General features: G+C 41.6%; 3 protein-coding genes, 1 long non-coding RNA gene and 1 pseudogene across 6 annotated transcripts; 1 reads left to right on the forward strand and 4 right to left on the reverse strand.

Annotated features, from left to right (window-relative positions):
- Positions 1 to 4,440: 4,440 nt before the first annotated feature.
- Positions 4,441 to 14,139, reverse strand: LOC117442406 (pepsin A-like). The gene is made up of 9 exons (XM_034078409.1): positions 14,084 to 14,139; positions 12,688 to 12,838; positions 10,707 to 10,824; positions 7,865 to 7,983; positions 6,750 to 6,946; positions 5,667 to 5,783; positions 5,441 to 5,582; positions 5,243 to 5,341; positions 4,441 to 4,578 (listed from the first exon to the last, which is right to left on the reverse strand). The coding sequence occupies exons 1-9, from the start codon at positions 14,137 to 14,139 to the stop codon at positions 4,441 to 4,443; spliced, it is 1,137 nt and encodes a 378-aa protein (XP_033934300.1).
- Positions 14,140 to 19,524: 5,385 nt separating this feature from the next.
- On the reverse strand, positions 19,525 to 72,940 carry pkd1b (polycystic kidney disease 1b). The gene is given in 44 exon segments (XM_034078407.1): positions 19,525 to 20,355; positions 20,907 to 21,018; positions 27,681 to 27,883; positions 28,358 to 28,492; positions 29,613 to 29,717; positions 30,941 to 31,123; positions 32,596 to 32,770; positions 32,934 to 33,040; positions 33,167 to 33,260; positions 33,975 to 34,126; positions 34,409 to 34,609; positions 35,977 to 36,179; positions 36,944 to 37,098; positions 37,187 to 37,295; positions 38,441 to 38,729; positions 44,442 to 44,457; positions 44,459 to 44,574; positions 45,162 to 45,285; positions 45,505 to 45,715; positions 45,816 to 45,956; positions 46,555 to 46,722; positions 48,025 to 48,220; positions 48,735 to 48,900; positions 49,499 to 49,652; positions 50,158 to 50,805; positions 53,001 to 53,133; positions 53,351 to 53,488; positions 54,044 to 54,194; positions 54,373 to 54,501; positions 55,618 to 55,720; positions 55,830 to 56,112; positions 57,081 to 57,221; positions 60,399 to 61,690; positions 61,693 to 64,050; positions 64,465 to 64,601; positions 65,650 to 65,795; positions 65,902 to 66,033; positions 67,227 to 67,994; positions 68,197 to 68,462; positions 69,672 to 69,819; positions 70,618 to 70,736; positions 70,875 to 71,065; positions 71,182 to 71,362; positions 72,874 to 72,940. Coding segments are annotated over 44 exon segments (11,877 nt in total).
- Positions 72,941 to 78,181: 5,241 nt separating this feature from the next.
- On the forward strand, positions 78,182 to 83,372 carry LOC117442403 (ankyrin repeat and SOCS box protein 12-like; annotated as a pseudogene).
- Positions 83,373 to 103,054: 19,682 nt separating this feature from the next.
- Positions 103,055 to 111,924, reverse strand: LOC117442398 (uncharacterized). 3 transcript variants are annotated; one of them, XM_034078403.2, is made up of 6 exons: positions 111,900 to 111,924; positions 109,514 to 109,598; positions 109,131 to 109,245; positions 107,228 to 107,489; positions 106,449 to 106,571; positions 103,055 to 103,774 (listed from the first exon to the last, which is right to left on the reverse strand). In XM_034078403.2, exons 3-6 carry the CDS (start codon positions 109,232 to 109,234, stop codon positions 103,328 to 103,330), a joined length of 936 nt encoding a protein of 311 aa, XP_033934294.1. In that variant the 5' UTR covers positions 109,235 to 109,245; positions 109,514 to 109,598; positions 111,900 to 111,924; the 3' UTR covers positions 103,055 to 103,327. The 3 variants fall into 3 exon arrangements, with proteins under 3 accessions (XP_033934294.1, XP_033934295.1, XP_033934296.1); XM_034078405.2 differs by lacking the exons at positions 103,055 to 103,774; positions 111,900 to 111,924 and adding an exon at positions 103,781 to 106,336; XM_034078404.1 differs by lacking the exons at positions 106,449 to 106,571; positions 111,900 to 111,924.
- A 2,000-nt stretch (positions 111,925 to 113,924) lies between these two features.
- LOC117442399 (uncharacterized) lies at positions 113,925 to 116,291 on the reverse strand. The gene is made up of 2 exons (XR_004551516.2): positions 116,076 to 116,291; positions 113,925 to 114,596 (listed from the first exon to the last, which is right to left on the reverse strand). It is a non-coding gene; the product is annotated as an uncharacterized lncRNA (long non-coding RNA).
- Between the last annotated feature and the right edge of the window lie 520 nt (positions 116,292 to 116,811).

The following is a 116,811-nucleotide window of genomic DNA, read 5'->3' on the forward strand; positions in this document are numbered from 1 at the left end:
AAACACAGGCTACAATACAACCATTCTGTTCTGCTCTGACGATTCAATTGATAGATTCTATATCAAAACAGTTTTTATTGTTTCCAATGATAACGTCACCTTAAAGACCCCGTGAAGTGTGCGCCTGTGCATGATCTGTTATGCTAATACATATAGTAATGACCAAAATTGTCCATTGAAACCCATATCAAAAGATGTTGGAATAGCAACTAATTTGATGAGTTTTGAATTTGCTGCCGTGAAATCCGCAGTTGACCTCCGCCTTCGTTGATTATTCATGACAAATAAAGGCCACTGGTCGATTCGATTCGAGAGAGAAAGAGAGACTGAGAGAGTTACATGTTTGCTGTTAGCATCTAGTGCTAGCTCGGAGCTAACGGAGATTAGCTGTTTCAAGAGGGAGAGTCCTCTCCTGTTGGACTGAGAGAGATAATGTCAGCTCAGGGAGGTAAAGGACTCTGAGTGATTAGATTGTAAACTGTAGCCTAAGTTATCTCAGTTGGTTTGGTCATCTATGTAAACAAATATTTCCATCTATGTTAGTTGTATAAAATAGGTTAAGAAATCCTTCCAATGTTTTTTGATTATTGAAATATATGTTTGATATGAGTGTTGAGAGCTGTATCCATAAATCTCTTAATGTTGCCCTCAAAGTGCACCAGATTGATGCCTTTAACTTCAATTTAAAGAAAAACATCTTCCCGGGTGAGGGTGTGAGGTCATCACAAATAAAACAGGTTCACATAGATAGGATACTAGATAAGTGTGCACACTCATTATGTACATTACACATTTTTCTTGGATTTGTTAACACTATAGTCCCTAATATATTTGTAGAAAGGCAGGAAATGGAATTAAATCGAGAAAAACTGTCAAAATCAATCATTTCTCTCACACTTGTATCACTTTCCAAAGTCTCCGCCATGTTTACAATCACAACTGGGCCCATCTTGTGACGTCACCGCCGCTATCGTCTGCAACTTCCGGTAGGCTCAGACGGCCGTTATTATTAAAAAATATTTTTTAATTTTTCATAATTAATTAATCAATAATTAAAATTATTTTAGCCATGAACAGGCACAATGATATGTAAGGAATGAAACTGCCATTTCATTTTGGCGCAAAAAAATGCACTTCACTGGCACTTTAAGTGGAGGAATGCAAACCTGTTTTCAAATGTAAGGTTTTGAATTTGTTTGACATTTCTCAGTAATGACACCTTCAGACGCCCACTATCATTCATGCTATGCCTTCAGTGGTAACTCAGATGTTAAGGGTGTTGAAGCTTTTCCTCCCTAATCGGCTATGCTTTGTTTTTGTTTTAACAAAGGTGTGCATTTCCTGCATAATATATGTTTCTCACAATTGTTTTTTGTTAGCTGCGCACAGGTGATACTGAGTCTTCTCAAGGAATGGATTATGATCTATACCATGCTTACATGGACTTGTATGTTTTATTTCATATCTAACAGAAGTGAGAAGAGAAAGACATGGGAAAGTGAGTAGAAAGACAGGGGGAAGTGAGGAAAGGGGGAGATAAGGATGAGAGGGAGATAAGGAGGAGAGAGATGAGGAAGAGAGAGGGATGAGGAAGAGATAATAGTGAGAGATGTGGAAGAGAGAATAGAGAGAAGAGGGAAGAGAGGGATAGGAAAGAGAGAGGAGATATTTGCGAGTTGCATACTGATACTGAGTTTTCTCGATTAATAGCTTATAGACAATACCATGTTTAAATATAATCCGACGTTGTTATTACATATGTGACATATGTAAGAAAAGGGAGGGGAGAGTCAATCAATTATATTGAGTAATTGATTTTATATTGGAACATTTATTTCAAATGTATTTCTGATAAACTAATCAAACGGTAAATGGTGAATTAATATAACATTTAGAATCATTGAGAAGGGGTTATATCCACAAGGACAAGCTCACCTTTAACTTAAAATAACATTTCTCTGCTTTGGACTGATGAGTATATGATTCTTGCATGTTAAATGACTAACACAAACCTTACATGTATGCATGTTCATGTGTCAGGAAGGCTCCCAAATAATTCTGAGGGGCCTAGCCTATTTTTGTAATTGAATGATAATGTGCTAATCCATTGCCTTGAGTTGTCTGCACTCAGGAAAACATCCCTATCAAGTGTTAACCCAATAACTAGGACAGCTCTGAAGGCCAAGGGTCAGAGAGAGAGGATCACACTCTCAGGCTGCAGAGAGCACCCCCAGCCACGGGCAAGGAGGCACGAGGTTGTTCGAGATGAGAGGATTCTAATCTTCAACTTTCTGATGAGATGGGATGCTTCTTCATCTTTCTGCTCGGGGGGGCTCAAACAGACAACTCTGCAGGACGAGCGATAGTGTCAGAGGCTTCTATAATACAAGGTTCCATGTTTCTTGGAGGAGCAGATGTCTTCCTAACCTCTCCCATCACGGGGGGGGCATCTGGATGTGCCACTTGGAATTGGCTCTGCTCTCAAGCAGATAGCAGAAGGAATGCAGGCAGATGAGCCTCCATTTCACTGGGGGATCATAAAGTGCTCACTGAATGAGACACAAAAGCAGAGCAATTGGGGGGTTGAAATATGGCGCTCTGATGAAGAAGAGTTTTGAGCCAATCAGCAGCTCAGTGCTAATCTACAGTATCAGGATGCCTTTACACACCAGACATTCTGTGTCATAAAGAGAGGAGGAGAACGAGTCAGGAGGACATGTTCTTCCAGCTCTCGTACAAAGATAACATTTGAATTGAATGACCAGATGTTTACAGATGTACAATTAATGATTGTTCTTATATTTACGATGAACAGACATGTGTTAACTAGTGGTGATAAATATATTTTGTTAGATCAGATTACACTGTCACACTAAACAAAATAAATTGATTGATATTTTCAGGTAATGAACAATAAGGTATTTCTAATATTATAACATATAATGTTACTATCCTTAATTGTCCAGCAATCAGGTTTAACAACACTACTCTTCAACGTATTATCCATGCACAGATAGACCTAAAATGATGGTTCAAGTTTTAAACGTTTAAACCTTCCTTTCCAGGTTTTACAAAAGTATTTGAATATTTGCCGAACTCTTCCTTTTCAGATTGTTAAACATTTTGAGAATCGTTTAATTTTCCCTTCAGATTTTGAAATGACATAATGATTGATAGTTGAAGTAATGTAATTATGTTATCATGCCATAGTCTTTTGATTTAATATGTAATGAAGTAAACGTAAAGTAATCCTGAATTGAGGACGCTGTAACTTTGCAGATTACGAATTGATCAAACCACTGTGAATTGTATACCTTAACTGTGATTGTATACCTCACCTGGATCTCTTATGATCCTATGTTTTAAATGCATTTGACTAGTGATTTTCTTAAACTAAATCTTTAAATTGCAAGCTGGTTTTGATTTTATAGTTTGCTAAGTGAGATCAGCTAATGGTTACATGTTAAAACATATTATTTTAAAGAAGATGTTTTGCTATTATGCATCTGTGTTTTATGTGTGTTCATTATTGTGCTTTTGACAACAGACGATCCAAACATTGATGAGAGATGATTTTCTATTGTGATTGTCTGTATCAATCATTGTGGTTGAATGTTTCAGTCTTATTCTACTTTGTGATGTAAATTGATGTACGGTGGGACCACACTCAAATCTGAAGACGCCTATTGATTTAAGTATTGACCAAATTATTATTAGACTAATGTTTTCAGGTTATCAAAGATGATAAAAAGAGTGGACTGTTTGGGATTCATTTTGTCTTTACTTAAGATATTTGACCTTTCGGCCTGTTGACATTTACGACGAAGCATAATTCCGTTATCTGTCTTAAGGAATGGGAAGTCTCAGCTATTGCTGACATTATCAGTTTTATGACCGGTCAACTCTCGGTCACAGAGCAATAGAGTCAAATAAGTGATTCAGTGCCTCCAGGTGGTCACGTACACCTTCACCCATGTGGGTTGACTCTTAGTGAAGCTAGTTAAAAGGTCTGCCAAGATGAGAGGGGATCGGAATTGACATGGCAACCCACCCGTGCAGTCAGAATCTTTGACTTGTGATGTGAAATTCTCCGGCCGATGCTTGTATTAAATCCCAGTGTTTGACATCAGAACTCCTGCTCGTCCTGTGTCTCCTTCGTGAGTCGGTGACTCCCACTGCATTGCTACACAGAAGTTTCCCTTACACATATCATCAAATATTCATGTGTCTATGTCTTCACTTAAAAGTGTGTGTCATGTTTATTTATTGTACATTTTAGAAAAACACCAGTCAATTAGATTGAACTCTCTTTATTGGATATGAGGAAATATAATCATATTTCGGACAGGGAAAAGATTTGCGTCTCAGGCATTTTGTAAATCCTACCATAAAACACATGTGATTGATTTCAAGATGTTGGTAGGAGTGACTCCAGGTTTCTTATCTAGCCGTGGCCAGACCCACCATGTTCTGGGCTCTGCTGAAGATGGCGTAGTACTGTCTGATGAAGACGTCTCCCAGGATCCACAGGTTGCTTCCTCCGTTACCGAAGCCAGTACGGCAGCCATTGGAGTGAGACTGTGGAAAGAGAAGAGTTTCAGATGGAGGGGGACAAAATAGTGCAGGGAGGATGTATTTATGTACGCCAACCTAGAAACTAGCATCTCCCTGGTTCCCTCAACAAAAAGCCAATGGTTTCTTTCCATTAGATAAACTACAGCACGGTCACATGACTTCACGTCCCCACCGCTAAGCTAAAGGCGGCTAATGTTGGGCTATAAAGGAACTACAGCACGGTCACATGACTTCACGTCACCACCACTAAGCTAAAGGTGGCTAATGTTGGGCTATAAAGGAACTACAGCACGCTCACATGACTTCACGTAACCACCGCTAAGCTAAAGGCGGCTAATATTGGGTTATAAAGGAACTACAGCACGGTCACATGACTTCACGTCCCCACCGCTAAGCTAAAGGCGGCTAATGTTGGGCTATAAAGGAACTACAGCACGGTCACATGACTTCACGTCACCACCGCTAAGCTAAAGGCGGTTAATGGTGGACGTGATGACGTTCAGTCGTCTCATTTAGACACTTGTTAGCCTCCACCATTTTTAAATTCACCAGTGGGGTATTTACTGACGTATTTTATGTCGTAAAATAAAAATCTCTTCATCTTGTGTTAACCACAGACCTTCTTATATCAGGCTAAAGTATCCGGCAGGCAAGCAGAACATCTTACCTTGCGGACGTAGCCAGTGCCTGGGATGGTGAAGGTCTCTCCGTGGATGTGGAAGATCACATCAGGCAATTGGGCAATGCTGTTGCAGTTGACCATGTACTGAAGCAAAAGAAAAATGGAGGAAAGAGTTACGTTTTTTGTACCGTTCTTTCAACAACAAGAAGCTGCGGGAATATCCTTTAACATTTGGGCACTTACGTCTCCGTTGTTGTTGGTAGCTCCCACTTTGCTGTTGATGTTGCTGATGCTGCTCTGAGGTCCGACAATCAGAGAAGTACCGGTGTCAACGATAGCCTGGCAGCCGCCATTACAGGCCACAACCTCACCATTGACAGTAACACTGAAAGAGAAACAGAACAGCATGCATCAGAACACGTTTAGAGATTTCTGGAGGATTTGTAATGCTGTGTTTTTGTTTCTTCACCTGTCCACTGTGATCTGCCAGTACAGCTCGCGGGAGAGGGGGATCCAGGAGATGGGACCAGAATAATGGTTGGGGTCAATGCCACCAAAGGTCACCACACTGCCTTGCTGAGTGTCACTGCAAAGACAGGAGAGAACATCATTAATAAATTTTTTATTTTGTTTACTTTATTATTTTATTTTCATTTTATTTATATTTTGTGATCCTTTTATTACTTCCATAGATGCAGAGGTGGGAAGTAACTAAGTACATTAACTCAAGTACTATATTCAAATACAACTTGGAGGTACTTTACTTTACTTGAGTATTTCAATTTAATGCTACTTTCTACTTCTACTCCACTACATGTATTTAATACCTTTAGTTACTTTACAGATCTATGTGTATGTATATGTGTACATAAGAATGGGTAGAATTATGTTTATCTGTGTGCGTATTTAATACGGAATTATCTTCTAACAGGAGGGCTACCTCTGTATTACTCATTTTGTTTGTTTTTCGGATGTATAAACTGAAAAGTGTTGAAATAGTAGAATAAATGATACAAAATAAATTTTGAAAATGAAAAATTGTCAGGAAATCAGTTGCTATCTCAGTATAGAGCGGTGCAGGGCTGATGTCTTTTTGTAAGCCGATTTTGAAGTTAGCATCGCAAGTTAGCATCCCTCAACAAAAAGCTAATGGGAATTTTGGAATATTGCAGAAAATAGGATAACATGTTTGTGATAATGACATGTTTTGAGAGATAATCTCCACATATTAACATCACTTTATGAAGACAAAAGCTAATGTAAGGCTATATCGATAAGCTAACATTGGCTAATGTTGGGTGTGATGAAGTTTAGTCGTCTTATTTAGACACTTGTTAGCAAACGCCATTTTTAAATCCACCACTGGGGTATTTACTGATGTCTTTTATGCCGTAGAACAAAACGTGAAAATCCTTTCCAACCAAAAAACATTAAAAAAAACGTCAAGACGAGGGAACAAGAAGTGGTTAAAGCTGACTTATTCAATGGTTTTAAGACTCATTCCTGCATTAGTCCTCTTGATTGGATGATACAAAGTTATTTATGTGCTTACGTGCTCAGGTACACGGAGAACATGTCCTTGTTGACCAGATTCTCACTCATCATGTTGTCGAAGACGGGTGTAGCGCCGGATGCAGCCAGGCGAGGGTATGCCAGGCCGAGGATACCGTCAGCGCGCATGTACTGCATGAAGGGAGCTTCAGTCTCACTCAGGCCGATGATCTGGTTCTTCACAGCGAGTCCACCCACCTGAGAAACACAGAACACAGGGATTAAGTACTGACTAAACTTCTTTACTCAAGTAAAAGTAAAGAGGCTTTAAAATGTACTTCAGTAAAAAGTACCCATAACTAGCAGCTGTTTTAAAGAGTACCTGACCTCCCTTTACTGTATATTAATAGAACAATAATGTCATTGTTAGCTAATGAATTTGTCCATGCTGAACAACGGCAACATGACAATGTTTCCATTGGTCCCTCTTCTTTAGAGAAGACCAGGAAATGATGGATACACGGATCGTGTTCAAATCAATAAGCACACAATAAAAAATCGTCAGAAAAATAAGTAGTGCAGTAAAGTATTGATACCAGAAAAATGTACTTAAAGGTGGGGTAGGTAATTTTGGAGAAACCAGCTCGAGTGCGCTAGAATTTGAAAATACACGACCGGAGAAAATCTGCCACTTCCTCACAGAGCCCCTCCTCCAACACACACGAACGCGCACATGACCAATGAGGGCACGAGGTAAGTTTGTGCACAGATGGAAGGCTGACAGGCAGGTAGGCCATCCAGTTACTTTAGCCGGCTCAGATGATTGGTCGTGCTTTTTACAGCACTACGGCTTCCACAGAGGATATTTTTCAATGGATTTTTTGTCAAAGCACTTCAGATATTCATTGCTATCGGGATGTTAAGCATTCCATGGAATATAACAACAAGTGTATCTCAAGCCGGTTTCTCAAACTTACCTACCCCACCTTTAAGTACAGTAACAAAGTAATTGTACTCCACTACTTCCCACCTCTGCTAATCAAGTAAAAAAGGTTGTGCAACACATACATAGGACACTTCAGCCCAACAGATATTCAGTGTACCTTCATCGTTAAACATGTGAACTGTGAACCCATTTTCGAATATATAGTGTTAGTAATTTCTTTATTTTCTTACGGTCACAGTGTCGTATCCCAGGAATCCGGTCATGCTGCCGGTGCCGTACTGGATCCTGAGAGCATGGCCGTTATTTCTGAAGGTGCTGCTGGTGCTGGGGTTAAACTTATCGTGGTTTTCTAGAAAGAACAGATGTAGGACAAACATTAACAATGCTTGTCTGATAAAGTGTATATTTGTGAATTTTTTTTAAAGCAAATTACATAATTGAAAAGTCTTGACCTCTTGTTTTCAATCTAGTTTAATGGACTGCCACTATTAACCTATGATCTGCAATATAAACTTTCAAACCACCCAAACAACAACTTCCTCAGAACATCAGAGATAAGGGCTGTATAATAACAAGAAAAAATGTGGACATTAAAGTGGTAAAATAACGGGAATTTACAATCTTTCCTTTGCAGATCTTGGACTAAACAACTTGCTCTGGATGCCTAATCACAATCATACTCTCTACTAAAACATCTCTAAAGACTACCGGGGTTAAACTGGTCGTGATTGTGGTAGAAAGAACAGATGTAAAGACTAAAAATAATTGTTAAATATTTGCTGATTAGGTGTTTATTGACAATAACATATTTTGCAGTGAGTGCAAAGTAAAGCAATTGAAAAAGAACAGTTAGTAATCTTGATTTTTTTTTCCATTTAATTTGTTAATGGAATATTAATCTTGTAATCTAGATACTGGAATAAGTAAACGGAGATTTCCACTGATGAGATTACATCTCATGTTTGTCAAGATCTTGGTTTTCGTGTTTTATTTTTAAACTTAATTCCCCATGTCTGTTTTGACTTCCCGTCTTTGTGGGTTTTCCCGCCTGTTTTGTTTGACTTTCCTGGAGTTATTAGTTTAACATTTTCCCCATCCGCCCTGTAAACAACAGCACTTCCGCTTGTATTAAGTCCTGATTTTCTGTTTAGTGCTGTTCTTAAAGTTGTAACCTGAAACCGTTATAAGAGATATGAGCCGTCAATTTACGAGATAAAATTGACGATGAGATATTCTCATCATTTTATTGACTTTTTTTAAGGGAAATTCACTGGTAATTGGATTCATTTGTGTTCCTAGTTTTAACTATGCATAGCTTACCTCCTAACCAATTGCCCAAATACAAGCCTAATATTTCAACCAAATGTTTTGAGGTTCGGCTTTCCTACAGAGTTAAAGAGAAGTTCCAGTCTGGTTTCCGCTCAGGCCACAGCACAGAAACTGCCCTGGTCAGGGTCACCAACGACCTGCTGATGACGGCTGATGCTGGCTCTCCCTCTCTCCTCATCCTCCTCGATCTCACTGCAGCTTTCGACACCGTCGATCACGGCATCCTCCTCCATCGTCTGCACTCCACCATCGGACTCTCTGACTCTCCCCTTGACTGGTTCAGATCATACCTCACCGGGAGAACAGAGTACGTCTCCTTGGGCGAGGCAGAGTCGGGTACCCACAACATCACCTGTGGTGTCCCTCAAGGATCAGTTCTCGGCCCCACCCTCTTCACACTCTACATGCTCCCCCTTGGCTCTATCATCAGCCGACATGGAGTATCATTCCATTGCTACGCTGATGACACCCAACTGTACCTCAGGATCAACCCTACCTCCTCTGCAGCCCTGCCTTCACCCACACTCACTGCCTGCCTGGAGGAGATACAGGCGTGGATGAAGCAAAACTTCCTGAAACTCAACAGCTCCAAGACCGAAGCCATTATAGTTGTCACCCCACACCAGGTTCGGTCATCCACCATCACCACCATCACCTTCTCCGGCCAGGACATTACCCTCTCCTCAATAGTCACCAACCTGGGTGTTAAAATGGACGCCCATCTGACCTTGGAGGCCCACATTAAACAGCTGTGCAAGAACTCCTTTTATCACCTCAGGAACATCGCCAAACTCCGCCCCACACTCACTCTGCCTGACGCCGAAAAGCTGGTCCATGCCTTTGTCTCCTCCAGGCTAGACTACTGCAATGCACTCCTCATCGGGATCCCTAACAAAAGCATCCAGAAGCTCCAATACATTCAGAACAGCGCTGCTAGGATCCTGATGAGGGTGCGCAAATATGATCACAGCACCCCCATCCTTAAAGCACTACACTGGCTCCGCGTGGAACTGAGGATCGAATTCAAGGTCTCCGTCCTCACCCACCAGTGTGTCCATGGAACTGCCCCTCCCTACCTCAAGGAACTCCTCACCCCCCATACCTCCTTGCGGACCACCCGTTCCAGCAACTCCAACTTCCTCAAACCCCCCAGGACTAAGCTCCGTGCTCTGGGAGACCGGGCCTTCTGCGCGGCTGCTCCCAGCCTGTGGAACGCTCTCCCCGACCACATGAGAGCACCACAGACCGTGGAGGCTTTTAAAAAAGGCCTCAAAACCCATCTCTTCAAAAGAGCCTTTGCCCTTTTTATCACCCTTTTATTTATTTTTTATTTTTGTATTGCTTTTTTATTAATTCTACCGTGTTGTGTAATGTTTATTTATACTGTTCATGCTCACTACTTGTAGCACTTCGGGATTTGAAATCAAATATGAAGTGCTTTATAAATGGAACCCATTATTATTATTATTAGTTAGGTCTAACCCTACCCCTAACTACTCACTCTGGATGCCTAATCACAACCATACTCTCTCTACACGTCTTTAAGGACTGTCAGATCACTTTTTCCACTACTCAATGGATTTAGGTTTCATCTGGTCCTTCCTTTTTTCAATATTTATCAGCTTAAAAGGCCATAATGTTTCCACATGGATCGTTGTGCGCATCTGAGATGCATCGGCCTTTTGTGTGATCCTGTCATTACCATTAAATAGATGCTAGTAATAGATGAAGAGTTTTACGTACTGCAGGCACGGCTGTTGCAGTAGATCGAGGGAATCCACAGGTTGGAGGATCCGGTGTCGAAGATGACCTTGAAGGATTGAGGAGGGGTCCCGATGGAGATGATGCCATAGTAAGCCAGCTGGAGAGGAAGAGGACACAATGGGAACCTTAGCTTTCTTTATCAAAGTTCATCTGTTAAAGGTCACCTATTATCCTGTTTCTCATCAACATATCACAGGTCTCAGGTATATACAGAACCTGTCTCTGATTGGCTGAAACACCAAACAGATCATTGCAGCATTACCCATAATCCCCTCTGTTTCAGCCCTGTTTCCAAAGTGCTGATTCTCTGTCTGTTACTTTAGATGAAAATAAGAAGCCCCTCCCCACGCCCCTCTGAGAGACATTTGGTTACAGAGAACTCAATGGTGCTCTAGAGGAGATTCCGGTGATAAGGTGGGGGGGGGGGGGGGGTACCTTGGTTGCTGATTGGCTAATAGTTACACAAGACAACACATCGTTATGACATCATAAAGTGGCCAAAATCTGATCAGCTCATTTTCAGACAGGTTTTTATAGAAATTGATCAAAAAGAGAGACAATCTTTGTTCCTTAAACTTTCAGAGTCTCTTTCCACAGAGGGGACACATGTTGATTTAGAAGAGACATGAAGAAGAGGGGGCACATGTTGATGTAGAAGAGACACGAAGAAGAGGGGACACATGTTGATGTAGAAGAGACATGAAGAAGAGGGGACACATGTTGATGTAGAAGAGACATGAAGAAGAGGGGACACATGTTGATGTAGAAGAGACATGAAGAAGAGGGGACACATGTTGATGTAGAAGAGACATGAAGAAGAGGGGACACATGTTGATGTAGAAGAGACATGGAGAACAGGGGACACATGTTGATGTAGAAGAGACATGGAGAAGAGGGGACACATGTTGATGTAGAAGAGACATCGAGAAGAAGGGACACATGTTGATGTAGAAGAGACATGGAGAAGAGGGGACACATGTTGATGTGGAAGAGACATGAAGAAGAGGGGACACATGTTGATGTAGAAGAGACATGAAGAAGAGGGGACACATGTTGATGTAGAAGAGACATGGAGAACAGGGGACACATGTTGATGTAGAAGAGACATGGAGAAGAGGGGACACATGTTTATGTAGAAGAGACATCGAGAAGAAGGGACACATGTTGATGTAGAAGAGACATGGAGAAGAGGGGACACATGTTGATGTAGAAGAGACATGAAGAAGAGGGGACACATGTTGATGTGGAAGAGACATGCAGAAGAGGGGACACATGTTGTTGTAGAAGAGACATGAAGAAGAGGGGACACATGTTGATGTAGAAGAGACATGGAGAAGAGGGGACACATGTTGATGTAGAAGAGACATGAAGAAGAGGGGACACATGTTGATGTGGAAGAGACATGCAGAAGAGGGGACACATGTTGTTGTAGAAGAGACATGAAGAAGAGGGGACACATGTTGATGTAGAAGAGACATGGAGAAGAGGGGACACATGTTGATGTAGAAGAGACATGGAGAACAGGGGACACATGTTGATGTAGAAGAGACATGGAGAAGAGGGGAAACATGTTGATGTAGAAGAGACATGAAGAAGAGGGGACACATGTTGATGTGGAAGAGACATGAAGAAGAGGGGACACATGTTGATGTAGAAGAGACATGGAGAAGAGGGGACACATGTTGATGTAGAAGAGACATGGAGAAGAGGGGAAACATGTTGATGTAGAAGAGACATGGAGAAGAGGGGACACATGTTGATGTAGAAGAGACATGAAGAAGAGGGGACACATGTTGATGTAAAGGAAACATGAAGAAGAGGGGACACATGTTGATGTAAAGGAAACATGAAGAAGAGGGGACACATGTTGATGTAGAGGAGACAGGAAGAAGAGAAAAGGAAAAAGTGGATTTTGTCTACATAATAGGTGACCTTTAAATCTTCAGCAGCTGTTACTCACATCAGCGTCATTGGTCATGGACTCGTCGCCGACAGCAAAGCTATCGTCAAACTTGACCATGGGGTTGTACGGGTATTTGAGACGGTATTCCTCCCAAAGACCTTGCTCTTCCAGGTTCTCCCTCGCTGTCTTACCCTTCTCCAGAGGAACCCTGCGAAAAACCAATGGGAGACACTTTCATTTGGTTTTCCATGACAGGTTTTATTATCATATGCACAAAGCTACAGTGTAGAAATGGCAATGAAATTCTTCTGACCTGAGCTCCTCCAACCATGCAACATATATGATAAAATACAAAAATACAAATTGTGCAAGAAGTCGATATACATGAACCCTGCAATGCACCAACTGGGGACACTTTCATTTTGTTTTCTACGAGGTTTTTGCCTGTTTCCTTCATCGTCAAAGTTAACAATCTTGTTTTCAATTGAATTGAATGGACTCCAATTGTTTATCTTGTAATCTAGATATGTGGGTTTTCCCGCCTATTTTGTTAGAATTTCACGCCGTTATTAGTCCAAGTTGTTCCCCATTAGCTCTGCAAACACTGGCACCTTTAGTTTTGCTTGTATTAAGTCCTGCTTTTCTGTTTAATGTTGTTCTTATTGTTGTTTGTCGTTTTCAGGAAGTTATGTTCTGGTTTGCTTTGGCTTGTCTAGACCAAGAAACAAATAAAAGTATGTTCTGTTATACGTTCCTTTGTCCTGCGTTTGGGTCCAAACTACGCCACTACCAGAGGTAGGAGAAGTACTCAGATCGTGTACTTGAGTAATAGTAGAAGTACTCAGGTCTTGTACTTGAGTAAAATTAGAAGTACTCAGATCTTGTACTTGAGTAAAAGTAGAAGTAGTCAGATCTTGTACTTGAGTAAAAGTAAGTATTCTCATCAAAAAGTAAGTATTCTCATCAAAATATAGTGAAAGACAGTAAAAGTAGTCGTTGTGCAGATTGGTCCATTTCAGAATAATATATATGATATGTTTTATAATGATTGATCATGAAAGTGTTCTCAAAGCTGGTGAAGGTGCAGCTAGTCTGAAGTACTTTGTATACTGCAGGGTAGCTGGTGGATTTACTCCAGGTGGAGCTAAAGTCTGATTTAACACTTGATTATAGTTCACATCATTCATCCAGATCTGTGAAGTAACTAAAGGTATTAACTACATGTAGTGGAGTACAAGTACACCATGTACCTCTGAACTGTAGTGGAGTAGAAGCACGAGTAGCATCAACATTGTACTTAAGTGCAGTACTTGAGTAAATGTACTTAGTTACTTCCCACCTCTGGACACTACCCATGTCAGTATTTTACAAAAAAAACATGCCAATCTGCCTTTACTTAAAATAATATTTTCTTTCGAGATACAGGTATATATTTTAGAAAGGAAGGACTTACTGGAAGAAGCACTCGGACAGCGCCACCACGGCACACAGAACAAAGGCACGCTGCATTTTCACGGCTTGGCTATCAACTGCAAGAAAAGGAGGTTATTTCACCAAAAAATCACTTCACAGAAACACTGAAACTGAAATACTGCAGCAGCCATAAAGTGCAGTAAACTCACCGTATGACTCCAAAGACTTTAGTGCCTACACACAGCTTCGCATCCTCTTTTATACAAATGCACTAACATTTTAGCATTACACTTTGATAAGGCAGCACACACATAAGTGATAAGTGAAGATAAGAAATGGAACAGGTAATCGTTGACCTCAAGAAAAGTAAAGTTAGGAAAACAAACTTGATTAAAGCATGAACGACTTTTTCCTCTCGCAATGTCAAAATGTGATGCAAATAAAACTAAGATGCAGTTTTACTACATATAAAACTGTTTCACACTTTCTTTTTATATTTTAAATATAAAATATATACCTATTTATATCCCTTTGTTATTATTCTTCTTCCATACGGTGAACCGTTGTCTTGTCCTCCCAATGTGAGTTTTTATGAAGCATAAAGTAAAAAATCACCTCCAAAATCTTTGTTTTAAGAACATTTTAAATCAACATCGTTTTCACAAAACCAAACCACATTTTTTATTTAATAAAAGGCAAATATTCTTGATTGATTTTTACGAAATTGACATCGGAAGACCCAAATGTTTCTATACTGTTCAATAAAACATGTTATTTTTGCAGCAATTAGCTGAAAAAAAGCCATTTTTCCGACATAAAAACACGTAGGAATGAGTCAGATTTGACCAGAAGACAAAAGGGAGTCTGAAATATGTTAGAAAAAAGAGATCTGTGATCTCAATGGGACCAATCTGGTTAAATAAAGGTTTGAAATTAAATGAAATGAGAAATATGTTTTTTGTTTGCTATATTTTCTGCAAAGTGCATATAATGTTATAATCATAAAGGTATGAAACAAAAACTGCCCATCATTCATATTTCAATGCATGAAGTTAAACTTATTACATATTTAATTTATTTTATTGTTAGAATGACCACCTATGCACGTGATATTCAGTAAGAGTGTTTGCTACCGTGTTTACTCTAATATCAAGGTATTTTAGACACTCTACACACACACACACACACACACACACACACACACACACACACACACACACACACACACACACACACACACCATGTATACATCACTTCAGGGGACATTACATTGACTTGCATGCATTTCCTGGAGACTTACCCTAACCTTAACCATAACCAACACATGCCTAACCCTAACCCTATTCCTAACCCATAAGGGAAGTGAGTCCCCACATGTGACTGTGTAAACAGATGTATGTCCCCACAAGTATAGTAATGCTAGGCGACACACACACAAACACACACACACACACACACACACCAAAATGAATGCCTGAAGAGCTGTGTTATCATTTAAAATAAACACACACACACACACACACACACACACACACACACACACACACACACACACATACCATGTATACATCACTTCAAGGGACATTACATTGACTTACATGCATTTCCTGGAGACTTATTGTAACCTAAACCATAACCAACACATGCCTAACCCTAACCCTAACCCTAACCCTAACCCTAATCCTAAACAAGTCTTCACACTAAAATTAATGATTCCCCTTATGGGGACCTCCAATTTGTCCCCATAAGGGAAGCCAGTCCCCACACGTGACTATGTAAACAGATGTAGGTCCCCACAAGTATAGTAATGCTAGAACACACACACACACACACACACACACACACACACACACACCATGTATACATCACTTCAGGGGACATTACATTGACTTACATGCATTTCCTGGAGACTTATCCTAACCTTAACCATAACCAACACATGCCTAACCCTTACCCTAACCCTGACCAAGTCTTCACCGTAAAATTAATGATTCCCCTCATGGGGACCTCCATTATTTCCCCATAAGGGAGGTGAGTCCCCACACGTGACTGTGTAAACAGGTCCCCACAAGTATATTAATGCTAGGCCACACACACACACACACACACACACACACACACACACACACACACACACACACACACACACACACACACACACACACACACACACACACACACACACACACACACACCACAATGAATGCCTGAAGAGCTGTTATCATTGAAAATAAAAACATTGCTGCACATTCCGCTGTTATTAAAGAACAGTGAATTACTATTCAAAAAGATACAATATTATAGGAAATTAAACTTTATTTGTCTTTAGAATTAAACATCCTTAATGTCTCTTACAAAAGTAAAGGTATATAGGTATAACATGTAGTAACAGACAGTCATATGTACAAAGAAAACAGTAAAAACGTATAAAGTAACTCAAATAAACACCTATTGTCTCTTTCTTAACTCACAGTATAAGGATCTGACACCTTATGTGTTTTATCAACAGGCTTAAATAACTACTGTGGTTTCAACAATACCTTAAACATCCATTACTTATTATATTATACAGGTGAGTACATTGAATAGAAACTCCATATTCTATAAAAAGGAATACCCTCAGTTGAGTAATTTCTTGCATTTAAATAGTTGTTTCGATGTGTTCCAGTCAGGCTTTCGTCCAAACCACAGCACTGAGACTGCTCTTGTAAAGGTCTTTAACGACATCCACTTAAACACAGACAGTGGCAGAACTTCAGTGTTAGTATTATTAGATCTCAGTGCTGCGTTTGACACTGTTGACCACAGCATATTACTAGACCGACTGGAAAACTGGGTGGGACTTTCGGAAACAGTTCTAAATTGGTTTGAATCCCACTTAAAGGACAGAAACAACTTTGTTTCTATAGGTAAATACACATCTGAGTTGACAAATATGACATGTGGGGTTCCTCAAGGCTCCATCTTGGGGCCTCTTCTCTTTAACATCTACATGCTGGCTCAGACTTACTTCTGATACAGGTGAGTACATTGAATAGAAACTCCATATTCTATACAAAGGAAACCATCAGATCTTAGAAACGAAGGAAAGCAAGTTAGTTTGAAGGATGTGTTTGATAACTGTCTCATGTGCAAGCGTGAAGGAATCTCCTTTTCCACGTGCATTAGAAGTGACAAATCAAAAAGAGACGGACACTTTATTACCCTACTGTTTCTACAGGCAGTAATCTCCATTCCATGTAAAGGCGTGTGTCCACAAAGCAGGTTTTTCTGCGTCTGCTTTCAATAGTTTTAATGATGAGGAAGTGCATAGCGCTGCATTGGCATGGAGAAAAGGTGATGCAACCCAACGTCCGTGCAACCACTCTGAGCATTTGTGGTTAAAACACCTCAACTTGATCATGCAAAATGCACTTTGTGACGTCTTTTATACATCAATGTGTGTCCCCGGTGCGTCAGGGAACTCACAAAGTGTCATAAAATAAAACCCTCTCTCTTTTCCTCCGTGCCCACATCTCTAAAAATGGGGGAACAACGGAGCTGATCCAGATTTGCACTAAATGCACTTTAATACAGAGGTATCCTCTCTTGCACTTTATGTATCGATGCTGCTATAGTATTACCATGTCCTAAATACTTGTATATTCTGCTCTTACTCTTGCACTTTTCTTGCATTTTATGTATTTGTACTGCTATTTTTGTAATTTTCATTCATTTTCTTTATGTTTAATGTGAGGGACTGCAGATGGAAAGTAGCTCAGTGAATAAATTATTTAATCAAAGTTTTTCACGCTCTCGCGGGAATATCTCCGCAATGGATCAGCTTAAGTTTCACTTTCGATTGCATGCAGGGCCGTTTCTTCCTATAGGCGGACTATGCAGATGCATAGGCCCCTGCGGCCATAGGGGGCCCCCAAGCTGAAAGTTCAGGTTCAGCCTCAATATATTTGGGGAGAATTAAAATTAGCCGTCTTTATTTGTAGACAGCCAAGCCCCCTCCTGTGTTCGGTGAAGCATTATATGCTTACAAATCAAATGTAGGATATAAACACAACTAAACTGCAATGATAGCAAAGCTGTGGCTTGGGTTTTTGGGGATCAATAAAGTCCAAATCATCATTGGGTTGTCACATTGCTGAGAAAAGGCTGCATCTCTTGCATTTATTGACTTAGAGGCAGGGCCGTCGCTGGCCAACATGAGGCCCCACGCAAAGTTATATGATGAGGCCCTCTGTTTCGCGAGCGTCAACAGGGGCGGGGGGGGACTAGTAGAGCCTTGCAGCGGCAAAACCATGCCGCGCCACACTAATTGTGCGTATAAGCTCATAGGTGCGCCACATTTTCTCCGCAAGATGAGGCCCCCTCCGCAAGGTGAGGCCCCGCGCAGTCTGCATGATCGGCCTGTAGGGGGGGACGGCCCTGCATAGCAGAGCCTCAATGTTTACCTTTTTAATATAATTAGTTGTAAGTTTCAATTGCTTGGTTTTCGTGAAATTAGTCCATCTGTCTCATCTGCAATGCGAGCGTGGCTTTATCGAAGAAGGGTAATTTAGGAGCGGCATTTCAAAACGGTGCACAAATGCTACGAGACGGAATTCCCTCTTAATTCTGCCCTACGCTCTTCTGTTCGATGCGTGCACATGTAACAGAGTTACACATGTGAATACATCATTATAAGTCTGTGAATGTTTAATTCATAATAAGTTGTGAATTTTAAGAGATGAGATTGATTCATTTAATATTTTAAGTTTCATTTCACGTGGGAACACCTTTCCGTTGCACGTCTTTGTTTACTTCGGGTATGTATTTTCCACCCTCCGTGGACTGGCCATCTGTAGAATCTGGAGAATCACAGAACGGCCGGTCGCCAAGGGCCGGCTCAATTCGCTGGCGGCCGATTATATTTTTAAATGGCATAATTTTCGCTAGCAGCTCCCCCCCCCCCCCCCCCCCCCCTCTATTTGGACTGGTAGATCTCGGCAGACTGGCAACTTTAAAAGTAGCTCTTGGTTCAAAAAAGGTTGGGCACCCCTGTCTTAAAGGCTTCAGAATTCCCCCATTGTAAAGACTAGGGCCCCCAAACAGCATCTTGCATAGGGCCCCAAAAAAGCTAGAAACGGCCCTGATTGCATGATATTGCCCAGCGCAACACCTTCATCACACATGTTGCCACTTGTTTGTACTATTTACTGGCGATTTGTAATCTGTTCTAGAAAAACTGTGTATTTTAGGATGTCAAGAAGCATATAGAACAATGGATGCATGTTATGAACATGTATCCATGCTGGAAGTAGATTTAGATGTTAGGAGTGAGATAGAGATTATTATCTAATATATGCATCCGATGAAGCATTGCATGAAGTCTGTTGATGAGCAGAGGCTGTTGTTGGGGCTGCATAAAGAGGAGATAAGAGGAGAGGAGAGGAGAGGAAAGGAGGAGAGATCAGATCAACCTCGTCTCTTATCGCCTTAATCTCAGTGTTAATCCTGTTCAATCCACGCCTTCCTCTTCACCGGGACTCCCTCACTGATTTTCCGTCTCACCCCTTCTTCACTCCTCGGTCTGTCTGTGAATCCCAAGTATTTCCCTCCGTTTCCACTCAGAGCAACACCCCCTTGCGTCGGAAGGATCCTCTGCGCTGTATCGGCCGAATGAGAACTCCCAGAATGCCAAGCTCTTCTCCGTGGGGTCCGTCCATTCCCCGGAGAAGCCGCGGGATTCAAACCACAGAGTGCATCGTGGCTTATACGGGATTCACGAGGATGATATGGAGCTGATTCGGACTCTGAGAAGGTGCTTCGTGCACGGGGAAGTCTGCTGGAGGAGGAGGAGGAAGAAGTGACGAAGAACGAGGAAGGAAGCGAGACTTTGGGGTGAAGGAGACCGATCTTCCTGTGTCTCACTTCCTTCACTTCCTTGGGTTTGTCTGCATGTTTCCCCTCCTCACTGATCTTCCTTCTTCTCACCTGAGCTTCTTCCAGTTTGACCTCCAGGTCGTGAACGTCGTCCGTGATCTGGTTGATCTGATCGAAGCGAGAGAGAAGCGATGTGACGCAGGGAAGCAGGCGGTCCAAGTGAGGCTGAACATCGAACGAGTCCTCGGACCTCAGAGAAAGAGAAGAAGATGCAGGACGAGGGGAGGAGGAGGAGGAGGAGGAGGAGGAGGAGGAGGAGGAGGAGGAGGAGGAGGAGGAGGAGGAGGAGGAGGAGGAGGAGGAGGAGAGGGAAGGAGAGCGGGAAGAGAGATGGGATTCCTGCGAGGATCGGGAAGGAGGAGCGTCCATACCTTCAAACTTCACGCTGTGACGAAACTATGAAGGAAAGGAAATGTGGAATCAGAAACATTCAGAAAGACAAAAGGTGCACAGGACACAATGAAGTATCTCTCTCCCTCTCCCTCTCCCTCTCCCTCTCTCTCTCTCTCCCTCTCTCTCTCCCCTCTCTCTCTCCCTCTCTCCCTCCTCTCCTCTCCCTCTCTCTCTCTCCCTCTCTCCCTCTCTCCCTCTCTCCCTCTCTCTCTTCTCCCTCTCCCTCCCTCTCTCTCCCTCTCTCCATCCATCTCTCTCTCTCCATCCATCCATCTATCTATCTCTCCATCCACCTCTCTCTCTATCTATCTATCTATCTATCTATCGAAGTGACTGTTATTTTGTATATATTGATTGTTGTGCTTTTATTTATATGTCAATGTGTGCATATGTATAAATGTGTCTGTTGTGTATATACATAGGTATATACATATTTGTATACATATATTTGTATGTTGTATTCTGGATTGTGGGAAACGGCATTTTGATCTCTCCGTCTGTACACACAAACTGAAAGATTGACAGTAAAGTTGACTTTGACTCGTAGTGTGTACCTCTTTAGTTTTGGAGAGTCCCATCCACAGTCTGAGTCTCTTGATGAAGAACTCCACCATCTCGTAGTCCTGAGGCTCGAAGGTGGGGCGGTACAGCTGAGCTCTCTCCACCCTTTGAGAGACGACAAAAGTTAGCAGTTAAACCGATTTAAAGTAAAACATTTCAACCAACTCTGTATCATTACCAACCCGGTATCACGGCAAGACGTGAACATGTGACGATTCACCATGCTGGGAGACGTGAAGATGTCACAATTCCGTCCCTTCAAACGTGACAGTTACACGGTATTGTTAACATGGCCCAACCAGTGGAGATATACCCGGAAATGCCAAGCAAATGCTACCCCGACGGTCGGTTGTTATTGTCAATATTAATATAATAATGATTTATTTGTTAATAGTCACACTCAATTACGCCGATTTTCTTGTTGCCCCAGCTGGTCGACACGTCTTCTAGCAGAAACAAAGGCTACATTAATGTATTAAATCGATGTTAATCCATGCGTGTGGATGTGGAATTAACGGTCGTCACGTTGTGCGATTGCGTTGCCAGGCAACAACTTGGCTTCATGTTCATTTACAAACTCTTCAACTAGAACCGTTATATTTAAAAACATGTTAGAAGGCCTCACGAAATACTTTAAATGTGAAGGAATGTGTGTATAACAAAATACATCTGTCATAAATAATACCGGAAACAGACGTAGGCAAGATCCTCAGCTCGGTGATTGGATGGTTTAGCCGCAATGCACGTTAGAGAATAATGAGTAATAAATATACTTTATAGGGATCCTATTCATATCTAATAATACAAATAATAAAATTCAATAACGTGCTTTAACCACTAGGTGTCCCTTTCTATCAGCTGTGCACCGTTATGGTGTAAATACAGCCTATCTACCAATTGGATCAAATATAAAAGTCAGCCGAATTAGTGTTGATACTGCAAGGAGACGTATTGTGTAAAAAGAAATGTAAGATGTTGTTTAATTGCTGATATATTTATGATCCACGTCACGTTCTCAGTTTTGGCGGCAGTTCCTCATGTTTGTCTAGAAGTCTTCTCATCAGGGCTCTATAAAAAGAGAACTACGGCAGATATGTAATATTTAATGCAGCCGAACCGTGTATTACAATGCCGTTATGTGATGAATTTCAAAGAGAAAAGCAAGAACACTCGGAATAAAGTATTATTTTAAAACATTATTTTCGGATTTCACATCGCAGAAACACCATATCCCAACGTGCATTGGGGCTAAACCATCGAATCACCGAGCTGAGGACCTTGCATACTGTTTCCGGTATTTTTTAATAACGGATTTATTTTGTTATACACACATTCCTTCACATTTACATTTTAATTTACATTATAATATTTCGTGAGGCCTTCTAAAATGTTTTTAAATATAACTACGGTTCTAGTGGAAGAGTTTTTAAATTAAAATGAAGCCAAGTTGTTGCCTGGCAACGCAATCGTCCGTTAATTCCACATCCACAGACCTGGATTAACATCGATTTAATACATTAATGTAGCCTTTGTTTCTGCTAGAAGACGTGTCGACCAGCTGGGGAAACAAGAACATCGGCGAAATCGAGTGTGACTATTAAAAAATAAATCATTATTATATTAATATTGACAATAACAACCAACCGTCGTGGTACAGCATTTGCTTGGCATTTCCGGGTATTTGGGCCATATTAACAATACCGTGTAACTGTCACGTTTGAAGGAATCGTCACGTCTCCCAGCATGGTGAATCGTCACATGTTCACGTCGTGCCGTGATACCGGGTTGATCATTACACAGTGGGTAGAATATGTTTAACTGTTCCCCGTGTTGACAGCACCCAAAGCACTTATTTGTCAAGACATGTCTTTGTTTTCCCCGTTTCATTTGAATTGTCCAACCTGATCTCACCAGAATGCGTGACTCCACCACGACTCCTTAACACCGCATTGCGTGGTGGAGTCACGAACTTTGTTACAATTACGTGTCGGCACCACGCAAACAACCCCAATGTAAAGTGAATGAGGCTCTTTTGTCGTGGTGCACACACGCATTTCTACAACATCCTGCAGTGAGCTTTTATACTATAAAACGTTTTTAAATCTACTTTATAGCTTGTAGTAACTCACGGGAGGCTTCTTTTATTTTATTTGTATTCATAATAATTTTTATTTTTCGTCAGAATGTATTATGGTGCATTAGTTACGAATTTTTGGTCTCAAAAAACAGTGCATTGTGTGTAATACAACTGTGATTTTTATTAAATTAGTTAGTTTTTAAGGAAGGCCTGAGCTTCAGCTGTGTCAAATAGATTGTTCCCTAGTTAACGTTTTTTAAAAGAACATTATATTCCGATTTGATAATGTCCCCTTTTCTGTATTACGGAGAGCAATGTGAGCGTCCATTCCCATTGGATAACGCAGGATTTTACACCCGGAAGTAAGTATACTCTTTACTGTCGATTGATTTTACAGTGATATCTGCACGACTCATCAACTCAAAAACACCAGATTATCCTTGTTGATTACACAACATTGGTTGGTTTAAATTGTGTACAATGCTTTTGTAATTTTCCCCTTCGATTCGGAGAAACAAATATTTGTTCAGTTTAGGATGGCCGAAGACACTACACTACCCAGAATCCTCAGCTATTGTCTGCGTTGCCTCAAGCTCTGTGATTGGTTGACTGCATTCCATATGAAAAAAACGTTTCGTAAAAGATAAATCATACTTTATTCAGCAGTGCTTGCTTTACTCTTTGAAAGTCATCACATGAATGCATTGTAATAAATGGTTTGGCTGCATTACATATTACACATCTGTCGTAGCTCTGTATTTGTATTTATCTACAGAGATCTGGCTCAGAATAGACCGGAAACTATTCTTTTACCGTTCTGTTTTAATTTCACAATAAAGTTAGTAGTAATAATTTGTTTTGATATTATTGTTTTTTATTAACTACTCATGTTAAGACCATCTTTTCTGTGTTGCTGTGGGGTTTTTCCATCGCTTTTGTGTTATAAATATCAAAACAATAACTAAATATATCCGTCGTAAACTAAACCAGAAACAGCAGTATATTTTATTTTGTTAACACTGTAAACATGACAGATTTTTAACCCAAACCACCTACTGGTTAAAGCACGTTATTACACGTTTAGAGTAATATTGAAATCTTGAAAAGGGATGTCCAAAATAGCAATTATATACAGTTTTTAATTAACTATTTGTAGAGAATAACGAGTAATGTATATACTTTATAGGGATCTGCAGATACATATTTAGTCTTCTCAAGCACCAACAATCATTACATTACATTGCATTTAGCTGACGCTTTTATCCAAAGCGACTTACAATAAGTGCGTTCGACCAACAAAATACAAGCTTGAAGAAAACAGAATCATAAAGTACATCAGGCTTCATAGAGCAAAAACATTTCAAGTGCTACTCAACTGGCTTTAGATAAGCCAGTCCTCCAATCAAATATCTCTCCTGATTGTTGGCACTTGACAATCACCTTCCCTGGATTTTACTCAGGTGTAACTAAAGTCTGCTTTAAGGGTTGTTTATATTTCACATCATTAATCAGAATCTGTAAAGTAACTAAAATAAATGTAGTGGAGTAAAAATACCTGGTTAACCTTAAAGACAGCCCTCAGGATTATAAAAGACCCCCATCACCCCAGCCACAAACTGTTCTGTCTGCTGCCGTCTGGCACAACAGCCGCATTCTAGGAGAGGATGTGGCTGTTGTGGAGGACTATAGTACCTGGGAGTGCACTTATGGGCTGAACTGGAGGATCAACACTGACGCTGTGTACAAGAAGGGGATGAGCAGACTCTATTTTCTGAGGAAGCTGAGATCCTTCCACGTGTGCAGCAAGATGCTGGAGATCTTCTAGTCTGTTGTGGCCAGTGCACTCTTCTTTGCTGCGGTCTGCTGGGGGGGGCAGCATCAGAGCCGGTGACACCAGCAGGATCAATAAAGTGATCCGGAAAGCTGGGTCTGTCATCGGCATCAAGCTGGACCCCTTTGAAGCTGTGGTGGAGAGGAGGACACTGAACAGGCTGTTGTCCATGATGGATAACCACCCATCCTCTCCACCTGCAGCTGGACAGACAACGGAGCACCTTCTCCAACAGACTGCTGCAGCTCCGCTGTCACAAGGACCCATACAGGAACACATTCCTGCCCACTGCAATAACTCTGTACAATACCACCTCTGGCTGGAAGAGAACTCTCTGCTCCATAGTTTCTCTAATACAACCTCGCTGTACATTTTACACATATATAATCTGTTCAATATTTGATATTCCATATTCCATTGTCATATATTTTTGAATATGTATATTTGCATATATAATATCTACATGTATATTTTCTATTTCAACACGTATATTTTCTATTTTCTTTTCTTTTCTTTCTATTCTTGTTTATTTGTGGTTTTGTTTTATTGTAAAATGCCTTGTCTTTTATGCTGCTGCAACAAAAACAATGTCCCAAATTGGGATCAATAAAGTACCATCTTATCTTATCTTATCTTACATCCGGACCAAAACCACCAGACTCAGGGACAGTTTCATCCCACAGGCCATAAGACTATTACACACCTGAACTTTGAAATAACATCCATAACATTCATCTGGCAGCTACTTGAATGATTTGTCTAATATATCATATTCCAATCCCTTGTATAGACTCTTATTGCACTATTTCACTTTTTACTATTTTTCTTTTTGTATTGACTTGCACTATTTTTTCTGTTTATCTGTTTTATTGTGTTGCACTGTTGGAGGAGCCTGTGACCTAAGGGGGGGGGGGGGGGGGGGGGGGGGGAGAGGAGACGTTCGATTCCTGTTTTGAATAGTGTGCCGTCGATGGGTTTCATTCCATTTCAAAATGCTGTTTGTCGCTCAGCGTAAGCTTCGCGCACTGCCACTCCAACATTCAATCACAGAGCTTGAGGACAAATCACGGGGTTTGTAAAGCAAAGCACATGGTGTAGTCCCAAACGATAGCTGAGGATTCTGGGTAGTGTAGTGTCTTCGGCCATCCTAAACTGAACAAATGTTTGTTTCTCCGAATCGAAGGGGAAAATTACAAAAGCATTGTACACAATTTAAACCAATCAATGTTGTGTAATCAACAAGGATAATCTGGTGTTTTTTAGTTGATGAGTAGTGCAGATAGCATTGTAAAATCAATCGACAGAGAATACTTACTTCCGGGTGTAAAATCCTGCGTTATCCAATGGGAATGGATGCTCACATTGCTCTCCGTAATACAATAAAGGGGACATGATCAAATCGGAATATAATGTGCTTTTAAAAAACGTTAACTAGGGAACAATCTATTGGACACAGCTGAAGCTCTGGCCTTCCTTAAAAACTAACTAATTTAATACAAATCACAGTTGTATTACCCACAATGCACTGTTTTTTGAGAACAAAAATTCGTAACTAATGCTCCATAATACATTCTGACGAAAAAAATAAAAATTATTATGAATACAAATAAAATAAAAGAAGCCTCCCGTGAGTTACTACAAGCTATAAAGTAGATTTTAAAAACGTTGTATAGAATAAAAGCTCACTGCGGGACGTTGTAGAAATGCGTGTGTGCACCACGACAAAGGAGCCTCATTCACTTTACATTGGGGTTGTTTGCGTGGTGCCGACACGTAAATGTAACAAAGTTCGTGACACCACCACGCAATGCGGTGTTAAGGAGTCGTGGTGGAGTCACGCATTCTGGTGAGATCAGGTTGGAATTGTCACAGTCTGTCAGTTTCCTGTTTTACTTTGAAAGGTGTTCACCTCATGTCTCATGTCTGTATTTGCTTCCTGTCTCTGTGTTTTCCCTCCTGTCTGATTGTCTGATTGTCGTAGTTTTCGTGTGGTTTGGTTCTGGATTTCATGTTCCTGTTTCTCTCGTCTGCCCTCCTGCTTCCTCCTAGTTCTCGTGGTTCATTCTAGTTTTGCTTGTGTTACATTCCCATACCTGCCCCCTTTGTTTATACTGCTTTTGGTCTGCACTCTTGCCAAAACCCTGACATTATTTGCCAGAAAAGGGTACAGATTGTACGTCCACATTTCTGAATGCCTGCAAAGTTTAATAGTGTACTTCTGAAACAGACTTTTTGAGTACAGTGGCGTAACTAGCCCAGTGCATTCTGGTTTCTAACTTTTTTTGGGGTATACCAGACTTTGATATCCATCCACCTGGATTCATCTTATTATTATAGTAACATTCATTTCCAAACATTTGGACTACCTATGTTGTAAATATATTATCTCTTCGATTTCCACACGGCATCTATTGCACGTCTGTCCGTCCTGGGAGAGGGATCCCTCCTCTGTTGCTCTCCCTGAGGTTTCTCCCATGTTCCCTTAAACTGTGGGTTTTCTCTGGAAGTGTTTCCTTGTACGATGTGAGGGTCTGAGGACAGAGGGTCTGAGGACAGAGGGTCTGAGGACAGAGGGTGTGAGGACAGAGGGTCTGAGGACAGAGGGTCTAAGGACAGAGGGTCTGAGGACAGAGGGTCTAAGGACAGAGGGTCTAAGGACAGAGGGTCTAAGGACAGAGAGTCTGAGGACAGAGGGTCTAAGGACAGAGGGTCTAAGGACAGAGGGTCTAAGGACAGAGGGTCTGAGGACAGAGGGTCTAAGGACAGAGGGTCTAAGGACAGAGGGTCTAAGGACAGAGGGTGATATTGGGCTATATAAATAAACATTGATTGATTGATTGATAACAGTGTGGCTGGTACCTGTATGCGAGGATAAGAACAGCTCCACAGATTCGGGCCAGGATCCAGACCCCTCCCCCCACTATCAGCAGCCCATAGAGGGGTCCCAGGACCGGGTGAATCCTGCAGAGCATCCTCAAAGAGGCCCGGCCCCGCAGCATGGACAACACGGAGACCCCGGACTGATGAAGGGACAGGAAACCCTCCACTGAGCGGGAGAAGAGCTGAGACAGGGAGAGGGATATGTACTGGATCATCAATGGTGAACATGAACTCGTCAGCATTCACACGCATTCAGAGGCTGCCATAAGGATAGCAGCGACACCTGTTGCTTTCTTCCTGACTGACACCAAAGTTATTATTATATTTCGGGACATGGAAGACTTTCAATCGGTTGGAGTCACTTGTTTTTCCACCTTATCGTTTTTTATCACTTGAACTGTCCAAGTTGTAATGGTATTATCTTTATCTACCTATGTCCCGTGAGAGGAATTCCTCCTCTGTCTTTCCCCGAGGTTTCTTCCATTTTGTATTTTTAGTTTGGGGGGTTTTGTCCTTGTGTCATATGCTGTACACACTGTAAAGCCCCCTGAGAAACATGTGATAATGGGCTTTAGAAATACGATGTGATAGATTCATCGCAACTACATTTCTTCTTTATTCAATATCAAATGAATCTAGACTCTTCTGTTCAGTACCGTGTTTCCGAGGTGAGTGCAGATCATCAGCAGCAGCATCATCAGGACCATCAGAGCCCAAATCTCCCTCCAGGACCCCTGCAGAACCTGAACCAGAACCCCCCACCTCCGCACAAACCTCAGGGAGCCCAGCAGCTGAAACACACGGAGAGAGGAAATCAGATATTTAGTAACGAGGGGAAACCAGTGATAGGGACGAAGAGCAATACAACAACTCAAAATCTTGCCAAGTATATTTGTCTAATATACAGAGATGGCAAAAGTACACACATCCTTTACTCAAGTAGAAGTACAGATACTCGTGTTTAAAAATACTCTGGTGAAAGTAGAAGTACTGACTAAACTTCTTTACTCAAGTAAAAGTAAAGAGGCTTTGAAGTGTACTTCAGTAAAAAGTACCCATAACTAGCAGCTGCTTTAAAGAGTACCTGACCTCCCTTTATATCAATAGAACAATAATGTCATTGTTAGCTAATGAATGTTTCCATGGGAACAACAGCAACATGGCAACGTTTCCATTGGTCCCTCTTCTTTAGAGTTTTGTACTCCACTACTTCCTGTCACGATTCTCATTACGTCACGTTTGTAGTTTTGTATGTTTGGGTTTATTTTGCTGTTCGGTTCTCCCTGTGTCTTCCTCCCTGTCGTTAGTCTCCCTGTGTGTCTGATTGTCTGATTGTGTTCACCTGTTGCCCTCGTGTTTCTCCTCCCCTGCCCGGCTGGTTCTCGTCCTGTGATTACCCCTCCCTGTATTTAGTCTCTTCTCCTGTGTTCAGTGTTGGTTCGTCTTTGGTTTGTGACTGAGTGACCGGAGAGAGTTCTGTTTTGGGTGCATTTGGGTCCTTCACTCAACCGTAACACTTCCCACCTCAGACTATGTCTCTCCACCTGATATAAGACATCATAACTTCGGAAGTTACACTGCAGTGAGATTTCAGGTCTTGTTTTTAGACAACGCATCATCTTATTTTGAGTTGTATCTCAGAAGAAACACATATTTGTTAGAAAATCACCAACTCTCATCAGAAAACACTTTTGAGCATTTGCTGCTCGTATTGTAACATTTACTGATTCTGGTCAAATATAGTTCATAATGAGTTCTATCTAATTACAAGATCTAATTCATCTAAATACCCCTTCTTACCGAGCACATGTTCACTTGTTCTATGGGCAGGTTTGTTTACTTATTTCAAGTGAAAACAGCTTGAATTCATTATTGTTTTTGGAGCAGTGTTTTCTCCAGTGATGAGTCTACCTTCAGAAGCAGCAGCGTGAGCAGGACAGCGGCACTCTGAGAACTCCTCTCTGACAGCAGGGCTGCAGGCAGGAAGTCCACGAAGCTGTCGGGATCGGATCGGAGCTAAACAACAACAACAACAACACAGGTTATTAAAAAGTCACAAAAGCAAAAACATAGGACATCTTAACTGAAATTGACTTTTGCATATTTTTCTTTGTTATAAAAAAGTATAGGCTGGTGTGTTTATGGCTGCTAAATTAAGCTGACACTGACTTTTTAGACATTAAACTACCACTAATTAGATCAATCTTGTTCAGTTGACATCGATATTGTTCAGCCCGTTTAACCTTGAAAAAAAAATCCTCAGATGGCTACTAAATATACTTAGAAGAACGAGGGGTCAATAGCAAGACTATTTTGAGCATAAACCCCCACTAATTGGTTCAATTTGGACTCATTAGCTTAACGTACCGCTTGTTCAGTTGACGTTGATATTCTTCACCTTGTGTAACCTTAAACTATGAAAGGAAACGTTCACATAGCTCCACAGTAAACAAAGAATCAAAATACTCAGAAGATACTGGATGCATTAAGGTGAATAGGTCCGTATTAAGTCTTATGTGTTCATACTTACCTTACTATTTAATACACTTAAAGCAGTGTTTCTCAAACTTTTTCACACCAAGGACACTTAACCAATAAAAAAACACTCGCGGACCACCTAACTCCACAAATATCCAAAAACACATCGTTTTTTTAGAACAGATTACAAATCGCCTGAAAGTGGTACAAACAAGTGGCAGCAAGTGGGATGAAGGTGTTGCGCTGGGCTATATAATGCAATTGAAAGTGAAAGTTTAGCGCGCTCCATTGCGAAGATATTCCCGCGAGAGTGCGGACAACTTAAATTAATTTATCTATTTCAAATGTGAAATGTTACCAATATACTCGCGGACCACTAGGGGGCGCTCACGGGCCACCAGTGGTCCGCGGACCACACTTTGAAAAGCACTGACTTAAAGGATTTGCTCAGACGAGTAGTGGAAAGGTGAGACTGTTAGGCAGAAGTGTTGTACGGTGTTAGTGCAATGACTTGTGTTTGGGAAGTAGAGGACATACGAATAGAAACATGAAATATCGATTAAACATATGTGGGAGAGTTTATAAATGGAGGTTTTGATAGAGTGTTGCTGTTAAACGCGGCCGATAATTCCTCAAATTCATCAGGATTTTTCTCCGTTTCATTGATCCTTCCTTCACACTGGATGCATGCAAGAAATTAAAAGCTTTCTTTCAAAGAGTCAAGGTACACAGGGTGAGTATTTGATGTTGTCATGTCTCACCTCAGACACGCAGCTGGATGCCTGAGACAGGAAGCAGAGCTGCAGGGCTGAGGTTGTTAGAGACAACAAAGCCAGGAGGAGCTGGAACCAGTTTCTGAACCGTCGAAAGTACTGGGAGCGCTCAGTGAACATCGACCAAACCCCCCCGAACAACATGAGGAGAGCGGAGACCAGGAGAAGCACCTGCAGCAAGAGAGACATCGATGTTATCACCGAAATGATGTTTGAATCTTTAGCTAAGTTGTTATCAATCAACCAACCAATCAATCAATCAATCAATCAATCAATCAATGTCTATTTATAGCCCAATCTCAGTGGTCTTCACAGTGTGTACAGAATATCAGTATGACAATACGACACCCTCTGTCCTCAGACCCTCTGCCCTTAGACCCTCTGTCCTTAGAGCCTCTGTCCCTAGACCCTGTGTTCTTAGACCCTCTGTCCTTAGGCCCTCTGTCCTTACACCCTCTGTCCTTAGACCCTCTGTCCTTAGACCCTCTGTCCTTAGACCCTCTGTCCTTAGACCCTCTGTCCTTAGCCCCTCTGTCCTTAGACCCTCTGTCCTTAGACCCTCTGTCCTTAGACCCTCTGTCCTTAGACCCTCTGTCCTTAGCCCCTCTGTCCTTACACCCTCTGTCCTTAGACCCTCTGTCCTTAGGCCCTCTGTCCTTACACCCTCTGTCCTTAGACCCTCTGTCCTTAGACCCTCTGTCCTTAGTGTCCTTACACCCTCTGTCCTTAGAGCCTCTGTCCTTAGAGCCTCTGTCCTCAGACCCTCTGTCCTCAGACCCTCTGTCCTCAGACCCTCTGTCCTTAGAGCCTCTGTCCTTAGATCCTCTGTCCCTAGACCCTCTGTCCTTAGACCCTCTGTCCTTAGACCCTCACATCGTACAAGGAAACACTTCCGGAGAAACCCCACAGTGTAAGGGAACATGGGAGAAACCTCAGGGAGAGCAACAGAGGAGGGATCCCTCTCCAGGACGGACAGACTGCAATAGATGCCGTGTGGAAATCCAAGAGATAATACATTTATATCACGCGATTAAAGTTCCCTATGGTTTGTCGTGGATCCGATGCAACACGAACAACATTACAGAATAAGACAAAGAGGAATCGATAAAACAGAGATGGTTGAAGTTAAATATGATATTGCTGCGCAGCACTACAAGAGACATTACCTTGCAGCAAAGCAGTCAATAGTGTCCTGTAGACCAAGAGAATCGTACGGCTTATATACACCTCAAAAACTCATAATCTTACCGAGTATATGTGTCTAATATCTAGTCAGAATATGTCTCTACTCCTGATATAAGACACAATAACTTCAGGAGTGAAACTGCAGGGAGGTATCGGGTCTTTTTAAGTCAAAAATCTTATTTTGAGTTGTATCTCAAATAAAACACTTATTTATTTACATATTTATTAGAAAATCACCAACTAACATCATTTGTGGCTTATTTTGCAACAACATGTCCTGATTCTGGTCAAATATAGTCCAAAACGAGTTCTCCTAGCGAACTACAAGATCAGATTTATCTAAATATCCCTTCTTATTTCAACGCATGATTATACAGAACAGATGTGTTGCAGGGATTGCCGACTCACTCCAGGTTCTAAAGACTCAGTCCACTTGAATTGAAAGGTGTGTGTGTTACCGTGAGTGCTGCCTGCAGGTCGGGTCCAGAGTGAGGAGAGGGGATGAGGAAAGGAAGGATGGAGAGGAAGGAGGCGAGTCTCTGTGGGCGAACCCACTGCAGTTTGATGGAAACACACACAAACAAACCGGACTCTCTGTGGAAGTGTGTGAAGTCGAAGGAAAGCGTTTTAACGCTGGAGGAAAACAACAGAAACACGATCATTAGTGGTTTCATTTGAAACAGCAGCATGGATTGCAACTTGCAACACAACTGTATATATTTATATTAAATGAATAAAAAGTATATGTATCATCAAAGAAAGGTATTCCTGTTCTGTCCGTAACGTATCCACTCACTGTGTGTTGGTCCACTCGGACATGTGCAAGTCACTGAAGAGCTGCCGTGTCGCGTCGCTGCTGTTTCCCAGGTACACCGTGTCCAGAGGAGGCAGAGTGTGTGTGTGAGGAGGCAGGGTGTGTGTGTGAGGAGGCAGAGTGTGTGTGTGAGGAGGCAGGGTGTGTGTGTGAGGAGGCAGAGTGTGTGTGTGAGGAGGCAGGGTGTGTGTGTGAGGAGGCAGGGTGTGTGTGTGCTGCAGACGGGGTAATCCAACAAGCTGAAGTGATGGGTTTTGGTGAAGGTGAGGCACCAACGTTTGGATCATCCACTGCTCTGCGTCTGACCAGCTGCGTGAGGAGAGAATGAGATAAAATGGACTTTTATTAATCCCCGTGGGGACATGGTTTCTCTGCATTTGACCCATCCTAGTGTTCGGAGCAGTGGGCTGCCATTTTGAACGGCGCCCGGGGAGCAGTGTGGGGAACGGTGCCTTGCTCAGGGACACCTCGGTAGCACTTGGTCTTGCCGGGACTTGAACTGGTGACCTTCCAGTTGCCAAGCCAAGTCCCTATCGACTTCGCCACCACCGCCCCAAATGGATTTAAATGTTCGATTGTGTGTGCGTGTGTGTGTGCGTGTGCGTGTGTGTCTTTGACCACATACTTCTTAATGTTTTCGACATGTAACTCTATAACGACAACTTTTGACACAGAATAGTTTACATTTTAGCAATGTTTTGTTCAATGTAAGATTTAAACCATTCCAACTTCGGCGACTGCTATTCAAAATCAACAGCAATGCCACAACATATCTTTATGTAAATACTGCTATATTTTTGCTATATTTTGTATTATTTTTTAATGTTATTATAGTTTTCTTTAAATAGTTTTTTTTACTTGTATGCACCACGACACCAAGTCAAATTCCTCGTACGTGTCAACCGACCTGGTGATAAACCTGTTTCTGATTCTGATCAGGCTCTGCCCCCCCCCCCCTGAGTGAGGCGAGGCTCTGCCCCCCCCCCCTCTGAGTGAAGCGTGTTTCTACAGCGTGCCCCTTACCCCCTGAGTGAGGCGAGGCTCTGCCCCCCCCCCTCTGAGTGAAGCTCCCGCCTGACGGAGGGTCTCAGCAGCCGAGCGTCTCTCTGCTCCACCCCGGCCTGATAGTTCAGCATCAGAACCAGCAGCAGGAAGGACAGCTGGCTCACACAGCGCTGCAGGAAACATAATATATTATTATATATACAATATATTTATAGATATACATTTACACTACTTTATTTGTGTAGGAACTATTTAGGTTTATTTTGTTTTCAATTGATCGTGCAGTACAGAGGGACGAGTACATGGCCGGAGACAGACTGAAAACACGGTCATGCATAACACTGGGTTTGATCCAAAACACCACTTTTCTGTTTATTAACGTCAAGAAGAAAATGTGGAAATTGGGGAAAATGAAAGTTTCCATTTAAATGTTAAACGTTGGGACCCCTCACCCTCATGAGGGCCCTCAGGTCTCTGAGTCTGCGCGCCTCCTCTCTGGCCTGCAGCAGACTGAAGCCACAGGGGGGCCGGACCCTCCCTCCATCGTCTCCGAGCCCCCTCAGATCCACCGAGCTCTGCAGAGCCAGGAGATCCTCCACCTCCGGATCCACAGGCCTCCACAACAATGTGCAGATCAGAGCCTGCGCACACACCTGAGCAGAGGAGAGGTTAGTATGAAGAGAAAGCACTTCCTGGAGAAACGGCGTCTGGAGATGAAACGACGCTCGCCTGAATGTGCGATAGGAAACTGAGCGTGTGTTCTGCTGCAATAACGAGCGGATATGAATGTTATGGACGTTCTTTCAAAAGTGCAGGTGTGTAACAGTGTGACGGAGCGGATCACAGAGTGACTGACTCCGCCACTGACACACACACACACACACACACACACACACACACACACATACATACCATGTATACATCACTTCAGGGGACATTACATTGACTTACATGCATTTCCTGGAGACTTATCCTAACCTTAACCTAACCCTAAACCTAACCAAGTCTCCACCATAAGTCCCCACACGTGACTGTGTAAACAGATGTAGGTCCCCACAAGTATAGTAATGCTAGGACACACACACACACACCCACCCACACACACACACACCAAACATTTGTGTCAGTACATGTATAATACTAATGTATACTTGTAAAAGCGCCTCGATGACTTCGAGGCGTGAAGATGGACGGTGTGGCGCAGTGCGCTGTGCACTGATCATCAGATCAAGGGGTGAAACCCGCCGCTTGGGCAAGACCCTTCACCTGAACTTGCTCCTGTGGGTATTGTCCACAGTGACCATTGCATGTATGATATATGTGTAATATGTATCTGTAAAGCGCTTTGAGCATCTGGAGAAGCGCTTTAATAAATGCAAGGAATTATTATTATTATTATTATTTCCTGCTCCCTCCGGTCGTCGTGCGGCCGCCGTCTCCCCAGCAGAGGGAATGTGGAAAAGACGGAGGCGCATCACTTCCGTGATTTAAAGAGGATGTCATGAACCATGCAATTTCTTATTTATTATACGTTTGTTTCATTATGGGGAATGATTGTGTTCAGAGGGGGTTGACCTGTTCATGTTCGGGTCGGATCTTTATGTTGACAATGTGGTTTTGAGCTAATTGTGTCACCTGTTGACGGTGAGCCTGGGGGAGGGGCTGTGGGGTCAAAAGGGACGGCATTGGCCCTGGAGGAGTCACTCGGGAGAATGTTGCAGTGAAGGCAACAGCCAGCATGTTCACTCTCCATGCGTGATGGACGGCCTGATTTGGTGACTTTTATTTTGTTTATTTAAGTTATACTGTTCCCCTTTTGTCAAACAGTATATATATATTTTTTGTGACTGTTAAAAAGAAAGTTGTTGGAGCTTAATGCAACCGACTACGCCTACGTTTTCATACGGACACATAGCACCCCGTCACACACAGTTGGCCTGTGAATGAAACTGTCCCTGAGTCAGCATTCACGCCGATGAAAGGAATGATCCACCGGAGATGTGGGAGTGACGTAACGCACCTTGAGAGGCTCCAGCAGCAGAGCGGAGGTGAGGAACGCAGAGAGAGACGACAGCAGCCACATGAGGACGAGCGCTCGGGAGAAGGAGCTGCCGTACAGCCCGATGACAGCCAGGGAGGCCACAAGAAGGGAACCCAGCAGGGGGTAACTCGCTGCGAGAGTCCAGGGGGGCAGCAGCAGGCCGGGGTCACCTCGAGATACACCTGGAGCAGAAGATATCAAGTGTCATGCACTTAAAAGAAGACACGTGGAAAGACTGTGGAAGTGTGCTAGAAGTAATAGATCAACACTTTAAATGTAAAGTAACGGATACATACTTGAAATGTCAGATAAACGCAGAGATAAACAGTTTAAATAGTTTGTAAAGTCATTGATTATTTAGTGAACGCAGTGTAAATTGTAAACGTAAAGTCGCCCGACAGTCGGATTGATAACCTCATCAAATCATTAGTAACGAAGAACTTAGATCGTCGGAATCTAAATAACGTCCAGAGCTGTTTCAGGTTTGGTGGATGATTCCCGCAGGGTTGAGGGTGCTATAATATATGTTCATTTTAATTCATTTCCTATTTTATATTCACTTAATCTGTATATAATTGTATTTTTTATTTTATCTTTAATTGTATTAATCTCTAATCTGTGCTGTCCTGTTTTTCATTCTCACCGTGTTGCTGTTTAAACTACTGAATCTCCCCACGGGGACTAATAAAGGTCCATCTTATCTCATCTAGGGAGGCGTGTGGCGCAGTGGGTTGTGCGTTGGTGTTGGGATCAGGTGAGCACAGGTTCAAACCCCTGCAGTCAGCATGTCGTTCACCCCAAAGTGCTCCTGGGGGATTTTCCACAGTGCTGAGTATGTGAGTCGCTTTGGATAAAAGCGTCTAACAAGTGATGTAATCTTATTTTATCCAATAATAATAGATGGGATTTAAATAGTGCTTTTCCCAATGCTCAAAGATGCGTGTACCTATGCGAGTGACGGAGGGGGACCTGCTGGAGTCTGGAGACGGGCTGGGGAGGAAGGTGCTGGCCACCGAGTCCACAGAGATCACAGAGGGAGACCTGAAGAGTCCGAACACAGACTCACTGACCTCAGACCAGCTGCTGCAGGACCTGCTGCGCCTGAAGCATATACAAAGTCACAGTTAAGCATATTCTGATCAACACTGATATGCATCAAATGGGAGTCGCATGAGTGACAGATGCTCACGTGGTGGAGAGAGAGGAGATGGTTCGAGGAGAGTCTCGCCCGCTGTCTGAGGTGCTGTGGTTTAAATCTACTGAGTCCTCTGCTGCGATAGACATCAGAAGATCCTCCTCTGCCACACACACACACACACACACACACGCACGCACACACGCACCCCCCCCCCCCACACACACACACACACACACGCAGACAAATGATATACATATTTCTATTTATTGTCTGCTAACTGAAATTGGCAGTGAGGAAAAATATGTGACAATATCTAAAAGTATTGTGGAGCTGCCGAGAAGTATTTGTTTGGTATACATTTTCTAAAAGTAATCAGACACTGATCGTGTATATCAGTGCTTCTCAAAGTGTGGTCCGCGGACAACTGGTGGTCCGTGAGCGCCCCCTAGTGGTCCGTGAGTATATTGGTAACATTTCATATTGGAAATACATTTATTTATTTAAGTTTTCCGCACTCTCGCGGGAATATCTCCGCAACGGTGTGAGCTTAAAGTTCACTTTTGACTGCATGATAAAGCCCAGCGCAACACCTTCGTCACACACTTTGCCACTTGTTTGTACCATTTTCAGGCGATTTGTAATCTGTTCTAGAAAAACGATGTGTTTTTGGATATTTGTGGAGTTAGGTGGTCCGCGAGTGTTTTTTTATTGGTTAAGTGGTCCTTGGTATGAAAAAGTTTGAGAAACACTGGTGTATATCATATTATGTTTCAATCAAAATATGAATAATGTTTCAAAATGGTCATTTCCTATAATATTCTAACTGCAATATCAATTAAAATAATTGCAATTAGGTGTTCTTTTTCCCAATCAGCCGTATTCTAGTTATTTGCTACAATGTGGGATTTTATAATAACAATTTAATGTGTACTGTAATGTTATTATACTCAATTAACCTGACTATTTGATCTCATGTTGCTTATTTTAAACGATACAACCCTCACTCTGTCACTGGTTGCGTTGAGACTTTTCAGATCCTACATGAGTATGAAATTGAACTTTTTCGAGTTTAATTGAGAAGGTGTTTTTTCCCAATCCACCTTATTCTTGTTATCGGCTACAATGTGGGATTTTGTAATAACCATGTTGTCCTTTAATGTTATTTTTAAGCAGAATACTCAATAAACCTGACTGCATTTTCTCACGTTGCTGATTTTAAAGTATACAGCACTCTCTTTGACTGAGATGCACCCTCCATGATTATTAAATTACACGTGTTCAGAGTTGAATTGAGCAGCTTCTCACCAGACAGCGTCAGAAGCGTGGTCAGATTCTGGCTGTGAACTTGCACTAAGTTGCTCTTCGTGTTTTGGTTTGTAGGCGTTTTGTTGGAGGCGGGTGCAGCGAGGCGGATCTGCTTCTTCCTCCTCAGCTGACGGGATGAAGGTGAAGCCTTGCAGAGGATCGGGGTCTCAGTGGTGCATGCTGGGAGGTTGAGGAGGCTGTCACATGACATCTTATCTTTCTGCGGGGCCAAACCAGACGCAGCCCAGAAGTCCAGAATACTGGAGTCCAACGCCTTGCTGTCCAGTAACTACAGGAGGTAAGGTAAGGTAGGGTAAGGTAAGGTCAATTAAGGTAGGTAAGGTAAGGTAGGGTAAGTAAGGTAAGTTAAGGTAAGGTAAGTTAAGGTAAGTTAAGGTAAGTAAGGCAAGGTAAGTTAAGGTAAGGTAAGGTAAGTAAGGTAATGTAAGGTAAGTTAAGGTAAGGTAAGTTAAGGTAAGTAAGTTAAGGTAAGATAAGTAAGTTAAGGTAAGGTAAGGTAAGGTAAGGTAAGTAAGGTAAGTTAAGGTAAGGTAAGTAAGGTAAGGTAAGTAAGGCAAGGTAAGTTAAGGTAAGGTAAGTAAGGTAAGTTAAAGTAAGGTAAGTAAGGTAAGTTAAGGTAAGGTAAGTAAGGTAAGTTAAGGTAAGGTAAGGTAAGTAAGTTAAGGTAAGGTAAGGTAAGTAAGGCAAGGTAAGTTAAGGTAAGTTAAGGTAAGGTAAGTAAGGTAAGGTAAGTAAGGTAAGTTAAGGTAGGTAAGGTAAGTTAAGGTAAGGTAAAGTAAGTAAGGCAAGGTAAGTTAAGGTAAGGTGAGGTAAGTAAGGTAAGGTAAGTTAAGGTAAGTTAAGGTAAGGTAAGGTAAGGTAAGTAAAGGTAAGGTAAGTTAAGGTAAGGTAAGTAAGGTAAGTAAGGTAAGTTAAGGTAAGGTAAGTTAAGGTAAGGTAAGTAAGGTAAGTAAGGTAAGTTAAGGTAAGGTAAGTAAGGTAAGTTAAGGTAAGGTAAGTAAGGCAAGGTAAGGTAAGGTAAGGTAAGTAAGGTAAGGTAAGTAAGGTAAGTTAAGGTAAGGTAAGTAAGGTAAGTAAGGTAAGGTAAGGTAAGTAAGGTAAGTTAAGGTAGGTAAGGTAAGGTAAGTAAGGCAAGGTAAGTTAAGGTAAGGTAAGTAAGGTAAGGTAAGTAAGGTAAGGTAAGTTAAGGTAAGGTAAGTAAGGTAAGGTAAGTTAAGGTAAGGTAAGTTAAGGTAAGGTAGGGTAAACTAAGGTAGGGTAAGGTAAGGTAAGGTAAGTAAGGTAAGTTAAGGTAGGTAAGGTAAGGTAAGTTAAGGTAAGTAAGGTAAGGTAAGGTAAGTAAGGTAAGTTAAGGTAAGGTAAGTAAGGTAAGTAAGGTAAGGTAAGGTAGGTAAGGTAAGGTAAGGTAAGGTAAGTAAGTTAAGGTAAGGTAAGGTAAGTAAGGCAAGGTAAGTTAAGGTAAGGTAAGGTAGGGTAAGGTAGGTAGGTATAGGTAGGGTAAGGTAGGTAGGGTAAGGTAGGTAAGTAAGGTAAGTAAGGTAGGTAAGGTAAGGTAAGTTAAGGTAAGTAAGGTAAGGTAAGGTAAGTAAGGTAAGTTAAGGTAAGGTAAGGTAAGGTAAGTAAGGCAAGGTAAGTTAAGGTAAGGTAGGGTAAGGTAAGGTAGGGTAAGGTAAGGTAGGGTAAGGTAAGGTAAGGTAAGTAAGGTAAGTTAAGGTAGGTAAGGTAAGGTAAGTTAAGGTAAGTAAGGTAAGGTAAGTAAGGTAAGTTAAGGTAAGGTAAGGTAAGGTAAGTAAGGCAAGGTATGTTACGGTAAGGTAAGGTAAGTAAGGTAAGGTAAGGTAAGTAAGGTAAGTAAGGTAAGGTAAGTAAGGTAAGGTAAGGTAAGGTAAGGTAGGTAAGGTAAGGTAAGGTAAGGTAAGTAAGTTAAGGTAAGGTAAGGTAAGTAAGGCAAGGTAAGTTAAGGTAAGGTAAGGTAGGGTAAGGTAAGGTAGGGTAAGGTAAGGTAGGGTAAGGTAAGGTAAGGTAAGTAAGGTAAGTTAAGGTAGGTAAGGTAAGGTAAGGTAAGGTAAGTAAGGTAAGGTAAGGTAAGTAAGGTAAGTTAAGGTAGGTAAGGTAAGGTAAGTTAAGGTAAGTAAGTAAGGTAAGGTAAGTAAGGTAAGTTAAGGTAGGTAAGGTAAGTTAAGGTAAGGTAAAGTAAGTAAGGCAAGGTAAGTTAAGGTAAGGTAAGGTAGGTAAGGTAAGGTAAGTAAGGTAAGTAAGGTAAGGTAAGTAAAGGTAAGGTAAGTAAGGTAAATTAAGGTAAGGTAAGGTAAGTAAGGTAAGTAAGGTAAGGTAAGTAAGGTAAGTTAAGGTAAGGTAAGTAAAGGTAAGGTAAGTAAGGTAAGTTAAGGTAAGGTAAGTAAGGTAAGTTAAGGTAAGGTAAGTAAGGCAAGGTAAGTTAAGGTAAGGTAAGTAAGGTAAGTTAAGGTAAGGTAAGTAAGGTAAGTTAAGGTAATGTAAGTAAGGTAAGGTAAGGTAAGTAAGGTAAGGTAAAGTAAGGTAAGTTAAGGTAAGGTAAGTAAGGTAAGGTAAGGTAAGGTAAGTAAGGTAAGTTAAGGTAGGTAACGTAAGGTAAGTAAGGCAAGGTAAGTTAAGGTAAGGTAAGTAAGGTAAGGTAAGGTAAGTAAGGTAAGGTAAGTAAGGTAAGTTAAGGTAGGTAAGGTAAGGTAAGTTAAGGTAAGTAAGGTAAGGTAAGGTAAGTAAGGTAAGTTAAGGTAGGTAAGGTAAGTTAAGGTAAGGTAAAGTAAGTAAGGCAAGGTAAGTTAAGGTAAGGTAAGGTAGGTAAGGTAAGGTAAGTTAAGGTAAGTTAAGGTAAGGTAAGTAAAGGTAAGGTAAGTAAGGTAAATTAAGGTAAGGTAAGGTAAGTAAGGTAAGTAAGGTAAGGTAAGTAAGGTAAGTTAAGGTAAGGTAAGTAAAGGTAAGGTAAGTAAGGTAAGTTAAGGTAAGGTAAGTAAGGTAAGTTAAGGTAAGGTAAGTAAGGCAAGGTAAGTTAAGGTAAGGTAAGTAAGGTAAGTTAAGGTAAGGTAAGTAAGGTAAGTAAGTAAGGTAATGTAAGTAAGGTAAGGTAAGGTAAGTAAGGTAAGGTAAGTAAGGTAAGTTAAGGTAAGGTAAGTAAGGTAAGGTAAGGAAGAAGGTAAGTTAAGGTAGGTAACGTAAGGTAAGTAAGGCAAGGTAAGTTAAGGTAAGGTAAGTAAGGTAAGGTAAGGTAAGTAAGGTAAGGTAAGTTAAGGTAAGGTAAGTAAGGTAAGGTAAGGTAAGTAAGGTAAGGTAGGTAAGTAAGGTAAGTTAAGGTAAGGTAATTTAAGGTAAGGTAAGGTAAGGTAGGGTAAGGTAAGGTAGGGTAAGGTAAGGTAAGGTAAGTTAAGGTAGGTAAGGTAAGGTAAGTTAAGGTAAGGTAAGTTAAGGTAAGGTAAGGTAGGGTAGGTAGGTAAGGTAAGGTTAAGGTAGGTAAGGTAAGTTAAGGTAAGGTAAGTTAAGGTAAGGTAAGGTAAGTTAAGGTAAGGTAAGTTAAGGTAAGGTAAGGTAAGGTAGGGTAAGGTAAGGTAGGGTAAGGTAAGGTAAGGTAAGTTAAGGTAGGTAAGGTAAGGTAAGGTAAGTTAAGGTAAGTAAGGTAAGGTAAGGTAAGTAAGGTAAGTGGAGGCAAAGAATTTATCTATAAAGCTTTGTTGGGTAAACTCCCGTATTATATCTGCTCTCTGATCACACAGAGAGTTGCAAGCAGCTATTGTCTGAGGTCACATGATGTGGTCTTGTTAGATGTGCCAAGAGCAAGGACTGTCTGAGGTGAGACAGCTTTTATGTGCGCAGCTCCACTTGCTTGGAACAATCTTCAGCAAGAATTGAAACTGAGCATCTCATTCCTCTGCATGTTTTTAAAGCTAGGCTAAATGAAATGCTTGCTGATACAATGGGCACTTGTAAATGTCTATAACTATGTATCCTGTAAATATAATGTATAATGTCCTTTATTGTTTTATGTTTCATGTGGAACCTATATGCTGCAGGTCTCCCTTGAAAAAGAGATCTATGATCTCAATGGGACCAATCTGGTTAAATAAAGGTTTGAAATGAAATGAAAAAAAACAACTGTAGTCGTGCATCAGAACAGCTGAATGGAAACAGCAGGAATATACATGTTAAAAACATATAATACTGAATATAATGCACTTGGAAATGTCGAGGGAGGGTTACATGTAAACCCTTATTTTAAACTATAGGGTGAGAATATAAAAAATAATATAAAAATAATAAAATAATTGTTTGTTCTGTTTGTGTGTGTGTGTGTGTGTGTGTGTGTGTGTGTGTGTGTGTGTGTGTGTGTGTGTGTGTGTGTGTGTGTGTGTGTGTGTGTGTGTGTGCGGTCTAGCATTACTATACTTGTGGGGACCTACATCTGTTTACATAGTCACGTGTGGGGACTCGCCTCCCTTATGGGGACAAATTGGAGGTCCCCATAAGGGAATCATTCATTTCAGGGTGAAGACTTGGTTAGGATTAGGGTTAGGGTTAGGGTTAGGGTTAGGGTAAGGGTTAGGGTTAGGGTTAGGGTTAGGGTTAGGTTTTGTGTAGGGGTAGGGTTTAGGATTCTCGGTTGAGAATGGGTGCACGGGCCTGAGGATCTGTGGATGGGTGTATGCAAAAATGTTTATTCGACATAGGGTCAAATAAGGTTTTTTAAGGAGTTTGGACAAATGCTGGAAAATGTGTATGTTGTTTATAGGTAGAGGGGATCATGGGGGTTTGGTTTTCTAGATAGTCAGCCGAAATCAAGGATTCTGATTCCCACTCAGATTCATTACTGGAGCCAGACCTAGGTTCCGGGGGGTGAGCTGGTCCTGGTAGGGGGGAAGCACAGGGGGAACCAGGGGATAGCTTGTATGCTTATGACTGTTTGGTTGAGGGGATCCTGGGGGAATGTCATTTCGACAGCCATGATTTTGTGGCGTGCTGAGTCCCGGAGAGGGCCCGCCGGGCAACGGGAGCCCAACAGAGGAATCCAGGGAGGGGTCAGATTGGGTTTTTGGGTGGTTCAGAGTGACCATTTTAGTCCCTTTCATCATGGACCCCTCCCTGGATTTTGGGTTTGGTCTGAGGGGACCCGCTGACCGGCCGAGCCCGACCGGAGACCAGCATCGCCTGTAGAGGGGGAGACACAGAGGAGAGGTGATGTTATGAAAGTATTTCCTACCAGTCAGCTGGGGAGGGGGGGATGGGAATGGAGGGGAGGGGAGGGAAAGCTCCGGGGTGGCAGCAGTCAGGGGGAAGGGCCTAGGTTTGGGGTTGGGGAGGAGGGGAGGCCTCCAAAGGAACTGTTGGGGAGACCTGGATGTCTTGAGTTTAGGACGGTGGAGAGATGAGGGAGGGGGTGGAGAGGGGAAGGGGGGAGGAGGAAACTCCTGGATGGGAGTGCTGGGGGAGGGGGGGCCCTTAGGTTTAGGGCTGGGAGAAAGGGGAGGGCTCCAGAAGGACTGTGGAGGAGACCCGGGTCCCTTAGGTTTAGGATAGGGGGGAGGGGAAGGCTCTCTCAGTCGTAGTTGAGAGGCCTGGAGGGGTTTGGGGTTGAGGGCTGGGTTGGAGTAGGCACCCTGAGTAGGGTGGGGGTTAGGGTTAGGGTTAGGGTTAGGGTTAGGGTAAGGGTTAGGGTTAGGGTTAGGGTAAGGGTTAGGGTTAGGGTTAGGGTTAGGGTTAGGGTTAGGGTTAGGGTTAGGCATGTGTTGGTTATGGTTAAGGTTAGGATAAGTCTCCAGGAAATGCATGTAAGTCAATGTAATGTCCCCTGAAGTGATGTATACATGGCATGTGTGTGTGTGTGTGTGTGTGTGTGTGTGTGTGTGTGTGTGTGTGTGTGTGTGTGTGTGTGTGTGTGTGTGTGTGTGTGTGTGTGTGTGTGTGTGTGTGTGTGTGTGTGTGTGTGTGTGTGTGTGTGTGTGTGTGTGCTCACAGATGACGGGCCGGAGGGAGGAGTCAGAGAGAGACAGGAAGGACGGGCCGGAGAGATCTGATTGGCCGAGGAAGACGTCCATCTCCACAGAGTGACAGACGGGGGAGGGAGGGACGGACGTATCCACGGTTACCTGGAGAGGGAACAGAAGAGGGGATCAAGTAAGTGTTAAGAAATACTGTATACTGTAATAACATGATATATGGAAGTGGATTTCTGTGTATATACATGTGTTATTCATTTGTGCAGGAAAAGAGCAAATCATTATTAATCGCACCTTAAAATTGGTTCCTAATGAAGTCATTACAGTTTTATGGTTTGTTTGTTTATCCATTATATGTGTATGATGCTTCAGTGAATAAGTATGCATGGATACATACAAATAAACACTATAAAAAATATAAATAAATGAAAATATAACAAAATTATAAAATGTAATATATCTTAAATAAAATAAAATAGTATTAAAAAAAAAAAAAAAAACATTTAAAAATGTAGAGAAATAGAAACAAAATTAGATTTAAATTATAAAAGCACTGAGAATTATGTAACTCAATATCAAATGGAAAAGTACATATACACACACACTCACTAAGATTAAACTGTTTGTCAAACAAATCTTTGTTCAAATCACACACACGTCTCTGTGCTGACCTCTAATGACCTCTAATCAGAAGCCACGCGCAGAAACAAAGCACAGAAATCCAGGATTATATTCACCTGACTGTGAGACTTTCTGAAGAGGAAACAGAGGAACCACTGCAGAGGAAACACCAGAGCAGCGACCGTCATCCCAACAGAAACAGCCTCCATGTTCACCAGCAGCCGCGCTGACACCGGGCCACTGCACGCAGAACATTTGGGGCTCGTAAAAAATATGTATTTATAAAAAAAAGTCAAATTCTGAGTAAAAATCAAAAATCGGTGAAAAAAGTCACATTCTTCAGAAAAAGTCAAATTCCTAAAAAAAAAGTCAAATACTGAAAGAAGTCAAATTCTGAGAAAAAAGTCAAACCAGAAAAATAAATAAATGGAATGTGTTAATTGAGGCTTGCCCTCCTACCTGAGTCCCTGTGTGCCCACGGCCCCGTACCACAGCGCCCCCAGAGCCAGGTACAAGTGCAGCACCACGGCACTACAGGTGATCCTCTGACCCCGAGAGAACCTGCTGTGAGCGGGGCGTTCCCATAGCGACAGCCACAGGTGATGCTCCACCATCCCAAACACCAGCTGGGAGGAGAACACCCGACGAAACTGAGACAGCTCCTCTGGACCTGAGAGGAGGAAAACGCATTTATTAATTTACCAAGGAGAGTGCAGATTTATAGAAATGACTGTTTAAAAAAAAGCATATTAATTCAGTTCAAAGCTCACATGAGGCCAGAACCTCCTTCTCCACGGATCCGTTCTTCTGGTTCTCCACAGAGAGCCAGTCCTCCAGCAGGAAGAAGAACATGTGGTCAGTCTGAGGGTCCCAGACCACGACTTGCTCCACAAACCAGGACGGGTCCAGACCTGAAGTCACACACACAGAGAAACTCAGTTAAGGTCTCCTATCATGCTATTTATATATATATAAAAAACATGTCTATGAAGTGTTTTGCTCAAAATACCGATCATGTATTTTAGACATCCCTCATATCCCTCTGTTTCGCCCTGTTAGAGAATTGCTGATTATGGGTCTAAAGCTTTAAAAATGTATACCCAGAAACTCAGCTAAATGCTGCCGTGATTAAACGCCATCATGTTCTAAACCACATCAAGGATTATTTCTGAAACAGTATGGAGCTCAAATGCTTTTTCTCTGTCAGGTTTACCACAAGCCGAGTTCCTTTTTTTATTTCCTGCTTCTTTACACATACTCTCTCCACTACAGGTTAGCTTTGAGTGTTAGCGATGCTTGCTAATGTAAACAAAGACCATATTACGTCCAAAACGGTCGTGCATTGTTTCTGATAGTGACGTTTCTGATAGGGCCGTGGGTGTAAGCCCGCCCACATTTCATTATTATGTCATATCGGACTCAAATCTGGATCAGCTCCGTTGTATCCCCGAACCCGAACAATATTATAATGTTTTAATCAAAAGGATATTTTTTGCAAACTCCACCTACCTGTGTTATCGTGCCAGATGCGGATCTTCCAGACTTCCCCCAGGCTCTCGTCTGTCTCCAGGTGAAACATGTCGAGGCCTCCTCTCTGAAACGCTCCGTCGCTCCGCAGGTGGCGAGCGCCGCTCTTACTCACTCCGTACAGACTGATGCCAACGTGTGCAGTGGTGCCTGATGGGTTAATTACAGTATTAAATATGTTTACAATATATAGTTATTTGTGTAGTTATTCTTAATTTATAAAAACAATTATATAATTACTCATATTATTATTTTATTATGTGTTTAAGTACACAAATACTGAAAATTCACATTACATTTTAACCTCTTAGGCCCTAAGCCTGTTTTTCAGGTTTCAGGCTCGAAAATGACATTCCCAGAACCAATGACCATATCTTCTAAAAGGGTTAAATTAATAATCTTTTTTCTAAAAGTTATGATAAACCTGTGAGTTGGATGTAGAAAAGTGAGATTCAATATTTTTTATTTTAAAGAAAATTCAGATTGAACATGGTAAAAAACTGTAAATTATAGTGTCCGTCCAAAAGATATTTTGTACTTATAGTGAAAACTAACCTTGGATGATGGGTTAGTAGACTAAAAGCTTTAGGAATCCAAAGTACAACATATAATAAGTACCCTGTATCAAGATTGATGCAAAACAAGTGATATTTGACCTTTGTAGAGAGATTTAGCAAAATAAACTCTTCTGGGCCATTTTGGGTGGATTTTCCTTATCTCTGGCCCCCATTTCTGATCTTTAGAGCCAATAGAATCCAAGGGAAATCGTCCCGCACACACTCATGTTAATAAAAAAGTTGCGTCTTTTCGCATGCAAGCTATCAGCAGAGGGGAGAAATATCCCTGCTCTGATATCAAGCAACGGAAAAGCTGTTGTATTACTTATAGATTATCAGGACATTTCAAAGGGGACACAGTCACATTGGATATTAACCTATGGATTAACTACAGCATCGTTTTGATCGTTTTAATGCCATTGAAGACCAGTTTAGACCAGACAAAGACGAAGGTAAGCCATGTTAGCGTTTTGGGCTACCTAGCGCCACATGTTTTTATGTACGTTTTTGTTGATAACGTCGCGAGTTTGTATCTTTCAGTGTTAAAGTGGGCACCGTTAGATTCTGTGTCTCCTTGCGATCATGAACGATGTGTTGGATGTGCACCTAGGATAAGTAATAAGGGAGCTAGGAGTGATTTTCGGTGCAGTAATAGATTAGCATTTCTCGCTCGGGCTAATTCAGAGGGTCAATGTTAGCATTGTGTGTTTTTTTGAAAAACAAATGAAAAAGATCAGTTAAATTCGTTTTTTTCCGTTATATGGATATAAAATATTCATAGTTTATTAAATATTAAGGTTCCTTAGAGGTTGTTTCCTGCAAATGACATAATTTCGGACGTGGGGCTTAAGAGGGTAATTCTTTCAAATGGAAACACATGTTAGTCCTCTCTGACCTGCCCCTCTCCTGCGGCCGGTCTTCACCAGCACTCGGTACTGATGGAGGCCCGGTCGTCCACACAGAGGAACCCGGCTCAGCCTGGTTCTCTCCAGGTGGTCCAGTTTGTGAGCGATGAGCCCCAGCAGCAGGTGGATCAGAACCAGAACCGCACACACCATCCCGACCAGAAGGTTACGCACCGGACCCCCTGGCTGAGGAGAGACGAGAGAGAGAAGAAGGAGCCTGATGAAGACTTCCCTTTATTGACTTTCCCTTTGATTTGTGTTGTCATTTTCTATCTTTGTGGAACTCAACATTTGTCATGCTTAGCACGAACAAAAAAATACACAAATATTACAGTTTTAAAAAGAAAATGCACTGGTGTAATGCTTCTAATGCAGCATCTTAATGTCATGTGTACATCAACTGTCTTGATATGTCACAGCCACTGTCGTCCATTCAGGAAAAGTCTGGCATTACCAAGACTGAAGTTGGGCAGCTCACTGATACTTTTCAAACTGTATTTTTCTTATTAAAATGACAGGAAGCTGGGTGTTTTTTCTAATTAATACACAATAAAGCCAGTTTCTTAATGGATAACATTTGCAGAAACTCTTTCTGGAGGGAACTTAGCCGTCGCAGACCATTTAAATGCACAAAAGCCTATATAAAACACTACAGGAAAGGGAAGAAATTGCTTTGTGTAATGCTTTGTGTCTCACGTACCGGCGGCAGCAGCACCACGGCCCCGGGATGGAGGAACATGCTGGCCCCGAACATGGTGAGGTGCTGGGTGAGGCAGTGGGCGCTCTGCAGGGTGCTGCCCTCCAGAGGCTGCAGACCCTCACTGCTCCAACGCCTCTGCTGCAAGCTGTAGTACTGACAAACTGCGCTGAACACACACATCGACACACACACCGGACCACCGGAGACCAGAGACAAGGACAGGTGGACGGAGAGAGGCTGGTCCGTCCGGTTCAGACTGTTGGAGGAAGATAATTCTTGTTAGGTAATTAGCTAGAGGAGCAACTGACAGGTGAGGAGTTTACGGTACATTATTGCAAAAACAGTGCTCATACTTGCACGTGGCAAAGTAGTAGTAGCCTATTGAACGAATAAAATGGACAGTATTTTCCTCAGTTCATATTTGAAAATAGTTTTCAATGTGGAGTTGCACCCAGAATCCTTTTCTGAGAGCACCGCTATTCTTTTGCAACAGATCTGAAGGGTTTTAGTTGAACACATTTACATTTTACGGTTGATTATAGTGAAAAAACTATGACAAACACAAATAAAAAAGTAGCAGAAATAGATAATAAAAGACAAGGGGGCAAAGCTAGTCCGTCTTATAAAAGCGTTGATAAGATGCCGAGTTATTATTACGAGAATTGTTTTTGATGAAACACTTGGAGGGGGTATTATTAAAGCCTCTCTGCCAGAAAAAAATGCTATGTGGACACACTGCGATACAGGAAAGACCAGCGACTCACAGTGGAGACAGGAAGATGGTTTCCTCCATGAAAGGGGTCGCGTCAGACAGATTTAGAGCCCACTCCCTCACCAGGGAATTCCAGGATGCATTAGTCCCCGGCACTGCAGAGCTCACTTCTATCCGGACATGTCCCAGACTCACTGGAGCAGCTCCTAAATATGCATAATGCAGTTAGAAAACAGCCTTTGTGATTCATAATTCATGCACAAACTCACAGATATACAGTAGGGGTAATTCATATTTATGTAGGCGCTGCTTGACCGACTTTAAAATAAAGTTCAGCGTCTTGATTTATAAACTTCCTGAAATTTCGAAATGTCTAGATATGTCACATCCACTGTTGTTCATTCAGGAAAAGTCTGGCATTACTAAGACTTGGGGAGATCACTAACACTTTTCAAACTGTATTCTTATTACATTATTGAAATGACAGGCAGGAAGCTGGGTATTTTTTCTTAATTAATACAAAATAAAGCCAGTTTTTTTTATGGATAATTTTGGCACAAACTCTGGTATTTGAGCTTTTGCAGACTATTTACATGCACGATAGAAATCACTACAGAAAAGGCGAAAACCACCCCAAAAAGCATAATAGCACCCCTTTAAGATCGTAAAAAAAACGGTGAGATCCAGTGAAAGGTAAATATTATACTGCACCTGGGTTCAGGCTGAAGTTGAAGGAGATATATAACCCTGCGTTATCATCCAGTCCGTCCACAGCCTTGACTGTAAAGTTTAACATCCCTTCAGATGGCAACATCACCGTAAGACAAGTCCCATTCCCTGCTCCACCCCCATCATCCTGTCCAATATGGTGTTTGTTGGGCAGGGTGACCCGTATGGCCTGATCAGGGTCCAGATCCTGTATGGTGATTGGTTGACCTTCAGGTGTAGAGAGCTCCATTGCAACCAGAGAGGTGGAAATCGGAGGATCGGCTGCAGTCAGGAACGGATTTGATCCAATATCTGCGTCAAACAGAACCTGAACTATCTCAGTCTTCTGGTTCTGCAGGTGATCAGTAAGAGAGGAGGGGATGAGAAACTGACATTTATGAGAAGGTATGATCTTGTGTTGGTTGGACTTTTGAGTGCAGAGGAGTTCGGAAGGCTCTCCATGGAAAGAAACGGTGTTGATGTAGTCGTTGGAGAGCAAAAGAGGCGCCTTGTCGTTAATTTGGGCGTGCATCAGGGAGCGCATCAGGGCCCCTGCGTGATTTAGCGCTAAGAGGACATTAGAAGACGCTAAATGAAGAGTGTCATGGTGAGAACTGGAAGCTCTGATCGATACAGCCGCCAAGGTGCTACCTGGAAACAAAGAGAACACAACAATATATTTGATTTGTTCATTTAACGCTTGTGTTGTGTTCGAAAGCTGTTTCCGTTCATGGTGTTCGCATGAAGTCCAAAACACTCAAATGTAATGACTATCATCCAATATTGTTTTAACTACATCATCACTAACTTATTATGCATTCACAACCTCACACTCCTGTTGTCATTGTATTATTTATGGCCCCAAAACACATATTTTTAAGTAGGAAATGGGATTGAAAGAACTCATTATATTCGCTATAGTAAACGCAGTGGATAATATGGACTAATATTAAGATACAATTTCCCCCCCAAAAGGTTTTTACAACTTTATATTATTAACTATAGTTCCAATAAAAAAAGTACTCGAGGCCGGACTTTTTAACGGTCTTGGTCTTGTCTCAGAATCGACTGCATTTGGTCTCGGTCTTGTCTCAGTCTGTCTCGGACCTATAGGTCACGAGATTTTATGTAAAGGCCGGTCAAAACCGTTCTTATTATACATCCATGGTCGAGACCACGGCTGCTGCTGGGGATGTGATTGGATGTAAACCGCCCTGTTTAAACAATTCAACCAATAACGTGACTTCACGTGACTCTGAATCTTTGCCCTCATGTTTGTAAACATGGGACTGGTCTATACCGGTTGCTACCCCCCCCCCCCCCACCTGTCGCCACCCCCTTCACACACTCAAACGCTCTTGCAGTGAAGATGTCGCAAATTTCATCAATCATTACATTTGGCTACACAAGCTACACAAATTGGTGTGTGTGTGTGTGTGTGTGTGTGTGTGTGTGTGTGTGTGTGTGTGTGTGTGTGTGTGTGTGTGTGTGTGTGTGTGTGTGTGTGTGTGGTGTGTGTGTGTGTGTGTGTGTGTGTGTGTGTGTGTGTGTGGGTGTGGTGTGTGTGTGTGTGTGTGTGTGTGTGTGTGTGTGTGTGTGTGTGTGTGTGTGTGTGTGTGTGTGTGTGTGTGTGTGTGTGTGTGTGTGTGTGTGTGTGTGTGTGTGTGTGTGTGTGTGTGTGTGTGTGTGTGTGTGAAAGGGGTTTCCTTCATACTGTGTGTGTTTGTCTACAAAAGTGGTTCCTGGTTGGTTTGTTTTTTGTTTGTTGCTTGGACCTATATACCGTAAAATGTATATTATGATGTTTTATATTATGTTCTTATGTTACTGTTTTTATATGAAAAGGATAACTTTTTGAATAAATATGATGAAGTTGAATTTATATGTGTGTCTTTTTATGATGATGTGGATGTTTCAGATCAAATTGACTCTGGTATCTCACACATGGTATTGTAAGTGTATCATGTAGTGTTGGATTCACAGTAGTCTGGTTCCGGTCTTGACTCGGTCTCGCCCTCTTAAAGTCTTGGTCTTGACTTGGTCTTGCCCTTGGTTCCGGTCTTGACTCGGTCTCGCCCTTGGTCCTGGTCTTGACTTGGTCTTGACCTCTTAAAGTCTTGGTCTTGACTTAGTCTCGACCTCTTAAAGTCTTGGTCTTGACTTGGTCTTGCCCTTGGTCCTGGTCTTGACTTGGTCTCGACCTCTTAAAGTCTTGGTCTTGCCCTTGGTCCTGGTCTTGACTCGGTCTCGCCCTTGGTCCTGGTCTTGACTTGGTCTTGACCTCTTAAAGTCTTGGTCTTGACTTAGTCTCGACCTCTTAAAGTCTTGGTCTTGACTTGGTCTTGCCCTTGGTCCTGGTCTTGACTTGGTCTCGACCTCTTAAAGTCTTGGTCTTGACTTGGTCTTGCCCTTGGTTCCGGTCTTGACTCGGTCTCGCCCTTGGTCCTGGTCTTGACTTGGTCTTGACCTCTTAAAGTCTTGGTCTTGACTTAGTCTCGACCTCTTAAAGTCTTGGTCTTGACTTGGTCTTGCCCTTGGTCCTGGTCTTGACTTGGTCTCGACCTCTTAAAGTCTTGGTCTTGCCCTTGGTCCTGGTCTTGACTCGGTCTCGCCCTTGGTCCTGGTCTTGACTTGGTCTCGACCTCTTAAAGTCTTGGTCTTGACTTGGTATTGCTACTCTCCGGTCTCAGTAATGTCTTGGTCTCGGTTAAGGTGGTCTTGACTGCAACACGAGTAGTTATTATATCATTTGAACTTGAAACGGGTCATGGGAGACCCGAACACAACATAAGGGTTAACCATGAGATTATGAGTGATTCATGCATGAGATCCTTTTTGAAAAGCACCTATGATGTTGAGGATGTTCCTCCCTGTATCCACACCAGGACTCATCTGCTCCTCCATGACATGGATCATCTTCCCAACAGCTTCCAGAACCTTCTCTTGGCACTTTTCACACACAAGTTCACTCGGAACAGCCTTCAGAAAACAGAAATAGACGTGTCTTTTGCTATTTTTATGCTTGAAATGTTGAAAGAGATGGAATAATCTGTTCGATGTTAAGCTGTTGTGTGAAATATCTTTGTGTCTTTTTGGTCTCTCCTTTCTGTGTTTGCAAAGAATACAGTTGGCACTACACATATTTTCTAAATATTTGGGACAGTGAATGATAGGGAAACAAACAGTGGTTACTTACAGTAGACAGGGACAGAGCTGAGCTGATCTGATCTACATTCAGCATGGAGTTCACCGGGAGAGACGCCAGGACTCGGGTCACATGTTCCCGAATCTCCCTTCTGTCCAACAGCGTCACGGCAGTCTGTCCAACATCCATCTGTGGACAGATTGGGGTTGACTCACCATTTCATATTCAAGCAATTTAATAGGTCCCGTATTATACTGTACGCCCCTCTGAGAGAGATTTGGTTACAAAGAACTCAATGGAGCTCAAGGAGGAGATTCAGGTGATAAGGGGGGGGGGGGGTACCTTGGTTGCTGATTGGCTAATGGTTACACAAGACAACACATCGTGATGACATCATCAAGTGGCCAAAATCTGATCAGCTCGTTTTCAGACAGGTTTTTATAGAAATGGATCAAAAAGAGAGAGAATATTTGTTCCTGAAACTTTCAGAGTATCTTTACACAGAGGGGACACATGTTGATGTAGAAGAGACATGAGGAAGAGGGGACACATGTTGATGTAGAAGAGACATGAGGAAGAGGGGACACATGTTGATGTAGAAGAGACATGGAGAAGAGGGGACACATGTTGATGTAGAAGAGACATGAAGAAGAGGGGACACATGTTGATGTAGAAGAGACATGGAGAAGAGGGGACACATGTTTATGTAGAAGAGCTGCCATTTCATGCACTTGTAAATGGGACCTGATTGAGCTGGCTGGTGAGAGCGATGGAATAAGGGATGATCTCTTGAGGGTTTCCTTGTTGGACTAAAGCCCAAAGCTCTGTCTGGCTCTTCTTTCTCAGCCACTGACCGGCGACTGCATCCTTTGGAGGAGCTTCAACCGTCAGCATTCTGTAGAAAAGAGGAAACGGAGACTGTGAGAGTTCACAAAAACCCACATTCGGCATAATCTGTAAACAACTTAAATATTGTTTCTAAATGTAGATGGACAATTCGAGTACAGGGACAGGTGTGGCACATGACACGTTGTGATACATGGTATGCTTCGGCTGAATTACTTCCTGGTTACCTGTTCAGAGCAATGACTGTTGCCCCCAGATGGTCTTCTACCAATAAAGTGACTGAGATAACTGATGTGCTTCTTCCTTGCCCAGGACTTCCCATTGGAACCAGACTGCCGTATTTTGAACGAGTACCCCTAGGAAAGAGAATGTCGACATAGAAGACAAAATACCTTAAGTTGTTCAGGTCAAAGACATTTGGTTGCAGACTCTGTAGGCAATGGGACTTGATTTCTGTCTGTTTGTAGTCAGGTAGTTTTGATCAGTCATGCTTGAGCCTGATTTGGATGGACGAAGAATGTAAAATGCAATCTTGGATCCATCGGCTATCGTCTGACGATGATTTAAATCTCTATTAGCTCGGCCTACTTTCTACTTGGGAAACTAACCAATAGTAGACATTATGTCTCTCTATGGGATCCTCATTCTCATTGTTGTTAATCGAGCTTTCAACCATGACTGGTGCATGGAGGAGGACGTCTTTGTTAGATGTCCATTATCAGTTTTCCTGGATATCCGACGGCAACACTCGTGACATTGGACAGGAAGCGAATTCAAACCTTACTTTGTAATGTTATTTCTAATGTGTAGGTTAAAGGTCACCTATTATGCAAAATACAATTCTTCATGTCTCTTCTTCATCAACATGTGTCCCCTCTTCTTCATGTCTCTTCTACATCAACACGTGTCCCCTCTTCTGCATGTCTCTTCTACATCAACATGTGTCCCCTCTTCTTCATGTCTCTTCTACATCAACATGTGTCCCCTCTTCTTCATGTCTCTTCTACATCAACATGTGTCCCCTCTTCTTCATGTCTCTTCTACATCAACATGTGTCCCCTTAGTGGAAAGAGACTCTGAAAGTTTCAGGAACAAAGATTGTCTCTCTTTTTGATCCATTTCTATAAAAACCTGTCTGAAAATGAGCTGATCAGATTTTGGCCACTTTATGATGTCATAAGGTTTTTTTGGCTTGTGTAACCATTAGCCAATCAGCAACCAAGGTAACCCCCCTCCTTATGTTCGTCTAAAGTAACAGACAGAGAATCTGCACTTTGGAAACAGGGCTGAAACAGAGGGGATTATGGGTAATGCTACAATGATATGTTTGGTATTTGGAGCCAAACACTTCCGAGACGTGTTCTGTATATATCTGAGAGCTATAACCTATTGATGAAAAACAGTATAATTGGGGACCTTTAAGATCACACGTCATGGTCTATAAATAGCTGTTAGTTGAGGCCTGTATGTACCTGTACAGAGTGAGTAAGGGGCACACCGGGCCATTGGGATGACACGGTGCAACTTGGAAGGTGTAAATCAGCTGAGAGGTCCTGCTTTCATCATCCTGCCACCCTGCCAAAAGACAACAGAGCAAATCCCATTCAGGTTTATGGATAAATCACTGTCTCTAAACTGCAGGATGTCCTCAATTCAGAGTTGAAAGACCTCCACTCAGTGTTACCCGAGCAGCTGTAGGTGACCACCGTCTCCAGCAGGCGTATATCTGACTCTGGACTGAGTTCACAGAGGCCTCCATGCGGGGGATTGTTAGGGTGAATCGTCAGGCTGGCGCTACCCCAACGCCCTCTGCCAGGCTGGGACACATTGAGAGTGAAGGTGTAACTCTGTCCTGGCTGCAGGACACCTGAACGCACCACCAAGTTAGGAGAGTGTCTGCCGGTAGATGTGGAGACCTGGTTTAGGTCAAGGGTCACGCCAGTCTGGTCCTCAGCACTCCATTTGTACTGTGAGAAAACGCTTCAGGGTGAGTGTCTCGTGACTGGCAGCATCATTCTTGGATGCCATCAATAAACCATAGTACTGATGTCAAATTACAAGCAAGTTCCTTAAACACATAAGGCGCATTCACACTGCGGTACTTTTCCCACAAAGGTTCATGCGAACTTAGTTCATGATCGCGTTCACACCAAAAAGAGCCGGTACTAAAAGTAGTTAATGCGAACCTTTTTACCCGCTCGAAAGTCCCTGCTAGAGAGCAGGGACTTTCGAGCGGCTCTTTAGTGAGAAAAGAGCTATATTCCTGATTGGCTGAGCGGATTGCAAACCACGCCCCGTAAAACTCCCAAAGAGTTTTGTGAGGCCGCCATTTTATTATCCTCGCATTAGCATTATTAGCATTAGCATTAGGCCCGCGCAGAAACGCAGAGAGACTAACTTATGGCAACACAAAATAAAACATGGGAGCGGTGGAGATGAGGAGGTGTCGGCGTTCTGGCGATTTACTCGGAAGGCTTCAGTAGCAGCTGCTGGGACTCCCAGCAGCTTCTACTGAAGCCTTCCCCAACTCCGGGGACTTCCGGCCGGGGACTTTGGGCGGCAGTATACGCCGTGAAGTGGGTTGCGGCCTGCCAGTAAACCCAAAGCAGAAGAAGAAGAATTTACGTCAGCGGCTTCATTTGCCTAATCCTCCCCCAGTGACTTATTCCGGTGTGAACGCGATCTGTACTTAGTTCATGCGAACTAAAGAGTTCGCATGAACCTTTGTGGGAAAAGTACCGCAGTGTGAATGCGCCTATAGACACAAGATCATTAAAAAGATAATGAATAAAGCAGAGACTACAGCAAGGGGAGAACAGTTTTCACTACCATTGCCTTTCGATGAACTCTTTTGCAAAAGAATATTCCAAACAGTTTTACTTTAAGATAAAGTTACTTTGAGTTGAAAGTGGGAAGTTATTGTCCGATTCATTACCTGAGCTCGATCGCCACACTGTCCACATTGTCCTGACAGTACAGTGGGGGTGGTATAGCTTATTTGGCGAGGGGAGGACAGTAGAGAGCAGGACACGCAATCCACAACCACAGGAAACACGGGAGCTTCACTCATAGTCACCTGTGGGTTAGACATCGAGGGAAGAAGTGGCTAAATTCATTGGTTTGTCGACCGTAACTTCCAAAATTGCCAGTGTCTCCAAAACTATTTATTTGCAAGAGCGTTGTTAAGATAGAGGGAGACGTGGGGTTATACTCACTGTCTGGTTGAAGGAGACGGGACTCCTTCCTGCCTTGTGTACAGTAAGGGTGAACACGTAGACTGTGCCTGAGTGCAACTGAAGTACCGTCATTTTACTGCTGTTAGTCGTCTTCGGCTGCTTTGCAAAATGAGACTCGGTTGAGTTCTGAAAATACAAACACGTGGGTCTTAGTATCACTTATATAGACTGTTTTTCAAATATATATTCTTATTCATCCTTAGGAGGATAGTAGCAGCTAATGTATTCTTCATAAAGACAGCTAGGAAGATTGAGGTCACTTTAAAGGTCCCCAGTTATACTGTTTTTCATCAATATATTACAGGTCTCAGATATATACAGAGCCTGTCTCTGATTGGCTGAAACACCAAACAGATCATTGCAGCATTACCCATAATCCCCTCTGTTTCAGCCCTGTTTCCAAAGTGCTGATTCTCTGTCTGTTACTTTAGATGAAGATAAGGAGCCCCTCCCCACGCCCCTCTGAGAGACATTTGGTTACAAAGAACTCAATGGTGCTCGAGAGGAGATTCAGGTGATAAGGGGGGGGGGGGGGGTTACCTTGGTGCTGATTGGCTAATGGTTACAAAAGACAACACATCGTTATGACGTCATAAAGTGGCCAAAATCTGATCAGCTCATTTTCAGACAGGTTTTTATAGAAATTGATCAGGACAAAAAGAGAGAGAATCTTTGTTCATGAAACTGTTGATGTAGAAGAGACATGAAGAAGAGGGGACACATGTTGATGTAGAAGAGACATGAAGAAGAGGGGACACATGTTGATGTAGAAGAGACATGAAGAAGAGGGGACACATGTTGATGTAGAAGAGACATGCAGAAGAGGGGACACATGTTGATGTAGAAGAAACATGAAGAAGAGGGGACACATGTTGATGTAGAAGAAACATGAAGAAGAAGAGGGGACACATGTTGATGTAGAAGAGACATGAAGAAGAGGGGACACATGTTGATGTAGAGGAGACATGAAGAAGAGGAGACACATGTTGATGTAGAAGAGACATGAAGAAGAGGGGACACATGTTGATGTAGAAGAGACATGAAGAAGAGGGGACACATGTTGATGTAGAAGAGACATGAAGAAGAGGGCACACATGTTGATGTAGAAGAGACGTGAAGAAGAGGGGACACATGTTGATGTAGAAGAGACACGAAGAAGAGGGGACACATGTTGATGTAGAAGAGACACGAAGAAGAGGGGACACATGTTGATGTAGAAGAAACATGAAGAAGAGGGGACACATGTTGATGTAGAAGAGACATGGAGAAGAGGGGACACATGTTGATGTAGAAGAGACATGAAGAAGAGGGGACACATGTTGATGTAGAAGAAACATGAAGAAGAGGGGACACATGTTGATGTAGAAGAGACATGAAGAAGAGGGGACACGTGTTGATGTAGAAGAGACATGAAGAAGAGGGGACACATGTTGATGTAGAAGAGACATGAAGAAGAGGGGACACATGTTGATGTAGAAGAGACATGAAGAAGAGGGGACACATGTTGATGTAGAAGAGACATGAAGAAGAGGGGACACATGTTGATGTAGAAGAGACATGCAGAAGAGGGGACACATGTTGATGTAGAAGAAACATGAAGAAGAGGGGACACATGTTGATGTAGAAGAGACATGAAGAAGAGGGGACACATGTTGATGTAGAGGAGACATGAAGAAGAGGAGACACATGTTGATGTAGAAGAGACATGAAGAAGAGGGGACACATGTTGATGTAGAAGAGACATGAAGAAGAGGGGACACATGTTGATGTAGAAGAGACATGAAGAAGAGGGCACACATGTTGATGTAGAAGAGACGTGAAGAAGAGGGGACACATGTTGATGTAGAAGAGACACGAAGAAGAGGGGACACATGTTGATGTAGAAGAGACATGAAGAAGAGGGGACACATGTTGATGTAGAAGAAACATGAAGAAGAGGGGACACATGTTGATGTAGAAGAGACATGGAGAAGAGGGGACACATGTTGATGTAGAAGAGACATGAAGAAGAGGGGACACATGTTGATGTAGAAGAAACATGAAGAAGAGGGTACACGTGTTGATGTAGAAGAGACATGAAGAAGAGGGGACACGTGTTGATGTAGAAGAGACATGAAGAAGAGGGGACACATGTTGATGTAGAAGAGACATGAAGAAGAGGGGACACATGTTGATGTAGAAGAGACATGAAGAAGAGGGGACACATGTTGATGTAGAAGAGACGTGAAGAAGAGGGGACACATGTTGATGTAGAAGAGACGTGAAGAAGAGGGGACACATGTTGATGTAGAAGAGACACGAAGAAGAGGGGACACATGTTGATGTAGAAGAGACATGAAGAAGAGGGGACACATGTTGATGTAGAAGAAACATGAAGAAGAGGGGACACATGTTGATGTAGAAGAGACATGGAGAAGAGGGGACACATGTTGATGTAGAAGAGACATGAAGAAGAGGGGACACATGTTGATGTAGAAGAAACATGAAGAAGAGGGGACACGTGTGATGTAGAAGAGACATGAAGAAGAGGGGACACGTGTTGATGTAGAAGAGACATGAAGAAGAGGGGACACATGTTGATGTAGAAGAGACATGAAGAAGAGGGGACACATGTTGATGTAGAAGAGACATGAAGAAGAGGGGACACATGTTGATGTAGAAGAGACGTGAAGAAGAGGGGACACATGTTGATGTAGAAGAGACATGAAGAAGAGGGCACACATGTTGATGTAGAAGAGACGTGAAGAAGAGGGGACACATGTTGATGTAGAAGAGACATGAAGAAGAGGGGACACATGTTGATGTAGAAGAAACATGAAGAAGAGGGGACACATGTTGATGTAGAAGAGACTTGAAGAAGAGGGGACACGTGTTGATGTAGAAGAGACATGAAGAAGAGGGGACACATGTTGATGTAGAGGAGACATGGAGAAGAGGGGACACGTGTTGATGTAGAAGAGACATGAAGAAGTGGATTTGGCATAATAGGTGACCTTTAACAGAAAAAAGGCCTTTACCACAGTCGTGGAGGTCCAGTGGTACTGCAGTGTATCATCCTCTCCTGGCTCTTCATCAGGGTCTTCAGACTCAGATCCGTCCAGGACGAGATCACTGAGGCTGGGCCAAAGTCTGTTTGATCCTCCCTTGATAACAGCGACCAGCGCTGAGTGGACGACTGTAACGCTGATGTTTCGTTGGACAAGTAAAGGTGTTCCCCGGAGGGAAACGGTGAACACCAAGCAATACTGTCCCAAATCCAGAGTATGCTTTGGGAGTAAGAGAAAGGGCGACGATGCATCCACCTGGTTTCCAAGAATGACTTTGTTCCCAGTGAATTTGGTACAATCTGACTCATGAAGTATCTCCCACAGGTACGCAGCTTTGTACGTAGAGCAGTTAATGTCCACGATAGCTTCAAAAAAACTGATTCTAGACCTGAAGATAGTCAAATGGCTCTGGATAAGAGAAACTTGAGGGCTCGAACAAAGGAGCTCTTCCACTTGTATGTGTAGCTGTCTAGATACATGGCTGACACTGTTGAACACTTCGACCACAACCATGTATTTCCCTCGGATATAATAAGTATGATTGACTGTGCTTAAGTCTGTTTCCAGCCTCTCATTGGAGTCTCCAAAGTCCCAGAGGTATCTTGGATTGCTCCGTCCATTCATCTGCGCAGAAAACTTGACAGCATGTCCGACAAATAATCGTTCTGAATGACAGACAAGCGTCACCTTCTTAACAGGCCACTGAATGGTGGCAGTATCATTTACCTTCTTTGAGCAGACTCCATTGGTAGCAATCACGCTAACAGACAGTACACCACTTTCTGCAGGAGTAAAGACCACTTCCTGTCCTGTGAACATGGTAGGCTCAGACCCCAATGAATTAAATACCCAGGTGTAGTTTACAGGAAGTCCACTTTGAACTTCTGCCCTGAACCCGGTTCCTTTCAGAGCCTCGAAAGCATCAGAACAACAGTTCACAAGTCTCAGACCTTGAATGTGCTCAGTGACCAGAATGCTTGAAGACACCTCAGAACTGCTGACATGGTTCCAACCTTTCACCGTTACTCGATGCTTCCCTGCAGGAAGGCTCGATGTGGTGAACCGCCCTTCAAGAACGCTCTGACTACGAATCCAGTCTTTGTTTTTAAAGGTTATAGCAAAGCTGACATTGCTTCCCTTGGAGATTGTTGGAATAACAGTAACTTGTTCCTCTGTGCAGAAAGAAGACTCGGAAATGTTCAACGTTAGACCCTCGATTGCATCCTGGACGGTGACACTGTGTGAAACCGTCTCCCAGTTGATCCATTGGAGACATTCAAAGACACCTGATAGATGCCTTCATAGGGAAACGTGTAGATGAACGTCTGATCGAAAGCATTATAAAGATTAGCACCTTTTACTTCCCAGTTCCAGTGCAGATCACTTCCCTTCCGAATAATCCCATGGAGTTGAATAGCAGAACCTGCGGGGGCATAAAACGGATGCGTCTTTCCTTCAATCTTAAAGTCCACTTCTTGGATTCCCTCCTGTATATTCAACTCTTTGGTGACATTGCATTGGCTGAGGACATTTTGAACCAACACTCTAACAAGACAATGACCAACGGTTGTAAAAGTGTGGAGAAGGAAGGACGCATGTGTTTGCAAAGGTGAAACACCAGAAATCACATACCAAAGGTACTCCAGATCTGAACCGGTAACCACCGATACAGAGATATTCGCTACTTTCCCTAATGCCACGACATTTGATTGTGTTGTAATGTGTGCACCTGTAACACGCTGTACTGCCAACAAGGAAACAACACTGGTGGCCTCACCCAACTTGTTAGAAGCCCTTACCTGAACTGAAATCCCTCCAGGAGATTCAGCCAACATCTGAAAAAGCTCTTGATCACCAGTAAATTGATGGTTTATTCCGCTTTGTGTAGCGAGCCATTGATAAGAGACATTGGATCCCTTGGTGATCGAGGCAATAAACACTAGTTCCTCTTGGGTTGGTACGTATTTAACATTTATCAGGTTCTGACATTCAATCTGAAGACCCTCTATTCGTTCAAAGACCTCAACTACAATAGCTGCTTCCTTTCTACTCACCGAGTTCTGTGCTATAACTCGGACTTGATACACTCCTGGTTCCAGGAAAGCAAATCGAAACTGATAGGTCCCCTGTATGTTTGAGGATATACCGTCTACAGTCCAGTAGTAAATGGTGCTACTGATTGCACTGCTAATTGCTGAGATGAGTGTTTCTTCTCCCACTGCAGCATACGGCTGGTTGGTGTGAAGAGAAAGGTCTGAAATAGCATTTACAACATTGACTTGAAGGGTCGCAGAATCACGGCTAACGGCGTTAAATGCTGTCGCGGTGACTGTAAACGGACCTGTTGTGGTAAAGACATGTGACGCGTTTTTGTTCTGTTCAACAGGAGATCCGTCTCCAAAGTCCCACAGCACGGACACATTGCTACCGGTGCAAGAGGCAAGCCAAAATAATGCTAATGTGTTGACTGTCAGTGTGATACTTTCACTATCATGCCCCACAGACAGGTCACTTACAGGGTGTTGAACGGTGATACTAGCTGTGGCTGTTTTGTTGCTAACACCGTTACTGGCTGTTACTAAAACCACTTCCACACCTTCATCCCTAAAGATAAAACACTTCTGAGCATTTTCTGTCACAGCAATGAGGCTGGAGGAGCTGTTGAACCACTTAAATTGGTAACCTCTCATCTGTACAGGTACAACTAACACCTTGAAGCATGCCTCTTCCCCTACTGCCACTACGTCCTTTGACGGCTGCACTGATACGTTGGTTATTGGCGATTCAACACAGATACTCGTATTATATGATACTGATGTAACAGAACTCAACACAGTCAGACTAATATGACAAATCCCATGGTTTAGGAAGGTGTGCGTGGCTGTAGATTGCCCCGTTACTACAATCAGAGACGAACTATCTTGAAACAGCCAATGGAAAGTCAGATTGGATATGTTCCCATTCACCAAAGCAGTCAACTGTATTTCGTTTCCACTCATGACACATGTTGCAGGGAGAACTCCACTAACAGCCAACGTATAGACCTCCACACTGATGGACTGATGAGCTTTGCTGACAGTATTCGAGACAGTTACATCTACCGTATAGTTTCCTGGTAATACATAGACATGGGAGATGGAGCCATCTGACAGGTTGCCCTGAAAGGATCCATCGCCAAAGTCAAAATCCCACGTTAGATTACTACCAGTCGTCACTGTAGCTCGGAAATCTGTAGCTACGTTTAGTTCACTGGGTCCATTGTAGCCGACTGTTAATCCAGAGATTTTCTCCAGAACTTCCACCATTATCCAGGAGGTCAGGACTGTCAGGGTGTTGTTGGCACACACTGTGACGTTGTAAAGCCCTGCAGAAATAAAACTGTGGTTGACTTTATGGTGGATGCTTTGGAGAGATTCAGAGCTATCGCCAAAGTCCCATGTGTAGACGACAGCGTAGGTCGAGGGCTCCACTGTAGCTTCAAGAATAAGAGTCTGATTGACGAGAGGTACAGGAACGTTGGAGGAAATAAAGAGGTGATTTAATTCAGGGCGAACCCTTATCTTCTTGGAGGCGTCAGTGTGGGAATATTGATTGGAGACTTGGACGTGAAGTGTGTAGTCATCTGCATAAAGAGACATAATAGGTACAAAGCACAGTTTTCAGAACCAGTGTCAATCTTCGACCAAAATAAGGACATTATTATATCTAAAATTGATTTGAAGGAGAAATGGAAATAACATTTAGGTTGTGATTCTATTCTCTTCCCAAGGAATGTACGTAGGGCCACTATCTATTATCCAATTTCCTTTTGCTCTGGTTTTATGGGAGTTATTATGCTCTATCGCTGCTAAAGGCTCCAAAGTTATTTAGACGCTTTCTTTTACTCAGCAGGGAGAAACAGTGGGTTTATCAAACATCTGCTTACTTGTCGGGTCTGGGATAATAAGTGGTGAGAATTAAGCACATGAATATGTTTCAGACTTTAAAACCTCCCAAACAAAAACAATCAATACAATCAACCCCCCTGTGTGTTTACCTGGGATGGGATAGGTGTAGTTCACAAAGTCCTGAACGTACACTTGTTTCTCTCCTCTCTCCATGAGCCCCTCCGTTGTTTGGCATGGAGCAGCCTGTGTGTGGATAACCTCACTTCTGCCATCCCCAAAATCCCATCTAGGACAAACACCAAATGAAACGATTTAAGGCTATATGTTCGAAAAATCTCACAATCTCAGGATCCATGTGTCTGTGATCCTCTCCAGAAAGGAAGTAGGCGTCACATACAGAGCATCAACTAGTTCCTGAGCAGTGTCCTTCACATGCTGATATCCAAGAGAGGGAGTCACACAGTCACAAGAATGAGAATGCCAGTCATTGCAGGTAATCATACATCCTGCATGTACAAATACTGAGTTTTTTCTCAACATTTTGACTTTTTCCTCAAAATTCTGACTTCTCTCTCAAAATCAGAAAATTCTGACTTTTACAAAAAATCAAAAAATGTCCTGCCTTTTTTCTCAAAATTCTGACTTTTTTCAAAAGATTCTGAACTTTTTCTTCAAAATTCTGACTTTTTTCTCAAAATTCTGACCTTTTTTCTCAAAATTCTGACTTTTTTCAAAGGAAGGATTCTGACTATTTTTTCAAAGAATCCTGACTTTTTTATCAAAATTCTTCTGACTTTTTTCAAATAATTCTGAACTCCTTTTTTCAAATAATTTCTGACTTTTTTTTCTCAAAATTCCTGACATTTTTCACAGAATTCTCACTTTTTCAAGAATTCCTGACTTTCTCTCAAACATTCTGACTGTTTTTCAAAAATTCTGACTTTTTTCTCAAAAATTCTGACTTTTTTCTCAAATTCTGACTTTTTTCTCAATTTCTGACTTTTTTCCCAATTTCTGACTTTTTTCTCAAATTCTGACTTTTTCTGAATACTTAAACATTTTAAATCTCCCTGGTCACCGGCTTGAGCTTCAGCCTCAGGATCCGTGTATCTGTGATCCTCTCCAGAAAGGAAGGAGTCATCACATACAGAGACTAGTTCCTGAGCAGTGTCCTTCACATGCTGATATCAAGAGAGGGAGTCACACAGTCACAAGATGGAGGAACAGAAAGCAGTATTCAATGTTTACTTCAGATTAGCTCCACGTCAGAAATGAGCATGCTTGTCATATGTCTCTCTCCATAGAGGCTGAGGGTACAAAATGCAATGCTTTACCTGAAGGTGACTGGCAGCGAGATGTCCACTTTGACCCTGAGAGTGTAGAGGTGTGTAGCATCCACAGCTAGGACCTCCCTGACCAACAGGAACTGTGGATCAGACAGTGGGGTGATTTCATCAGCAGTCAGGAGGGTTTGTTGGCTCTGGGAGCTCACAGGGTTGGAAGCTGTCACCTAGAAACAGATCACGTAAGATAACGTATAGAATGATAACAAATATAAAATCGTAGAGACAACTGAATGATCTTACCCTGAGCTTATACTCGGCAGGTTTCTTGAACACAACGCTGTAAGATTGTCCTTCATGGGCAAAGTTCTCCAGGTAGTCAATCACCCATGTGAATTTCACTGAGGAACCACTCTCCACTGTGGCTGTAAATGACTACAATGTAAAAAACATATGGAAGGTACAAATGTCAAATACATTTTTCCAAGGATTAATCCTCTGGGGAAAAGGAACTTCAGTTGTAATGCGTCTAATTTCAGTCTACATCAAAGTATTGGACCGACCATCAATCGTTTCTATCTTTAGAGCAAATCAATAATATATGGAAGATACACATGTCAAATACATTTTTCCAAGGATTAATCCTCTGTGGAAAATAAAAGTGCGACCTTCAGCACTCACTGGATCGGTTCGCAACCGAGTGTGAAGCGGCTGGGATGAGGATCAGCACCTCCAAATCTGAGGCCATGGTTCTCAGCAGGAAACCGATGGACTGTCCACTCCAAGTAGGGAATGAGTCCTTACCCCAAGTGAAGGAGTTCAAGTATCTCGGGGTCTTGTTCTCGAGTGAGGGATCAATGGAGCGTGAGATGGGCCGGAGAATCGGAGCAGCGGGAGCGGTACTGCAGTCGCTTTACCACACCGTTGTGACGAAAAGGGAGCTGAGCCGGAAGGCAAAGCTCTCTGTCTACCGGGCCATTTTCGTTCCTACCCTCACCTATGGTCATGAAGGATGGGTCATGACCGAAAGAACGAGATCGCGGATACAAGCGGCCGAGATGGGTTTCCTCCGCCGGGTGGCTGGTGTCTCCCTTAGAGATAAGGTGAGAAGTTCGGTCATCAGGGAGGGACTCGGAGTTGAGCCGCTCCTCCTTCGCGTCGAAAGAAGCCAGTTGAGGTGGTTCGGGCACCTAGTTAGGATGCCACCTGGGCGCCTCCCTAGGGAGGTGTTCCAGGCACGTCCAGCTGGGAAGAGACCAAGGGGTAGACCTAGGACCAGGTGGAGGGATTATATCTCTTCGCTGGCCTGGGAGCGCCTTGGGATCCCCCAGTCAGAGCTGGTTGATGTCGCCAGGGAAAAGAAAGTTTGGGGCTCTCTGCTGGAACTGCTACCCCCGCGACCCGACCACGGATAAGCGGGAGAAGATGGATGGATGGATGGATGGAAAATAAAAGTTTCAGTTGTATGCGTCTAATCGGTCTTCAGATACTTCAGTCCACACCAAAGTATTGGACCGACCATCAATCGTTACTATCTTTAGAGCAAATCAAAAACCTGTTCACTTAAAACAACATTTGGTCAAATAAGCAGAATGTGTTGGTTGAAAGTATACGTGTTGTCCTCTCACCTGTGGTGTGTCTACGATCATCCTCCGGCATCCATGCGGCTCAACACTTAGCCCTGTGACTTCCTCATAGCTGCACACCCTCACACTCACACTCTGAGAGCTTTCTGCGTCCATCACACTGATGTTCAGCGTTTCAAACCCAACTGTGGGCGATATCATGGTCACAGAGGAGAACCAGTTATCATGGGACTGTCTCTTACATCCATCCCAGGATTGAGCCACCTCTTTGGGGCAAGATGATAGGAAGGGAACCCCCGTCTGGAGAACTGGTGCCGACCATGTGCTACTTGCTTTCTCGCCAAACAGGACCTTGACCACAATGAGTATCGGGACGTTTATTTGGACGTGAATCTGGTTATTTGCATCCGGCACAGGGTGGATGACGTCAAGCCTAAATTTAGATCCAAGATTCGGAGTAGGACCAGTTGTGAAGGCCTGGTTATTTAAGGCTGTGGTTGTCTCTCTTTCAGTGAAGCCAGGGTTATCTTCGTGCTCGGTTCCTCTGTGAAGATTGTCCACGTACATCATCCTTAGATCACACACCACCCCGTCCACCCACTGGCCTCCGTGGGGAAGGGAAGTGAGGCCTCCCTCCCTCCAGCCCCCCCACTCCTCCCTCCTCCTCAGGGACATGTAGCTTTGGCGCCAGGGGGACTTTAGAGAGGCGTCACTGTTCACGCAGTGTAAGAAAGTCCCAGAGTCACGAGTGTGTTGAACAGCCACGATATCATCGGGGTACACCATGATCGCTCGATCTGGAAGAATCAGCTGTTGTGGGGAAAGAGAAACAGGGAAATCTGTGAGAAATGCGTATTGTATTAAATCTATATTGTGTTGAAACGACAACATAAAGACATATTTTTGTAGGTAATTCGTGAAGTTAACATCACCCGGTTTCCCTTGACATGAAAAATTAAAAATGTTGGGTCTTAGGACTCCTGCAGCACTCATTGGCACCAGTTCAACGTACACTTATAGTTATCAATTCAGAGCTTGGGTTAACCCTCAGAGGCAGGTCGGCCACCAGGTGGTAGAAAGGTGGTATTGCAGTGTATCTGGGAGGTAAAACGAAGCCTCGAGCCCCTGTTTCAGAGTCGTAGGGGCTGCAGGGACTGGTGGTGGGCACGCAGACCTCCAGCAGGTGGCACCAGTACTGACCTGTGCTGCAGCCCCCTGTCGTGTTGCACAGCGGGACGGCTGAGCAGCAGCTGAACGGATTAAAGAGAGCGCTGCAACCTGAGCAGAAGAGAGGAGATTATTACCTTCAGGGTCGAGAAGAGAGGACATTTCAGGTAATCTGTTGTACTCAAGCCCCCAGGAAGTGCTCCAGACTCTGAGGGAAATATTCGTAGTGGCCAAACGGCGGTAAGGCAAGGCAAGTTTATTTATATAGCACCTTTCAACATAAGGCAATTCAAAGTGCTTTACAAAAATGAAAGACATTAAGAGCATTAAGAAAGATATTATAAAATGGCCTTTAAAAACACTAATTTAAAAGCAAAGATAATAAAACATGAAGTGTGAGATAGGTTTAAGTCTGACTCTCAATCATTGCTAACTTTTTAGCAGAAATTGTTTTCTTTCTACTCTCTTTTTTAATGTATCCTTAAAGTTTAGTGTTTCATGCTAAACGAACTCCCCTTTGGAAAATTAAAATCTGCAACCCAATATTCAGAAGATTCAACGGATCCTGGCCAGATTTGTGTGGCATATACAATTGATTTGCTCCCTGACATTCATGTAGCTTGCTAGTTTAACGGTACTACAATTTCCGTATCAGTCCGTGACGTCACTGGGCCCAGAAATACTTTTTCCCATGGACTAACATTGGGAAAGAGACGTCTGTAAATCAGCGGATATTTTTTTTTTTCACTTTTATAGCCTATATTTTTCATTTATTTTCATTTAATCGTTTATTTGAACCGGGACGGTACACATTAATGAACATTTTAAACAAATATTAGAATCATTCGGTCCTTAAAGTTGTAAAATGTGCTAAAAGCCGAATCCAGATTTATTTTCTCTCTCCATTCATTCAAGTGAGCCGGGAGCGGTAGATCGGGGGCGGGGCTTAAGGGGAAACTCAACTGCGCTCGCTAAAAAAAATTATCCGCTGATTTACAGACGTCTCTTTCCCAATGTTAGTCAATGGGAAAAAGTATTTCTGGGCCCAGTGACTGATACGGAAATTGTAGTACTGCAATTTGGCCACTAGGAATATTTTCCTCAGAGTACGGAGCACTTCCTGGGGGCTTGAGTGCAACAAATTACCTGAAATCTCCAGTGGGTACTTCTGCTCTGACAGCAAGGCATGATGGGTAATCTGTGACATTTTGCTTTCGAAAATGTCAGGCCATTTTGTTCTCATGCGCCAATGAGCAGCTCTCATACAGTATTAACGAGGCTGTATGCAGTTCTTATTAAACATCCATGGTCGTACTGTACCTGGAGGAACCAGATGGTGGTTGGGGTTGCAGTACGGTCGGAGGATCTGGACACGAGACAGAGAGGAGTCAGGACTGGGTTGGACCACCAGCTCGACTGAAACCAGCTGACCTGCATGACTGAACCACAGACCTGGGAACAGCTGCATCTGTGGGGGTCAGAGGAGCAACAGATTATCAACCAGGAACACAAACTATGAATAAAAACCTTTAATTGATACGCTTTTAAACACAATTGAAGCAGAAGTGCAGAGCTTTTGTTCTGCCTAGATCATAGTGATGGCATGGTGGCTGTGGATGCTCAGGATAAAGAAGAAAATCGTACATAGGAACAGTATATATTTAAAACATTTGCAAGGGATGACTTTAAGAGAACACTCCTGACCCCATAACTCAGGATAACTGTGAAATACAACGAGATGTTCCGGGCTTAATCAGCATTTTGTGAAATTGTTTGACCAGAACTTGAATTTAACAAACGTGTTAAAGTCCCGAAGTCCTGTTTAAAATAATAAATATATTAAATTGGATGGTGCTTGCTAGCTATTTTTAACTGAACTCCAATGCAACACGAAGGCTATTAGGTTCCGGTGGTATAACTCACGCAATTCGTGGATTTCCATAATGTAATACAATTGTTTAGTTACTGTAGCTACTCCACATTCTCCATGTACGCATTTCCATCTACTGTAATACTTTAGGGTACAGTTGACCCCTGTTTGGAATCACTTCATGGAACTCTGATAACCAAACTGTATATGTTTCTGACCCTTGATAACCAATCAATGCAACATGTAACCCTTTATAGGAGTATTCAGTCGGAGAGCGTTGAAACCAAGCATCACTTGTCAGATAGAGTAGATTTAAATACTTTTCTAAAATACCATATCTCAGATTTATCTTGTGAAGCTTAAGTTAGTTCCCAATGTTTTTGACATCTAACTGACCTCCACTGTGATCTGTCCGATGTCCGGTGCATTGGGTAAGGGTTGGATCTGGATCTGAGTGTAGTCGCCGCTCATGAGAACCGACCCGGTCAGATAACTGTCCACAGACGGGAAAGACTCTGCACAAAGAGGGATCAGCAACAACAAATCTATAAATTAACAAAACATGAGGATAAAACAAAGGATTGCGTCACTTATTGTCAACAACCTGGATATCGTCTGGTAGTTTCTGTGTAGCTGTGAATTCAAAGTCCTACCTGTTACTTCCTGTTCACACAGGAAGAGGTATCGTCCGGCACATTGAGACTTCCTCCACTGTCCTTTTGTCCCCAAAGCCATCTGAGTACACTCCCCTGGACTCTCTACAGGAATCACTGGCTCGATAACATCCTTCTGATCAGACCCATCTCCCCCCGATCCTTTCACCCAAACCCACACCGTGGTTTTCCTAAAGCAACACAAAGACAAAGGGTAAATAAACTCCAAAATGGGCACGCACCCCAACCCCAACCCAGACCTGGAACTAAATACTGTATAATAGAGGAGACATGTCTTTGCACTCACACTGGAAAGGAGTGCTGGATGAAGTCCTGCAGCTCCAGGCTCTCAGCGGAGGCAACATCTCCTCCTCGAGTCTCTCTGCAGGAGGTCTGAGCGTCGGGCCATGAGGACGGACTCTCAGAGAGAAAGAAGCATCGTCTGCTGGAGACATGGATCTGACCTCCCTGTGGACAAGGACTGTCCTCTGGAAGACAACACAGTAGAGTCTGCTCAAAGACTGTTGGTCCACCTGTCAGAGACTTTCTGACTCACAGACTATACCAACCTGTCCAACAACATCACCTGGGACCCAAAGCATGCTCCAACAGAGAATATGAACTGCTACCATCTAATGGAGCTTGACTAGAGACAGCCTGAAGCATCCTTGGTGCTCCAGTCAGTCCTCTCAGTGAACACAGAGCGACAGATCAGATGCACGCTGAAGGCTCTTTGAGCAGCTCTCACTGATCCTGCTGCTTTGTTACATGTTTGTGGTTTGTTTTTCATGTCTTGAGGAAGCATGAGGAGGCATTTCTAACAGAATCATGACAGCTTTAAATTCACGTGGTATGAGAATGAGTTCAATTAAGGATCTCCAAGTGTTTGTTTCCACAGTCAGGTTCAGGTTGCTAATCAGTGGGATTAATTAACCCCGTTGAGATCCTAAATCAGATGATGAGACCGTCCTGTGGACAACGACTGTCCTCTGTAAAGCAATGCAGCTAAATAAAATACAGGTTATCATCACGCTGACTGCATTTCCCTCCAACCTGACTCTCTCCCCAGTTTCAAATCACGTCTCAAATCACGTCTCAAATCACGTCTCAAAACACATCTCTTCACACGGGCACATCCACCCTGATCACATCACACATCCTCTATTTTTCTGTTTTTATTGATTGATTATATTGTCGTATTTTTTGCACTTCTGTTTTGTGTTTTGTGTGCAGTACCTTGAGAGCCTTGAAAGGCCTAAAATCGTGTCAGCTTAAAATACGTGTCATGCGAGAATGAGTTCATTAAAGATCTCCACAGTCGTGTTCAGGTGGTTAATTAGTGGGAGTAATGAACCCCGTTGAGATCTTAAATCAGATGATGGAGCAGGTTTAGCTCATTAGCTCAACAGATGAGGACAGCTGCTTTGTATTCTGCACATTTCGTAGATTACACAAACTCACCTGTAAAGTTTCAATTTGAGAAAATGTTATTGACAGCTGGTGTTACACGGAATTTAGACCCCGTTTACACGGGAACGCAAACGAACCGAATTCGATATCAAAAAAGCGTTATCCTGTGTTATATGATGTTTTATAAGTGATTTAAAAGGTAGCAACATGTATTTACTGTATGTAAAGTCAAGGCACTCATTATGCAATGGTTGTTGTCTTAATGGAGAATACATCATGAATATATATATTAAAATATAGGAAATAAATATATAAATTAAATAATAATGAAGGAAAAAAGTCTTGTTTTCCGTTCTGTATAAAATAAATGCTTTCTAAAAATACCCATTCAGGCTATAAATAATCTAGAAAATAAACAATTTGAGAAGTAAATATGACTTGTGTTAATAGATAGAATTGAACCAACTTGCTACTATGAAACTCTGAACCCTCCTCTCTCTGAAGATGCACAAAAACACAAGTTATCCAAACAAAAACATAACTTTTTCTCATTTTAAATCTTAAATTAATACACAATGAAGCGTCTGACCTTTGGCTGCAGTGCTCAGAAACACACAGAGAATCCACAACGTCTGCTTTACTGGCACAAATATCATCGTGGAGCGCACATCACATCCTCCTGAAGAAGAAATAGTCCCTGCCTGATCACCACATGGAGCTTAATGCACTCCTATTATTGCATCAAATCATTTTTTCTTCATCCTTGTTGCTGTTGCACAAGTATCCGAAACTCTGAGTCTGGTCCACACGCTCTGATCTCCCCCTCCTCTCGTTCTGCAAACACTCAGTGAGTTATGGGGGTGTCGTGAAGGCCTCTTCTTCTCTGTTTTCTCTTTCTGAGCGCCTGGGTGACTTCTACTTTGTCTCTCAGCAACAGAGAGTGGACAGAGGAGGCTCATTACCATGTTGTAAAACCCCTGCAGCTCAATAGAGACCCTCAGTGCAGAGACAAGCCTCAGACACCGGAGACTCTGTCGTTTGGGTATGAATTGTTGCTACTTTATATTTTAAAAGGTCCATATCGGCACATTTTGAGGTTCATATCAGTATGTATTGTCTCTACTTTAAAGAGTCCTCTCCTGCTGATGTTCAGGTGAATATCAGTATGTAGTGTCTCCACTTTAAAGAGTCCTCTCCTGCTGATGTTCAGGTGTATATCAGTATGTAGTGTCTCTACTTTAAAGAGTCCTCTCCTGCTGATGTTCAGGTGTATATCAGTATGTAGTGTCTCTACTTTAAAGAGTCCTCTCCTGCTGATGTTCAGGTGTATATCAGTATGTAGTGTCTCTACTTTAAAGAGTCCTCTCCTGCTGATGTTCAGGTGTATATCAGTATGTAGTGTCTCTACTTTAAAGAGGCCTCTCCTGCTGATGTTCAGGTTCATATCAGTATGTAGTGTCTCTACTTTAAAGAGTCCTCTCCTGCTGATGTTCAGGTTCATATCAGTATGTAGTGTCTCTACTTTAAAGAGTCCTCTCCTGCTGATGTTCAGGTGTATATCAGTATGTAGTGTCTCTACTTTAAAGAGTCCTCTCCTGCTGATGTTCAGGTGTATATCAGTATGTAGTGTCTCTACTTTAAAGAGTCCTCTCCTGCTGATGTTCAGGTGTATATCAGTATGTAGTGTCTCTACTTTAAAGAGTCCTCTCCTGCTGATGTTCAGGTGTATATCAGTATGTAGTGTCTCTACTTTAAAGAGCCCTCTCCTGCTGATGTTCAGGTGTATATCAGTATGTAGTATCTCTACTTTAAAGAGTCCTCTCCTGCTGATGTTCAGGTGTATATCAGTATGTAGCGTCTCTACTTTAAAGAGTCCTCTCTTGTTGATGTTCAGGTGTATATCAGTATGTAGCGTCTCTACTTTAAAGAGTCCTCTCCTGCTGGTGTTCAGGTGTATATCAGTATGTAGTGTCTCTACTTTAAAGAGTCCTCTCCTGCTGATGTTCAGGTGTATTTCAGTATGTAGTGTCTCTACTTTAAAGAGTTCTCTCCTGCTGATGTTCAGGTGTATTTCAGTATGTAGTGTCTCTACTTTAAAGAGTCCTCTCCTGCTGATGTTCAGGTGTATTTCAGTATGTAGTGTCTCTACTTTAAAGAGTCCTCTCCTGCTGATGTTCAGGTGTATATCAGTATGTAGTGTCTCTACTTTAAAGAGTCCTCTCCTGCTGATGTTCAGGTGTTTATCAGTATGTAGTGTCTCTACTTTAAAGAGTCCTCTCCTGCTGGTGTTCAGGTGTATATCAGTATGTAGTGTCTCTACTTTAAAGAGTCCTCTCCTGCTGATGTTCAGGTGTATTTCAGTATGTAGTGTCTCTACTTTAAAGAGTCCTCTCCTGCTGATGTTCAGGTGTATATCAGTATGTAGTGTCTCTACTTTAAAGAGTCCTCTCCTGCTGATGTTCAGGTGTATATCAGTATGTAGTGTCTCTACTTTAAAGAGTCCTCTCCTGCTGATGTTCAGGTGTATATCAGTATGTAGTGTCTCTACTTTAAAGAGTCCTCTCCTGCTGATGTTCAGGTGTATATCAGTATGTAGTGTCTCTACTTTAAAGAGTCCTCTCCTGCTGATGTTCAGGTGTATATCAGTATGTAGTGTCTCTACTTTAAAGAGTCCTCTCCTGCTGATGTTCAGGTGTATATCAGTATGTAGTGTCTCTACTTTAAAGAGTCCTCTCCTGCTGATGTTCAGGTGTATATCAGTATGTAGTGTCTCTACTTTAAAGAGCCCTCTCCTGCTGATGTTCAGGTGTATATCAGTATGTAGTATCTCTACTTTAAAGAGTCCTCTCCTGCTGATGTTCAGGTGTATATCAGTATGTGGTGTCTCTACTTTAAAGAGTCCTCTCCTGCTGATGTTCAGGTGTATATCAGTATGTAGTGTCTCTACTTTAAAGAGTCCTCTCCTGCTGGTGTTCAGGTGTATATCAGTATGTAGTGTCTCTACTTTAAAGAGTCCTCTCCTGCTGATGTTCAGGTGTATTTCAGTATGTAGTGTCTCTACTTTAAAGAGTCCTCTCCTGCTGATGTTCAGGTGTATATCAGTATGTAGTGTCTCTACTTTAAAGAGTCCTCTCCTGCTGATGTTCAGGTGTTTATCAGTATGTAGTGTCTCTACTTTAAAGAGTCCTCTCCTGCTTGTGTTCAGGTGTATATCAGTATGTAGTGTCTCTACTTTAAAGAGTCCTCTCCTGCTGATGTTCAGGTGTATTTCAGTATGTAGTGTCTCTACTTTAAAGAGTCCTCTCCTGCTGATGTTCAGGTGTATATCAGTATGTAGTGTCTCTACTTTAAAGAGTCCTCTCCTGCTGATGTTCAGGTGTATATCAGTATGTAGTGTCTCTACTTTAAAGAGTCCTCTCCTGCTGATGTTCAGGTGTATATCAGTATGTAGTGGCTCTACTTTAAAGAGTCCTCTCCTGCTGATGTTCAGGTGTATTTCAGTATGTAGTGTCTCTACTTTAAAGAGTCCTCTCCTGCTGATGTTCAGGTGTATATCAGTATGTAGTGTCTCTACTTTAAAGAGTCCTCTCCTGCTGATGTTCAGGTGTATTTCAGTATGTAGTGTCTCTACTTTAAAGAGTCCTCTCCTGCTGATGTTCAGGTGTATATCAGTATGTAGTGTCTCTACTTTAAAGAGTCCTCTCCTGCTGATGTTCAGGTGTTTATCAGTATGTAGTGTCTCTACTTTAAAGAGTCCTCTCCTGCTGGTGTTCAGGTGTATATCAGTATGTAGTGTCTCTACTTTAAAGAGTCCTCTCCTGCTGATGTTCAGGTGTATATCAGTATGTAGTGTCTCTACTTTAAAGAGTCCTCTCCTGCTGATGTTCAGGTGTATATCAGTATGTAGTGTCTCTACTTAAAGAGTCCTCTCCTGCTGATGTTCAGGTGTATATCAGTATGTAGTGTCTCTACTTTAAAGAGTCCTCTCCTGCTGATGTTCAGGTGTATATCAGTATGTAGTGTCTCTACTTTAAAGAGTCCTCTCCTGCTGATGTTCAGGTGTATATCAGTATGGAGTGTCTCTACTTTAAAGAGTCCTCTCCTGCTGATGTTCAGGTGTATATCAGTATGGAGTGTCTCTACTTTAAAGAGTCCTCTCCTGCTGATGTTCAGGTGTATATCAGTATGTAGAGTCTCTACATGTCTCCGTGCTTTAATGTTCAAAAAGCTCTTTATTTTTCTCATACTGCCTGTGCTACAGCACCTCTTTTTACCCTCTGTCTGAAACCAGAGCCCAGTCTTCTCTGATTGGTTAGCTGGCCGGCTCTGTTGTGATTGGTCAACCGCTTAGAGATGTCCCGCCCCTTAGCCTATCACATACAATGTGTTGGAGCGCTAGCCAATAGGAGCGCGAGTGTTACATATACAGTAGATGTCACTATGTAAGTAGAGACGGGTCAATATTTTCCTCTGATATTCTGATATTTTACCCCTAAAATAATATATAATTTAGTAGTTTCTTTGTACTTGTATTAGCTTCAAGTGTAAAGTAACTAAAGCTGTCAGCTAAACGTAGTTGAGTAATCATTAATATTGGCTTCTGAAATGTATTGGAGTAGAAAGTAGCAGAAAATGCAAATACTCAAGTTAAATACAAGAACTTCAAACTTGCACTAAATTCCACCACTGATTGTTTTCGTGGTGTTTCTCTGTAGTTGTACCGGCAGCCAAAGGAAGACGTTTTAAACTTTTCTCCTGCATTGTGTGCGAGCGCTGACTCTCATCACCGCCCAGACAAAGGCTGAGTGACGCACAAAGAAAAGGACCTCGTCTAAAGAGAAAGGATGCCTTCGGGGTTGCCTGGAGAGAGAGCAGATAAAGTGAGGCGGTGATAAGACGACCATAGTTCTGTATTGTTGGTCCGATGCCATGGAGACCATCTGTCTTTGTGAAGAGCCTTTATGCAAACTTGGAGCACATTTTTTTTAGATGGACTTCTATTAATAATTTGCATTTGACCCATCCTAGTGTTAGGAGCAGTGTGCTGCCATTTTGAACGGCGCCCGGGGAGCAGTGTGGAGAACGGTGCCTTGCTCGGGGACACCTCGGTAGCACTTGGTCTTGCCGGGACTTGAACTGGTGACCTTCCAGTTGCCAAGTCAAGTCCCGATCGCCACCGCCCAATTCAAAAAGTGTAAATGTTTTAATGAATTTACTTTAATACTGTAATCATGACAAGGTGGGGTTAGGAAGGCAGGACCCACATGCAGGATAGAACAGGGGAGGCAGATGGGAGAATATGAACAAAAAGCGAGATATGCACTATTTATTTTATTATTGAAAGATTTGAGGCATAATGAATTAAATACACTTTCACTGTCTGATTTATTTTTTAGAATATTATAAGACCTTATTTGAATGCAAACACATCAATTTATGATAGCGAGAAGAGAGAAAATGTAATTGCACACTGTTAAAAAAATATATGCTTTTTCTGTGGAATATTGTTGTATTAGCAGTTTCATAAATATTATGAAATATTATAAAAACAGAAAAGATTTTATAAGGGTAATTCAAAATGTAAATTTGTAAAATAAAAACTAAAGGTAGCTCTATACAATAGGTATTTAAATATTTCACATAATGTATTCATATGGGAAATCTTCATGTTATACATCATATTGAACTATTTGTAGTTTTTAAACAATGAACACTTTAATGCATCATTAATTAAATACACTTACACTGTCTAGTTGATTTATTTGAATTTTCTAATACCTTATGTGACCACAAACACGGTGAATACATTTTTAAAGAAAATATAATTGTTTTTTATTTATGTAATACCCGTTATGAACACCAGGGAGCAGCGATGCGACAGTAATCAGAATGTGACGCTCTGCTGCACACACCACCACCGAAGAAGAGGAAGAAGAAGCAGGAAGATGAAGGAGGCAGCTGAAGACAGATCTTAGGTGAGACGCTACTATCGAATAACACACAATAAAACAGCTCCACAACTCATTTAAAACACGGTAACGCGAGACGTGAAGCTCTAAATGTGCATTTTAATATCTAACGGGTTGTATTAGTGGTTGTTTTTAGCTTAGTATTAGCTAAATCCGTCCCTGTTGTAAAGCCTATAAGCATAACGTTATGCGTGACGTCACAGTTTGTTTACTGAGTCCATACGCTGTTTCTGTAAACAACATTTCACTTGAATTATGTTCCATTAAATCGCAGTTATTGTCATTTTAACCCCTTGTTTTTTATGGCACAATGACACCGTGTTTACGTCTTAATTCGTCCTGTAGTTAAACAGTTAATATTGCATAATACACATCCCCACACACACTAATACACTGTTTATTGAGTCAAAGCTGCCCAAATGTTAAGATTTAATTGAATTACAGACATCGTTAGTGATGCTTAAAGCAAAAAATACAGAATACTACGAGAACATATTAAAAATAAAGTGTTTTTTAACCTTCAGAGGATGAACAACAGAGAAGGAAATGTAACTTTAAGCATCAGATTTCACTTTAAAGCAGATGTGTTTCTCTGTTGGAGTTCTTTAAGATTTAAAGGGCTGTATGAACGTGTTTAGGGTTAATAAAATGTATAAAGAAAGCGTAATTAGACCGTATGAAGACTCTGTTTCTCTGATGGTCGATTGTTGACTTTTGGTTTCATTTTATTCTAAGTATTTGTGAGCGGCTGTGATCGACAGACCATCTGTTTTTATAGTGTAACCCTCGTGTTGTGTTCGAAAGCTGTCATGGTGTTCGCGGGTCAGTTTTGAACCATGATTTATCTCAGTCCAAAACTCTCACAAATAATGACTATCATCCAACATTGTTTTAACTACATCTTAACGAACGTATTATGCTTTCATAACCGTACAATCCTGTCGTAATGTAATGTTATGGCCCAAAACTCATTACACCACATATTGCACACGTGCATGTGTGAGTTCAGGTTCAAGTGTTAGTGCACATATTATTTGTGAAAGGTGGAGTTCCCGTGGGGGGGGGGTGGGGGGGGGGGGGGGGGAGAGAGACCAGGGGTGTTTCTCAATGTCAAGTAAGGATGCTACAGAGCCACTATTTCAAGGATGCTACGTCATCGAGTGCCGCCGAAGGACTGTTCCAATGTCCGGCATACTTGGAATTCTACCGAGGCCCGGCGTCCTTCGTAGCGAGACATTTCGAGGCTGCACATGTGTATCCTCCGCGGTCTTAAAATCCCCACAATGCTTTGCGCACGGACCAATGTCTAAAGTCAAAGATGAATGTTGATTGGGCCACATTTGACCCCGAGTCACCCACAACATGCTGCTGGGACCCGAACACCAAATTATACACTTCTTTTTTACCTTCAGACTTGGCTCAAATGGTCAAAATCAGGTTTGTAGTGTTTATATATCTGTTAGAGGATATCATGAAGCCTCGTTCCGATACAAGAAACTAGAGCCTAGTTAATATATCATTTGAACTTGGAACGGGTCACGGGAGACCCGAACACGACATAAGGGTTAACGAAGAAATACATGCAGTATTTTTTACATTATTTCTAAGTTGAATTTTCCAGCAAACCTTTATTTTATTAATTTATTGTAGGTTGCTGTAATTGAATAAAACAACAAACATATTTTACTTTCTGCTTTATCCATCGTAAAACCGTTTTATTTGTTTAATTCAGAAGTGAAATTAATGGCAATGATTAGATTAACAGATTCTTAATCACCAACTATTCCTCTGGGTCCTTGGTTGAAAATGCTCCTTTAGTGCTGAGAATAACTGCTTTTATCTGTTGTTTATCAATTTGATGTTAATATCTGTTAGTTTTGGACTGACGGAGCACATTTGAAGACAGAAAAACAGACATTTTTCACAATTTTCTGACATTTTCCATCAAACTATGAGTAAAAAATGAAGTAATTGTTAGTTGTAATCTTCCTGTAGCTACAAGAAATGTCACTATGTGTCTTTCAAGTACACATATAGTGTCTTTTCATCATTTATTTCCCTTTATTCTGCTTGTATCTGTTATTTATCTATTTGAAGTTACTATCTGTGAGTTTTGGACTGAACTTTTCAAGACATAGAAACCGAGATTTTCCACAAAACAACAATAAAACATCCAATAATTGTTAGTTGTAACCTTCCTGTAGCTACAAGAACTTTCGCTACGTGTCTTTCAGGTCTAAATGTCAGCGTCTAACCCTCCGTCTGTATCCCTCTGTCTTCCAGCAGCTTCTATGCTCCAGCTCAGGACTGCAGAAGAAGAAATCAGCCGCTCCGAGATCTCTCTTCTCCGACAGGCCGTGTTACAAAACGATGCCCGGCTCCTCGATGAAATGCTCTGCCAAGAAGTCTACAAAAAGGTCATCAACTGCCGCGGCGGATGGGGCGTTTCGGGCACGCCGCTGCACGCCGCCGTCTCCAAAGGTCACCTGAGCTGCCTTCAGGTGCTTCTGGGTCGCGGGGCACTCGTGGATTGTGTCGACGTCAAAGCTCAAACGCCGCTATTCTCTGCCGTCCGTGGGAAATACCTGGATTGTGTGTTAGCGCTCTTAAAAGCCGGAGCTAACCCAAACGGTAATTCGTCCAATAACTGCTCTCCCGTGCTAACCGCGGCGCGAGAAGGAGACGTGAAGATCTTGAAAGAGTTGCTCGATGGAGGCGCTGAGGTGAATTCTCGCTCGAAAGTTCTCCTCTGGACGTCCAGCGCCAGAGTTTCTAGCGGTCCGCTGTACCTGGCGGCGGTTTACGGACACATGGAGTGTTTCAGACTGCTTCTGCTCTACGGGGCGGATCCGGATTATAACTGCACGGACGCCAAGCTGCTGGGCTCCATCAAGCAGCCCAAGACGGTGCTGGAGATGTGTCTGAGGCACGGCTGCGGGGTGGAGTTCGTGCAGCTGCTCATCGACTTCGGAGCCAACGTCTACCTCCCAACGCTCATCATCGAGAAGTCCACCAAGCAGAACGAGGCCGTGGAGCTGCTGCTGGAGGAGAGAGGTACTCAACCATCACTTCCTTAAGCTTACAACAAAGGGTCATTTTGAACAGATGGAATCACTTTGAATTTGACCGATTTCCGCCTTAAACAGCTTGTTAGTAAAGTAAGGACAATTTATTTATAAAGCGCTTTTCACAGACAAGTGCTTGACAGCACATTAAAACATCATAAAATAATAAATGACCACACAAGCCACGTGTTAAGAAGTGCTAAAAACACAATAAAAACATAGGATAACGCCGGTTCAAGTCCCCTAACAGACCTGAATATGAAGTGTGGACTTCTACTTGGAGAGGTCCTAGTTCTCCTCCTGCCCTGCCGTGGTGCCCTTGAGCAAGGCACCGGACACCCCCCTCCCATTGCTCCCATTGCCCCCCGGAGCTGTACACTAGCTGCCCTCTGCTCATAGCACTAGACTCCTGGTGCTAGACTCCTGGTGCTGGACTCCTGGTACTAGACTCCTGGTGCTAGACTCCTGCTCTAGACTCCCTGGCTCTAGACTCCTGGTGCTAGACTCCTGGTACTAGACTCCTGGTGCTAGACTCCTGGTGCTAGACTCCTGGTACTAGACTCCTGGTGCTGGACTCCTGGTGCTAGACTCCTGGTGCTAGACTCCTGGTACTAGACTCCTGGTGCTGGACTCCTGGTGCTAGACTCCCGGTGCTAGACTCCTGGTGCCAGACACCTAGTGCTAGACTCCTGGTACTAGACTCCTGGTGCTAGACACCTTGGTGCTAGACTCCGGTGCTAGACTCCTAGTACTAGACTCCAGTGCTAGACTCCTGGTTCTAGACTCCTGGTTCTAGACTCCGGTGCTAGACTCTCCTGGTCTAGACTCCTAGTACTAGACTCCTAGTGCTAGACTCCTAGTGCTAGACTCCTGGTGCTAGACTCCTGGTGCTAGACTCCTGGTGCTAGACTCCTGGTGCTAGACTCCTAGTACTAGACTCCTGGTGCCAGACCTCTAGTGCTAGACTCCTGGTACTAGACTCCTGGTGCTAGACTCCTGGTGCTAGACTCCTAGTGCTAGACTCCTAGTGCTAGACTCCTAGTGCTAGGCTCCTGGTGCTAGACTCCTGGTGCTAGACTCCTAGTACTAGACTCCTGGTGCTAGACTCCTGGTACTAGACTCCTGGTGCTAGACTCTTAGTGCTAGACTTCTAGTGCTAGACTCCTGGTGCTAGACTCCTGGTCCTAGACTTCTGGTGCTAGACTCCTGGTACTAGACTTCTGGTGCTAGACTCCTGGTGCTAGACTCCTGGTGCTAGACTCCTAGTGCTAGACTCCTGGTGCTAGACTCCTGGTCCTAGACTTCTGGTGCTAGACTCCTGGTGCTAGACTCCTGGTGCTACACTCCTGGTACTAGACTCCTGGTGCTAGACTCCTGGTGCTAGACTCCTAGTGCTAGACTCCTGTGCTAGACTCCTGGTACTAGACCTCCTAGTGCTAGACTCCTGGTGCTAGACTCCTGGTGCTAGACTCCTGGTTCTAGACTCCTGGTGCTAACTCCTGTACTAGGATGGGTTACAAAGCAGAGAACACATGTCATTGTGTCCACTGCTGGAGGAAAGAGGTACCCAACCATCACTTCCTTAAACTTGATCCTTTGAATAAGACGGATTTCTTTCTGCCTCAAACAGCTTGTGAGGCAGCAAAGGGTCATTTTAAACAGATGTAATCACAACAAAGTAAAGTCTTTGCACATCATTGTTGATGCTGGAGGAGAGAGGTATGTGGAGAGTGTTTTGTGTTACCCGAGTGTTTACGTCCTCTTCTTCGCCTCCTCTCTCTGCAGGGGAACCCAAGGCCTTGTCCTCCCAGTGCCGCCTCGCTGTCCGCAGCTCACCTGAAGACGATGGACCGGATGCATCTGATCGATCAGCTGGACATGCCCACGCGTCTCGTGAACTTCCTGAAACACAAGCCCGTCTCCGTCCCCGTGCTTTAGAGACAACATGTCCTCATTTTTATTTAAATCTGTGAAACATCTGTGTTTAAAATGTCTGCTGTGCTTTTCCGTCTGAACATTAAATGTGTGGATAAGTGCAGAGGGGCTTCTGTTTCATTATTACTTATTAAAAAGTCTGCTTTTGGGGGTTCTCCCTTTCCTGTAGTGTGTTCTGTAGGTTTAAGTGCATGGGCTCAAAACTCACAGTTTGACCTGAAAATAAACATAATATGGCACATTTAATACTCACCCTGCAGCTATTGGTCGATCTGCTGCTTCCTCAGTTCTCCGTCACATGTTCATCACAAGTTAGTGACCTCACAAAGGAGCTGTTTCTTCTTGATAAGATAAGAATACATATTTATCGCCAGGAATACACAAATTAATGTAATGGAGTTTTGCCGATTAGGCCCCGTTGTACAGGAAGTATCATTCGGGAGGGGAGAACCGGTCCGATGAAACCCCCCCCCGGGGTCTAGACACTGATAGAGATTTTGAGGGACAACTGGTCCGCTTTCCAAATCTCCGCATCCCTAACAAGCTGGTTATCATACAGGAAGGAATCCAGAACATACAAGTATCCGTTAAAACAATAATCTATTTTAATGGTAATATAACAATGCAATACAATCAATACATTACCATACAAAGCCATATCATATCATATGCGTAATGTCAGGAGTATGCCTACTCCTGGCCCTTGTTCACGGGCTGCCACGACCTTCCAGTCCGGGCGGCGCGAGAAGAGAGAGAGAACAAAAAGATGCATGGCTCTCAAATACCAACAGAAACAGGAAGGGGTGGAGTTTACTCAGCCTCCACCCCCCCCCCCCCCCCCCATTCCAGAGACCTCAGATGTGTCTTAAAGGATATTTAAGATAACACAAATATTTCATCTCTCATATCTCCAACTTCTGGTTACACAGAATACAAAGTAATTAAACCCACACATATACTATTCAAGATATGTAGACTTTCCTGAAACATGACATGCTAGAGATCTTAAGCAGAATATACTCTTCCCCCACCTAGCACCCTGTCATGCATGCCTACACCTCCCCCACAGGGCAATAAAACCCTGTTTACTCTAAACAGCCCTTGTTTAGAGCCATTTTAGTCCTCACCTTTATGAAAGGATAAAACAGAGAAATCAATATAAAACACAAGTATTGTTTGAACAGTATTCACTTAACTGCTACTATTGATAATTACCAAAGAAACTCAAGGGACCTCTTTTAATATCTGGAAATTGCAACAAGACTTTCTGCCATTTCAAATGTAACACACTTCTTAAATATCAGATGCTGCAATCCCCCTTTTGCACTCTTTTAAAAGAGTGCAACTTACACAAGGCACTTGAAACATATCTACTGTGTCTGTCCCCCAATATCGTATAATCCATCAGAAACTGAGATCCAAAGTACTTGAAATCGTGAAGGAACAAAACATCACTTCCCATGGCAGTGAAGGAACCATGGGAGCTGAGTGCTAAGAAGCAGTCTCCTGGTGGTGAATCATCAGCCCGCCTGCCCGCCCCCCCCCCCCCAAAGGAATAGCCCACAACGACAGCTGTTAGGGAGGGGGAGATGCGGCTTTCCCTTCACGGGTGGAACTGATCAGAGAGAAGTAGACTCCTCTGCTGCCTCGACAAGTCCCCCAGCCCACTGCCAGCCGCTTCCAAGTCGTCTGCTGCATGGATGTCCTCGAGGTCCTTCTCCTCCAGTCCGCTGATGACAGCATCCGTGTCGACCTCCAAGACGAGACCCAGATCCGTCTTGATGTCGTCCCCTGGTCCTACAGATGTAGCGCTTCGTTTCAGACGCCTCCCCGTGCGGGTCCGTGATCGGCACGGGGTGGGCCCCTGCTGATAAGGAAAACCCCCCGCAGGACTTGAAAACGCCCCCTTGATCAATACATTTAATTATAATGAAACCAGCTGCAATGGATCATGGATCCACCAGGGGGAGCCGTGAAAAGCTGCCACACTGACACTACAGGTATCTGATATAGCGGATATTTGTTAAGATCCATATATGTCACGGATAGGATCATATTCTGTGCTTAAGTAAGAGACATGTAATAATTTACTAAACATCACCATGTTTTTATTTAACAAAATAATGTTTAATTCACGTTGGCGTAAGTACAAAACCATCGCTATGTTTTTAGATCAGGAAATGCATCCAGGGTCAAACAAACGATGTTCGATCGTCATCCTCGCATTCATTTAATGTATCATATGTTCGCGAGTTGAAATGAATGCACTAAATTTAATCCACGTGAGTTTACAACAACAACAATAATCGCTTTGTTTTTATATCACATCCGACCGGAGGAAAATGCAGCGGCTCTCACTACCGATCACCCTAATCCCACGGGCAAACAATAATATGTACAGTGTTAGTATACTGTATTATTAGTGTCTAATATTACTGCTATAATAATCACACATTGAGTTGTTGAAATCAGACCGTCATTTTTTTTAAACGCTCTGAATGAAACGGCTGCTCTCAGGTGATCAGCTGTGTGTTTACACAATAAAATATGCATAGTAATTTAACACCTTCCAACACAGTTCTGTTTCATATGAGTGTTGAGAGCTGTATCCACAAATCTACTAATTTTGCCCTCAGTGCACCAGATTGATGCATTTAACTTCAATTGAAATAAAAACATCTTCTGTTGTAACAACAATAACATTATAAATAGTAACATAGCATGGTATTGCACATGTACTGTAGCTTTGAGTGTTACTGGCCTGAGATTTTTTTATTACATGAATGAAGGTGACTGAGGCTTTTTAATATAGACTTTTCAGTGTCCCACATTTTGCACAGAACTGTCCCACATTAGGAAAACAGATTGTCTGAGACAACTTGGCACTAAGAGTACTAATATGTCTACCATTTCTTTTATGAGTTTAATATCTGCATGTTCTCTTTTGGTTTGATTAGGACACATCCTGGGGATTTCAGAATGTTACTGGATTTTGATTTATTGTATCGGCTTCATGTCACAATATATTCCCGAAGTCTGAAATGCAAAAATGTTCCACATTAGGGCAATTCACCCTACATTTAATCATTTTGTTTATTTTTAACGAAATAAATGTGGTTTAATCCATCATGAAATTAATATAGGCTATTTACTTAGTACATATCTGACATTAACGATTAACACACTGTTCATACTGCTCACAGGCTGATATCTAGTGTATTCATACCCCACTGTTTATTCATCATTCAATTCATTATATATTTTATTCTGTAGATTGTGAACATTACTTTTCACTTTACTGCTTGTTGCACCTTGTTAGAAGCTAAACTGCATTTCGTTGTCTCAGTAGGCCTACCTGTAATCTGTGCAATAACAATAAAGTTGAATCTAATCTTGAGCAGGAACTAATGTAGGCTATTTACTTAGTACATATCTGACATTAACGATTAAACATGTTTGTGCATTCTTTATGAATGCAAACCGAGTCATTTCGTTTATTTTTAACGAAATAAATGTGATTTAATCCACATAATTTACTGTGTTAATTGTTTACTGTACAGTAGTATTGTTTAACTTGAAGGTGCCTGATGTGAACATTTCCAGAATGTATTGTCTTCACTTTTTAAATGCCTCTGTGATGTGCTGCAGACCATACGTCACCAGCCCAACCCCCCATGTGTCCTCATGTATGTTGGGGACCCTTTGTTTAAAACTAATTGGCCATCGGAATGTGTGTCACATTCCACAGCTCTGTCAACTACGACACAGAGCGCAACATCACAGATTCCTCCTCCTCCATGTCAAAAAACAAGCTTAAAGCTTGACTCACGTTCAGAGTTCTCTTCATCATAGTTGAGTCTTCAAAACTCAAAATCTATCTAACTATATCTAAATTCTCAATGTTTGTCTGTCACTTTACTTCAATCGCAGTCTCCCGCAGCCTCTCTTCGTCTCCCGCCGCCTGTCTTCGTATATCTTCGTCTCTCTCCATTTCCCGCCGTCTCTCTTCGGTTCCCGCCGTCCCTCTTCGTCTCTTTTCGTCTCGTTTCGTATCACTCCGTTTAACTGATTACCTCACCCCCTCCCTGGTAAATACATCCTGTAGAGCAGAATCTACAGTTTCCAGTATTTTCCGTTTCGTAAAATGATAAAATTCGGCGAAGATATTAAAATATGTGCTTCCATTATTCATACTTCTGAAATATATCTGTATTAACTTTATATCATCGTATGTCCGTGTTTATTGGCTATTTTTGCATAGAACAAAGACTGGCATATAGTTTCAAGCCAGTACTTTCGACAGAAATACACATATACATCCTGTTGAGCAGGATCTACAGTTTCCAGTATTTTCCGTTTCGTAAAATGATAAAATTCGGCGAAGATATTAAAATATGTGCTTCCATTATTCATACTTCTGAAATATATCTGTATTAACTTTATATCATCGTATGTCCGTGTTTATTGGGTATTTTTGCATGAAACAAAGACTGGCATATAGTTTCAAGGCAGTACTTTTGACAGAAATACACATATACATCCTGTTGAGCAGGATCTACAGTTTCCAGTATTTTCCGTTTCGTAAAATGATAAAATACGGCGAAGATATTAAAATATGTGCTTCCATTATTCATACTTCTGAAATATATCTGTATTAACTTTATATCATCGTATGTCCGTGTTTATTGGGTATTTTTGCATGAAACAAAGACTGGCATATAGTTTCAAGCCAGTACTTTCGACAGAAATACACATATTACATCCTGTTGAGCAGGATCTACAGTTTCCCGTATTTTCCGTTTCGTAAAATGATAAAATTCGGCGAAGATATTAAAATATGTGCTTCCATTATTCATACTTCTGAAATATATCTGTATTAACTTTATATCATCGTATGTCCGTGTTTATTGGATATGTTTGCATGAAACAAAGACTGGCATATAGTTTCAAGCCAGTACTTTCGACAGAAATACACATATACATCCTGTTGAGCAGGATCTACAGTTTCCAGTATTTTCCGTTTCGTAAAATGATAAAATACGGCGAAGATATTCAAATATGTGCTTCCATATTTCATACTTTTGAAATGTATTAACTTTATATCATCGTATCTCCCTGTTTACTGGGTCTTTTTGCATGAAACAAAGACTGGGATATAGTTTCAAGCCAGTACTTTCGACAGAAACACACGGCAATGTTGTCCGGACTGTTGTTTTTATGCGGCACCGGCTTGAACATGTCATGTGATCTGATCACGCCGGCGTGACGGTCAACTCCAAAGGGTTAATAGTAAATACATATAAGTATTTTTACAACTTGTATTTAGAAATACTCTGTTGTAATTATTGATGCATACATGTGTTCATCCATTTAATGTGGCATCTGCTATAATGGGGTTAATGTATGATATTACTTAATAATACAATACATTATAATATATGATATGATAATTACATTTTAGTTTTATTCATTTCTTATTTAATAGTTTCTCATTATTATTATTTTTATCGCTCATCTTATTTTTGATTTTATTAATCTGTGTGAATCTGTGCTGTCCTGTTTTTCACTCTCACCCTGTTGCTGTTTGAACTACTGAATTTCCCCACGGGATTAATAAAGGTCCATCTTATCTTATCTTAATGTATAAGTTGATTTACTTCAATCTACTGTACAATATTACAAGAAATATACTGCATAAAGCAAACTATATACTTTATTTGATCTAAAATATTGATGTTTCGACAACACCCATTGTGTATTTTGTGAATGAAGCGCCATCTCATGGTTAAATCCTGTAATTGAACAAATGGGGAAATTGGGCAACGCCCTCTAGCAATTTGGCAACACCCCCAGCCACTGGCATCCGCTGGGCTTTTGACTGGGACACACCAATTTGAGTCTTATCTGGAGTGCTACATCTGTAGCAGGTGGTTTCCCCGCCGCTGACTGGCTCCCGTGGTACGAGCTGTCCCCCTTTCCTCCTATGCGGACGGCCTGAGAGATCCACTGGGTCACTCGGTCGGGGCCGGAGAGCCTGGGGTTGATCCACTTTGTCTTGATGACCTTCAGCCTCCTGTTTCTCGGGTCCCCCTTTTGGCGTCAACAACCTGTGTGGAGAAATCTGATACAAATCCCTCAAGCCTACGCTAAGGGCTCTGGGGCCCTCAGCTGTTTGACCCACCACTGCGTGGCCACTTGGAGCCTGTTGGTGGGGTGTCTTAAAACAACAGACGTCTGTGAACAGGTTTTCTAAATTAATTGTGCAGCTTCAGAATCTTAATACTTGGACTGTGCCAACTAAATAAGAACCCCAACATATTTAGGTAAACTAAATAACATATTTCAATAGCTCTGAATTTCTGACAAGCATCTGTGTTTATTTTTAAATGAAATCCTTGACATCCCATTAAAAATCTAAATATGATTTGAACTGCTAATGTTTCTGGTAAAGAAACACACTAATGTTATGGATTCAAAAACAACCAAAATCACGATACTAACAAAGTGAATGGCTTCCTGGTGATACTGCTTCTACCCGTCAGTGCTTAGATATTATCCCACTGAAAAGATGAATACAGAATTCCAACAAACTGTCATCAAATGTCTTTCTATTATAAATGTAGATGAAATGTATATCCCCATAATGACCTAAACAATAAAGTGTATGGCTCTTACTTCTTTACCAGACTAGTTACATGATGTTGTTTAAATTACATTGTGTCTCATTACTTTACTATGTTTTAGCATAACTGTAAATATGTTCTTTCTACATTTCAAACCTCAGTTACTTTAATACCTGTTGAAACATTAGTTGAAACATTACTCACAGGTCAGCTTCTTCAGTATTCCATTCTGGACTTACATCTCTCACAGTAGCCCCTTGGCCACTGATTCTTTATCTGTGTTACCTGTTATAACTCAATCAATATTAGAGACATGTCAACATTCATCAAACAGTATCTTATCCCCAAATATGGAGCAGGTAAATTCCAAAACTGTCAATCAATGGTCAGATTGAACAATCGAGTTGGGGCAGCAGGTTCCTTTCAGTCCCTAAATGAAAAATGTACATTGTGAAGTTTACACTCCCCCTTTTTTACACATTAACTCATGTGTAAACAAAATCCTGTATGGGAAGAAAACCTTCAGGTCATAATGGATTATAAGACAATACCAAACATTTTTCCCAAATGTACATCCATCATTTCCACAGTAAACACCTCAGTGAAATGAAGTGTTTCTCTCCATCTTTCAGTCCTAAAAGAAACAGAATATTCATGTTTTAGTTTGAGTTTCACATTCTGCAAACCGCCACCTCCTGTGGGAGTGAAATATCAAGCAGATTAGAAACGGGTCACATGTGCGGTTTCCCCTTTTGTGGAATGTTAGGAAACCTCTCATTCCACATAGAGTCCCAGAAATAATGTGTTAGTCCAAAAACATGCTTGATTAGTCATTGTTTTAAACCAATTTGAAACCAAAAAAGGTCTTCCTTCTCCACCATGATCCTATCTCTACATCAAAGTCCATACAAACTGATGATTTATCTTTAGAAACCATGAGGAATGACAGTTCTCATAAAACACTATTCTTCCTTACTTCAGTTCTAAACCAAATGAGCCAAACAGGAAACCCCCTTTAACCACTCGTCCTGTGGGAGTGAAATATCAAGCAGATTAGAAACGGGTCACATGTGCGGTTTCCCCTTTTGTGGAATGTTAGGAAACCTCTCATTCCACATAGAGTCCCAGAAATAATGTGTTAGTCCAAAAACATGCTTGATTAGTCATTGTTTTAAATCATGCAGTTGCACTGATCCGATGCAGACATACACTCACTCACACTCACACTGTCAGGTTGTAAAGTCAGGTTTGGTCAGGTAGGTACACCTCAGAGTCAGCCTTCTCCACCATGATCCTATCTCTACATCAAAGTCCATACAAACTGATGATTTATCTTTAGAAACCATGAGGAATGACAGTTCTCATAAAACACTATTCTTCCTTACTTCAGTTCTAAACCAAATGAGCCAAACAGGAAACCCCCTTTAACCACTCCTCCTGTGGGAGTGAAATATCAAGCAGATTAGAAACGGGTCACATGTGCGGTTTCCCCTTTTGTGGAATGTTAGGAAACCTCTCATTCCACATAGAGTCCCAGAAATAATGTGTTAGTCCAAAAACATGCTTGATTAGTCATTGTTTTAAATCATGCAGTTGCACTGATCCGATGCAGACATACACTCACTCACACTCACACTGTCAGGTTGTAAAGTCAGGTTTGGTCAGGTAGGTACACCTCAGAGTCAGCCATTGACAGTGCCTTCTCAAGTTACCCTGTCGGTCAGGGTCAAAGGTCAGTTGGTCTCAGTCTTTTTGGCCATGTGTCGTGCTCTGCAGAGACTCCGATCTTCCAGCACAGGCCAGCCTCCTCCGTCTATAAAAATCTGTATATATGGAGCGCCATCATTTATTAATTCACAATTACAACTATAATGTTCAAGATATCTCCAACCCCTCATTGGAATAGCTGTTTACCACATTCCCTGAAAAGTGTCTAGCCAAAAAATGTCACTTCCCCAATGTACACCACTGCAGTTCATCCACATATAATCCACATCAAAATGTCCAATAGATCTATTTCAGAAACTTGTGCACACAATTATTATCTTGAGTCAAACCTCTACTACAACCTGTGTAGCTCTTCATTGGTCACTATACCCATGTATCTTCAATTCTGGTATACCTAAAAAACAATGTTAACGTCTTTAACCGTGCGTGGAACCCTGGGTGTCCGAACATGTAACAATCACTCCTTCCTTTATCAAGGACCTAAAAACAGAAGTAATTTCATCAATGGTTTGTAGCTGAACTTAGGAATTATCCCTCATGGTAGGTATGTTTTTACTTTTTAACATCTCTTAATGTCAGTTAATTACTAACTAAATGAATGTCCATTAGGAGGTGGTGCCGCTAGTCTTCTAAACTCATAATCTGGTGCCGTGCGCTTCCTGTGAAGCTGCAAGTAAGATTTTAAAAACCCACTGCAGGGTGGGTCGAGTGACCCCTCCTCCCTATTGGTCGTCAATAATATGCACCCTTACAATGGGTGATTGAAGGCCCCACATTATTTCCCATTTCAGCATCAGCCCTCTTTACTCTAAAGTTACTTTTTAAATAGGAATATGTAGAAATGGAACACATATTCAATCTTCAGAAAAGTTCTTAACCAATGTCTATCTAGTCAATAGCCAACATATTTTAAAATGTCAGATGTATACAAATAAGCCTAAATACTCCCTTACCATCAAAGTCCAAATCTAGACATAAGGTGAACAGTTTTGGTAATGGACAATTTAATCTAAAAACAAAACAAAACAAAACTGGACTTGTGTCCTTGTTATTTGTTCTTCAAAATACATTAGCAAATACCCTGCGAAGTATTCGCAACATAACTAACCCTCCCTAGGATATGAACTCCATTAATCCCTTTACTCATAGTTAGTTTATATGTCTAAATTATTATGTGTGACCTAATAATCAGATGTCTTGTTTGCCAACTTTAATCTTTTCAGTATTCCAGACCATCGTTTAAACAATCAGCCTCCCTTCTCAAACACTAACCCTAGTGTTCTACACCACCCTCTGGAAAACTCTTGCACAGTTATGCTGTCAAATCATCGCATAATTTCTTCAGAGTCTGAACCGTCTGAGACCAGCCTGTCTCAAGATATTGTCATAATGTGAACAGTCAGTAATGCGTTGTCCTCTGCAGCTGTAGTCAATAGGATCAATGAAACTCTTGCACTGGGATGTCCTGAGGGGGAAGGCACCTCTGGATCAATGTGCTACAATCAGCAGACACACGTTGTCCTCTGCACAGCACGAATCCCCAAAAACTGCTGTTCCTCTTCACACCACTGTTGCCCCGGCAACGAGGTACACGCAAAATGTCAAACCCTCCTCAGAGATGCGTTCTTTGCACAGTTCTTCTGTTTCTGTAGTGAGCAACTCTTCACCAACACCCTGATTCACAGTACAACCCAAAGGTGGCGCACAACTTTCCAGTGCCGCTGTAATCACAATAAATCAGCAACTGGAGATAAACTCAATTTAAATCTCTCCCCCAAAGGGTTACAAAATAAAACGGCTGAGTGTCTATATGGTCAGGAATGCTGAAACATGTGAATGTTAAAAAAAATCAATGGCAGTAGTCTACCCAGATTCTTTACTCCATTAAAAGTAGGAAAACCACATTGTAAAATCTCTTTTGTCTAGTCGAAGTCCTGCTTCTAAAATTCTAGTCAGAAAAAATAAACTTCATCTTTAAAATCTTCTTTAATTTGAAACCAAAAAAGGTCTTCCTTCTCCACCATGATCCTATCTCTACATCAAAGTCCATACAAACTGATGATTTATCTTTAGAAACCATGAGGAATGACAGTTCTCATAAAACACTATTCTTCCTTACTTCAGTTCTAAACCAAATGAGCCAAACAGGAAACCCCCTTTAACCACTTGCTTATTCTATTCTTTTTGAAATTGTTTATCTAAGTTGTGTTACAAGCAGGTTAGATCTGTAACAAAATACAAAACTAACTGTATTTAGCTCTATAATTGAAAAACAAGTAATCTGATCACAGTTAATGAATATATATCTTTGAACACTTATTATTGGTGGAAAGGTTTCCTCACAAAATGTAATCTCCATTACTAAAGCTCAAACCTAAAGAAATCATCACGGAACAGTTTTCTGTCCTTATCAGTTAATTGTCTCAATACAAACTAAAAAGCGTTGTGAAAACTCCCACTCTCGAGAACATCTCAACACTTTATTCCATCTGAGCACTAGTGTTTGACAGACACGCCCTATTAATCCAAAACGGTCTTTAATGGTATCAATTGTGAACTTCCTTAATATGAATTGTAAATGAAACGTATGTTCTCTTTAGAACACAGATAGGACAGTAGCTACTGAAACTGGTTAACAGCAGTTTTCTGTCAACCTAGTTAAGCATGTTGTTGTTATATCTAGTAAATATATTTTTATTTCATGTTTACTCACAAAACAATATGACATTATTTAGAATCAAGTTTTACTCTCTCTGAACTCTTCAAAACATCCACTTATCTTTCTCTTTCCTCCCTGTGCCCTGCAGCTGCCGGCTCAAGTTTCCCCTCATCAATCACCTCTGTGTGTTTGTGCAACACCTCTGTCATGCGTAACCATTTAACAGATTCATTCTGACTGACAAGCGTTCAAAAACCCTTCTGCTTATCACTTAGGCTACTACTTTTTGTTGTATTCATAACCTAAAAATACAATTGTGATGAATAGCTTGCTCTTTTACTGATTGAAACAAAGGGTCTACTCTTCTACAGAATCAGAAAGTACAAATACTGGCTCCGGCTGGAGCTCTCAGCCTTTTCAAGAGAAGGGGGGATTCTTTCAACAACTAACAACAAACTATTGGTATACCAAAACATTTACCAACATAAAACAAGGTCTTTACTAATCAACAATGACAACCAACAGACAGAACAATCAAGAAACAGATCAATACAACTCCTAAATAACATTACAATATATATTTCTTACAGTGAGTTCGTTATCCAATGTTTAACAAATTCTCATCTTTCTATGTGTAATGTAGGTTGAATAATCCACTATTATATTAAATTTGAATCAAACTTTAACCTGCATGTACTACATATACTCAGCAAACTACTTTCTACTTTCCCTCAACGTTACTGTATGCAATTAAGTTCCTCTGAAATATATTTGAGTAAAATGATCAGTTAATGACGAATAGTACAAAATTCACAATGCAATGTTTCTTATTTATTTAAATGTACAAGCCTTTTCTTTAGCCCCCTGTTTGATTCCACTTAAAATCAATCTCTTAATCTGTTCCCATTGCTCCCGGTAACTCCCTGGAATTTCAGAATTGTCTTAACCATTCTGACGTTCCATATTCACTTCGCTTTTATTTATCTGACTTAATTAATATATGTTCACTTGTATTAATATACTGGGCTATTGTCGTTGTTACTATTAACGTGCTTCCCTTGTAAAACATGTCAGGGTGTGTAACCCCCTTTCAGCCACTAGATGGCAGCAGCAGAGCACAAATGAGCTTCACTCTTCTGAGTGCATTGTCTGAGTTCCACAGACAATCGCTCACACAGGTATTTTAGGTACAAATCACACAGATTTATTCCCCGTACAGTTTGTCCAGCTTGATAATGTGATGTGTATTTCAACAGACAAGCAAGACCGTGAATGATGCTTCGACACCCATAAAGAATGTGACCATTCCATGGGGCCTAAAACCCAGGTCTTAGCGAGCCCTTTATCACACGTTAGCTTTTCAAATTAAGTTTACAGACAAAGGGAAACGAGAGCCGGTCCCGTCACAATTTCGGTGAGGTTTGCGTTCTCTCCCCTGATTTAACATATAACAGACCGCTGGCTTTTAGCTTTCAGCCTTGGTCTGTTATTTAACCCCAGTTTTAAACGGCGACCCGATCTAAAATATCGAGTTTCCAGGTTTTGTCGTGCAGGAATATAACCTCGCAACCCACAAACTGCACCGTTTCCACGCCACTCAGGAATAAGTATACCTGAGGTCCACGCCAAACTGCTCTATTTACGTTACGCCGGACTTTCTGTCTACCTTGCGATCAACGTTCACGTGTTGTATATAACTTTCCTAACATAGTAAAATATGCATTGTATATTCCATTTAAACTTTAAAAACACTGTGAAACGCCTACAGACAATCCTACATTTTTAGCATCGATACCTTATTTGTAGTTGCAGGGCCCTGCTGATTGTCTGAGATGTTTAAAAGCGTTTGTTCCCAACCCATTCCGGTCGTCCGGATTCTTCCACAGCTTTGTTTACCAGGCACGTCGGGTCACCATTTGTTAGAGATTTTGAGGGACAACTGGTCCGCTTTCCAAATCTCCGCGCGTCCCTAACAAGCTGGTTATCATACAGGAAGGAATCCAGAACATACAAGTATCCGTTAAAACAATAATCTATTTTAATGGTAATATAACAATACAATCAATACATTACCATACAAAGCCATATCATATCATATGCGTAATGTCAGGAGTATGCCTACTCCTGGCCCTTGTTCACGGGCTGCCACGACTTTCCGGTCCGGGTGGCGCGAGAAGAGAGAGAGAACAAAAATATGCATGGCTCTCAAATACCAACAGAAACAGGAAGGGGTGGAGTTTACTCAGCCTCCACACACACACACCCCCCCCCCCCCACATTCCAGAGACCTCAGATGTGTCTTAAAGGATATTTAAGATAACACAAATAGTTCATCTCTCATATCTCCAACTTCTGGTTACACATAATACAAAGTAATTAAACCCACACATATACTATTCAAGATATGTAGACTTCCCTGAAACATGACATGCTAGAGATCTTAAGCAGAATATACTCTTCCCCCACCTAGCACCCTGTCATGCATGCCTACACCTCCCCTACAGGGCAATAAAACCCTGTTTACTCTAAACAGCCCCTGTTTAGAGCCATTTTAGTCCTCACCTTTATGAAAGGATAAAACAGAGAAATCAATATAAAACACAAACACAAGTATTGTTTGAACAGTATTCACTTAACTGCTACTATTGATAATTACCAAAGAAACTCAAGGGACCTCTTTTAATATCTGGAAATTGCAACAAGACTTTCTGCCATTTCAAATGTAACACACTTCTTAAATATCAGATGCTGCAACACTGGTGGTGGTGAATGGATAGTTGGGTCGGTCTGAAGGGGAGTGGCTTAGCTTAACCCTGGTGGTGGTGAATGGATAGTTGGGTTGGTCTGAAGGGGAGGGGCTTAGCTTGACCCTGGTGGTGGTGAATGGATAATTGGGGTCGGTCTGAAGGGGAGGGGCTTAGCTTGACCCTGGTGGTGGTGAATGGATAATTGGGGCCGGTCTGAAGGGGAGGGGCTTAGCTTGACCCTGGTGGTGGTGAATAGATGGTTGGGGTCGGTACTGAAGGGGAGGGGCTTAGCTTGACCCTGGTGGTGGTGAATAGATGGTTGGGGTCGGTACTGAAGGGGAGGGGCTTAGCTTGACCCTGGTGTTGGTGAATGGATAGTTGGGTTCGGTCTGAAGGGGTCTGAATATTATTTGGACCTACAATGCCATTTATATTCTGTATTTTGAACCACTGTTATTTTTGTTTTGAGGAAAGACGTAAACCTAAAGCTCGGGGCTCGGTCAGGCTGTAAAACTGTAAATGTTCTATATTATTGATCATCATAAGTCCAAACTAGACAAAGATAGACAAAATAATGCAAAAAAAACCCGATTTAACCAGCAACTTCATTTTTTTTGAGGATCTGAAAAAGGATCAATGGTATCTGTGAGTGAATATTGAGAGCCTCAAAAAACATACATTGAAGACAAGTGTTGATCTTGTTTAATTATAGAAATACTTTGTTATTCAGAGTAAACATCAGCATTTAAACAATTCAACATGTGATTCCTCAGACCGGCCAGCAGGGGGCAGCAGAGTCCTGACAGGAAGAAGGCACTACATCTGTTTACAGGAGACTGACATTTCTGTTTTAAATGTGTTCAGAGTGTAAACGAACACATCACATCGTGTGTCGAAACAGAACAGAATAAGCATACATTACCAAATTAAACATCAGAACTTCAAGTATTGCCATCATGAGGAAATACAAACATGGGAAGGAGGATCAAATTATAAAAAAATAACGTTATTTTAACTTTTACAACGAAGATCTATTGTTTTAAAACTCAAAAGAGAACAAAACAACCACACATGCTGGAATCATGAGAATGTCCGTTAAATATTTATTTGAGAAACACTCATCCTTACAAAATGTTTTTTCCCACTGCTAAATTAAATAAGCAACAATTCAAAATAAAACAGATTAACAGCGTTTCAGGAATAAAACACTTCATTTGGTCCCACAGTGAAGACCTCACAGCCATCGAGTGTTCTGTTGCCATACCATATCTATGTTTCGAACGGCAATGGCCGTGGCTGTCTCCTCCTGACGGGTGGAGAGTTGCCCGTATAGAGAGGCGAAGTCACGCCCATCTACTTCCGGCCCATGGGACCCCGGAAGTGAAACATTTACATTGAATTCAATGGAGAGAGAAAACGTATCTTTTGATCCCGTTTGAATTGTGCCACGAACTACACATATGATGTTTGTCAATCTTAAACAATAAGTTCCATGTCATAAAAGTCACATTTTGTCGTAAAACTGTTGAAATATAAGACTATGAAAAATACGCGACTACAAAGACTACAAATCCCAAATCCCATTCTGGCTCGCGTAAGTGATGTCACAGGCGATAATGCTCCAAGTGGTTGCGACTCGTAATTAAAGCGAAGAAGAAGAAGATCTCATAACTGATTTATTCCCTCCAATAAATAAGAGATTGCTACAAATAAATTCACTTTTACAAGATGCCTGTGTGCTTTGTACCAGGTTGTAATCACATAAGTGATCATACCACTTGCTCGTTCTATCGATTCCCCTCTGATGAAAGGACCAGGAGTCGCCGGATCAGACATATCAGGTAATACACATGTTGTGCATGGAACACAGTCAAGCTAGCTACATAGCTAGTAGCGACGAGTAGCGAGCACGTTAGTTAGCATTACATTACTTTAGTAATGGTAGCCTTACCATGAAATTATTATTTTATTACATGAAGTAAACTAAAGCAAACACATATTGTTCTAAACTGTATTAAAGTAAACAGGTATTATCTTGAACTGTATTGAAGTGAACATGTATTATTTGGGACTGTTTTAAAGTAATCCTATATATATATAAACCTTCTTACATACACTTTCCCAGACACACACACACACACACACTACACTCCCTGACCAAGATATCAACACACACACACATACACTTTCCCAGACACCCTGACACACACAATACACTCCCTGACTAACACACAAATACACACACACACACACACACACACACACACACACACACACACACACACACGTCCTTTTCAAGGTTCTTTTTGGGGCCAATATAATCTCAAGTCCTGATAGCTTTGCATGACATTCTTCTGGACGTGTTTCATTGTGATGACAGTAAGGGTGAGTCAATCTGTTTGTTGGAAAGACAGTAGTTGAGTGATTACTGAGAGAAAAGTATTAGAAGAGATAATTCTTTAAAGTGTTGTTACTGACCTTTTTCTCTTTTATTTCCTTTCCCTCACCTGTAACTGCTGAGACCCTGAGGAACATGCACACTGACCTGCCCTGGCAACCTGATTTCCACTGTACGTAATAGTATTTGGTTATGGTATATTATTTATATACATCAAAGGCACAATGCACCCCCCAGAGACACACATGTATTGAGTGTGATATTGTGCATAGGTCAAGTGAAATCATCTTTACACACTAGAAAACTGTAGGAGCGGCAACTTGTTTTGAAATTGAATTTTTAATATCTGATAATAAAGTTGATCTGTTTTCTTTATTCTTCTCTCTTCCCAGCTCCATCCATCACCATGCTCTGTTCCTGCAGGTCCTGCTTGCTAATCAATGCTCATGTGTTTTTACACAATTACAAATAAAGTCAATGTATTGTATGACATGAAGTTGTGCTTCATTCGGAGTCAATAATAATTTCATTCTGCCTTCTTCCATTCGGCCTTCAACTGCACAATGACTGTGGACTGCACCGACATCCATGTAGCTGCCCCCCCAGTAAGATGAACCAAGCAAAGAGGGTCGTCATCATGCCCAAGGACATCCAGCTGGCGCGCCGCATCCACGAGAGAGGGCTTAGACTGACCCGAGACCAGCACACCCAAACACAACGGCTCTTTTAAGAGCCACCTACAGTTTCAAAGAGTTGCAATCCTACGTTATTATAATGATTAAACTGGTTCATGTGTCACTTAGTTTACTGAACCGTGATGAATGAAATAAATGAGTGAGGTAGTGGTTTAAATAAGTTACAAAGACATTAATATATGAGTGACAGGTCAGTGTAAACACAAGCTTCTGTCAATTATGGATCATTCAAACTATTTATATAAAAATATGTAATAAAGTTCTAAAAGAAGTATTCGGTATATTCCTTGATAGCTTTTGGAGAAGGTTGTTTTTAAGTTTACTAAAATCTATCGTTTCAACTGTTTCACTTTATAAAAAGGAACAGGTGAGTAGAGCATCATTGAGTTTCTTATTCTGTCAGTAAATTATCCAAATGAAATGTTTATCATTATTTTAGTCAACCCTAAACAAATTGATTGTACCTTTTTAATAATGACCTTACATGGTTGCCAAAGTTAAATTAACTTCAGAAAATCAAATCAATTAATTTCTCCAACAGTCAACTATTTTCATAAAGAATATATATATTTTTCAAAGTCAACTTTATTGTCAATCTTACTCAGTTTGTGTTTATAGACAGAGAGATCAAAAAGACTTTTAAATCAAATAAAATTATACAATTTACAGATATGTATACAAATATATATATATATATATATATATATCCTATATACACCATCATGTATAATGATGGTGGACACTTCACTGTCTGGATGGCAGCTTGCTGGTCTCTGCTCAGTCGCATTGAGGCAAGCATTGCCTCAAGCCCCCGACCCCCATGCCCCTTCACCAGCTCCGGCACGGTGACAATGGCCTGATGTTGAGGCCGCGGCTCTGGCTCAGGTGACAAAAGCCATGCAATGTCACACTGTGCGCCCCTCAGTGCAGACCTGAACCAGTCTACATCCTGAGTGGCGATGTCTCTGGCCAGTGGGTTGTATGTCTCCTCTCACTGTTGGTAAAGTTGAGACACCGGCTGGACTACTTTGGAAGTGCCAGGCTTCCTCCACTGGCACTCAACATCTGTGGAGCTGATCTGCCACATGGCACATATTGCCAATGCTGCAGCGTGGCTGCATTTGTACATCCCCCGTGCACAATCACAGACAGCGCTCTGCATCGCGCCATCGTCTCCCATGCAGATCTGTAAAAATAAAGTAAGTACCATGTTTGTTAGCATGCTATAATAGATTGAATGAGCAATAATACAAGGATGGTCCGGATCTGGGGGTGGGAGGGGTTATTTATCCATAGTTTTGTCCTCTTGTCTGATTGTTGTTATTGTTTGTTTTTTCTGTATTTTTTGTAATTTGTGTTGTACTGGTTGTGATTGTACATTGTATTTTTCGAAATGTGTATGAATACATTTTTGAAAAACATTTGATCAACAATAAAAAAGGATTTGGTCAGGATCTAGACTCAGTGTGTAGTTTATTAATTAATCAATGCTCTCTACATTAGGAAAACACATACCAGTGTACCCGAGGGAGTCACGCACAGCTGTGCCTGGATAACCAAACAAATTGACAAGATAACCAAAACCCTTGAATCTACACACAGCAAATAAACTCAAATGACACAACGACTACAGTATAGTCGATATAAAACTAGCCGCTTCAATCTGAAGAGCAACTAAAACAAAACACGGGAGTGTACCTTGTTCTTGTGAACACTAATATAATCCACAGCATACACAGAGACCACGAAGTTCTTAAGGAGAAAACTAGTTACTGAAACAAAACACGTTAGTGTACCTTGTTAGCTAATGTTAGCTAGCTGACATTAACGTTACACATTGCACTCATATTACTCACCGAAACCTTGTAAAGCCGGTCCCGCTGCTCTTACAGAACCGACTAACTCCCCTTTCGTGTATGTACAGCTCTCAACGTGTCCAGACTTGTAGTGATGTTCACCTCGTTTTATACTTTTATTCTCATTCTGAAAGAAACAGGTGAAATGTGCTAACGTGACGGCCGTCTTTGTGATGGTGACGCGTATTGTGCGAGACCAGAGACCTGTAGTTCACTCAGCGGTTTCACACAAAAAATGTGTAACTTCACAGTTTTACGACACATTTTTATTTGTTTGACTTGCAAAATATTCTTTTAAATTGACAAACATCATATGTGTCATTCGTGGCACAATTCAAACGGGATCAAAAGATAACCTTTCTCTCTCCATTGACGTCAATGTATAATTTTACGCTTCCGGGGTCCCATGGAGGCTCCCGGAAAGGGAGGGACTTCGCCTCTCTATAGGCGGCGCTCTTTGTTCCTGACGTCAGAGCAATTTCAAATCTCGATCAGTCTGTATCAGATCCGTTGCAGCCCCGTCTTTAGAGATTTGGGTACGGAGGAAAAGAGAGAGGGTTTTATTTTCTGACGCTGCGTGTTCCCCGACACACCGGGGACACATATAAAATACATCACAAAGTGCATTTTGCATGATAGGTCTCCTTCGAATGCATCAATCTGGTGCACTTTGAGAGCAGAATTAGGACGTTTGATGTATGAAGAACTTTGAATTATTGTAAACAATTGTATAGTATGTTAAAACAATTCAATAATAAGACATTGGTTCGAATCCACTTCATCTAACCTTTACCAACCTCACACACACACCACATGCAAATGCAGATACACGAAACACACAAACAGACATTGACCAACTCTCTGCATATCATTTAGCATGTCTCTCTCCTTGTTATTGTGCATCCCTAAGGAATGCAGTAAGTGTTCTTTACTGCAGGGCCTGAGTATTGTGCCCTCGGCTAAATGCTGAATTCAACATGCTAACTTTCTAACAATGACTATGCTAACATATGCTAACAGGTTTAACGGTCACTGTGTGTGCCGTTTTTCTAAATTGCGTCAGATTGCTTTCATTCACAGAAACACAAAGCACAGTTGAGGATTATGGGAATGTTTATTTTTGGCAGTTTTTTTAACATTAACCAAATTATTGGGCAAATTATAAATGTGGACTTGATAATGTCATCAGGATTCATCCTATGGTCACCATGGATGGATAAACCACATGTCATAGCAATAGTTGTTCTCTCTTTGTCTGGACATCCGTTGCGTGTCCAGTTTAAAATGTTTGCCTTTTTGAGTTTAAGAATAAAGTTTGGTTTGATGTTGGTCTCATGGCTTCACAAACAAAGAGCTTCAATGTCGGTTTCAGATTTGAAAGGTGGCATGTTGTCTCACCAGAGTTGGAATATTTGCTGCCAAGTCTGAGAAATAACTCTTTGTCCAAGTAATCTGGTGTTTCAAAAACAAATGCTCAACCAGTTCAGTTTCGGTGATACACAAGTCATACTCCATATAGCACCCTGCAGCTTCATGACGAGGCAACTGCTCCTCGTTGAAATACAGATAACATCTGGTTGGTACATGTGGGATACATCTGCTGCGTATACTTGTAATACCAATCAGGTAGTTCTTGTATCTGTCCATAATAACGTTGAGCTGCTGCTGATAAACGCCCGCTGCTCGCACCGCGCTCGACCCGTCGGCCCCCTCCAGACGAGCCTGATGGATCAGCATCTGGGTGTGAAACGCAGCGCCGTTCACCCACTGCTTCAGAAGCATAGAGTGCATCTGTCCATCGACCAGCATGGAGTTCTGGGAAAGAAAAAGGAGCACAATAGGTGTTAGAGCCATTTTCCTTTCATCACTATGGTTTGAATGTTTGCAGTGGCGTTTCTATATGTACAAAAGTGGTGGGGCACAAAAAACTTAGATGTCTATATATAAGCTTCTGCAGTGAGGTTCATGGCTGGTGAGGCTCTGGCTCTGACTCTTCAGGTTTACAATATAATAATAATATTATATTTTGACCTAAATCAAAATATAATATTATTTTCAAAAGCTTTTTTTGTCTGATGCTTCAATTAATTTTAAACAGACAGTTCAACAGAAGGATACCCAAAAAATGTAATTTTATCATTTAAATATTGAATTGTTCTCTCTTAGTAAGATCCCATTTTCAATAAAATTGTGGTCTTACCTTGACTTGAAGATGAAGTCCATTTGCCTATCCCTCTGGACAACAATCTCTATTACTTTTTTGTAAAAGTCCTCCTTATCTTCTTGTAGTTTCAAAAGTCTATCATAAATCTAATCTAATCAATAGATTTATGATTCGAAAATTATAAAAGTAGACATGTGGATATTATCCGGCTGAACAAAACGTGCATTTATCTAACAGGTTTGTTTCCCACAGATCTTATTTTGAGCTATTTTATAAAATCCTATGGAGAAATATCGTTGCTTTTTTGTGGAGGGAAGCCATGCGCAGTTTACTTCCTGGTTTTAGGACGCGTCTCTCTCCTCCTCTTCACCTGCTCTTCACACACCACACTTTTCGCGGCACACGTACTTACAGCCAATCAGCTCTGAATTATGTGAGATGACATATGGTGGGGATGGCAGCTCTATGCCCCTATGGTCATTGTTTTTTGCCACACACATTAAATAGGGAAATACTCTGAGCATGCGCAGTGTAGTTGTTACAGTCACCGTTCACTTAGACAGTGAGAGGGAGGGGCAGGATCGGGTTTTGTCCCACATGGCTCTAAACAGCTCAATAGGCACACACTGTAGACACCAATTAGAAGAGCACATACTAAAACAGCAATGAGACGAATCAGATGATTAAACATGATCTTAAAATTAGGGCTGTCAAACCATTACAATTTTTAATCAGATTAATCACAGCTTAAAAATTAATTAATCATGATTAATCACCATTTGAACTATGTCCAAAATATGCCATTTATTCATGTATATTGTTGTGGGAATGGAAAGATAAATGAAAGAAGGTGGATATATTCATTTAACATACAGATATATCTATGTTTATTATAAAAAAATTCTGCGTGTCAAAATGAAAGACAACCCACACACCTATCAATCATCAAACCGTGGGGTCTTAATTCATTACGTGTTGATTTCTATCAACGGGGGAGTACTTCAGGAAAGTCGACAGAGGGGGGGGGGGCTAGTGGAGTACTTCGTGACCACAGAGTGTGAACGTTGTGATCAGCTGTTTTGGCGCAGTTCTCCAGTGAAGCCGATTGGCGTAGTTTTGGCACAAGTCCGTTGTACAGACCGACGTTAACAGCAGCCCTGTCTGTGCACACGGAGACCGACTCTGTCGTCCGGTGATCTAACCGCCTTCTGGAGCTTCACAAGTACGTCGGTACGCAAATGTGCTTTGTGACACAAGTGACGGTACGCATTTCAGATTACGCACATAACCTGCGTACCAGTTAGTTATGTGCACCCCTGTAATACAGTACAAGTATTCTCCGTCGGGACTTCCTGCAACAACACCACGCCGTTATCAAAGATGTTCTATTGAGAAGACGATGACTACGTGACAAAAGTTTTCAAAACCGTGGCTACTGAAATCAATCTTACTAACTGCTGTCTGTGCAATTTACTCCGCGCGAGTTGCCAGACTTTATTTTGCTAACTTTAACATCATTGTCATGGTGGGGCTTAGCCATTTCTTGGTATGGGTGTAGCCTACCCCAGCCATACCCTGGCGCTGCCACTGGTGGCACGTATGGGGCGGGCCATTCTGCACATGCGTTAAATGCGTTAAATATTTTAACGCAATTAATTCAAAAAATTCATTACCGCCGTTAACGCGATAATTTTGACAGCACTACTTAAAATATATTTTATATATATTTTAATTTATTTTTTGCATTTTGTTGTAATCATTATTTTAATACTTTCTGCTGACATTAGGTGGGGCTGTGCCCACCTGCCCCTAACGACCAGTCGCCACTGAATGTTTGTCTTATTAATATAAATGGTGTGAGTCACACTAGAAGAAGTTAGACAGATAGAAAGTGGTTATTAAATGTAGAAACAGATTAAAACGCCACGACAATAGGATTACTTACTGATTAAGATAAGATAATGATAATGATCCCAATTTGGGAAACTGTTTCGTCGCCAAGATTAACTAAATATGCAAAACAGTGAATATAAACATATCAATAATCTGGATATTTATATCTATAGAGTATATACATTGAATATACAATATACATATACAGAATAAAAGGCAGTGTACATTATGCTTATCTAGCGTATCCCACTTTACAATTTACATTTGAATTAACGGTTGAATTAACGTTTTAAGTTAAATTGAATTCCTCAAAGGACCTCCTGAGAAAAAATGTATTCAAATGAGGGAATTAGTGATTGAGAAGGACATTACAGGCGATATCAATGTAGCATGATCCTTCAAATACAGCTGGAAGACTTTACTCGGTTGTACCTTTAGCCGCGTTAGCTGCGCACTGAGATCGAGCTCTATTTGCCGGGTCTCAGCTAGTTGGAGCTGTGGCTTCCTCAAGTTGATCTGCAGACGCTTCAAATACTCTTCCATCAGGTCTCGGACCTTCACAGTAAAAAGAATGTCAATATTTGTGAAAGCCTATTTCAAATATTGATCAGATAAACGTTTTATATATTGATTTTGAAGGGTTAACTTTAAAAGGTTAAACATTTGTTCTGAAATAAAATCATACATTTTATAAATATGACTTAATGTTAGAGACAGATTTTTGGTTTTGTGATATGCACAGAAAACAATATAAGTTTGTTTATCATTTAATTAGAATATTTCCTTTATTGTTTTGATTTGATCGAATATTATAAAGGCCTATTTAAGTGGGCCAAGTCGCACAACATCAACACACGCAAACTAGTCGTCACAGCTGTGAGTAAAATAAATAAATTAAAAGACAAGGCGTTAAAATGCTTGTTTTTAGAGGCTTAATGGAAAAAAGCAAGGAAGTCGCGACAGCTAACCTTAGCAAGGAACAGCTAACCTTAGCAAGGAACAGCTAACCTTAGCAAGGAACAGCTAACCTTAGCAAGGAACAGCTAACCTTAGCAAGGAACAGCTAACCTTAGCAAGGAACAGCTAACCTTAGCAAGGAACAGCTAACCTTAGCAAGGAACAGCTAACCTTAGCAAGGAACAGCTAACCTTAGCAAGGAACAGCTAACCTTAGCAACCTGTTATTAAACTGAGGAGCCATCAGGGACTCACCTCTTTGGCCTTCTCGTCTGCAAACACCCTCTGCAACATTTCAGCCGTGCCCATGGTTTTTTCCCCTATTGACTCTAAGATCATGGAAATGATGAGAGCACCGAGACCCACAGCGTTGGGCACGGTTGTGAACCCAGCGAGTGCACCACCGATCCTTTCTACAGCACTTGGAACATCGAGGGATTCTTCATCGTTAAAGAGTTGGTCACGGTATCTGACCAGCACATCGGTTGAGTTGAGTCCAGAGTAACTTAGCAGGGAGCTGAGTGCAGAGAAATACTCATTAGTCTTCTGTAATGGAAATGATGATTATCAGAGAATGTAATGATATAATGTTATATTTAACATATAAATAATAATGTTCTCTAAGCCTTACATGTCAACAGACAGTAGATCTCAGGATTCAGGAAGGTGTGCAGTCACAAAGTGTCATGTGACCACACAGTGTGTGATCATTGGTCTGATCAAGGGTCTAATGTACTCTGATATGGTCAGTTATCTCATGACTAAGCATGTATTCATTGTAACTGTATGTCAGAGTTGGGCTGATTGAGGGTTTCTGATGGGTTGCAGTGGAGTTGAAGGAAGTTCTGTTGCATCCAAGATTTAATATCAGTAAGAAGACTTTGGAGGTTAAAGTTGAATGTTATCGGTATAGCAGGGAAGCAGGATTTGTCAGAGGGGAAGGATTTACAGTACAAAAAGAAGGGGACCGAGGACTGAACCCTGGGGGACACCATGATTGATTAGGACAGTGTAGGATTGACAGTCGTATATGGAGATCTATTGATGTTTGTTAGCGAGCAATTATTCCGATAGTATACCGAAAGCTTGAGAGGGAAGATCTGCAGAGTATGTTGTTGGAGCATCTTGAGATGGTTATAAGTAAACAAACAAACCTTTTCAAACAACTATTTTAGTGTCTAGGGTTCACCGGGTCAGCCTGTTGAAGGTTCCTAGTTCTCATGAACCCCTGACTTGTCCCACTTACTGTTATCGGGTACTTCTCAAATGCCCTTTGACAAATAAAATCCTGACCCAATGACGGCACAACATCAAAATCATTAAATGGTTTGTATAAAATTAGGGCCGAGACTTTAACCCGTTAATTAAGATTAATTAATTACACAAAAATTAACGCGTTAAAAAAATTAACGCATTTTAATCGCATTTTAATCGCACTTATTTTTGCACAGCGGAACGTTTCTTACTGGATGAGTTTCAGGCGTACCGATTATACTGGAGCACCAACTAACGTTCATGACTTCAGCATGGGACTTAAAACAACAACAAACCTCGGTGAACAATAGTCAAACATGAACGAACAAGCTGATGAGACCGCTTTGGTCGGCCCCGTGGATGGGAAATGTTGTTTTAAAAAATGGACGGATGGAAGCGTCGACAAGAGCACGGTTGTGTGCAAATTATGCAAAAAAGAATTTGCACATCACCGCAGCACATCAAGCCTAAAGTATCACCTAAATGCAAAGCATGTAGCAGCTAGCATGTAGCAGCTAGCATGTAGCAGCTAGCGTGGACGTTAGCCCGACTCCGAGTGCAAGGAACCACACCCTGACCCAACCCACACTCAACCAGATGACTGGTTTCAGGGCCAGGATAAGTAAGTCCACGTCTGAGAAAATAACTAGCTCCCTGCTCACTGACTGCACTCGACTGTCGACCACTTGGAGTAAAATCCATGTGAAAATTGCTTCTCACTGTTCTCAGGTCAAATATGTATATTTGATTACTAATGCGATTAATTTCGATTAATTAATTACAAAGCCTCTAATTAATTAGATTATTTTTTTTAATCGAGTCCCGGCTCTATATAAAATATATAGTATCTTCAAAAGTGAAAACACTGACATGTGTTTTCATTTGGGAAGTAAACAATGCTTACCTGTCGATTCCAATACCGTGCCAATGTTTTGAAGTAAACAGTCCTTCTGACAACAGTTCAAGCTGAGCAAGTTGCTTTTCCTGTAATGACGGGCCCTGGCCCATTTTCTGTTTGGCTGGGAGCACAAAGAGCAGAAGAAAGTTTTGTGACGTCTGTGTTAACTAACTGATTGTGTCGTAAAGAGCTTTCTTCTGTCCATACATAAGGAAACGCTCTTTTGATAAGAACTCCTTGCAACTTGCAGGCAATCAGAATCGAATATTGACCCAGATCAAGGTATACAAAGTTATATAAAAACTCAGTGAACACAAAAACCTAAATAGGAAAGAATGTGTACATTGTTGTTTTGAAGCACAGTCTATCTGGAGGAAGCATTCACTTACCTTAAGAGAAGAGAACTGTACAAAGAATCAATCAACACCGATCCAGTGGTGATGGGTTCCTCGCTCTGAGAGGGTTCAGGTATCTCTGTCAGATTTAACAGAAGAAACTGTTAATGTTTACCGGAGTGATTAAAAGTTAACTTTGCACCATTGAGTCTTGTTGAGATATTGAAGAGATAAGAGATGTATAAACAGACTGCGAGCACAAAGTCCTCGTTGTGTCTGTCTTTCAGAATTAAAACGATTTCGTTTGCGATTGCGTTTGCGTTAATCCATGCGTTTAGCCGTTTTCGTCCTCGTGTGGCCGCAGCCTAAAATAGTTGTTTAAAAAGGTTGGTTTGTTTACTTTTAACCATCCAAAGTCAAATTCAAGCACTTTTCAAGGTGCATTTTCAAGCTTTTCAAGCATCTTACAGCTGTTGTAAATTACATATTTATATACACATACTTATACTCAAATGATTATTTCCCTACCTCACATTAAATCAGATGTTCTTGATGCTATAAACAACCAAATGTGTGTTTTGTGATAGCATTCTACATGAGGATGAACAATTAAAGAAAATAAACCTAGTTTAACATTTCAAAATGAGTGACCCATCTGTACGTAGACTGGGCCTCCCATATAACCTGGCTGAGCCAATATACCACAATCAGCCAAATAGCTTTTCAACACATTATTGATTACTATTTTTGAGGTGCTTTTAGGTTGCAGTAAACATAAGTCAGAGGTACATGGTGTACTTTGACTCCACTACATGTATTTAATCCCTTTAGTTTCTTCACACATCTGGATGAATGATGTGGAATCTAATCAAGTGTTGAATCAGACTTTAGTTCCACCTGGAGTAAATCCACCAGCTACCCTGCAGTCTACAAAGTACTTCAGACTAGCTGCACCTCCACCAGCTACCCTGCAGTCTACAAAGTACTTCAGACTAGCTGCACCTCCACCAGCTACCCTGCAGTCTACAAAGTACTTCAGACTAGCTGCACCTTCACCAGCTACCCTGCAGTCTACAAAGTACTTCAGACTAGCTGCACCTTCACCAGCTCTGAGAACACTTTCATGATCAATCATTATAAAACATATCATATATATTATTCTGAAATGGACCAATCTGCACAACGACTACTTTTACTGTCTTTCACTATATTTTGATGAGAATACTACTTTCACTTGAGGAACATTTTGAATGCAGGACTTTTACTGAAACAGAGTATTCCTACACTCTGGTACTTCTACTTTTACTAAGTACAAGATCTGAGTACTTCTACTTTTACTCAAGTACTAGACCTGAGTACTTCTACTTTTACTCAAGTACAAGATCTGAGTACTTCTACTTTTACTCAAGAACAAGATCTGAGTACTTCTACTTTTACTCAAGAACAAGATCTGAGTACTTTTACTTTTACTCAAGTACAACATCTGAGTACTTCTACTTTTACTCAAGTACAAGATCTGAGTACTTCTACTTTTACTCAAGTACAATATCTGAGTACTTCTACTTTTACTCAAGTACTAGACCTGAGTACTTCTACTTGTACTCAAGTACAAGATCTGAGTACTTCTACTTTTACTCAAGAACAAGATCTGAGTACTTTTACTTTTACTCAAGTACAACATCTGAGTACTTCTACTTTTACTCAAGTACAACATCTGAGTACTTCTACTTTTACTCAAGTACAAGATCTGAGTACTTCTACTTTTACTCAAGTACAATATCTGAGTACTTCTACTTTTACTCAAGTACAAGATCTGAGTACTTCTACTTTTACTCAAGAACAAGATCTGAGTACTTTTACTTTTACTCAAGTACAAGATCTGAGTACTTCTACTTTTACTCAAGTACAATATCTGAGTACTTTTACTTTTACTCAAGTACAACATCTGAGTACTTCTACTTTTACTCAAGTACAACATCTGAGTACTTCTACTTTTACTCAAGTACAAGATCTGAGTACTTCTACTTTTACTCAAGTACAATATCTGAGTACTTCTACTTTTACTCAAGTACAAGATCTGAGTACTTCTACTTTTACTCAAGTACAATATCTGAGTACTTATTCCACCTCTAGTAGGGTATTAGTCTGAATTGTAGCCACAAAAATCACGCAGAGCTGCATAAAAATAGACTCACAATGGTAACAAGTAGTGCTGCGTACCGGTACGCCGAACCGGTACTGGACTTGTAAAAAGTTTCGGTTCAAGTCCGGTTAAAACCGGAACGTCGGGAACCGGTACTTGGACTCGCAAAAGAACTAGCACTTACGTCTATTCTGGTTTCTGTGGTCATTTAAACATTCCCTGATAAACATTATTCAGCGTCAATAAATGAGTGCTAATCCCAGTGTGCTCAGTGTACAACATCACATGTCATTTCACCTTTGATTCACGGTTTGAAAACGTAGCATTTCGCCACATGCTAATGCTAACCGGAAGTGAATAATTTTCAGAATAAAAGTTAATAGTGTGAACTTCCGGTTTTTTCAGAATAAAACTGATTTAAATTAAATAGTGTATTTAATTCAAAATTACACCATATCAACATTGATTTTAATTTCTAACAGTATGTTTGTACATCACTATGTATGTAGTATGTACTGTATAATGTACACATGTAGAGTTGTAGAAAAGACATGGTGTACAGACAGTACAGTACACTCTGACTGTACAGCCACTACAGTGTAGCCTATACTGTATAGTAGGTGTGTAACAGTGTAATGCGTATAGTCTACTCTACACTCTACCTTTCAGCAACGTTTTAGGGATTTAGGCTCAGTCAGCCCAGGGACTGTTTGGTTACTTTAGTTTGGTAAATGAAATAAACGTTTGAACTTTGTAGTAGTTCACTGTAGTTGCTGTCATAAGTCATTTGTAGACTAAGTGGCAAAAAGTGTTTTTTTTTACATTTGTACTTTGTAGAGAAATGTAGACACAAGTTGGAAGGGAGCACAATAAACCTGACGAGTTTGAATTTGAGTTTATTATGAGTTAATTTTCAATTGATAATTAGCTCACAATAAGTTCACTTTAGTTACTCATACAACTTGACACAAGCCATGGGTTCAGGTCCGGACTTATAAGTCCGGACCTGAACCTGAACCTCTGGACTTGAGTCCGGACCTGAACCTGAATGTGAGTCCAGGTACTCAGCACTAGTAACAAGTGGAAAATAATATTTACAAATGTGTAAATGATTTGTAGGTCATGTTGACTCCTCAAGACTCCTGACTTATACATCTTCAAAGGAAGACGGTGTTCATTCTACAATTACATGGGATTAAAGCAAAATGCAGTTTTACTTGTATAATACTTCAATTTTATATAAAAGACAGTTTGTTTTCATCTGTTTTCAAATAAACAAAGTCTTGGCTTTCAGAATATTAAACTTGTTTCGGCAAATTCAGATGATAAATACAACTTTGAAGCTTCGGCATAATTACAAGCGGAGAACGGACTAATGTAACGTCACAGCAGGCATAGCAACAGCCGGTGTTTCTTGTGAGTGTTTCCCCGGGACACAAACGCAAAAATACACACACACTCGCGAGCTTCCCCCAGACCAGTAATACAAACGAAAATGTGTCTTCGGGTCAATGTGACTGATTTCGATAGATCAAGTCACATTTGGTTTAGGCACGAAACATACCACCAGTAGAAATACATCGCTTTCAAAATCGCTCTGTGTCGAATCAATAGATTATATTTCATGACTATAACACGAAATGCCGTGAGAGCTTCGTCCTCTGAAGACCACACGATGGCGACTGTAACGCACATAACATAGGTACGCTCCTCTGAAATGATTGTCCCCTGCAATTATTATTATCCCTCAATAGAGTTCGCGTACAATAAGTGCGTTCGACCAACAAAATACAAACTTGATGGTGTGAAAGTTCCTCTTTGAATCCAGTTTGAACTTGAGCTCTCCTGCTTTAGCAAGCCACGGAAGACGATCATATACTTACTCGTATTGGGTCAAAAACCTCGGATATAATATGTATCTGGGCAAAACGCATTTAATTTTTTATTGATGTGTGGTGTTATAACTTGTGAAACTTTAATAAAACTACCTGTGCACATTTGTGAGAGGAAACTAAAGTCCATGTAGCCCTTCTGATTATTGTTGGATAAGTGACAATTCAGATGGCAATGTAACCTGTTCCCACGCAGCTTGAGTCCTGAGTCCAGTTTGATTCCAGTGTCCTGTTAGTCATATTAGACAGCTGTAAAGTCAGACGGTTTTATAAACGTGAGCTCGGTCAGACTGTAAAACTGTACATGTTTACATTATTGATCATCATAAATCCAAAATAGACACACAAAACCTTAATTGTTTGAGGATCTGAAAAAGGATCAATGGTATCTGTGAGTGAATATTGAGAGCCTCAAAAAACATACATTGAAGACAAGTGTTGATCTTGTTTAATTATAGAAATACTTTGTTATTCAGAGTAAACATCAGCATTTAAACAATTCAACATGTGCTTCCTCAGACCGGCCAGCAGGGGGCAGCAGAGTCCTGACAGGAAGAAGGCACTACATCTGTTTACAGGAGACTGACATTTCTGTTTTAAATGTGTTCAGAGTGTAAACGAACACATCACATCGTGTGTCGAAACAGAACAGAATAAGCATACATTACCAAATTAAACATCAGAACTTCAAGTATTGCCATCATGAGGAAATACAAACATGGGAAGGAGGATCAAATTATAAAAAAATAACGTTATTTTAACTTTTACAACGAAGATCTATTGTTTTAAAACTCAAAAGAGAACAAAACAACCACACATGCTGGAATCATGAGAATGTCCGTTAAATATTTATTTGAGAAACACTCATCCTTACAAAATGTTTTTTCCCACTGCTAAATTAAATAAGCAACAATTCAAAATAAAGCAGATTAACAGCGTTTCAGGAATAAAACACTTCATTTGGTCCCACAGTGAAGACCTCACAGCCATCGAGTGTTCTGTTGCCATGACGACACGGTGATCTCAACCCAGCCCCACGTCCAGTGACATCATCACCACGAAGCCCACGATGGAGGTCCAGGACGCAAGTTTCCCGTTTCCACTGCAGACAAAAAGGAGAGATTTAGTGAGAGGAAGGAATGTGTAATACAAGATCTGAGTACTTGTATACAAGTACAAGATCTGAGTACTTCTACTTTTACTCAAGAACAAGATCTGAGTACTTCTACTTTTATACAAGTACAAGATCTGAGTACTTCTACTTTTACTCAAGAACAAGATCTGAGTACTTCTACTTTTATACAAGTACAAGATCTGAGTACTTCTACTTTTACTCAAGTACAAGATCTGAGTACTTCTACTTTTATACAAGTACAAGATCTGAGTACTTCTACTTTTACTAGAGTACAAGATCTGAGTACTTCTACTTTTATACAAGTACAAGATCTGAGTACTCCTATTTTTACTCAAGTACAAGATCTGAGTACTTCTACTTTTATACAAGTACAAGATCTGAGTACTTCTACTTTTACTCAAGTACAAGATCTGAGTACTTCTACTTTTACTCAAGTACAAGATCTGAGTACTTCTACTTTTACTCAAGAACAAGATCTGAGTACTTCTACTTTTACTCAAGTACAATATCTGAGTACTTCTACTTTTACTAGAGTACAAGATCTGAGTACTTCTACTTTTACTCAAGTACAAGATCTGAGTACTTCTACTTTTACTAGAGTACAATATCTGAGTACTTTTACTTTTACTCAAGTACAAGATCTGAGTACTTCTACTTTTACTCAAGTACAAGATCTGAGTACTTCTACTTTTACTAGAGTACAATATCTGAGTACTTCTACTTTTACACAAGTACAATATCTGAGTACTTCTAATTTTACACAAGTACAAGATCTGAGTACTTTTACTCAAATACAAGATCTGATTACTTCTACTTTTACTCAAGGTCTGAATACTTCTAATTGTACACAAGTACAAGATCTGAGTACTTCTCCCACCTTTAAATACTGCACTACAAGTAAAAGTTCTGACCTTAGAAGTTTTATCAAAAATGAAATCACAAAAGTGAAAGTACACATTATGCAAAACAAATAATCCCCAGTTTATTAGAATATTATATCGATTTTATCACAAAAACATATAATGTTAACGACCTAGTTTATCAATGTTGAGCCCATTTAAGTGACTTTAAAAAAACTACTGTGAAGAGAAGTAGTACAGTTTCTGTCTAAGTGTATCAGGTGACTTTACATTTACAAAGTAGCTAATTACGATCAGTGTTAAATTAATAAAGTACAATATTTGCCTCCAAAATGTGGTTGAGTACAAGTATATGTTGAATCAAATGGAAAGACTTAAAGGTCCCGTGTCATGGCCATTTCTCCTGATCATAGTTCCATCGTCGACTAGAACAGATTCACATTGATCAATGTTCCAAACTCTCATTGGTTTCTCACAGCATCTCTGTGTAGTCTGTGTGTTCACTCTCTGTCCTACACGGCTTGTTGGAGCTCCTGCCCCCCCCTTGAACATCTTGAATCTGTTGATCCCTCTTGTTCCTGCTTACCTGACTTGAGCCTCAGGTATGATGTCGTCCACCACCACGTACACCATCGCTCCGGCAGCAAACGCCAACGCGTACGGCAGCAGAGGTTCAGCCAGGACGACGGCGAGGGCGCCCAGGACCCCAGCGATGGGCTCCACCATGCCGCTGAGCTGGCCATACCTGACGGGAAACAGTGATAACCAGTCAGAGGGTCGACATTCAAAGTATCTGTACCTAAGGGGCACTAACCCCAACCCTAGCTGCAGAAAGTCAGATAGATGACTATGAGAAAATGACCCTACTTCTCACTCTATGAATTACCTCAGTTGATGGTCTCATTCCCAGTCCTTTATGGGGATATTTAGGGGGGTTTATGGGGATATTTAGGGGGTTTATGGGGATGTTTAGGGGGGTTTATGGGGATATTTAGGGGGGTTTATGGGGATATTCAGGGGGGTTTATGGGGATATTTAGGGGGGTTTATGGGGATATTTGGGGGGTTTATGGGGATATTTAGGGGGGTTTATGGGGATATTCAGGGGGGTTTATGGGGATATTTGGGGGGTTTATGGGGATATTTAGGGGGGTTTATGGGGATATTCAGGGGGGTTTATGGGGATATTTGGGGGGTTTATGGGGATATTTAGGGGGGTTTATGGGGATATTTGGGGGGTTTATGGGGATATTCAGGGGGTTTATGGGGATATTCAGGGGGGTTTATGGGGATATTTGGGGGGTTTATGGGGATATTTAGGGG

The sequence above is a fragment of the Pseudochaenichthys georgianus genome, unplaced genomic scaffold (genome assembly GCF_902827115.2).
Source record: "Pseudochaenichthys georgianus unplaced genomic scaffold, fPseGeo1.2 scaffold_425_arrow_ctg1, whole genome shotgun sequence".
Taxonomy (NCBI): Eukaryota; Metazoa; Chordata; class Actinopteri; order Perciformes; family Channichthyidae; genus Pseudochaenichthys; species Pseudochaenichthys georgianus.

Bases quoted from the DNA above. Each gene is read 5' to 3' on its own strand.
- LOC117442406 (XM_034078409.1), bottom strand. From the start codon at position 14,139: ATGCAGCGTGCCTTTGTTCTGTGTGCCGTGGTGGCGCTGTCCGAGTGC. The intron at 6,947-7,864 runs GTAAGAAAATAA...TGTGTTTCTCAG, and splicing joins TGGGATACGACACTGTGACC to GTGGGTGGACTCGCTGTGAA. The intron at 5,583-5,666 runs GTGAAGAAACAA...TTTCTCTTTCAG, and splicing joins TGGCAGATCACAGTGGACAG to TGTTACTGTCAATGGTGAGG.
- LOC117442398 (XM_034078403.2), bottom strand. From the start codon at position 109,234: ATGGGCCAGGGCCCGTCATTACAGGAAAAGCAACTTGCTCAGCTTGAA. The intron at 106,572-107,227 runs GTGAGTCCCTGA...TTTACTGTGAAG, and splicing joins CAGACGAGAAGGCCAAAGAG to GTCCGAGACCTGATGGAAGA. The intron at 103,775-106,448 runs GTACAACCGAGT...TTTCTTTCCCAG, and splicing joins CGCAGCTAACGCGGCTAAAG to AACTCCATGCTGGTCGATGG.